This window comes from Mesoplodon bidens (assembly GCF_964165515.1).
Source record: "Mesoplodon bidens genome assembly, chromosome: 13".
NCBI lineage: Eukaryota > Metazoa > Chordata > Mammalia > Artiodactyla > Ziphiidae > Mesoplodon > Mesoplodon bidens.
In genome coordinates this window covers 39,809,100-39,930,995 of record NC_138169.1, presented here as the reverse complement: position 1 = coordinate 39,930,995, position 121,896 = coordinate 39,809,100, and the positions used below count along the sequence as shown (strand labels likewise).

Genomic DNA, 121,896 nt, shown 5'->3' with positions numbered 1-121,896 from the left:
CTTTTTTGGATCTATTTTTTTGCAGCTTAGTGTTAAGCTGATACATAAATCCACAAGATTATTTGAAGAGTAAAAGAGAAAAATCTATGTGAAGAGTGTAACATGATTTCTGGCATATACTAAGTGACCAATGAATGGCTATTATTTGGGGGAGATTAGTTGACTGCCAGCAGAGATCAAAAAATCAAACATAGGATAAACAATTTGGGAAGGGAAGAAAAGTGCTGAATAGAAGCTATGATAGGTCCATTAAAAAAAAAATTGAGAATCACATTCAGAGCCAAACCATGAATGTACAAAGAGGGTGTAACATAAAAGTAGATACTAAATATAAGTGATTTCTTCTCCAATCCCCTCTGTGAAAACATAAAACTGATGTCATTTATTCATGAAAACCTTGATCCATGAGGAAGATGAGACTAAACAGATTTTTAAAAACTCTGAGAAGTAAAGGTTATACCTATAAGGTTATTTAGATTTTAGTGAGGCATTCCATTCAGTGTGTCATGTACTCCTGCTTATGTAATACTGTCAAGATCTGGATTAAAGGAATACACAAGACACTGATAAACAAAATGCCACTAGAAAAGGTGACACAGATGTGGTCAGTCATCTTGATGACTCAGACACTGGGTTCCAGAGGAGTAGGAAGTTGCTAAATACAGAAATCTATTTTGTTCACAAATTGGAAGTTCATAACATTAGTCAATCCAGAGAAATACAACTAACTAACTGAATTTGAACATGTGGGCAGAGAAGAACTCAAATTGTTCGAAAACTGCACTAGGAAGAACAAGTATGATGAAAAGAAGACATGTGAAGAGCCGGAATAGTATGATCAGAGGATGTTAATTTATAGTACGTGGCAAAGGAAAAGTTGATATTTGTAGTCACCTTGAAAGGAATTCACTACCGAGTAGTTCTTCATTTCAAGTCAGTGAAAGAAAGAAGCTGGAAAGTTAAAAGGATTATTAAAATTTAGCCTTTTAAAAGACAGGAATGCCAGACATTGGAATGACCTTCATAAGAGCAACTTGATTAAGAGCATAAAAATCTATGTTAACATGAAGTCACTGCTGAATGTGAGTACCAAGGGAAGATGGAGTAAACGATCCGAAAGGCAACAGATCAGACTACAACTATCATATTTTCAAAATTGTAATTAGGTGTTACCAAATAAAGTAATAAACAACTTTTAACTTAGAGTGCAAAATAAAAGCACCTTATTATTTTAAAGGTGCAAAAGCAAGAAAATATGACATAAACTTATCCATTTTTAAATAGTCATCTGTGTGATGGGTAAATGCTATTTCAAAACATTTTCAATAGAAAAATGATTTATAAATCAGTTTTCAGAAGATCAAAAAAAATCAATGTTTAATACCAACTTTAACTATAAATAAAAAGAATATTGTCATCTCTCCTGTTTTTGCTTCAACATTTATGTCTTCTGCTCTTTGCCTTTTGGAGAAAATATTGCATTGTAAGGCTGCCGTCTTTTTGGACGAGGACAAGGATCAAGATCTTCTTTAATGTAACCTTAAAAATAAATCACAAATTTAGAAGACAATATCTGCAACATATTTCAGCATATATCCAGTAAACGTCTCATTTAATGCCTTTTAAGTTCACATGATTTTTCTATTAGCTGGTTGTGCTGATTAATGATTTCACTACTTAGCATCAATTTTCTCATTTGTACTAAAAACAATGGCAAACATTTATCAAATGTGCTGTGTACATTACCTAGGATAACTCTCACGCTCCTCTGCAGCAGCTTCCACTGTGCCTATTTCACAGCTGAGCTAATGGAGACCCAGGGAAGTTTGATAACTCGCTCAAGTTCCCAAAGCTCGGAAGTAGGAAAGCTGGTGCCCTGCCCAAGATCTAACTCCAGAAACAGAGCACTTAAGCACTTTCCTACTCTGCCTCCCATTGGTTGCAAATGGGGACAAATGGTAAACATGAACTTTTTACTATTATGATAACTTCCAGGTGCTTATCAAAAAGACTTTTTTCAGTAGCTATTTGTTGAGATGACATGTCCTTATATTCTTCAGACTATTCGATTCTCCTAAGGTGTCTCCATTCACGTAGTCTTCAGGGGAGGATTCTGCTCTGCCATACCCCTAGGCCATATTAGGGGTACAAGCACAGGCTCTATCCAGACTGTCTAATTCTATTTGATGACCAAGCAGAGACATCATGTCAAAGAGGACTTGTTAATGGGGAAAGTGGAAGTATGGACTCTGCATCTTTTAGAAAAACTTATCACTAAATATCTGGAGCTTTAAAGCTGCATACATTCTCAAATTACATTAAATGTAAGTGCTGTACTTGAAGGGGCTAGTTGCATGTCAACAGTCTCCCAAACAAACAGAAGTCCTTTTTACTCAAATATGTTTTATAAATAATTAGCATTCTGAATAGTGAGGTTTTAACATCTAAAATTCAGGGTAGTCTCTTTAAAAAAAAAAAAAGATGCTCTTCAACAATATAACTTTGCTGGCAACTTTTGTAAAGTTATGAGAGGTCGTTTTGATGACTGGATAAAACAGAAATTACTTTCTGATATTTGAATGATAAAGGAGGATAATGCATACACAGTCCCATTAAAGTGCTTATAAACAATCTATGATTCCAATGAAGTTATTTGAAGAGTTGAAAGTTAAGCCTTTATCTTTACAAAATTGTATTTATGTCACAAAACTGGCACCCAACTTACAGCAGAAGGTAGAGAACCATGGAGAAAAAGTTAAGTGTTTAGACTCGGGTATACACAGTATTTAAAAAAAAAAAGTTCCAAAATGTTACAATCTGTATTCTCACCTCTTTCCATACAAGTCTGAGTGGAAGGAAAACCAACTTCCCAGAAATTCTCTGGTGTGTTGGGTGGAATGTAGCGAAATCGGTGTCTTGAGCAGGAAGCCAACTTCTTTTCTCTTTCTTCTGCTGGAAAATCTGCATAATACTGATAATAAAACTGGTGAGTTTTCCACTTAGGAATAATAAATGGAGTGTTATGCTTACTGGTTATAAACTAGAAGCTAAGAAGACTTATTCAGGATGCTAAGGAAACTGAATTCTCACTGATAATATTAGTAAGTAATACTATCTCTAAGTAAATTACTATATAAATTACTAATAATAATTAGTGCTGGTCTGTGAAATGTTTGCTCCATAAAGAAAAGGAGCCTGTATCACAATGTAAAAAAACATACTGCTTCCTGCATCAGTAAAGTCTTACAAGTAAAAAAAACATGCCAGCTGAACTTTACAGTGTCCTTAGTGGTACAGCTGATTTATATACTGGTGCAAACTCTTCATCTTTCTCAGACCAGTAACAAGAAGGCCAAGGCCTGCACTCTGAATAGCACATTTCTCAATTGTTATTTGAATATAATGTGTGTTTTGAAGTAATTTTCCTTTCACTACAATTTTTTTTTTTTTTTTTTTTTTTTTTTGTGGTATGCGGGCCTCTCACTGTTGTGGCCTCTCCGTTGTGGAGCACAGGCTCCGAATGCACAGGCTCCGCGGCCATGGATCACGGGCCCAGCCTCTCGGCGGCATGTGGGATCTTCCCAGACCGGGGCATGAACCCGTGTCCCCTGCATCGGCAGGCAGACTCTCAACCCCTGAGCCACCAGGGAAGCCCTCACTACAATTTTTTAAAATAAAAATTTAGCTTTGAATGTTGTAGGCTTCACGACTTCCCCTTTTAAACTAGATCTTTCAATTAGGATCAAAGGCATATTACTTTTTGCAAGTGTGATCATAAAGAACCTGAACTTCATGCAAAGAAAGATAAAACTTTTATGTGAAAACCATACCGGTCTTCAAGCTCTAGATCTAAAGAAAATAAAGCAGTAGTGTAGAGTTTAATAGAACACAGATGATAGGATCACATAATCCAGCTAATTCCATTTTACACTTGAGGAACTGAAAATCAAATTGATAATTCAACAAAGATATCACCTATTAAAAGTGGCAGACTTAGGACTATAATTTTTTTGAAGTAAAGGTTTCTAATATATTTTTCTTTTACATAGATTAATTAAAGGTTTTAGAGTATCTCTGAAACTTTTTTGGGGGAGGGTATCTTCTTCTTCATCCTCATTGCCATGAATATAAGCCTTTGTTACCTTAGCCTGGGAACTGCCCTTAGAGAATCATGGTTATCAGTCAGTGTTAGAGAAACATTGCCACCAAATTACAACATATTTGAAAACAACAGTAGGCTAGTGTAGCTGTTAACCAGCAAGCAAGCAGAAGAGTGTTAGAAGATAAAGTCAGAGAGGAGGTGGCGTGGGAGTCTGCTGTCCTTGATAAGGGCTTTGATACCATTTCTTAGAGAGGAAGACAACTAAGGATTTTGGGCAGAAAAGTGACATGATTTAACTTTTATTCTAAAACGATCATTTGGAAAAAAGACCATTCATTGCTGTGTTGAAAGTACAATCAATAGGATTTGCTGATAGATCCATTACTGAGATATGAGAGAAAAATGTAGGTAACTACAAGATCTCTGGTTTAAACTAGAGAAGAATGGACATATAAAAGGCTCAGAGGTAAGGTTTGAGAATTGGAGATAGAAACTGTGTTTGCTTTAGGACATGTGAAATTTGAGGTGACTATTTGCCACATGTATATTGCATATCCCACATGTGGAATAAGCAATGGGAAAAATTTAGAAACTGTAATTGTAAGCATATAGACAATATTTAAATACATGGGACTGGCATTTTCACTCCTGGTCATGAGGGAGTAACAGGGAACAGAATTACTCTCTACCTTAAAAAACTGAAAAAATGTAATAAAATGCATGAAACAGTGTTTTCAGAGACTGGATAACAGCACAAAAAATGATTCCTGAGAGAAGGAAAGCAAATTAACAGTGTTTCCAGCAAAAGAGCTTTCTTCTCACTGGTAGTAATAGCTCTACTTAGAACTAAAAACTGGAGGTTTATTTAGTATAGACCATATTCCTTAATTAAGAAATCATGATACATTCGTGTTATGAAAACTCATGATACAGGAAGAGGTTTTGCTTGTATCACCAAAGTGCTTTCCAAAACAGTGATCTCAATTTACACTCCCACTGTTAGTATATGACAGCATTTTTCTCACCAAATGCTTACCTGCACTGTAACCTATTCATACATAATTTTAATGTGCTTGGTTATCAAATTCTCTAGCCATAGTTTTTAAGAAGAAAATTTAAAAGGGGAAGTACATTGCTGGAAGCAGGGATCCAACAGCTAGAGGATAGCAAGGGAAGAAATAAAAAGAGTAAGTTTCAAAAAGACACAGAACCTGCCTAGCACTATTTATTAAGAGAACGATTAGTACAATCTACTTCAAGATATACTATCTAGTCCAAGACACCCAATGTATAAAAGGAAAATACAATTGTGTTTTAAGGATGAAGTAGAGCCTATTCATCACATTTTGTTTAGAAAGGAAAATGTTTGGGGAAAAAGAGCTTATGGTTGTACCAGTTATTTAGAAAAAACAATTATGAGTACATCTCATTTCCTGAGAGTGCTGGTGTTTTAAGTAAAAAATAAAATAGCCGAGTTTCCAACTAAAATGTCAAAATTTCGCCCAAATAGTATATGTATTAGAGCCTCTGCTATAACATAACACAAGGTAAAAAAATTAAAAGATATACAAATAAATATAGAAAAGACAAATGGCACAAATGTCTTAAGCTGGAAATAGGCTCCAGATTCACTTAGAGAATCTAAGAGAAATTGAGGGCTTTTGTTTTCATCTATATCTCTCAGGTCCCAGCCAGTATGTATAGTGTATGTATTCAATCTGTTATTCCTGGCTCAAACCTGTTTCTAGATACAAATACGGTTTGTATATGTAATTTTTAAATCATACATATAAAGCCATCTTTAAAAAAACCCAAATGACAGTATTTACATTAGTACTTACAATTTCACATTCCTTACATGTGTGTCCTGACAATTTTCTTCTTTCTTCTTTTTTCCGGACCACCTCAATATGAGGAAAATTTTGTAAGCTAGTCTCTCTGGGGGGAAAATGAATTAAATTTATCTGTTACTATAGAGAGCTTTGGTTTAGGTTTTAAATTAGCAAAGGTGAGCATCCAGAGGAGAAATAATCCCAAAACATTCATTCATTTTATTTGAAATGCTTCCTCAGAATGTGAAAAAAAAAACCAAGCATGTCTTCATTCACTCTCCACTGAAATATTAAGTATTTTACATATTACATAGTATTTTACATATCAGGTATTTTTATAGATATTTTTCTCTAACTGAAAGATAACTATTACTTCCTATTTTTGCCTCTGGCTGGCTGAAAATAATTATTAGGTTGGGAGGTAAAATATAAAATAACCTAATCATAAAGGAATGCTATATTATTAAACTCAGGAATTGCTATTCTATAACATAACTGAGAGAATATTGCCTGTTAACTCGGTTTCTAGTACTAAAAACCCATAAATCAGGGCTAACCTACTCCTCCCTAAAGAACAAATTCATTTGTTTGCATGTCATTTTACTATTTTCTCCAACAATTTCTTTTGTTGCTTCGTCTACCCTTAAATTCTTCAAAATATTAGGCACAATTATCATTTGTGCTTGTCCTTAAAGACAAAGATTCTATTGTGAGCCACTGGAAACCTAGGAAGGGTCAAAGCCATTGAGGTATGGATTGATGAGGTATATAGTTCTTCGGTAAGAAAAAGCAATCAGGAAGCATGGAACGTTTCTTTATTAATATACTTGCATCCTACTTTAAAAAGCCCAATATAGAAAACTCCAAATTTACAAGTAAATGAAGACTTACGTAACACCATATACATCTGTTTATAACAGAAACATCACCAGTGAACTTAAACAGTCTGACTCACAAAAACTGACTTTTAAAATAACCTGTTGGTAACACATCTACTCCTTTGAGGTATTTTGATAGTTGGCAAGTACTGTTCTTCAAAAAAAAAAAGCTTTAAATGCTCTATTTCAAAACATATCAGGTTATATAGGTCCTTTTTGTGCTTAAATCCAACAACTCTCTGGAGCAACTGGTAAATTAAAAAAGACCAAGAAACAACAAGATAAAAAAAATATTGTCATGACTATACTTTCTTTCAAATAGTTTATGGAATCTTAGGTTTATATAGAATATAATTTAGCCATATCCTTTCCTCTGAATCTATTCTGTTTCTGTAGTGTACTATAACACAGCAGGGAATCCACTAGTAGACTAGCAGTTGCAGTAGACATCAAGCATCACCTAAAAGGTTACTAAGCTTCTTGTCACTGACATAACACAACCCATCCTCCCAGGGTTTGCTAGTACTCTCAGTGGGGAAAGGGACCACACTAACTCTGAGACGCATACTATCCCTACATCTTTACCCACGTCCTGTATCTCCAGCTATCTAATGGTTTTAGAATAAATAAAACTACTCATGTATTTTTTTAAAAGTTAGTGAACCTATGGGACTTCCCTGGTGGTCCAATGGTTAAGAATCCACCTTCCAACGTGGGGGACACAGATTCGATCCTTGGTCGGGAACTAAGATCCCACATACTGTGGGGCGACTAAGCTTGCGTGCCAAAACTAATGAGCCCGCACGTCTCATCTAGAGAGTCCGCGTGCGCAGACTACAGAGCCCAATCACTCTGGAGCCCGTGCGCCACAACTAGAGAAGCCCGTATGCCACAATGAAGATCCGACACAGCCAAAAATAGGAAAAAAAAAACCCAAAACAAGTTAGTGAACCTGTATTAGAAACATCTGAAATGACAGTTCTTACTCTGCAATCTTACTTCTAGGAATCTATTCCAAAGATGCACAGGCAAAAATTTGAAAAGAGAATGCACAAGGCTATTCAGTGTAGCATTATGCATGCTAGCATAACTGTAAACAACCCAAATGCTCATTGCTAGGGAATAAACTATGGTACAAACAACAAAATACCATGAAATTAAAAAAAGAAATGAGGAATATCACTATATACTACTATGAGTGATTTCCAGGACATACAGTTAAACGAAAAAAGCAAAGTAGAGAAAAGCATATATAGCATTCTACCATTTGTATAGAGGAGAGAGTACAATTATCTACATCTACATCAATTTCAAGATATATAGATAGAAATTTGCTTTTACTTTTTAAAATGGATGGAAAACCATAAATTTTTAACAAATGGTTATGTGTGTAGGAATAGGAAGCTATCAAAATGAAGGGACTTCAGAATAGAAGACAGACTTCTCAATATACCCTGTTTTGCAGCCTCTGGTATCATATACATAATTTCCTTAATTTTAAAGAAAGAATTAAAGATAAAAAGAAACAACTTCTAAAAAATCAAAAGCAAAATAACACAAACATGGATACTGGGTTGGTGGCACAACTACAGTGAAACTAATTATCCTCAGTGACCTGAAAACACAGTGATTTGACTGTACCTTTCTGATGGGATATATCATAAGGACAAAAAGACTCAAAAAAGTCTTAAACCATTTTCATAAATCATGTTATTCGTGATAGTTTGAATTATTCTGAGACTGTCCTGTGGAATCAAGTTAAATGAAGAATGATGTTAGTGGCACTGAGAAGTGGGATTTTCAGTAAGTGGGGAACTAGATACAGATGTAACAGAGGAGGTTACAGAGAAATCCTGTAGTCCTGAACTTGAAGCTATCAGTATGAACACATGTAGTTTATCTTAAAAAACAAAAACTTTACTTCTCTGTCCACCTAAAAGGTCCAGAAACAATGGCTAACTGGAGCAATGAGCAACCCCAGCAGTCAGACTATGGCCTAAATACTGTTAAACTAGGGCTCCTGGAGAAATGACAGATTCCAGCCTATGGCAGGAGCCTAGAACATCTTCTCATACCAGAGCAAGGAAGCTATGAAAGACAGCTAGAGTAGTGTCCATTCAAAGAGGCTTCTGCTGGGCAAAGATGGGACAATCTGAGTATCATAAGGGTGATAAATGCAATGGATTGAAATGCATCAAACATATTTAAATCCATTAGTTCATAATGATACTTAAACAAGACACTCTCTAGTCACATTTGAGATGCTAGGGTACTATTTCTTTGGAAAACTGGTGAATAAAGGGAAAGAATTAATCATTTAGCAACAAAATGACAGCTCTTATCTATTAGAGTCTTACAGGCAACAGTAGAAATTTATCTTGGCCTGTCAGATTTCTAAATTCTTGACCAAAGTATAAACAATAACTTTACTTATTGAGTGACTGAATTTGCCAACATCATAACTTAAAGAAAAAAAGCATAAAAAGTTTTTTTGAATAAACTGCTATGCCTTAATTCACTTCTAGAATTAATAGTACATGACTGAAAGTTAGAGAATTTGCATATTTGCATAAAAGGCAGAAAGCAGCATTATCGTTTAAAATCAAGATGCTTAAATTTTTTTTTTAATTTAAAAATTCTCATAAAATAATTCTGAAGCACAGCCTAAGGCCTGCTACCCAAAGGCTATACTATATACAAGTTACAGTATTCAATAAATTCCTCAAGTTCAAATAAAGTTCACAATAAAATAGTATAAGAATAAAAATACATTATAATGAAGCAGAGAAAATAACTGTCATCACTGTCCAAAACAGGGTAGTGGTGGTAAAAGAATTTCCTTATTTTAAAAATTTGTCATTTTTATACCTGAGTTCCATTTTTGTTATGGTCATAAAGTAAATGATATAGATTCTATTTTAACCAAAGTAGCAATTTTAATAGGTCAGAGATCCTCTGACAAAGATAGCTCTGTGGTACTTCCAATCACATTGCTGGTATTAACCAAGGCCAACTTACCTTTCATCATCTTTAAAATATGGCTCCACAAATGCTTTCTGTTTGACTTTATCTTGTTTATCACCAGGAGCTGTAAACAAAACAATCATACCACAAACTGAATGTAGAACTTACTTAGAAATAATTAACTTTTTTGGGGAAAAAAAAGGACATATACCAAAACTTCTATTTTTATTGGGTTTCAAACTCTGGTCCCTAGGCAATTAGTTTAAATTTTCTATAACTAATTCCTTCCTTTCTTTTTCACCTGCATAATAAGGAGAGGGCTGATTATCTCACCTAAGAATTACTAAAGAGAGAAAAATCGTAACTATAAAAGTATTTTAGACTTTAAAAGAACTACTCAGATGCCCATTATCATCTGGCACCAAACAACAATAACAAGATGGCTTTTAATCTGTTCACTTATTAGTCCCGTTGATTTTTATAATGTGTCTTTAAGGTAGCTGATAACTAGGAAATAAAAATATTTTTAAATTTTATCAGAATATTGGTGACAAAAGAAGAACTAGAGCCCATGGACGTGAATCCCAAGTTGTCTAGACTCAAATCGCTAACTGCTATCATCTATTCAAATAATCAAAATTTACTGAGCATTGTGCTAAGTTCTGGACACAAAATGTAGAACAGGAGAGACCAGGTCTCCTGTCCTCATGGAGTTTACATTGCAGTGAGGGAAACAAACATTAAGCAAGCAGACAGCTAAGGCTACCTGAACATGTAAGGTAATAACTGATGAATACAGAGAAGTCAGCCGTGAGAAGAGGTACGAATGGGGAATGTTCTAGGTAAAGGTCCTCGATGGCAAAAAGTTTGGCACATTATAAGAAGTAAAAGGAAGATAGTGTGGTTGAGATTTAGCAAAAAAGGGAAGTGTTGGGGAAGATGAGGCTGGGGTGGGGGTGGGGTGGGGGGAGTGGGCAGGTACCAGATCATGATGGAACTTGGAGGCCAAGAGAAGGAGTTTGAATTTTGTTGCAAGTGCAGTGGGAAGCCACTGAAGACTTTAAATATTATCTAGTTTATTGAGGCATAATTTACATACATGGATTTTAAGTGTATTATAATGAATTTTGACAGATGTATATTCCAGTGTAACTGCTACTACCCAAGTCGAGACAGAGAACATTCCCATGAAAGTTTCCTATTTCATTGTTTCTCATGCACAAGAATGTTCTCTTATGTCTCTCCCCTCCCCAACAATCACTGATTTAATTTCTATCACCATAGCTTAGTTATGTCTGTTTTAGAGCTTCATATCAATGAGACTATATAGTATGTATTCTTTTTCATCTTGTGCATTTGTCTAGCTCAACAGGTTTTGGAGACTGATCCATGTTGATGAGTCTAGTAGTTCCCTCCTTTTTGTTGTGAAGTAGTATTCTATCATGAGTATACCACAATTTATTCACCTGCTGATGGACATTTGGGTTGTTTCCAGTTTTGACCTATTACAAATAGCACTGCTATGAACATTCTTGAACACATCTTTCCGTGAACATATTTTTCTGGGGTATATACCTAGGAGTGGAATTGCTGGGTCACAACACAGGTATATGCTTAGCTCTTACAAAATACCGACAACTTCAATAAAGCTGTTAAAAAAACCCTGCTGAACTGTTTTCCAAAGTATAGTCAATTTTCTACTCCACCAACAATGCATGAGAGTTCCAGCTGCTCTTCACACTTGCTAATGCTAGATGTTAGCAATCTTTTTAACCATTTCTGGGAGTGTGAAGTGTTATCGCCATCCCTGACTGTCCAAGAATGTTGATCGTCTTTTCACATGCTTATTGGCCATTCAAATATCTTCTTTTCATTGAAGGACTTTTAAGCAAGAATACAATCCAACTTAAATTTAAACTAAATCACTTTTAATTCTCTGTAGACTGGGCTAGAGATAAGAGATACATAAAAAGACCAGTTAGGAGGCCTGGAATAGAATAGGTAGAGATCAGAGTGGCTGAGACCAGGTAGTGGCTACAGAGATGGAGAGAAGTGAAGTGTTATGAAATATATTTTGGAGATACTGCTGGCAGGGTATTAGACTGGGCATGAAGGTCAGGTGAAAGAAGTCAAATATGACTCCCACATTTCCATCTTTAGTAAATGGGAGGATAGTTACTGAGGCTTAATGAAACCCAGAAAGGCAGAGGAAGATCAAATTTGGGTAGAAAAATTAAAGATTTCTAATTGGAATATATTAATTTTAAGGTGCTTATAAGACATCCAGTATGTAACTGGAATAAAGTCTGAGGTTCAGAAGAGAAAGGATGAGGCTGGGAGTAATGAATACATAGAAACGTCTTATTCACTTGTCTTACAGAACAGCACGTACTCTCGTGTTCTTCCTACTTCATAGCTGCACCTCCTTCTCAGTTTCCTTTGCTGGTTTCTTCTTTGTTTCTCTGACCTTTTAAAGTTGCCATACCCTAGAGGTTAGAACTTGAAATACTCCTCTTTTCTATTTATATTCAATTCTTGGGTGTTCTCACTCAGTGCCATGACTTTCAGCTCCATCTACTTGCTGTTCACCTCCTGCCCAAATCATTTTTTTAAATTCTGGATTTCCTGTCCAAACTTGATACATGTCAACTGCCTACAAACACCTCCACTTGAATAGCTAGTAAGTACTAACATGTCCAGAACTGAGCTTTTGATATCCTGCCCGAAATCTACTCCTTCCTATGAGGGAAGACTGGGTAGAATTTTGTGATATGGGGGTCTAGAAAATGAAATAAATGGACAGAAAGTCCTAAATTCTATGCCTGAGTGACTGGGAAAAATAAAAAAGTCTCAAAGGTTACTTGGTAGGAAATAAATGGAACTTGGTTTAGATATCTTAAGTTTAAGCTGTTGAAGAGACACAAAAGTAGGATTACTAAGAAATACAGGGCTGGGATTCACTGGAGAAATCAAACTAGAGATGCAGATTTGGAGTTTTATTTTCAGAGGTAATTTAATAAAAGCATGAGAGAAAATGAGTGTGAGGAAGAAAACAGTGTCTTGGGGATACTCTTGGAAACAGAAGTTGCCAGAGATCAGAAGAGCAGTGCAGCATTGCCAAAAAAGCTAAGTGAGGAGAAATTCTTGGATGTTCAGTGTGAAAAGCAACTTAAAAAAAATAATAATAATTATACCTTATAAAAGAATATCTTTTTTAAGTGAAACCAATTTGCAAAGGGCTTGGGGAGAAAAACGAATTGAACAGTTGTGAATTTTTTTTTTTTTTTTTTGTGGTACACAGGCCTCTCACTGTTGTGGCCTCTCCCGTTGCGGAGCACAGGCTCCGGACGCGCAGGCTCAGTGGCCATGGCTCATGGGCCTAGACGCTCCGTGGCATGTGGGATCTTCCTGGACCGGGGCACAAACCCGTGTCCCCTGCATCGGCAGGCGGACTCCCAACCACTGTGCCACCTGTGAAGCCCAACAGTTGTGAATTTTTATCACGAAATTTGCTTGATCAAGTTTTTGCCATGGACTGAGCAAACAAAAGCATGCTGTTATGTATCTTTGGTTAAGGTCTCATCCTGTGGGCTGTCACTTTAAAAAGCACAAGGAAAACATAATCAAGATAGATTTATACTCAATGCTTTGACTATTGTCATAGCAGAAGTTGTGCTCATTTAAGCCACTATAAAACCACCTTTGCACTAAATTAAAAATTATGACCATTTTACTCACAGTAAGAAAATGAGATATTTAGCAAGAATTTTAACTAATTTTCAATTCAGATTATCTACTTAAGAGTTTCACTTAGACTGTTCTTCTTTTGATTGCTATCCTACATTATAAATTACTGCTTCTAATAAAACAGATCTGAAGAAGGCAGATATAGTATTTTATCTGGGAAGGTAAAGTATTCAAGCAGGTAACACGTCTGAATTTTCTGCAAAACTTCCTCTTTTCACTCAATTACAATAATTCACTTAATTATGGTATCACTTAACAAAGAATTTTCTCAAAACTTTTATAAGCTGAGTGAAAGGTTCATAGGATCCTCTGAACTATTTTTGGTAACTCTTCTATTAATCTAAAATTGTCTTTAAAAAAACTGGAAAAAAATTTATTCAAGAAGCATGAAACTTGGTTAAGATACCTCATTAAGCCTCTGTTTAATAAGCATGATGACTTAATTTACTAAACTCAGTGTACTGGAAAAATCATAATTAGAAAGGAAAGTGCCTTACAGTTTGGTTTTTTTGTAGCAGTTGACAACTCCTCTTCATCTGCTACTTGGGGGAAGCTATCCACCAAACAGGATTCATATTCTTCATGTGTAGTCCGATCAAACATATCTTCCAAGGTATCATTCATTTTTCTTTCTCCATCTGTGTGAAAGAGCATTGGCTTAGGCAACAAGCAAGCTTTTTGCTTTCTATGTAGACCAATGTGAAACTTGTAGGAACTGCCACAAAGTAATTCAGATGTGTATGAGGCAAGAGTAAACCCCAAGCCTGGGTAGTTACTGCACATTTATAAAGGTTTTATGTTATGCCTTCAAATGTCCTTTACTCATGTCAAGAGAATGCTAGTTTTTGTTACTGTCATTATAAATGTTTAAAAAGTCTTTTTCTCTCTATCCGCTCATGTATCAATATAATTCATGCTAAACCAAAAGGAACTACCGAAAGGAATGGTGAGGAACAGAAAACACAGCATAATAAATGGTAAAAAAATATGAAGTTTAAATAAACTATGTATAAATAACTGACATCAAAATCTCTAGTTTTGTTTACCTGCTTATTTTTCTAATGTGGTAGCAAAAAAGTATTTTCTTGCATTATCATTAACACTTGGAAGTTCAGTGTTAGAGAAATAATGAATTCAATTCCATATTTGATCTGCAAAGTGCTAACTTCATCTTCAGAGTACTAACTACATTTCCATTATTTAACTATATTTTTAAAAACACCAGTTTACTAAAAATAGAAATAGATTCAGTTGGCTAACAAATATGACAAAACTGAAGCCTACCAAGATTACTCTATATAAAGTAACTACCACCTCCCCCCATGCAGACTCTCTGGCACCTCACCCCGTTTTATCTTTCCCTAGCACTTGCCATCATCTAGCATACCATACTTGTTTGTTTTTTCCCTATTACAATGTAAGCTCCACGAGGTAGGTACTTTTGTTCTGTTCACTATTATCTGCAATTCCTGATACAGAACTATGTCTTGATAATTACTGAGTGATTAAACATTTGTTCATTTTTCATTTTGAGGGTCAAATCTGTAAGTAAAAATAACTTCTATGTGCCAGGCAGTATTCTAGGCATTCCCAAAGCATTCCATGTATGCTGTTAGTAAATCACAATAAGTTAATGATTTATTTTTTTGCGGGTCAGACTTCTGATTGTAAAGTGCTTGAGGACAGAGACCATATCCTTATTGATCTTTCTATCATAGCATCTACTAAGTCTAACACAGAGTAGAGATATAAAAATCAGTTCTTGACTTGAAATAGTAGTAATTGGAAGTTTAATGGTATGCTTCATCTTTAACCAATTCTAAGTATGAAAAAGATCTACTTTATGGGTAAAATGGGCAGACTGTTTTTTTCCAAGTATGGGCTCAACAATATCTCCTATTCCATTTGCTCTTCTTATAATGTGATCTTGGAACTCCTCCTACTGAGCAACTTCTGAGTCCAGATCATAAAAAAAAATACTATGCACTTCTACCTTGCTCTGTGGGGATGCTCACTCTGGGAACCTAGTGTGAGGAAGCTCAAATTAACCCATGTGGAAAGACTATATGGAGAAGCCCTGAGACTGAATAAGGAGAGAGAGAGATGCGAAGTATCTCCCATCTGTCTAGCCCTCTGCTGTTCCGGCTCCAGCCACCATCTGTCTATCACTGCATGAGACCCGGAGATAGAACCGCCCAGCCCAGACCTTCCTGAATTCCTGAGGCACAGAAACTATGAAAGATAAGAAAATGGTTGTTGTTCTAATCCTCTAAATTACTGGAGTGACTTATTTTTCAGCAATAGTACTCACAACACCTTAGTCAAAATTATCTAGGTAATTTTAGTTTAAGTCCTAGTTAAACTCATTAGTTTAAGTTCTGGTTTCACCTCCATATGATACTTGCTTCAAATATATTTGGGAAACTATCATCTTCTTAGATTAACTACATAAATTTGAAGCGAAAGTTGTCATACTTCGTTTTTCCCTTTTCTACAAAACTGAGGAAAACATTATCAGGAACTGGTCCCAGGAAAAAACTAATCTTAAAAGCAAAGTCATCTTCTTAAGAAGAAAGTTATTTAAGCATCATTTACTATAAAAAGACAATAAATCACTGTTAAGGTTTACTTTTCTTTTTTTCCAACATCTTTATTGGAGTATAATTGCTCTACAATGGTGTGTTAGCTTCTGCTGTATAACAAAGTGAATCAGCCATATGTATATACATAGCCCCATATCCCCTCCCTCTTGCATCTCCCTCCCACCCTCCCTGTCTCACCCCTCTAGGTGGTCGCAAAGCACCAAGCTGATCTCCCTGTGCCATGCAGCTGCTTCCCACTAGCTATCTATTTTACATTTGGTAGTGTATATATGTCCATGCCACTCTCTCACTTTGTCCCAGCTTACCCTTCCCCCTCCCCGTGTCCTCAAGTCCATTCTCTACGTCTGCATCTTTATTCCTGTCCTGACCCTAGGTTCTTCAGAACATTCTTTTCCTTTTCTTAAAGATTCCATATATATGTTAGCGTACGGTATTTGTTTTTCTCCTTCTGACTTACTTCACTCTGTATGGCAGACTGTAGGTCCATCCACCTCACTACAAATAACTCAATTTCGTTTCTTTTTATGGCATTGTATATATGTGCCACATCTTCTTTATCCATTCATCTGTTGATGGACACTTAGGTTGGTCCCATGTCCTGGCTATTGTAAATAGAGCTGCAATGAACATTGTGGTACATGACTCTTTTTGAATTATGGTTTTCTCAGGGTATATGCCCAGTAGTGGGATTGTTGGGTTGTATGGTAGTTCTATTTTTAGTTTTTTAAGGAACCTCCATACTGTTCTCCATAGTGGCTGTATCAATTTACATTCCCACCAACAGTGTAAGAGGGTCCCTTTCCTCCACACCCTCTCCAGCATTTATTGTTTGTAGATTTTTTGATGATGGCCATTCTGACTGGTGGGGGGTGATACCTCATTGCAGTTTTGATTTGCATTTCTCTAATGATTAGTGATGTTGAGCATCCTTTCATGTGTTTGTTGGCAATCTGTATATCTTCTTGGGAGAAATGTCTATTTAGGTCTTCTGCTCAATTTTTGATTGGATTGTTTGTTTTTTTGATATTGAGCTGCTTGTATATTTTGGAGATTAATCCTTTGTTAGTGCTTCGTTTGCAAATATTTTCTCCCATTCTGAGGGTTGTCTTTTCGTCTTGTTTATGATTTCCTTTGCTGTGCAAAAGCTTTTAAGTTTCATTAGGTCCCATTTGTTTATTTTTGTTTTTATTTCCCTTTCTCTAGGAGGTGGGTCAAAAAGGATCTTGCTGTGATTTATGTCATACAGTGTTCTGCCTATGATTTCCTCTAAGAGTTTTATAGTATCTGGCCTTACATTTAGGTCTTTAATCCATTTTGAGTTTATTTTTGTGTATGGTGTTAGGGAGTGTTCTAATTTCATTCTTTTACATGTAGCTGTACAGTTTTCCCAACACCACTTATTGAAGAGGCTGTCTTTTCTCCATTGTATACTCTTTTTTTTTTTTTTTTTTTTTTGGTATGCGGGCCTCTCACTGTTGTGGCCTCTCCCGTTGCGGAGCACAGGCTCCGGACGCACAGGCTCAGTGGCCATGGCTCACACGCCCAGCCGCTTCGCGGCATGTGGGATCTTCCTGGACTGGGGCACGAACCCATGTCCCCTGCATCAGCAGGTGGACTCTCAACCACTGCGCCACCAGGGAAGCCCCATTGTATACTCTTGCCTCCTATATCAAAGATAAGGTGATCATATGTGCATGGGTTTATCTCTGAGCTTGCTATCCCGTTCCACTGATCTATATTTCTGTTTTTGTGCCAGTACCATATTGTCTTGATTACTGTAGCTTTGTAGTATAGTCTGAAGTCAGGGAGCCTGATTCCTCCAACTCCGTTTTTCTTTCTCAAGATTGATTTGGCTATTTGGGGTCTTTTGTTGTTTCCATACAAATTGTGAAATTTTTTGTTCTAGTTCTGTGAACAATGTCATTGGTAGTTTGACAGGGATTGCACTGAATCTGTAAATTGCTTTGGTTAGTATAGTCATTTTTACAATGTTGATTCTTCCAATACAAGAACATGGTATATCTCTCCATCTATCTGTATCGTCTTTAATCTTTTATCAGTGTCTTAGAGTTTTCTGCATACAGGTCTTTTGTCTCCTCTTCTTTTTGTTGCAGTGGTAAATGGGAGTGCTTCCTTAATTATTCTTTCAGATTTTTCATTGTTAGTGTGTAGGAATGCAAGAGATTTCTGTGCATTAATTCTGTATCCTGCTACTTTACCAAATTCATTGTCAGCTCTAGTAGTTTTCAGGTAGCATCTTTAGGATTCTCTATGTATAGCATCATGTCATCTGCAGTGACAGTTTTACTTCTTCTTTTCTGATTTGGATTCCTTTTATTTCTTTTTCTTCTCTGCTATGGCTAAAACTTCCAAAACTATGTTGAATAATGGTGGTGAGAGTGGACAACCTTGTTTTGTTCCTGATCTTAGTGGAAATGGTTTCAGTTTTTCACCATTGAGAATGATGTTGGCTGTGTGTTTGTCATATATGGCCTTTATTATGTTGAGGTAAGTTCCCTCTATGCCTACTTTCTGGAGGGTTTTTTATCATAAATGGGTGTTGAATTTTGTTGAAAGCTTTTTCTGCATCTATTGAGATGATCATATGGTTTTTCTCCCTCAGTTTGTTAATATGGTTTATCATATTGATTGATTTCCGTATACTGAAGAATCCTTGCGTTCCTGGGATAAACCCCACTTGATCATGGTGTATGATCCTTTTAATGTGCTGTTGGATTCTGTTTGCTAGTATTCTGTTGAGGATTTTTGCATCTATGTTCATCAGTGATATCGGCCTGTATTCTTTTTTTTGTGACATCTTTGTCTGGTTTTGGTATCAGGGTGATGGTGGCCTCACAGAATGAGTTTGGGAGTGTTCCTCCCTCTGCTCTATTTTGGAAGAGTTTGAGAAGGATAGGTGTTATATCTTCTCTAAATATTTGATGGAATTTGCCTGTGAAGCCATCTGGTCCTGGGCTTTTGTTTGCTGGAAGATTTTTAATCACAGTTTCAATTTCAGTGCTTGTGATTGGTCTGTTTATATTTTCTATTTCTTCCTGGTTCCGTCTCGGAAGGTTGTGCTTTTCTAAGAATTTGTCCATTTCTTCCAGGTTGTCTACTTGATTGGCATATAGGTGCTTGCAGTAATCTCCCATGATTCTTTGTATTTCTGCAGTGACATTTGTTACTTCTCCTTTTTTATTTCTAAATCTATTGCTTAGAGTCTTCTCCCTTTTTTTTCTTGATGAGTCTGGCTAAAGGTTTATCAATTTTGTTTATCTTCTCAGAGAACCATCTTTAATTTTATTGATCTTTGCTGTCATTTCCTTCATTTCCTTTTCATTTATTTCTAATCTGATCTTTATGATTTCTTTCCTTCTGCTAACTTTGGGGTTTTTTTGGTTCTTCTTTCTCTAATTGCTTTAGGTGTAAGGTTAGGTTGTTTATTTGAGATTTTTCTTGTTTCTTGAGGTAGGATTTTATTGCTATAAACTTCCCTCTTAGAACTGCTTTTGCTGCGTCCCATAGGTTTTGGGTCATCATGTTTTCATTGTTATTTGTTTCTAGGTATCTTTTGATTTCCTCATTGATTTCTTCACTGATGTCTTGATTATTTAGTAGTGCACTGTTTAGCCTCCATATGTTTGTATTTTTTACAGTTTTTTTTCCCTGTAATTGATATCTAGTCTTATAGTGTTGTGGTCAGAAAAGATACTTGATATGATTTCAATTTTCTTAAATTTACCAAGGCTTGATTTGTGACCGAAGATATGATGTATCCTGGAGAATGTTCCGTGAGCACTTGAGAAAAAGTATGCTGCTGGTTTTGGATGGAATATCCTAGAAATATCAATTAAGTCCATCTTGTTTAATGTGTCATTTAAAGCTTGTGTTTCCTTATTTATTTTCCATTGGATGATCTGTCCATTGGTGAAAGTGGGGTGTTAAACGTCCCCTACTATTATTGTGTTACTGTTGATTTCCCCTTTTATGGCTGTTAGCATTTGCCTTATGTATTGAGGTCCTCCCATGTTGGGTGCATAAATATTTACAATTGTTATATCTTCTTCTTGGATTGATCCCTTGATCGTTATGTAGTGTCCTTCTTTGTCTCTTGTAACAGTCTTTAAAGTCTATTTTGTCTGATATAAGAATTGCTACACCAGCTTTCTTTTGATTTCCATTTGCATGGAATATCTTTTTCCATGCCCTCACTTTGAGTCTGTATGTGTCCCTAGGTCTGAAGTGGGTCTCTTGTAGGCAGCATATATATGAGTCTTGTTTTTGTATCCATTCAGCCAGTGTATATCTTTTGGTTGGAGCATTTAATCCATCTACATTTAAGGTAGTTATCAATGTGTATGTTCCTATTACCATTTTCTTAATTGTTTTGGGTTTGTTATTGTAGGTCTTTTCCTTCTCTTGTGTTTCCTGCCTAGAGAAGTTCCTTTAGCATTTGTTGTAAAGCTGGTTTGGTGGTGCTGAATTTTCTTAGCTTTTGTTTGTCTGTAAAGCTTTTAATTTCTCTGTCAAATCTGAATGATATCCTTGCTGGGTAGAGTAATCTTGGTTGTAGTTTTTTTCCTTTCATCTTTTTAAGTATGTCCTGCAGCAACCTTCTGGATTGCAGAGTTTCTGCTGAAAGATCAGCTCTTAACCTTATGGGGATTCCCTTGTATGTTATTTGTTGCTTTTCCCTTGCTGCTTTTAATATGTTTTCTTTGTATTTAATTTTTGATAGTTTGATTAATATGTGTCTTGCTGTGTTCTCCTTGGATTTATCCTGTATGGGACTCTCTGTGCTTCCTGGACTTGACTATTTCCTTTCCCATATTAGGTAAGTTTTCAAGTATAATCTCTTCAAATATTTTCTCAGTCCCTTTCTTTTTCTCTTCTTCTTCTGGGACCCCTATAATTCGAATGTTGGTGCATTTAATGTTGTCCCAGAGGTCTCTGAGGCTGTCCTCAATTCTTTTCATTCTTTTTTCTTTATTCTGCTCTGTGGTAGGTATTTCTACTATTTTATCTTTCAGGTCACTTTTCCGTTCTTCTGCCTCAGTTATTCTGCTATTGATTCCTTCTAGAGAATTTTAAAATTCATTCACTGTGTTGTTCATCATTGTTTGTTTGCTCTTGAATTCTTCTAGGTCCTTGTTACATGTTTCTTGTAATGTTCTCCATTCTATTTCCAAGATTTTGGATCATCTTTATTATCATTACTCTGAATTCTTTTTTCAGGTCGACTGCCTATTTCCTCATTTGTTTGGTTGGGTGGGTTTTTACCTTGCTCCTTCATCTGCTGTGTGTTTCTCTTTTTCGCTTAACTTACTGTGTTTGGGGTGTGTTCGCAGGCTGCAGGTTCGTAGTTCCTGTTGTTTTTGGTGTCTGCCCCCAGTGGGTAAGGTTGGTTCAATGGGTTGTGTAGGCTTCCTGGTAGAGGGGACTGGTGTCCGTGTTCTGGTGGATGAGGCTGGATCTTGTCTTTCTGGTGGGTAGGATCGCGTCTAGTGGTGTTTTGGGGGGTCTGTGAACTTAGCATGATTTCAGACAGCCTCTCTGCTAATGGATGGGGTTGTGTTCCTGTCTTGCTAGTTGTTTGGCATGGGTTGTCCAGCACTGGAGCTTGCTGGCCGTTGAGTGGAGGTGGGTCTTAGCATTGAGACGAAGACCTCTGGGAGGGCTCTTGCTGACTGATATTACGTGGGGCCGGGAGGTCTCTGGTTGACCAATGTCTTGAACTCGGCTCTTCCACCTCAGAGGCTCAGGCCTGACAGCTTCCTAGAGCACCAAGACCCTGTCAGCCACATGGCAGGAGAAGGTGGGCCATGAGTTGGGTGTCAGCCACTGCCCTGTTGTAGCTCTGTCACAGCTGTCTCCAGAGGTCACCCAGATACACTGGGTTATTCCACCATTCCTCAGAACTTGCACATGCCTGTCTGGGATTTGTAGATGTCCTCCTGATACTCTTGATTGAAATACCTTGCATTAGATATGCTAATAGTGTTGGTTCTCTTCAGTTCAGAGACTGGGACAGTCTGAGCCTTCATGTGGCCAAGTCAGGAGCAGCTGGCCAACAGTCCCAAAGTGATAACATGTCAGATTCCAAAAAGGCTTCCTGCAGTGCCGGAGCAGTAGTCCCAAGCAGCTGCTCAGCTGCAGCACTCTGACCGGGGAACTCGGTGGGACCCTCAAACAAGGATTTCGGCCAGCCATAGAGCCTGACTTGCCCACCCAGGCAAGGAGCTGAGGAGAGCATCTTCCGGCCCCGTCTCACCAGAGGAGCGGACACCTGGTTAAGGTTTACTTTTAATAGGTACTGTCCTCTCAACATAGGCAGCCAGGTACTTGATTGTATGGATATTATTACTCAAGAACAAAGAATTAAGGCAAAGGCTATTAAACTTTTCTCTCACTTACTGCATTTGGGGCAGCAAGAGATAAGGTGTTTCTTAAGAAGCAAGGATAAGACTGGCTGTTTTACTACTGGGCCCTAAGCAGGTAGACTAGAGAATATTCAGCAGAAGATGCACACACAGTCTGAATGTCCTCAATTTCTAAGAGACGATCATTGGAAAAGGCCTCTGCTTTTAGCCCTGCATCCTCACGTGGCAGGTCCTAACTCTTTAACACATAAGGGTGATGAATGACAACTATTCCCAGTCTAGCTGATCTCATGTCATATGCCTCTGTAGTTAGGAATGTTGCTAAGGTGGTGCCAAATGAAATCCTTCCATTGTTCCCATCTCTTTCAGAAATCAAGGCTTTAGATGAAGAATTAACAGTTTCTCACTACAAAGGGTTATAGACTCCTAGTTTTGCCAAATCTCCTTTTCTATAGAAGTAGAATATGGCAGTCACTCACTCATCATATACACTATCATTCTTAGTTTACTGCTAATTTGCAAATCTATACTAATACTTGTCAGTGGAATCCTCCCTTTTATTCCTTATCAAATTGCTTTGGAAAATAGTATTTCTAAAACAGGACTCTCAAGATTCCCTTTACAACTTTTATAAAAAAATTATCTAAACCAGGGATCAGGAAACTTTTTCTTAAAGGGTCAGACAGTAAATATTTTAGGCCTGTGGGGCCATAAGGTCTCTGCAGAAACTACTCAGCTCTGCTGCTGTGTTCAACAAGCAGCCATAGGCAATAAATAAACGAGTGAGGCTGGGTTCCAGTAAAACTTTACTTACAAAACTGGCAGCTGGCTGTAGTTTGCTGATCCCTGGAAACAACTTGAATTCTTTTGGAAATAAAATTATTTTTACTAAAGATTTTTTTCCTGAAATATCGACAGTAAGCTTTACTAAAGAGAAATCTAGTATTAGGAGAACAGGGGGAAAAAAAAACTAGTTTATGGTGAAGAGGTCACTTATACTCATCAGTGCAATGGTATGTCTATAAACTTCCCTCCACATTTGTATTAAAATAAAAAAAAATGAAATCTTACTTGGACTTTTTTCTCTCTTCTGCTCTTGATTCTTCATTTTTAAAAGCATAGTTTCACTAACCAATGTACAGTCCATGTCCACTGTCTCTCCTCCTGCTAATCTTGACTGACTGCCATCCTGAATAAATATTTAAAAATTCAAAATTTTAACAATCCTTCCTTTACGACCTAATGTTTACTTTTTTGGGGTTGGGGTAAAATATACATAACATAAATGTTACCATTTTAATCATTTTTTAAGTGTACACTTACATTTCAGTAGCATTAAGTAATATTTACCTTTACCCTTTAGGAATATAGATACATTTAGGTTTAAATGCCTATAAACCATTTTTAGCTTTGATATACAAGCATTGTCTCTCAAGCCTAGGAAAAGGACTGCTGTCAAGCATGAGAGAACTATGAGTTACCATGATCCCTGGAGCTTCCTTTCTTCCCTAATCTGCTTCACAGAAATGAACATCAGTGTACACTAAGAACAAAAGTTCACAAGTCAAATTTGATTTCTTTTTTTTTTTTTTTTTTTTTTTTTTTTGCGGTACGCGGGCCTCTCACTGTTGTGGCCTCTCCCCTTGCAGAGCACAGGCTCCGGATGCGCAGGCTCAGCAGCCATGGCTCACGGGCCTAGCCGCTCTGCGGCATGTGGGATCTTCCCAGACCGGGGCACGAACCCGTGTCCCCTGCATCGGCAGGCGGACTCTCAACCACTGCGCCACCAGGGAAGCCCCCAAATTTGATTTCTTAATGGATATTTATTACTCTAGCAACTGTTAAATACTTTATTAATGTTACCAAGTGAAAGAGAACTTCTCAAACTATGAAGAACCTAAATACAAACCAAAAAATTTATTTCTGCTATGAATTTTAATGAAAAAATACAGAATATTTTAAAAAATTAGCCAACTAGGAAAAATGAAATTTTTTTCTTGAAGGTATATTATTTTAAGTTAATCAACGCATATGACAGATTATTTTGATAAAAAATAAAACTATTTAAAATATGTAATTAGCATTTTACATTATTTTAAAACTATATTTTTCAGCAAAGTTCTCTAAAGTCAGAAAGTATTATTATTATTATTATTACACTTTCAAAAATACCATAATGTTGGCATAGTAAGTGTTATTATTTCATAGTTTTCTGAATAAATACATGAAGGCTCTAAGAGGTATGTGATTCCCTCAAGGTCACAGAGTGAGTCAGGACAGCAGGGTGACTAACAATACACTAGAATAACCACATGGGCTTTGGTTCTATTTTCTAACTTACCTTTGTATCTACTACAGTAATATCCATTTTATACTGAGAAAGGTCTGCTCCTGGATCTATACTCCACTGGATGTTTTCAAAGGACACATCTTAGATAAGGAGAAAAAAATGCACAAATAAAACAAATTTTTAAAATTCTCATCACTTTAAACCATTATGGGACCCACAGAATGAGAGAAAAGTTTTGCAAATCATATGTCTGATAAAGGACTTGTACCTAGGATATATAAAGAGCTGTCAAAACTCAATAATAAGACAATTACTCCAATTAAGAATAAGCAAAGGACCTGAATAGACAGTCCTTCAAAGAAGATATACAACTGGCCAATAAGTACATGAAAAGATGCGCAACATCACTAGCCATCAGGGAAAGGCAAATCAAAACCACAACTGAGATATAACTTCACACCCACAGGATGGCTAGAATCAAAAAGACAGACAGTAACAAGTGTTGGTGAGAATGTGGAGAAACTGGAACCCTCAAAATGTGAAGAAATTGGAACCCTCACATGCTGCTGGTGGGAATGTAAAACGTTGTAGCTCCTTTGGAAGAAAGTTATAGTTCCTCAAAAGGTTAAACACAGAGTTAGCATATGCAAATGTTTACAGATATACATGTAAATGCAAAGAAAAGGACAGGCTATCTATGGGGTGAGGAACAAGGTTTGGATGATAAATTTCTACTTTTATATTTTAAAAATCTGTATAGTTTAAATTTTTTAAAGCTTTCTTTTTGTAAAGAAAATAAGAAACAACTACATAGAACAGGTAAATCTATAAAATCACCTATAGAAAGTAGGTATTAAAGATGTCAATTTATTTTTTCAAAAAGCAGAAGAGCAGGAAAATCACATGTAAAGTGAAACCAATAAGAATGTACTATACACAGAGAAACACACAGGGATAAGGTATTTTTTCTGAAAATAATTCAGTCTATCCAAAGAATGTACATAATATATTACAATACTCAATTTAAAGTCATTAAAAAAGAGTAGAAATGCTACTTATAGTGTACATACCTTGGTTGTTTTGTAGAGACTTTGTTTTAGCAATTCTACATGGATTTAACTGAAGAACTGATGCAAGTTCACATGCTCCAGGGACTGACCTGGTTTTTATTTTTATAGGCTCACGAGAACCAGCATCCTAAAACAGAAGGAATTATTAGCATCTAGGAGAAATCACAAACAACCATTTAAATCAAAATCCTTGAACATTTAACACAAACCTTCATGTCATCAAAAAGAGTCTCTGTCTCCAAACTTTCACGTGGACGTAGAGGAATTTTAAAGGTAGAATTTTCTTCCTTTATTTGTAACAGTGTTTTATTATCCGGAGATATACTCAAGGACTGGAGGAGGGACTCCTGTACACTGCTGGACTCTTCTGGGGAATCTCTGGTTAACCCACAGCTCCCACTCAAGGCCTTACGGCTTGAGGAAGAGCCCTTTGGAACAGGCTTCAAAACCTCATAGAGAGTCACTTGCCTAAATCCGATTTTAGAGTTCTCACTTCCTTGGCTTTTCTCTTGACGCTGAATAGCTGAAAATCGATCAGACAGATCCAGAGGTTTATCCATCACATAGTCTCCATTCATGTAAGAATGACTACCCGGTGGAAAAGGAAAAGCGTTTTCTTTATCAAAGGAGGCTTGGGGGCAGCTTACTTCATCTTCACTTTCTTCCTCGATTTTCTTCCTTTTGGTTCGGCCTCCCAGTGATTTCAGGGGTACCACATGTTTATCTTTATCAGTAACAGTATCTTTAATGTGATCAATACTATCCTGTTCACTTGTATTTTTATTTATAAGCATCTGCTTATTAGAAGATGACTGGTTAGTGATCTTCTTCACTTCAGCCCCAATATTATGATGTGTGAAAAGGGCACCATCTTCAGATTTTAATCTAGGTTTCTCTGATCTAGAATTAGAAGTGTTGCTGAAAGGCATTGTTTTCAGATGGTTTTTTTTCCCAGTCTCTAAAAGAGAAGGGGACAGACTTGTATTCAAACCTAAACTACTTTTCACATTAGAGGTAGCTCCAAATACAGGAGATGATACCCGAGTAGTCAGTTCTTCTTGAGGAGGAGTCTTTGAATTAGAATCTGAAAATCTAAAAAAATAAAGAGTGGTAAAGCTTTTTTCCTATTAAAGAAATAGAGTAAAAATTAAAAGATAAGCATAATGAGAAAACTTTTGCTAATATACAATTATTAATAGTAAGGTCTTATCCACATCTTAGATGCAGACCATTAACCAAAATTTAAGATACAATATAGCTGCTGGCTTCTCTTTATTTGGATGATAAAAAGCAGAGGGAAATGATACAGCAAACCTATCTCAATACAGTGATATTCCTATCTATAAATATTTTTCCTAAGTAACTTAAATAAATTCACTATATAAGAAAATCATATTTTAGTAAATCCCACTGGGGACCCAAATTCTTTTGTTGTTACGAAATCTTATCATGAGTAACTCCAAGAAACAAAATTCTTATACTACAGAATTGAACATAACTCAAGACCCAGCCTGCCTGTAGCAGAGGAGACAGCTGTGGCAGTAGAAGGAGTATTAGGGTTAAGTTTGAAGACGTGGAATGGGAGAGAGCTCTGACTCTCATACTTAATAGTTGTGTGGTCTTAAAAAGACATTTAATCTTTGTGAAGCTGCATTTCTGTTGACTGCATTTTGTAAAAAATGGGGGTAATAAAACCTACTTTAATGAGTTACTATGATGACAAATTAAATGTGATATATGTATCTAATACAGAAAGTTCTTTTAAAAAGCAAAGTGCCACATAAATATAGGTACTGTTAGTTAAGAGATGTTCTGAAATTAGTAAAAACAAGATGTATCCCGATCTTGGAAGCTCATCTGAACTAATAATGGATTTCATAAAATGTCCAGTTTTTGAAAACAGAAACCCAGAAGGGATGAATGGATCTTTAAAGGAGATAAGGCTGGGACCTCTTAAGTACTCTTTGATAGAAGTACAGAAAGAATCTAAAAGTAATATCCATCTTCTACATTAACACAAAAAGCCCTCAATTGGTCATAAACTGGGGAATATATTTTTTTAAGTAAAAATTAATACAACCAGAATAACAAGCTGAGGGAGAGAAATAGTTTAAATATATGGAACTCACTGTAATGGAATTTCATCGACAGTTTTTAAGTTTTTACCAAAGTGCCCCAAATTACCTTAAACTATCTTCACTATTTCTTCTAGATTTCTCAAAAGGTTTTTTGTGATCTCCTTCCAGACAGTGGTAGAGCTCATCACCAACAGGGCTCATAGGACCTCGAGATTCCTTCAATAATAAAATATAAAGTACATAAATACAATGAAAGATTATTAATTCTCTCTTTTTTTTTTGGCCATGCCACACAGCATGTGGGATCTTAGTTCCCTGACCAGGGATCAAACGCGTGCCCCCTGCAGTGGAAGCATGGAGTCTTAACCACTGGACTGCCAGGGTAGTCCCAAGATTATTTATTCTTAAAAAGGAATGAAATACTGATACACGTTATGATGTGGATGAGGCTAAGTGAAAGACACCAGACTCAAAAGCCACATATATGATCCCATTTATATATGAATTATCCAGAATAGGTAAATTCATAAGGACAGAAAGCAGACTGGTGGTTGCCAATTCCAAAAAACAAGATTAGTTAGATTAGAGGAAGGGAAGAGAGATGACTGATTATACTTATAGGAGACAAATTTAAAAGGATCCTTTAGAGAGCCGTGCTTCCCGAACTTTAACATGCATACACATCAACTGAGGATCTTGTGAAAATATAAGTTCTCTTTCAGTAGGTCTGGGGTTACGTTTGAGATTTTCTATCTCTAACAAATTTCCAAGGATGCAGATGCTGTCGGTCTGTGGATCACACTTTGAGCAGCAGGTCTTTAGAGATCAGTTCCCTTACTACATTTGGTGTCTAAACTACTGACTCGCCAGGTGTATGGGCAGGACGGAATTAAAAACCATTAAAACATTTAAAGTTCAAAGGGTAAAAACTACCCACCATCACTTGAAGAGAGATTTAAAACTAGAAAGGACCAGAAAAAAAAAAAATTCAAATGCAGCGAAAAACCAATTCAATGGTTTGAATATACATTTACATATATTAAATGTATATTCAATATATACATTTACTGACTAAAGCAAAAGAATAGTTTTAAAGCTGTACCAAAATGAAACTTCCCTAAGATTGAAGAATTCAAGGTTTCCATTTTTTAGGGATCAATTAAGAAAAAAAGTAAATGTGTCTGATGGAAGGAAGAACTAAAATAATGAAAAGAAAATCATGGGGTCAATTTCTGACTCAATCCCTAAAGGTTTGGTCTAATTGGATTGGCATTTATAGGGACAAAGATGAATTAAAGGATCTATAGTAGACCCAAGTCTTCCAAATCAAAGCCTGGTTTGAAGGATGTTGAAAAGATCCAATAAATTCTGAAATCAACCTAAAGGTTTAAGACTTCTCTTAAAGTTTTCTCTTAGTTGGAACAGGGTAGGGAGGAGAGGGGGATAGGGAAGAGGGTTGCTAAATCCTCTAAGCCATATAAATTTTGATTCAACCCACAACCTATATATCCCAAGAATTCTAAAGATTCTAGATTTCTGAGACTGCCTGGGGTGAATAATATAAATGGGCCTTTCTAGTCACATCAATTTTTGTTCTAGGCCTTTATCCAATAATCTTTGGATAAAATAATTTTTCTCTTGCTCAATTCTCTAAAAACTGACCTCAAAAGACACTAATTAACTCATATTCTCACCAAAGTAAACAATTACTTACAGACTCATCTTGAACACTAAGTCCCAGTGTTTCAGCAACAACTGTAGCTAAATTATCAGGAGGATAACTGCTTTTTCCATGTGTATCTAAGTTTAAAAAAACAAACGAATTATACAATTGTAGAAACTAGATGTATGAAAAAATATGTAAAAGGAAAGAAAAAGCTCAAAGGACCACTTTACAAAATGGCACTGAACAATTTTTAAAATTCTATGTAAAGTCCAAAATATCTACTATAAATTGCAATAAGTTGCAGGTATCTAGCATCTACACTTGCCAAACTTTTTCAGCTAGGTTTTCTATTTTTCCTAAGTGAATTGAATGTTAACAAGTAAATTATTTTTCTTATTTCCACTGGAAAAAAATCATAAAAAACATATAATTAAATGGAGTTCTTGTGATACAAGACACAGCATGAATATCAAACCGTATTTATATAGTAACCTTTCATGAAAACACTCTTTCATGAGAGTTTCACTTCATGAAAACTCTCACAGTGCAGAGAGATTTTCAGCACTGCATAATTTTCAAGTTTTAAGCTAACACAACGTATTTATACAGAATTCACCTGTGTTCAAATATTTTATAAAGTTTTATGTATACAGAGTTTCAATAAGTCAACAAGTATTTATGTAGCACATACTATGTTTCAGGCATTGTGCTACGAAAAGAAAAGGTTGTTGTCCTCAAGGAGCTTATGGGCTGCTGTAGTTGAAAGGTAAAAAGAAAATTGCAATAAAATGTGATAAACATTAAAGGTACATAAAAGGGGTGATTTAAACACAGAGCAAGGACTCCTAAATCTGCCTTGAGAAAACAAGGAAAGCTCACCAAGTGATGACTAAGCTGACCCTTGAGAGAAAAAGGAATTAAACTGGGCTGGGGGCAGAGAGGATTCTAGGTACGTGGAAGGTGCAATATGTGAAACAAAACTGCATGTTCAGGCAACTACATGTGGTTCAACTGCTGGAAATCAAAGTGCAAAAGATAAAATGGTAATTAGGACATGAGCGCAGATAGGTTGATAAGGGATCAGATTATGCTAAAGAATTTAAAATTTATCCTGTAGGCAATGAAGAGATATCCAAGGGTTTTTTAATGGAGGACAGATGCAATATTTGGGCTAAAAAGGTGATTCAGACAGGCTGACAGAACAAGAAGCACTCACTAATAGGCAAAGGGACTAATTAGATTACTAAAAGAATCTCATGAGAGATGCTGATGGCCCAAACTAATATAATGTGGGTGCAGAAGAATGTGCATGACAGATGTGTAGGAGGTGCAATCAATAAGACTTGGAGACTATTTACATATGAGAGTTGAAGAAGCAGGAATCTAAGATGATTCGAAGTTTTCTGATTTAGGTAACTCAAAGAGGTATGTAAACTGTCATTCACTGAGACTGTAAATAAAAGGATGAGCAGGTTTGACAAGAAAGTTTCACTGTGGACATGCTGAAGGGGAAGGATATCCAGGTATAGATGTTCAGTAGCAGGCAGATACATCAGTTTGGAATTCAAGAGAAAAGTCTTAGAAAGATAGATTTGGAATTTATTATCATCTAGGTGGTAGCAGAATACTAACTCTAAGTGAAGATTCCTCCAGAAACAGAAAATGAGAGAAGAATAGGCCAAGGATCATATATACTGGGGACAGTGACATTTAAAAGACAGATGGAGAAAGAATAGCCAGTAATGGAAGGTGAAAAATGAACAATAAGTAAGAGAATCAGGAGAGTGGCACCACTTCAAGAAAGAGTGTGTGCAATGTCAAATGTCACAGAAAGGTCAAGTAAGATACAGACTGGTAAGCATTCACTAGATTTAACAACCAGGAGGTCTCTGATGACTACTGCCGAGCAGTTCCAATGTAACGAGTGAGAGAAGAGAGTGTGAGGATGTGTCCGCTTTTCTCCCCCCCTTCCTCTCCCTCTTTTCCGCCCTCCTTCCTCCCTTCCCCTGCACCCCTTTTTCTTCCTGGAGTGAATGGGAGTTGACAGAAAGGAGAAATTGAGCACAGACTGCTTTTTCAGCTTTGAAGAGAAGCTCTAGCTAAGAGTGGAGACAATTAAGAGGGGGTTATTTTAAAAGACAAAAGATAACATGTATGTTTATGTTGAAAAGAAAGAACCTGCAGAGAAACTGGAGATACAGGATAAGAGAACAACTGATGGAGTAAAGTTCTGGCAGCAGCAGAAGAAAATGGGCTCCCGAGTGCTGAGAAGCAAGGTTCTGACACAGTCTTAACATCCCCTGCAGCCTTTGCCTGACAGTCTGTCTATACACATGCACACAAACATACATACACTAATATAAAATGATTTGTAGCTTTCAGAGTATAGGCTCTGATTTTACTCATTTTACTAATATAAAATGAGTAAGTGATTAACCATGGCCAGTCCTCCCAGTTTTGCTCTGCATTTCATCTCCTCTCTTTTTCAAGGATCTAGCAATTGTTCCCTCTTTCTCCAGAATTACTCATTTCTCTCTTTACAAGATCATTCCATCAGCATAAAAACATGCTGAATATGCTATAATAGTCCATCTTTTAAAATCCTCCCTGGACCCATGTTTCTCTTTAGCCACTGTCCATTCTCCCTTCCCCCTTCACTACAAAAAGGCCCTGAAGGACTTGTTCACAAGTGCTCCTTCCTGTTCTCTTGAACATGATAGTCTAGTTGATCATCTCTACACTTTAACAATTCTCATTAAGAGTTAAACACTCAATGATCCCCAGGGGACCAAATCCAACGGTCAATACTCAGTCTTCATCTTCTGCGACCTATCAGCACTGTCCTCCACTGCGACCACTCCCTCCTTTCTCTCTTGGTTTAAAGGACGCCACTTTATCTTGGTTCTCCTATCTCACTGGCAGCTCCTTCTCTGGCTACTTGGTTGTTCCTCATTTTCACAATCTCTAAATCACCATCCCAACAGCTGCGATACTGCCTCCGAGGAGGTGAAAATGGTTCTTGGGGGGCAAAAAAATCTTTTTATGTATGAGACGCAGATACACATACACTCAATACAGTATATCTGCAGTATTAAAATCCCATGGGGGAAGTGATGGCGGGGAGTGGGAGTCTAAAAAGGCCAGGTGGGAGTGATAATAAAAAATAGCTGAGAATCACTCCTTTACATAATGGAGTGCCTCAGGGCTAAGTACTGGAACTTCTTCTCTTTCCCATCTTCACTCACTTGCTTGGCGATCTCATCCAGTCTCATGGCTTCAGACACCACCTACATGCTAACAACTTCCATTTGTATCTCTATGCTAGACTTCTCTACATTCACACCCACGTACCCACCCAAAATCTTTACCTGAATGTCTACCCGGCATCTGAAAACAAAATATTCTCAAAACCAAACCTGTACCCTCAGCCACCCTGCAAGCCTCCTGCTCCCAGTCTCTCTCCTCTCGGCAAATAGCAACTCTAAAGAACAGAGTTGCCCAAACCAATCTCCCTTTCACTCACTCTGCCCCAGCCACACAGGGCTCCTTAATGTTCCTCAATCAAACCAAAGAGCACCCTCACCTCAAGGCCTTTGTGCTCACTGACTTCTCCACCGGGAATGCTTGTCCCAGAAATCAACATGACTCACTTGCTTTCCTCAGTCTCTGCTCAAATGTTGCTTTTAAAGTGAGGCTTTCTAATATCTCTTCTTACCCTGCTTTATTTTTCTTCAGAGCCCCTGACCCATCTAACATATGTTTATTTTCTCTCTTCCCCAACTAGATTGTAAGCTCTATGAGGTTAAAGATTTTGTTTTGTTTTGTGCCCGGTACACATTAGGCATCCAAATATTTGTTGAATGAATGAGTAAACCACAGTAAAGCCTTATTTACTTAAAATTACTAGCAATTGTAATTAATGTGGATAGGGATATTAATATGAATTAATAACAGGATAACATTACTTTCCAATATGAAAAAGACTGCTAAACAACAAATAATACAAACAAAATTATATGGAAAATATTTTAAAATGTTGTCTAATTCAGACGGTCACTCTTGTCCACCAATTTTAAACTTATAAAGTAATCTCAGTATCTTGCTTACTAGCCACTGGAGCTTGACTCTGATCACAAGTGTCAGCCACTAGAATTTCACGTTCATTATGTTTATGTTGTGGATGAGTTGAAGACTTTGGTACTTTTCTCAATTCTAAGGGAAAAAAGAAGAGAGATTACATATAAACAAACAATCATGAAAAATGATAAGCCAATACAAATCTATCTTTAAATGCACTAGAAGTGCATTTTATTGACGTAACTTTAATATTCTAAAAAGGTTATTCCTTTAGTTTCACTGAGAAACAAAGTTGGTAGTTAGGACAGTGGGGTAGAGAGGACTGGAACAGATAAATTCTTCTGACCTAAGCCTTCTAGAGTTATAATATTTTAATGTATCTTTTCCTTGTGTATCATTGCAAGTCAGTAGGTTCATTTGAAATGAATATTGCATCATACAGCTTTTTCAATCTTTGTTTTAGAGTTTTCATTTTCTGGAAGGAAAGCTGAAACATGCTTTATCAGAAATCATTCCACTATTTAAGGGTTTAATTCAAAGAAAACCAAAAGAAGGACAAAGTAAAGGGAAATAGACTTTTACTAATTATAACTAGAAATTGTCATTAAAAAGAAGTATACATGTAAAAATAAACAAGCATGGGCTTCCCTGGTGGCGCAGTGGTTGAGAGTCCGCCTGCCGATGCGGGGGACATGGGTTCGTGCCCCGGTCCGGGAGGATCCCACATGCCGCGGAGCGGCTGGGCCCGTGAGCCGTGGCCGCTGGGCCTGCGCGTCCGGAGCCTGTGCTCCGCAACGGGAGAGGCCACAACAGTGAGAGGCCCGCATACCGCAAAAAAAAAAAAAAAAAAAAAAAAAAAAACAAGCATGGGTGGTTAGAAAGAGAAAAGGAGTTAACTAGTCATTAAATTAGTTTTAATATAATTTGCATGGCTCAAAAGCATATTATAAAAGCAGAATTTCAAACTCCAAGTAAAAATGATCAGAACAAGATTAAAATTGACAAAGTTTTAAATAGTTACAGGTTATTCTCATACAATGAAGAAATAAACCAAGAGCATTTTACTAGATACGAAAGACGACTTTTCCTAAAAAAGAAAATTGCTGTGATTTGTTTTTCTGGATATTCTTTCAGATGGATTTAAACATGATCTAAATTATGCCAATGCTTATCTGTAGTGATTCATGTTCTATCTGATACTAGACTAAAAGGCCCACAAATGTTCATTCTAAATCCATGATCTTACATTTTAATTTAGCTCCTAACTACGTGTAAGATTTTTAACAATTCTTTTGTTTTCCACTAGATGGTGATGCAAGCTCATATAAAATGGGGGAAAACTGTGTCAATTTTCCAGTATCAAAGATTAAGATCTACTGTTTCTTTAAAAGGCATAGCTACTGTCAACAATTTATTTGCATTAGAAAAATATCTCTAAGACTGTGTATACTCCTTCCCCTCAAGTGCTTTCCTTGTTAAAAACAGTTTAGGTTAAGATGAAAGTTTTAAAAATATTTACTTTTAGATTAATACTAAAAGGAATAAGCACTGTATCACGTCACAGGATAAATTTCAGGACTACACGAAAAGGTAGTTCCAAAGCATTTAGCAGAAATGGTAAACTGGCTTGGAATTAGAAATATGCCACTGACAAGCCATGAAGTAGATACATTATAAAGCCATTTCTTGATTTACCACCAAGTGCTACATATTATAAAAAATAAAAATAGCTAGTTAAAGCATTGGTGGGAGTAGCTGTGGATAAGACTTGGAAAGTACAAACGTTTAGAGCCAGGAAGATCTATATTTGAATTTTGACTCATCTACTTACTTGACAGGTTACTTAACCCCTCTCTAAAGAGCAAATCTTTCCTCATCTATAAAACGAAGGTGCTAGTAGCTACCTCAAACCTGTCATGAGGATTAAAACACAGTAATAATGTATTCAAATCAGCAAAATAACCAGCACACGGTAGGTGGAACTTAATGTTAGGATATCTCCTCTTTCCATGTATCCCACTCAGATATATACACATAGGAATAGTTTTTAAATAAAAAGAAAAAAGGAAAAAAACTATTCACTACCTTTGTAAAATGCTGAGTGTTTACATATTCAGATGAGCAACACACGTCTATACATAATACGGGCAGTAGATGCCTTCCCAGTCACTTCACTAATGGAAGTTAAACTTACAGTTGTAACGTAAGTTACCTGAAAAATGACTATCTTCCTAACAATAGATGAATACTTTTTTTTTTTAACAGAACCAGGTAACTAAACTACAACTCCAATCCTCACCATGTGCACACCCAGAGTGCTCCAGTTTAGTATGTGTTTGTTCTACATATCGGACGTGGAGGTTCTCCTTCCTTCGTAGTCGGTTAGCGCCAGAAAATGAAAAGGTTGTTATTGGTGAATCTGGAATAACATCTTCCTCAGATTCAAGATCGGTTGCTTGATGTGGTTGATCATTCCTAGAGGAAAATAAGGACAACTGAATGAAAATTAGTTTGATAAATATTTATTAAAACATCTAGCATATGGTATGAGTGACAGCGGAACACAGGTATGAAGCTGTAAGAGATATAATTCCTTGCATCTGATGTTCCAAGTCTAAATACAAGGATTAGAGAAGTACTCACATGACTAGAGTACCAGGTGGGGAATATTACTGTGAGAGGTGCAGTAGAAAGTGCAGCTGGTGGTACTTGAGGTGAAATTAAAAGAATTTCAAATGGCAGAGAAAATCAGCAGAGGATCCTCCAAGTTTGAGTAAAGGCAGGCAGTACTGTGTACTTGTGTTAGAGAAAGACAAGCCGGAACTACATGAAGGAGAGCCTCGACTAAGTGCGCACACAATTTAGAAAGCAAGAGGAAAGGAATTAAGGTTTTAGAGAATGGAAGTAATGTGACAATCTAGCAGCAAGACTGTGCAAGATTGACTGGGACAGAAAGGAAGGAATAGTTCAGGCAGGAGCTTCTCTGGGTTTGAACTGGAATTCTGAAGATAGGTATGGAAAGGAAGGGACCAGTGTTAAACACTCTGGCAACAGAATCAACAAGACTTGGCAAATGACAAATTCAGGGTGATAAATAATACTAACACTGGTAACACCAACATTTGTTGCAGGTTTACACTGGCAGGCACTGTTCAAAGTGTTACATGTATCAGTTTAAGTATAAGGTATTATCATTATTACTCTCATTTTACAAACAGAAAATACAGATACAGAGGTTAAGTCACTAAAATAAATAGTAGGGGCTTCCCTGGTGGCGCAGTGGTTGAGAATCTGCCTGCCAATGCAGGGGACATGGGTTCAAGCACTGGTCTGGGAGGATCCCACATGCTGCAGAGCAACAAAGCACGTGCACCACAACTACTGAGCCTGTGCTCTAGAACCTGTGAGCCCCAACTACTGAAGCCCAAGCGCCTAGGGCCCATGCTCTGCAACAAGAGAAGCCACCACAATGAGAAGCCCGTGCACCGCAATGAAGAGCAATCCCTGCTCAATGCAACTAGAGAAAGCCCACGCACAGCAACGAAGACCCAATGCAGCCAAAAATAAATAAATAAATTTATAAAAAATAAAATAAAAACGTTTAACAGAAGCAGGATCTAAACCCTGGCAGCCAGACTCCCAGGACAACACTGTTACCCTTGGTATAGACCATGGGACTGATGACTGACTACAAGTAGGACTCAGACTTTGAATTTCTACTTCTGCTTCTATCCACGCTCACTGTCAGTACTCTCAACACATCAATCAAAATAGTCTTATTAAAACTTATGTCATATAATGTCACTCTTCTGATTAAAACCTGCCACATCTCCCCAGTTCACTGAAAACACAAGCCAAACTCCTTATAATGATTGATCTGATCATCCCCCTCCTCTCATATTACATTCTACTCCAGCCACCCTCGCTTCCCCGAGGCTCCTCAAACACACCAGGCACACCCCTACTTTACGTTCTTTGCTCCAGCTGTTCCATCTGCTTGGAATGCTCATCACCATATATCACATGGCTAACTACCTCATCTTCAAGTGTTTGCCCTCTCGTCAATGCCTGCCTTGAACATGCTATTTAAAACCGTAACCCCCTTCCCACACCCTAGTACTCCGGTTCCTTGTTATTCTGCTGTTACTTTATCCATAGCAGTTACTGCTTTCTAACATAGTACATAATTGATTTGTCTATTGCTCACCAGCCAGATAGTAAGCTCTAAGAGGATAAGGATCTTTTTGGTTCATTGATACATCACAAGTGTCTGCAACAGTGGGTACTTGGTACATGCCCAATAAATATTTACTGAATGAATATGAGAGGTTCCCAGATTTCACTAGAAAAATAAATTTGTGCTCATCTAGGCATATGTTCTTGCCCAATTCAATTCAGGCCCGAAGGCACCTAAAGACTGGGTTTGGACTGAATTGTGGGTATTGAGTAAAATAAAGTTAATTCACTTTAACTCAACTGTCTTTCCCATGTCAAGCCATCATTGACCTTATTTGCCACCAATTTTTATCAGTCTGTCAGGCATTTAGGCTTTACATGACAAAACCAATCTATCCTAATATACTCATATCAGTTTGTAATACTACATATTTCAAACAAAGAATAATGAGATTTTTATAAATTATGACCAACAGAGATTTTAATTAAAAGATTAATTTTTCCTAATGGATTTGTATCTTAATTTCCTAGATAATATCAATATTATTTGTGGTCTATAATCCTATACTCTATACTGAGTAAAATCTTTAGGGCTAATACCTAATCTCTACCTACAATTCTACCATCTTATTCTGGAAAAAACAAAGTAAACTAAAGTCATACGAGAAACCCTTACAAATTAATGGAGTATGAAATCTATCTGACCTCACTTTAATTAATCACATCACAGGCTACCTGCTTATTAGTCATAAAAATTCAACCTGAAACATGAATGAGTCACTAGAAGAAACTGATTTCCTGGCAGAGTCAATCTAGAAGTAGCTGGGATCACAAAAGGAAAAAACATACAAACACACACACACACACACAACCAGCTCTAACTAGAGGTGTCCAAACTAAGTAAACAAGTGCTGGCTTTGTTCTCCTTTGTCCTTTGTCATAAAAGAAAAAGAAACAAAACAAAACAAAACAACTTTCCATGTGTTAACCAAGTTTCTTCTTTAAAGCATTAGGTCTCATTCTGATTTTCTGAGAAAAGTTAAAATTTTATGCCATAGCATTAGGTTAATTACGTACACTGGCCATCTTTCCCCTTCCACTTTTCTTTCTAACGGCCTGAGAGCCTCCCCTTAAATTCCTGTCAAAACAATTTTAGTTGTTCATTTTTCTAAGAGCTGTAAGGATCCAGGGTCTCCCTTCATAATGAGTCTGTAAAAAAGCTTATCATATTCAAGCTTTTCTCCTCCTCCAAAAAACTTACACTTCCGGTTAAAACATAATTTAAATTTAATGCAGTAGTTACAGCTATCAGGTTCACTTAGACATTCTGATTTTCAAAAAAAGGGTTCCCTGAAATATACACTAATGAGTCTGATACCCTGGTTTCTTGGAACCAGTTTATTATATGAATAATTCAAATAAGACTAATTTTTAAAAATAGGGTTATTAAGCCAGTTTTCTGAGGAATGCTCTACTGCATATTTCGCTCTCAGGAAGGCATCTGACAGTGACTCTATTGTTATCTTTTCACTGTAAACAAAAGGGAGAAATACAAACTTGGTACTAATAGAGAAAGACAGACTCCAAACTGACTGAACACCATCAGACAAAGAATTATATCAATGAGGAAACCTGTGGAAGTATGCCTCAGGGCTCCATCCTCAGGCAGGTTTTGTTCAACGTTTATTACTGATTTTGATGAGGGTGCTGATGGAATATTCATCGAATTTGTGGAAGACACAAAGCTGAGAATAAAAGCTAACCTAATACATGGTGGGAAAAAAATCAACATATGGAAGACCCCCAGAGGTTGGAATAATGGGCCAAATCTAACAAAATGAAATAGAACAGGATAAATGCAAGGTAAAAAGCCTCAGTCAGAAGAGAGAGGATCCACCTGTACAGGGTGACACCATGCAGGTAAACTTCTAAGGCTGTTTTAGCACAAAACTATACAAAGGGTTTAAAAACTCTGCAGTTGAGGTAGACCTGGGTTCAAATCCTGCATCTGACATTGACTAGTCACATTGGGTAAGTTAGTTAACCTTTCTGAGCCTCTATTAAAGTAGATACAGTACTGTACTTTCCTACTTCATTTTTGTGGGAAAGTGGTGAGAAAGAAATAATATATGTAAAAATGTAATGCAATGCCCAGAAAATAGTATTTAATCAATAGTGCTCTTTACCTTACAGTGAAGACTCCTTTGATACAAGGTTTCCATAACAACTGCTATAAAGCCATAGGGAAGACTTTGACTTAGAGGTTCTAGTTAGCAGTAAACCCGGTAAAGAACCACCAGTAATGTATGTATGTTTTGACCACATTAACCTAAGTAAAAAGATACAGAAAAATGGAGGGAGCAGTATTGGTCTACTGGTCAGACTATACCTAGAAGACAATTGAATTAATTAAAATATCGACAAACTGAAACATTAAAGAGAAATGATAATTTGAAGCGTCTTGAAGTCATGTCTCACAAAGAACAGTTAATGAACAGAGAATATCTACTCTGTATATTTATATATTTACAATTAAGACTCAGGAGGGCCCGGTACCCTGTCTTCATGTAAACAAAGGGCCATCAAATAGAAGGCGGGGTGGGGGGTGGTGGTAAACTTGCTCCACATGGTCCCAGAAGGCAAAAATCAGGATCAACAAATATCACTCTGTACAGTGACTTCTACCCAAACTTAGAACTTTTAACAGTATCATCTCATTAAAATTAAATACGCTTGGGACACAGTGAACCTGTATAAGAGGTATTCGAACAATGGCTATTTGTTAAAGAAGTTATACAAGGAATTCAATTTAAAAGAGAGCACTGAGGGAACTCCCTGGCAGTCCAGTGGTTAGGACTCTGTGCTTTCACTGTCGAGGACTCGGGTTTTAAAAAACAAACAAACAAAAAAGAAGACTCCTTTGACTTTCACATCCAGCTCATCCATTTCCCAAAACAAGTCATGACCTCAACACTTAGCTTATTTAATTACTTGCTTTCTGTGACTGGTACAGCTGAGTACATATTTTGAACTTTATAACAGCAAATTTTTTTCTGAATAATTTCCTACTATAGTGTCACTAAACAACTGTCCTACGATAAAAGGTCTCTGTGGGACTTCCCTGGTGGCTCAATGGTTAAGAATCCGCCTGCCAATGCAGGGGACGTGGGTTCGATCCCTGGTCTGGGAAGATCCTACATGCTGTGGAGCAACTAAGCCCGTGAGCCCCAACTGCTGAGCCCCTGTGCCGCAACTACTGAGCCCACGTGCTGCAACTACTGAGCTCACGTGCTGCAACTACTGAAGCCCACGCGCCTAGAGCCCGTGCTCTGCAACGAGAAGCCACCGCAATAAGAAGCCCATGCACCGCAACAAAGAGTAGCCCCTGCTTGCCACAACTAGAGAAAGCCCACATGCAGCAACAAAGACCCAAATGCAGCCAAACAAAACAAAACAAAAACAACAACAAAAAAGCAAGGTATCTGTAACATCAAACCCAGATTAGGTGAGTCAGAATTACTGCATTTAACAAGGAAAAGTATAAATAAAATAATACTTTTTCTAAAGTTCAGGGAAATTTCAGGCAAGATAATACTTGCTTTTTTTTTTTTTCTGACTGAAAGCAAAAGGGAATTTGAGGAGAACAAGTTGTAAAAGAAGTTGGCTTATGAGAATAACTATCTTAAATTTCAGGAGAGAACTGAAAGAGACAACAGATTACCTCCTACACTGTTCTAAGGCCATGTACTAAATAAAACATACATGCCCTGAGCTCATCTATATGATTGACCTTCACTGTTATTAAAAACTTCAGCTTTTACTTCTTTTCTAATGTATCAATGAGCTTCAACAGAAAAATCTGTGAATTTGAGAACACTAAAACTAATTCTGAACAAATTAGAATTCACAGTTGACCAAGCAAATGATATTATCTAGTTACAATTCACTTTATAACCTTGGTTTTGGAGGCATTCACCCATCTAATTCCGTATAACCTCTACAGGCTAGTTATTTATCTTTGGAATTCATAAATATCAGGGCTGATATGTTCAAAATACCATAAGCTACATATGCTAAATTAATTCACAGAACATAAATTATTGTAGGTCAACCACCACTTATCTGAAATCTTTGGAACCAGATGTGATTCAGAATTCAGTTTTTTTAAAAATGAAGGGTACACCTAAAGCAACTAGAGAAAGAAGAACAAAGAAAACCCAAAGTCAGTAGAAGGAAAGAAATCATAAAGATCAGAGCAGAAGTAAATGAAATGGAAACAAAGAAAACAATTGCAAAGATCAATACAACTAAAAGCTGGTTCTTTGAGAAGATAAACAAAGTTGATAAACCTTTAGCCAGACTCATCAAGAAAAAAAGGGAGAGGACACAAATCAATCAAATTAGAAATGAAAAAGGAGAAATCACAACTGACACTGCAGAAATACAAAGGATTATAAGAGATTACTACAAAAAACTATATGCCAATAAAATGGACAAGCATGAAGAAATGGACAAATTCTTGGAAACGTGCAATTTTCCAAGACTGAACCAGGAAGAGTTAGAAAATATAAACAGACCGATCACAAGTAATGACACTGAAACTGTGATTAAAAATCTTCCAACAAACAAAAGTCTAGGACCAGATGGCTTCACAGGTAAATTCTATCAAACATTTACAGAAGGGCTTCCCTGGTGGCGTGGTGGTTGAGAGTCCACCTGCCGATGCAGAGGACACGGGTTCGTGCCCCAGTCCGGGAGGATCCCACATGCCGCGGAGCGGCTGGGCCCGTGAGCCATGGCCGCTGAGCCTGCGCGTCCGGAGCCTGTGCTTCGCAACAGGAGAGGCCACAGCAGGGAGAGGCCCGCGTACCACCAAAAAAAAAAAAAAAAAAAAATTTAGAGAAGAGTTAACACTGATCCTTCTCAAACTCTTCCAAAAAATTGCAGAGGGAGGAACACTCCCAAATTCATTCTACGAAGCCACCATCACCCTGATACCAAAACCAGAAAAAGATACCACAAAAAAAGGAAAACTATAGATCACTATCACTGATGAACACAGATGCAAAAATCCTCAACAAAATACTAGCAAACAGAATCCAACAACGTATTAAAAGGATCATACACCATGATCAAGTGGGATTTATCCCAGGGATGCAAGGATTCTTCTATATGTGCAAATCAATCAGTGTGATACACCATATTAACAAATTAAGGAATAAAAACCATATGATCATCTCAACAGATGCAGAAAAAGCTTTTGACAAAATTCAATACCCATTTATGATAAAAACTCTCAGAAAACAGGCATAGAGGGAACCTACCTCAACATAATAAAGGCCATATATGACAAACCCACAGCAAACATCATTCTCAATGGTGAAAAACTGAAAGCATTTCCACTAAGATCAGGAACAAGACAGGGATGGCCACTCTTGCCACTCTTACTCAACACAGTTTTGGAAGTCCTAGCCACAGCAATCAGAGAAGAAAAAGAAATAAAAGGAATACAAATTGGAAAAGAAGAAGTAAAACTGTAATTGTTTGCAGATGACATGATACTATACATAGAAAATCCTAAAGATGCCACCAGAAAACTACTAGAACTAATCAATGAATTTGGATACAAAATTAATGCACAGATATCTCTGGCATTGCTATACACTAACAACGAAAAATCAGAAAGATAAATTAAGGAAATAATCCCATTTACCAACTGAACAAAAAGAATAAAATACCTAGGAATAAACTTACCTAAGGAGGTGAAAGGCACGTACTCAGAAAACTATAAAACACTGATGAAAGAAATCAAAGATGTCATAAACAGATGGAGAAATATACCATGCTCTTGGATTGGAAGAATGAATACTGTGAAAATGTCTATAGTACCCAAAGCAATCTACAGATTCAATTCAATCCCTATCAAACTACAAATGGCATTTTTTACAGAATTAGAACAAAAAATTTTACAATTTGTATGGAAACACAAAAGACCCCGAAAGGCCAAGGCAATCTTGAGAAAGAAAAATGGAGCTGGAGGAATCAGGCTGCCCGACTTCAAACTATACCACAAAGCTACAGTAATCAAGACAGTATGGTACTGGCACAAACACAGAAATATAGATTAATGGTACAGGATAGAAAGCCCAGAGATAAACCCACACACATATGGTCACCTAATTTATGACAATGGAGGCAAGAACATATAATGGAGAAGACAGCCTCTTCAATAAGTGGTGCTGGGAAAACTGGACAGCTACATGTAAAAGAATGAAATTAGAACACTCCCTAACACCATACACAAAAATAAACTCCAAATGGATTAAAGACCTAAATGTAAGACCAGACACTATAAAACTCTTAGAGGAAAACATAGGAAAAACGCTCTTTGACATAAACCACAGCAAGATCTTTTTTGACCCACCTCCTAGAGTAATGGAAATAAAAACAAACAAAAAAAACAAATGGGACCTAATTAAGCTTAAAAGCTTTTGCACAGCAAAGGAAACTATAAACAAGATGAAAAGACAACCCTCAGAATGGGAGAAAATATTAGCAAATGAATCAATGGACAAAGGATTAACCTCCAAAATATATAAACAGCTCATGGAGCTCAATATCAAAAAAACAAACAATTCAATTAAAAAATGGGTGGAAGAGCTAAACAGACATTTCACCAAAGAAGACATACAGATGGCCAAGAGGCACATGAAAAGATGCTCAACATCACTAATTAGTAGAGAAATCAAAACTACAATGAGGTATCACCTCACACCAGTCAGAATGGCCATTATCAAAAAGTCTACAAACAATAAATGCTGGAAATGGTATAGTGAAAAAGGAACCCTCCTGCACTGTTGGTGGGAGCATAAACTGATACAACAACCATGGAGAACTGTATGGAGGTTCCTTAAAAAACTAAAAATAGGGCTTCCCTGGTGGCGCAGTGGTTGAGAGTCCGCCTGCCGACGCGGGGGATGCGGGTTGGTGCCCTGGTCCGGGAGGATCCCGCATGCCGCGGAGCGGCTGGGGCCATGAGCCATGGCCGCTGGGCCTGTGCGTCTGGAGCCTGTGCTCCGCGGCGGGAGAGGCCACAACAGTGAGAAGCTCGCGTACCGCAAAAAACAACAACAACAAAAAAAAACAGCTAAAAATAGAACTGCCATATGACCCAGCAATCCCGCTACTGGGCATGTACCCTGAGAAAACCACAATTCAAAAAGAGACATGTACCACAATGTTCACTGCAACACTATTTACAATAGCCAGGACATGGAACCAAGCTAAATGTCCATTGAGAGATGAATGGACAAAGAAGATGTGGTACATATGTACAATGGAATATTACTCAGCCATAAGAAGAAACGAAATTGAGTTATGTGTAGTGAGGTGGATGGACCTAGAGTCTGTCATACAGAGTGAAGTTAAGTCAGAAAGAGAAAAACAAATACCGTATGCTAACACATATATATGGTATCTTAAAAAAAAGTGGTACTGATGAACCTAGTGGCAGGGCAGGAATAAAGATGTAGCCATAGAGAATGGACTTGAGGACACAGTGGGGGAGGGGGAAGCTAGGGAGATGTGAGAGTAGCACTGACATATACACACGACCCAATGTAAAACAGATAGTGGGAAGCGGCTGCATAGCACAGGGAGATCAGCTTGGTGCTTTGTGATGACCTAGAGGGGTGGGAGGGAGGCTCAAGCGGGAGGGGATATGGGGATATATATATGCACATGGCTGATTCACTCCGTTGTACAAGAGAAACTAACACAGTATTGTGAAGCAATTATACTTCAATAAAGATCTATTAAAAAAAAAATTGAAGGGCAATGCAGAGCATATACAGCTTGTTACAAAACACCTCCAGTAGAGCCTGAGGTATCATCCTGTAGTCAAACACACTGATATTATCACAGTGAAGCATAGGAATGCTCACAGGAAGTGGGACAAATAAGGACTATAATAAAAAGTATCTTGTCAATTGAAGTGAGATTAGGTTGTAACTTTTCAAAAAGAAAAACTTTGTGTTTTGGAATCATATAGAAAAGACTGTGAATTTGTGTTCTAGCTCCACTTCAATATGCAGCATGAGTAAAATGATAAAGGGTTGACATTTTCATACACACATGTTTGATAACCTCAGTCTGGCCTGATAGCCTTCTTTCCTCATCTATTATCCCCCCTCAAAATTCTCTTTGGCTACCAATATTCAGTGGGCTGAATATTGGACAAATATTCATGATAACATGGGAGAAATATCAAAATCCTATTGGACATCCACTACTTAAAAATATACTGATATGATAAAGATGTTAATTCCACTTGTGATATGTGTTTATACATAAGACAGTAACTACTCGTAAGCCAAAATAATGTTACGTCTACATAGTTTAGCAAAGTTTTTGTAGATGTCCACTCAGATGCAACAGTCTTTAAAACCCTATAAACCATTAACACTATCCTGAATCCTAACTTTTAAAAAATATTATATAAGCTTTACATAAATGGGAACTAAGAACTGGCTATAACTCTGCTTGGCATCAGTCAGACTAGACCCAGAAAAACAGATTCTTTTTTTGAGACGCTGTCAAATAATGGAAAGAACAGTGGCTTTTAAGTCAGAAGATGGGGTTCTGAGTGATGTCTCATTATCTACTAGTTGTGAGACCATGGCAAGTTACTTGACTTTTTTAAGATGTGGATTCCTCATCCATAAAGTAGAGTTAATAAAACTACCTTGAAGAGTCACAGTGAGGATTAGAAATAATAAACATAAAACACAAAGAAGAGTAACTGGAACACAAGATGAAAGTTATTATTTTTATTATGAGAAATTGGGGGAGAGGGAAAGGAGGAAGTTCTCCAGGCCTGAGAAGTGTATAAGAGGAAATAATTATTCAGATTGATTTTATAGTTTCTGGGACAGGGCTAGAAAGGTGGTAACAAAACTCAAATGTTTAAAATATAAGTACTTCAAATAATTCATTTGAATGATTTGTTATTTATAATAAAATTATAAAAATTAAAGTGCTTTAAATTAAAATGTTTTGATTTTTATATATTCACACACTAAGCTAAGAGATGCATACACACCCTTCATATATACTCCCAGAACAAAAATATAGTTATTTTCTTTATATTTTCATTTGCAGAATACTTTATAACTTTTAAAAATGAAACCTTTAACTCTTAATATATCTTTACAGTTTGCAAAGCTAAGTAAAATGAAGAAAGAGAAGCTAGGGGAAAATATTCAATTTTCTGCCACAATTAAGAAAAAATACTTACTCGATTTTCTGCTGCAGCTGTTCAGAAAGCTTTTTATTTTCTTCCTGCAGAGTATTCTTTTCATTCACTTAAATATAATGTGAAAAGAAAGCACAAATTATAGCTATAATAAGATGTATGTCAGGTTCTTTCAACAGTTGCAACAATTATGGAGAATTAGGAATTCAAATTCTAAGTCATGATGTTAGTCAGGGTTAATGCTACTGTTCAAAACTAATTTGTTACTAGGTAGTGATTATTACATCTCATGTAGTACAAGTTCCATGTAAATGATTAACTGATAATTCTGTGTAATGCTTGTGGGCAAAAAAGAAAGAGTACCTCATGTACTGGGGAGTATAGTTTAATTATTCATATTGAGCACAAGAAAGCATTCCATCTGGTTACTCAGTCCTACTAATTTCAAACACCATTTATCTTGAAATAAATTTGATCATAAAATATAACACTGAATATCAGTGTAATTTTTATAACATAAGCACACTTAAGTAAATTTTCTTCCTAGTCATACTCTATGTTTCATTAATAATTATGGTATCAGTAACTTAAATATACCATTGAAGTAGTATCTCCTTGTTTGAATCTATCTTGACTAAATTTTCCTATCCATCCTTATTTATAAAGCAGAAACTTAGTTTTGGGCTATAATTTCTACTGCTGCCAGCACAAAATTATCAATCCTTGATATTATGTCACTGGTTAAGCATGTGTTTTACGAGGAGAAATATATCAAAGAAATCAAGTCAGAGTAAGTACAATTAACCTCTAAGAAAGAAAGTTAAACATACTCCAAAAATCTGTTAATAATTTAGTGGTTTACAAATCCAAACATATTTTCTTACACTGAGTAAATAAAAATTTGTTGACTATATATCAATACAATATGTGAGGGTTACTAAACTACCTCCTGTGGAGGATCTGGAAAAAAACAAAACAAAACAAAAACCTGAAGATATGACAGTGACCTAGAAGAAAGTGTAGCCTAATGAGACAAGATATTATATAAACATATTTTTTACAACTGAAAGTGACAAGGGCATTAGAGAGGTTCAGATAAAATACTAAATGAAATTCCAAGGAGAAAAAATGAAATTCCAAGGAGAAAAAGGTTACGTTGAGCTGTTGAAAAAATCAGGAAGGATTCCAGAGGACAACTAAGCTGGACACAGGAAGAGAAATCCAAGAGCCTCCCACTCCACCACCACAATCAACAACAAAAACAAAACAGGGCTTCCCTGGTGGCGCAGTGGTTGAGAGTCCGCCTGCCGATGCAGGGGACACGGGTTCGTGCCCCGGTCTGGGAAGATCCCACATGCCACGGAGCGGCTGGGCCCGTGAGCCATGGCCGCTGAGCCTGCGCAGCCGGAGCCTGTGCTCCGCAATGGGAGAGGCCACAACAGTGAGAGGCCCATGTACAGCAAAAAAAAAACAAAACAAAACAAACAAACAAAAAAAAAACAAAACAAATTGTGAGCTAAAACCCAAGCAGTGTTAGCAAGCAGATACTGGTATCAGCACTGGTGGAGGGACTGAACTTGAGATTTCCAGTTTAAGCCTGAACTCCTGGAATGGAGCCAAAGTGATCTGAATTCATTTACCACTAGTCAGTAGAAAATAACTCATATATAGATTCCCAAGTATTTCAGATAACAAAATTATATGATAATGAAATGTTTAAAGATTTAAAAGATGGAAGGCTCAAAACTAACATGATAAAAGTGATTACCAAAAATGAGTAGACAGACAAGATTGAGATAATTTGAGCATCAATAAAAATAATGAACATAACTGAATGACACACACTGAATATATAAAATTACATATGTCTATTATGCTCAAAAAAGAGAAAGCTCCATTCATGTCAAAAGCAAAATGAAACATAACATATACAACACACAAAACCTCATTTGTCCTACAAACTGTCATACAGAGTGAAGTAAGTCAGAAAGAGAAAAATAAATACCGTATGCTAACATATATATGGAATCTAAAAAAAAAAAAGGTTCTGAAGAACCTAGGGGCAGGACAGGAATAAAGATGCAGACGTAGAGAATGGACTTGAGGACACGGGGAGGGGGAACGGTAAGCTGGGACGAAGTGAGAGAGTGGCATGGACTTATATATACTACCAAATGTAAAACAGATAGCTAGTGGGAAGCAGCCGCATAGCATAGGGAGATCAGCTCAGTGCTTTGTGACCACCTAGAGGGGTGGGATAGGGAGGGTGGGAGGGAGAAGCAAGAGGGAGGAGATATGAGGATATATGTATATGTATAGCTGATTCACTTTGTTATAAAGCAGAAACTAACACACCATTGTAAAGCAATTATACTCCAATAAAGATGTTAAAAAAAAAAACCTTATTTGTCACCACTGTAGGTAACTATTATACAAGGTATTACTCTGAAAACTGGCAATTAAAGGGAAAAAATTAAGATGTATCATGCCTTTCTAGTAGGAACTACATCCCAAGGTAACCAATAGCCCCAAACTGATGAGGGAGAATTCCTGTTTATAGAAGAATGCTAGCTGATAAAGAATAACAGAAATGGAAAATTATCATTTTGTAGTCTGTAATTAAATAACTGATTCAGGCCAGAATCACAAATGGATATTAAAACCATTAAAGAAAGACTGAGGGAGAATTGTATTTTTGCAAGATTTCAAAGTATCACACATCCATCCTCCCAATTTAGACTACTTGGTGGTACTCGGGGGAAAATATAACTCTATAATGGAGAAATCTGGCCACCAATCCCAAAGAGTGGAATAACCTGACAATATCCATATCCTAATATGATACAATGTAAAGTAGACAATTTTACCTATAAAGTACTGCTGTCAAAAATGTTTAATCTGGACCTAATCAAGCCTTCAGATACAATTTCTATTTTATAGGAAATAAAGAAACAAGATAAATAAAATGATGAGAGAAACCCAGAAGGTGGCATAATTTTAGGAAAACAGCCCTACTTCTTCAAGAAGTCAATGTCATAAAAGAAAAAAATAGGAAGGGAGCTTATTCCAGATTAAGAGACAAATGCAATGTGTGGTCTGTGACTGGCAGGTGTGAACAAAACGGTTGCAAACTACCTTAAGAGGGACAGCTGTAGAAATATGAATATGGACTGGCTCTTAAAGAATATTAGAGAAAATTATGGGTAATCTTTGGTAGGCAAGGTAGTGGTATTGTGGTTAGGTATAAATTATCCAAGTATTTAGGGGAAAAATCTCCTGATGTATGTAATTGACATTAAAATATTTCAGTTCAAAAAGAAATGAAGAAAATACAGCAAAATATGAACAACTGTTAATCTATGTGATAGGTGTATGAGGGTTCCTTACTATTCTCCTTACTTTTCTATATTTTTAAGAAATTTCATTTAAAAAAAAAAAGTACAGCCACTATGGAGAACGGTATGGAGGTTCCTTAAAAAACTACAAATAGAACTACCATATGACCCAGCAATCCCACTACTGGGCATATACCCTGAGAAAACCATAATTCAAAAAGAGTCATGTACCAAAATGTTCATAGCAGCCCTATTTACAATAGCCCAGAGATGGAAACAACCTAAGTGTCCATCATCGGATGAATGGATAAAGAAGATGTGGCACATTATATACAATGGAGTATTACTCAGCCATAAAAAGAAACGAAATTGAGCCATTTGTAATGAGGTGGATGGACCTAGAGTCTGTCATACAGAGTGAAGTAAGTCAGAAAGAGAAAGACAAATACTGTATGCTGACACATATATATGGAATTTAAGAAAAAAAAAAGTCATGAAGAACATAGGGGTAAGACAGGAATAAAGACACAGACCTACTAGAGAATGGACTTGAGGATATGGGGAGGGGGAAGGGTAAGCTGTGACAAAGCGAAAGAGCGGCATGGACATATATATACACTACCAAACGTAAGGTAGATAGCTAGTGGGAAGCAGCCGCATAGCACAGGGAGATCAGCTCGGTGCTTTGTGACCGCCTGGAGGGGTGGGATAGGGAGGGTGAGAGGGAGACGCAAAAGGGAGGGGATATGGGAACATATGTATATGTATAACTGATTAAATTTGTTATAAAGCAGAAAAAAAAATTTCATTAAAAAAAAAAGACTACACAGATTTGAAAAAGAACCAAACAGAATTTTTAAAAATGAAAAATTTGGTTACCGAAATAAAATAACTCAGTGTAACAGAGCTGAAGAACTTAGTATAATAAGCAAGAAAGCTGAAGAAATTACCCAGAACGCAGCAGAGTGAAATGAGGGGACGAAAAATAGGAAAGAGATGTTAAGAGACCAAAGGATCGAATGACAAGGTCTCATCATAACCCCCAAATAAGGAGAATGGAGAAGACACAATATTTGAAGAGCTAGTAGCCGACAGTTTTACAGATATGATTAAAGAAGTGATTCAATAGATTTTGTAATGTATACTAAACAGACTTTTTTCTTAAAAACCTACTTGAAATTGCACTAAAACTACAGAATACCAAAAACTAAGGAAAAAATCTTAATAGTAGCCAGAGAAAAATAATTGTTATCCTGTAAAATAGCCGTATAAAAATAATGGTAAAATAAAAACATTGAGGATAAAAACTGAGGGTTTAGAACCAACAAATATCCTGTAAAGGAACTTTTAAAGAATGAATCTCAGGACTTCCCTGGTGGTCCAGTGGTTATGACTCTGCACTTCTACTGCAGGGGGCACAGGCTTGATCCCTACTTGGGGGAACTAAGACTCCACATGCCGTGCAGTGTGGCATGGCCAAAAAAAAGAAAGATCAGAAAGGGTAATAATACCAGAAGAAAAGTGAGATGTAAAAAGCAATAATAAGCAAAGAAACTGCTGCACATGTAGGTAAGTCTTTTAAAAACTGTCTGAATAAGGTAATTTTTAAAAAAGTTTCTAACTTGCAGGGCTGAAAAAAAAAATACAGGCCATAAACTATGTAAATGGAGAAGGAAATGATCAGAGTGAAAGTGTTTTAAAGTCCTTGTATTATTCAGAAGAGGGTAAGATACTATCTTTATATTTTAGGAAAGCATGGTAAAATTTCAAGGTTGATCAAAAAAATAGAAATCAAGAGTTTAAAAACAAAATAAGGATAAAATAAAGATGAAATAACAAAAAAACAAAATAAGGATAAAATAAAGATGAAATAACAAGATAAATATCCTCAAAATGCAATAACTGGAAAAAGAACAAAAAAGAGAGGCAGGCCGGGGGGTAAAAAGTAGCAACGATAATAGCAACACCAAGAATTCATAAACATGAAGGCTTAGTATTTTTATTCATAAAATAACTTTGGGATTTGACCTCAATGATTTTCCTGTTGCTCATTTTAATGTAAAATTAGTTTTCTTGAACTTTTCAGTAATCACATTGGAGGTATTATTAGTGGTATTATTCTAAGACTATTGTGCTATAATATGAGATTAAAAAATGAGTAGTTAGGGGATATTTTAATTCTATCATCCCTGTGTCCTTGAGAACCATGATTCTCAGTGTGGAAGAAAGGGGATACAGATGTTATTAGAAGAGGTTAGCAAAAGCTCTGTAGTCTTGAATTTGAATTTTCAACATGAACTCATGAAGTATTTTACCTATCTGAAAATTAGACAAAGAATATTCAAACCATTCACCCAAGAAGAAATGCAAACTGAAGATCAAAAGATACTTGACCTGAATAGTAATAAAGAGAATGCTAATATTAAAAAGGTATATCATTCTTTACCCACTGAACTGGATATTGTCAATTAATACATTTTTGCACAAAACTGAAGAGAATATAGGGAAACTGAAATTCTCAAACACTCAGTCAAAAAATTGACTTGTTCATCAATATGAGAATGGGTAAATAAATGGCATCTACACAATGCAGCCATTAAAAAGAATGCTGTCTTATTCCTTAATACCTAGGGTTTTTGCTTGTTGAGTTTTGGGCTATTTTTCAGACAGTTAAAGTTGCTAGAAATCTGACTATTAGACATGTAGACATTACTGCAGATTATTTCAAGTACTAATGGTAATATAATTGTGGATCTCAACTATGTCTATTGAAATGTAATAGTTTTCTACTCACTGATAATCTTATATTCCTAAATAAACTCATGCATGCATTCATTCATACACACCACAGAATCTATGGGTCTAAATATATAAACAAACATATAAACATGTAAAGACTTCTAATATATAGTCTAAAATAAAATAACATATGTCAGAACAAGAAGTATGATATGATCCCATTAAAAATTTAAAAGAGAAGATAGAGGAGGGGGTAAAATGAGGGAAAGAGACAAACAGAAAGATAGATAAATCTGGACCTGTAAAGATATTTATTATATACTTAATAGTAGTTACCTCTGGGAGAATAAAACTATGTTCCTTCTATCTCTTTTTAAAACAATCAGCATACATTCATATATTCTTGCTTGAGTAACCAGAGGACAGCAATATAATTAATAGAAAAAAAAAGTCAAAATACCAAACTAGTTTGGAAAAGAAGATAAATGTAAGAAAATCCTACATAAAATGGTAAGTAGACTAAACTAAAAATGGTATACTTGTAATAGTGTGTCCAAAAAAATAGTGAAAATAAAAAAAATACACCTTTGTAGAACACTAAATTGTCTGCTTTGTGTTTAAATTTACTAAACATAAGTAGTTGAATTAATATGAAATAAAACCAAAGAAGCAAATATGGATATAACCAAAGAAAATTTGCTTCTTGTCTTACAGCTGGTGAGACTTTAAGGCCAACGAGGACAGTATTTGCACCTTACTGTACCCTAGTTCTTACTAAAATAAGCATGAGATTAAATCTACAAAAAGGGAAAAAACAACATTTGAACTTTTGCCTAAATAAAGAAAAACATATGTAAATAATCCATCTGATTGTAACCAATTTAATAACAGGTTTTAACAATACCATACTATGCTTTACATACTTAATAAATGAAGAAAGGAAACTCACTAAGCTCTGTGATAAGTTTAAGATTCTGCTGTCGAATATTTTCAAACTCTTGTTGTTTCTTCCGCATATGTTCTTCAGTTACTGCACAGCGATCACATAATCCTGCTCTTAATCTACAAAACAAAAACAAAACATTTTCAGAGTAGAACTTAAATGTTCTCATCAAAAAATAAAAAAATAAAAAAAGATGTGAGGTGATGGATATGTTAATTAACCAGATGGTGGGAATCCTTTCACAATATACACATTTATCAAATCACCATGATAAATACTTTAAAAAAAATAATTTTATTTGTCAATTATACCTCAATAAAACTGAAATTAAAAAAATTTTTTCAACAACTAAAAGATACTTATTCATATTTGAATTTCAAGATTTTTATATTTTATGAAGAACTAAAGAATTTACTTGGAAAATACAGAGAAAATTAACTAGTTATTATACCTTTAACATATTCCCAAATAGGCTGAAATCATGCTACATCATTTTCTAAAGACTGCAATTCTGTAAAAATCTGCCAATTTGAAACTCTATTCAAGGGAACTTATTTATTGAAGCTCCCTTGTTTTAATTTATTAGAGGCAAAATATGAACCCAGTCTCGTACCAATGGACAGAATTTTATCTTAAGCAAGCTTGCATCTGCTTAGCATAGCATATAACACAGAATGAGTGTTCAACAACTAAGTTTTAGTTGAATGAATACTAAAGGTCAAAGAATACAAAGTTTAAAAAAAAGTAATGCTCTTTTCAGCATTAAAAAAAGACTCCAGTATTAGTAGAAATTCACAGTGTACTACCATTTTTTAAAAAAAGAAAAAGATGACAAAATAGCTTTTACTAATTATTTGTGAATGCTGAAGGGAAAAGGGAAATACATATATTACACAGGAGGGGTGGGTGATGGAGAGAAAGGTGTATTTCAAAATGTTAATTCAGTTACCTTGTAGGTATCAGTAATACAGAAGATTTTCTTTTTAGTGTTTTGCTATATTTTTCAAAATTTCTCTAATTTCATTATTTATATAACCAGGAAAAAATATGGTTGAAAAAAATGACACATATCCCACATTAGGAATTTAGAAAATATAAAATCTAAGATAATCATTTTAACTCAATGACCTAAGTCAATAAGATACTAAGTACATGAGTGTCTATGGAAGTCATAGCATGGTAGTACATGCCATGAATTTTAAAATAAGGAGACAAAACATGAAAACTATAAAACAACTAAAACAAACAAAAAGAACCTAGAGATTTTATATAAAAGTAAAACTTATAGCAACAGTGTTGATATGGATGTAAAAAATAAAGATTAGAGATCATAGGTTACATTAATAGGACTAAAATTTCTAGAATGAAGGAATAAAGAATTGGGCAACATAGTTTAATTGGAGTAGATTCCAGAACAGGAATTAGGCCAATCAAGATCTAAGTAAAGATGACAAAGTGAACATCTGCATCTACTGTTGCTTCCTCCCCAAATCCCACAAAACTACAGTAAAGATCTGTGTATATTTTTAAAGACAAAAGACTATGAGAACTGGGAGAATGGGAAAGAAAAACAAACGAATTAAAAAAGCAAGGAGCTGGCGGACAAATAGAAACTGACCTGAGAATGCTGAATCATAGGCTAACAATGGGAGAAGTCTAGAACTCTTGTCCAGAATGGTAGCCACAAGCCACATGCGGCTATTTCAATTTAAATAAATTAAATTAAGAGAGAAGATAAAAAACTAGAAGATTATCCTAGAAGGTCCATCATATCAATAATAGGAGTTACAGAAAGAGCAAGGTGGGGGCAGGTAAGAAAAACAGGAACAGAGGAACAAAAAAGACTTGAGACATATAGAAAGCCAAATGACTAGCATAAATCCAACCATATCAATAACATTAATCATGAATTGATTAAACACTCCAATCAAAAGGCAGAAACCGTCAGACAGGACAAAAAAAAAAAAAGATCTAACTATATGCTGTCTACAATAGACACACTTTAGATCTGAAGACACAAATAGGCTGAAAGCAAAAGGATGGAAAAAGAAATACCATGCAAACAAAAACCAAAAGAGAGCTGGTGATTAATTAATTAGTATCAAACAAAGGAGACTTTAAGGTAAAAGTGTTACTAGAGACAGTGAATTCTATAACAAAAGGGTCAATTTATTAGAGATATAACAATTAACATTTAACACGAAAGCCCCCAAATATGCAGAGCATGCATTCAACACGAAAGCCCCCAAATATGCAGAGCAAAAACTGACAGAATTGAAGAAAGAAATATATAAATTCATCAATAAGTTATAGACTTCCACTCTCAATAGTGGATAGAACAAGACAGACAGAAAATCAGCATAGATATAGCAGACTTGAACACACTACCACCTAAACCTACCTGACATCTACAGAACACTCCAGCCAACAGCTGCAGAACACACATTCTTCTCAAGCACACTTGGAACATTCTCTAGGACAAACCATTTTCTAGGTCACAAAACAAGTCTCAATAAGTTTAAAAGCACTGAAATCAGACAAAGTATGTTCTCTCACCACAATGGAATTAAATTAGAAATCAAAAAAGAAGGAAAATCTGGAAAATTCACAAATATGTGAATCTTAAAAACAATGCACTCCCAAATAAGCAATGAGTTAAAGAAGAAATCACAAGGGAAATTATAATAATAGGGCTGTAGCTGAGTGTCCCAGTCTAAAATCCTACCCAGGTCAAAGGATAGCTCCTCATTTTCTTATTGAAAAGTAAAGCTCCCATAACATATACAGAGTCCTCAGTTGACTTTCCTATTCATAGGAAAACTCCTGGGGGAGGGAGAATTGGGAATGGCTGGGGTAAAACAGATAGACAACTAAAAGCAGACTACATCATACCAACTAATGCAGAAAACTCATTGCAGTCATACACTACTAAATACAGACAACCAAAGATCACTAGTGTATGAAGCAAACCAGTAACATAAAAGAGCTAGTATCCCTGGAAAAATGAGAAGTGATGTTGACATAAAACAAGAAAAGGGTACACGTACACACACGTACATATAAATGATCAACAAACAATAAAAAGTTCTTGGATATTAAACGTGATTACCAAAATAGCTTCAATAATAGGGCTGGAGAGTAAAATAGAAGAAATCTCCCAGAACATGGAAAAAAACAAGTAACAAAAACAAGACAAAAGATTGTAAAGGATCAGTTTATGACTAAGAAGTGCTCCAGAAAGAAAGAACCTACAAAAATGGAGAGAGGAAATAACAGACAAAAATAGTATCTTAAGAGATACTAGTCTTCAGGTTAACAGGATGACGGGACAGCACAATGAAGGAAACACACACACACACACACACACACACTCACACACACACACACACACTCACACACACACACCATTATGAAATTCAGAACTAGGATAAAAAGATCTTACATCCCAGAAAGGGAAAACAATCTATTACCTATAAAGGAATGAACATTAGAATGACAGCTTTGGATGCTCACAGACAATGAGAAAATGTCTTCAAAGTTTTGAGGGAAAACTATTTTCAACCTAGAATTTTATATCCAGTCAATATACCATCTATATGCAATAGTAAAATAGAAACATTTTCTCAGATATGCAAGACTTTGAAAATTTACTTCCTGTGCATTTTTAAGCAGTTACTTGTGGGTGAGCTATAAGGGGAAAAAAAAAAAAAAAGGAAAAACAGGCCCACATTTTTCCAACCATGTATACTAGTGTATCTTCAAGGTCTAAAATAGTGACTGGTACAAGACAGGAGCTCCATAAATATTTGTTGACTAACATGAGTTGAAAGAAATAATGGAATTAATGTAGGGATCCAGTGAGAGAAATTCCAGAATTGCTGTTGTAGGATAGCCTAGAAAGTAAATGGTCCAAATTAGTACAGAAAGTTTTTCAGCCCAAGAAGTATGTCTTCAAGAAAAAGAACAAAAAAGATTATAATCAAATAGAATAACAGGCATTAAATAATATTAATGACACGATGAGGAAAACATTTCTAATCTCAATAAGAAAAAAAGGTAGTTAGAAATTCTAAGAAAAACAAAGCAAACTTATACAAGTACGTCTATCATAATACAGTTATAGGGTGACTTGAGCAACTGATTTGGGACAGAGTAGAAAAGAATCTATTTGACCTGGACATTAGAAACACTCTCCTTGAGTGGCACAGGGGTCATGACAATGGATTTATAGAGAAGGAAATGAATCCTGGCTCAGCAGTGAATAGTCAATAAACAAACATTGTTCATTATTTTCCAACTTCTACAATCAACTTGTAAACAAAATACAAGGGGCTGAAATCCGGTAACAGAAAAGAACGTAGCAACTATCAACTTTGTCAATATTTATAGGTTACTGGTTCAGCTAACACAAAGCAGAAGGTAGCAAGAGAGGAAGAGTGATACAGGTAAGGGTGAAAGCATCAGTATCCTCCTGTGATACAGAGGTGAGTTCAGGGAGACTGTTCAGACATCTCTCTCTAAAATATCTTTATGTAACTATGTATATCTGCATAAATGTATGTATTAAGGTCCAAAAAGAAAACAGCATTAAAATAACTTCAAAAATAGGTGAGGGAGGGAAAAATTATTCCTCTTCATAGCAAGAAGTAAACAACTATTGTCTCAAATTGATAAATCAAGCGTTAAAGTGAAAATACATCATTTAGAACTCTGGAGAACTAAAAACTGGGACAGGCATGGGTGGGAAAGAGTGGAACAGGAAACTATTGGTTGATGATAACTATACAACTTTATAACGTACATGTATTACCTGAATAAAAATTATAAAAGGGAAAACGTAAAATCAGCTAAATAGTATGTTATACTCCTTTTTTGTCATAGCATTTTAATTTAATAGAAATATATTCTAGTAAACTTTACATAAGATTTTTTTGAGAATTAAGGTACTAAGGACATACACCTTCTTAACTTTCTGCTATAACTTAATGTTTTCAGACTTTCAAGCATTTCCAAAGCTAATAGTAAAGTCTATTTATGCCTTTAAAATTCCAAAGGAGGGCTTCCCTGGTGGCGCAGTGGTTGAGAGTCCGCCTGCCGATGCAGGGGACACGGGTTCGTGCCCCGGTCCGGGAAGATCCCACATGCCGCGGAGCGGCTGGGCCCGTGAGCCATGGCCGCTGAGCCTGTGCGTCCGGAGCCTGTGCTCCGCAAGGGGAGAGGCCACAACAGTGAGAGGCCCGCGTAACAAAAAAAAAAAAAAAAAAAAAAAAAATTCCAAAGGAAATAAGAATAAAGTTCTCTCTAAACTTTTCCAAAACCAAGACATTGTTAAACTGTTATAAGAAGAAACTCAATTTTAACTATTGGTTTAAAATACTTCACATTTCACTTTTATATTTCTCTTTTAAGATCTATTCAAATTAATAGCTTGAGATTCATGCAATAAACATTCAAATAGTTGACCTGACTGGGGTAAATAATTTATAGATAGAACTACTAAGCTAGAGAGGCCAAAAAGAGCACTGACACTGAAAGGTCACTGAAAACACTGAAGGAGTTAAATGGCATTAATCAATCCTAATTAAATATTCAAATGTCACCCTACCACTTTGTCATTGAAAACTGAACACCTTATTGTTTCCAAGAAATCAACTCTGATATATTAAAATGTCATAAGGTATCATGTTAGACAACCTCTTGAAACCCTTAGTTTCCAAGTTTAAAAATGCCACTGGTATAGGGCCTCCCTGGTGGTGCAGTGGTTGAGAGTCCGCCTGCCGATGCAGGGGATACGGGTTCGTGCCCCGGTCTGGGAGGATCCCATATGCCGCGGAGCGGCTGGGCCCGTGAGCCATGGCCGCTGGGCCTGCGCATCCGGAGCCTGTGCTCCGCAACGGGAGAGGCCACAACAGTGAGAGGCCCGCATACCGCAAAAAGAAAAAAAAAAAAAAAAAAAAAAAAAAAAAAAAAAAATGCCACTGGTATAAACAGTTATAAAATGAAACAATATTCCCTAACTTGTTTATTACATCTAGTTTTCTCCAGTTAACTGCCACTCTTGATAATACCTGTGAAAAAGAGTCAACTCTTGATTGTTCACTGATCCTAGCTTAAATGAATGTGAGAAAACAGGCTAGCTCCTAGTCCATCAGCAGGATTCTACTGTTTTCCTCTTGCCTATCTTCAACTGCTGCTGTCAGAGAAAGAAAAAGCCTCAATTTCACAGGAGAATGCAATTTCAGTAGCTATAAGCAGGTAAACGGGAAAGAAGAGTAATTCTACTTGTAAGGGCTGAAAGTATCATGCATTCTGAGTTATAGTACAGCTTGTTCACAGAGATGAAGAAAGAAAAGATTTCAGTTTGCAATTAAAACTTACCGGATAAACAAGTATGCTCAACTGTTTGCTATACGCTAAAAAGATTTCCTCAAACTTATTCATTTTCATTCAAAAGGGTTTTACTAAACACCTACAGTGAGTACTGTAAGTGCTAAAATACAACAGTGGCCAAGATAATGTCACTTCTTTAAAAGAGTTTACAGTGCACTAAAAAAAGAAAGACAATAAAAAGTAATTACAATAAAGTATGATTCACAACATTAAAGTGGAAATACAGGATACTATGAAACCACAGAGCACAACTAAGTCGAGTCTAGGAAGTCCAGGAAGGTCTCCTGAAGAATACATTTAAATTCAAATCCATAAGTAAGAAGAGTTAGCAAGACAAAAGAAGACATTTGGTCAGTATTTCAAAAATAGAGAACCACAAATCCTCTGATTATGAGTACCAATTTTCCCTTTTAACAACAGTTGAAATATGAGTTTCCTAATATTGACAAAAATGCTTTTAAAAATATTAAAATCTATCAGACAACTATGGTTTAACTGCTTTGTTCAGATTTTTCTTTTTTAAATGCCTTCTATCCAGTACAGTGACTGTTCCTTAGATTAAGTGAAATACTTTCGTTTCTTGAGGGAACCTGTAAATGGTTCCTGTAAATAGTAATGTAATAACTACTACTAAAACACAAACAAGCCACATTAAATCAGAACTTTTTATTATCTAATTTATCTTTACTGAATAATTCCTTTCATCTAAACATCTCCTGATGTTTTCATAATATGAGCATAAGAAATAAGAATCGCTTCATCTTATGAAGGGTAAACAGCAAGCTGCAGAATTACCATTTAGAAATTTTAACAAAATATATATTGCTTTTAAAAGGTCTCAGCAAAACATTAATTTTTTTTTTTTTTGGCGGTACGCGGGCCTCTCACTGTTGTGGCCTCTCCCGTTGTGGAGCACAGGCTCCGGACGCGCAGGCTCAGCAGCCATGGCTCACGGGCCCAGCCGCTCTGCGGCATGTGGGATCTTCTTCGACTGGGGCACGAACCCGTGTCCCCTGCATCGGCAGGCGGACTCTCAACCACTGCGCCACCAGGGAAGCCCCAAAACATTAATTTTTATAGATATTCAAAGCTTGCTCTAGGATTAAGGTGCTTACATATGACAAAATTAAAGTAAAATTTTAAGTAAGGCAGAACTTTACTAAATGTTACCTACTTTGACCTTTAAAGGCAGGATTTAGTTAGTAGCAATTTAAAAAGAAAAATAGCCAAAAACAAACAAGCAAAACAACCTTCCAAGAAAACAAGACTAGATAATAGGCAATGTTGAAGACTTAATATTTCAGAGTACTTGTTTTGGTAACTTTATATCAAGCATAAATACTTGGAGATAATCAGTCAAGTTGTAATTCATTTACATGTTTATAAAATTAAGACAACACACAGACAAGGCATCGTCAAACAGCAGAAACTGGGAAGTTTGAGGGGCAAATTTAACCTAAGTATCCATTAGCTATGTGATCTTGGGAAAGTTTCTTAACTCTCTGTCAGCATAGTTTCCTCATTTGTAAAACAGATTTATCCTCTGCCTCACAGTGTTAAGGTGAAGATGGGTATAACATGAGCCCTCAAAACAAGCAGCTCCTACATGAAAAAAATGATTAGACCTACATCGTTCTTGGTTTCATTAAATGAAGCTTCATAAAATGAGGGACAAATCTTAAAGTAATCCCAGAAGGAAATTGCAGATTTAAAGAAAGGAAAGAAGGAGCATGTGAATAAAGAAATGAGCTACACTCCTTGTCCCACCCCCAGATTAATACCATGTAATGAATTATAGGCCCACCTACCTAAAAATGTAAAGGTGAACAGAATGAAAGGCAAGAGAACATTTAGGGTAAGAAACAGCACAGAAGTGTGACATCCACCTGAAATTAGTGAAAATAGATGGTAAAAAGAAAAGAATCTAGTTTTTAAAAACTGCAGAATAAAAATGATAATTTTAACAATTAAATATATTAACCGAATAAAGGATGGTAATTTAGAAAATACTTCAATGGGAAGGGTAGGGGCACTCATCCACTAACATTTCTTCTCAGAATGAGCGTGGAGAAGAAAAAGTCACTTAAGAAGAGAAGCACAAGATGCAAAGAATCAAAGAACAGCCAAAACTTTGTATCATAAAGTGAAGAAATATTCTGAAGGTATTAGAAAGGAGTGTCTTCAAGAGCTAAGATGAAGAACACTATATCTTGGGGATGAAATGGAGAGTGAACTGTATTAAGCCAATTCGTGCAAAACATAAAGAAAACCTTACCTTGTGATTTTTTTTCAGTGTACTGAGTCCTAAACAACTTGCTAATGATCAACTAAACAGAAAGAATGCTGGAAGTAAACACAATCAGTCTTTCAGTGTGGCAACCATGAAAACCTATCTCCTATCGTGGGAAGTAAAATCACCGGCTCCAGCTGTTGTGCTCTGAAATCCTTCACCCGCCAGACAGGTGAACACATCAGGCATCCCACAGTCAGAAGCCAGCAAGGAATCAGTAGAGCAGGGATACTATGGCTCCAGAACTCCCCATTGGCCTTGCCAAAGCTTTCTTAAAATTGCAGTGCAGTCTGAGACCTTCATTTTTCTCTCTTTTTCAAAAGGGTTAGATGTATGGACATCTCACAGCTCTCCCAGTCTCCTCCAGCTCCTTCTTCATTTACCTTACAGGTGTGTTTCCCCCCCCAAATCCCTTGAATATCTAATGTCATCTTGATGTTTGCTTTCTTAGAGAACTCAGACTTAAAATTTTCTATACTTGGGAGTCACTGAACAGAAAGAAAGTTCCTAATCTCTTGCCATTACTACCATTACTATATGGAAGGAAGAACCTCATCGCTTGTAGAAAGTAGTGGAGCAGTAGAGATGAGAGAAAAAATATGGTGAAGTAAGAGAAGGAAGTGCTTCAATCACTGGAGAGTTAAAGGCTGAGAAAGATATGCTCTCCACCCTTCCTGCTCAATCCTGTACTACATATCCAGAGAAAACAGAAGGAAATGCCGCACCACACTGAAGGAAGAGTAACTGATGATTTCCTCTTTGATCCTGGACTAGGGAAGAGTGAGATGGACACATGGCTTTCTAGTTTCCAGATATCTCAGCTAGAGAGACTGACTAGTCTGGCTGTGTGCAGAGTACAGACTAGAGCACTAGAGGTTGGAATCATATTCACCAAACAGGAGGGATACTGTAAATCTTTTTAAGCTTCCATTATGTATTTTTACTTGCATTATCTCATTTAAAATTCAAAACAGCCCTGTGAAGAAGGTATTGTTAGTGTCACGCCATATGTTCTTGGCTTTCCTCCTACTCTGATAATTCCTTTCTCAATCTTTTTTGCTGGCTGGGTCCTTATTCTTCATTAAACCTTAATTAGTATGCCCAAGGATTCAGCCCTGAGCCCTCTTCTATTCTTTTCCTATACTTTTAAAGATGTCCTTAGGAGATCTTATCAAGTCCCAAGATTTTAAATGCTGTTTATATACAGTTGATGATTTTCAAACTTGTTTCTCTAGCTCTAACCTCTCCCATTAGTTCCAGACTCACATATGCAACTACCTACTCGACATCTACATTTGGATATAACAGATGCTGTCAGTACCTGCGTGTATCCCTTTGGCATTCCCCTGCTTAAACCCTCCAACGGTTTCCCAATGCAATTAAAATCCAAACTTTTTCCTGATGTCCCTACAGAATTTAGTTACTTCCCACCTTTCCAATATTATCTATCATTCATCTTCTTACTCATTAAGTTAGAATCACAGTGGATGTCCTACTCCTAAAATATTTCAAAATCTATTTCCTCCATAGGCTTTTGCATTTGTCCTCTTCTTATCTTCAGTTCTTCAAGTGACAGCTCTTTTTTGTATCACTCAGGTCTCAGTTCTAATGGCACTGCCTCAGAAAGGTCATCCCTGACATCCATCAGTAGCCCTTCATTTCCCAATGCTCATAGTCACTCAATTACATAATTCATTTTTATTTCTCCTTCAGCTCTTGTAATCTGAAATCATCTTATTTGCAGGCCCACTCCCAATCTTTGAAAATTAAGTATCAGCTCCATGACATACTAAGGATAGTATTCCTAGCTGCTAGAACACCACCTGGAACATAGTAAGTGCTCAATTATTAATTGTTGAATTCAATTAAGGAGATAGTGTGAAGTTGGAATTCAGATTCATATCTATGATTCCAAAGCATATGGAGCCTTTTCCCACAATAGGCTGCCTATTCCAGTAAGTGTGCATCCACTGAGATAGCAGTCATGCAAGAAAGAGTACTCAACTTTAGTTTGCATCATGCAGACTATTAGATTATTCCACCACTAAGACACAGTGGCAAATTCAAACCACCAGCCTTCCTGTAACATATACAAAAATGGTAATAATGGAAAAATATTAACTATAAATAAAAAAAGAAACATAGTTTGCTATAAATAGTTCAAGTTCCTAAATAGCACTTACAGTTCAGACAAGGGAAAACAGCAAAATCTGAAAGCCTTTTCTAATGTAGAGTGTTAACCTCAAAGGAGTGGGAAAGAAAAAAGTCTGTACATGAGGTGAAGTAATAGGCATTATCTTGGGAATACTCAGTAAAAAGAATTCCTAGAATGCCTGAAAGTGGAGAAATATGAAAGGAAGAAAAGAGAATGGCAGGAGTAAGAAAATAAGACAGGAATAGGGCTTCCCTGGTGGTGCAGTGGTTAAGAATATGCCTGCCAATGCACGGGATGTGGGTTCGAGCCCTGGTCTGGGAGGATCCCACATGCCGCAGAGCAGCTAAGCCTATGCGCCACAACTATTGAGCCTGCGCTCTAGAGCCCGTGAGCCATGACTACTGAGCCAGTGTGCTGCAACTACTGAAGCCCGCGTGCCTAGAGCCTGTGCTCTGCCACAAGAGAAGCCACCGCAATGAGAAGCCTGCGCACCGCAACTAAGAGTAGCTCCTGCTTCCCACAACTAGACAAAGCCTGCGCGCAGCAACAAAGACCCAACACAGCCAAAAATAAACAAATAAAATAAACTAAAAAAAAAAAGAAGACAGGAACAGAATTGTGAAGCAGTTTCCACCTATTTAGAAGTAAAAATGGAATGAAAGCATCAAATGTATTAGAACACTGCTACTCTTGAGCTTGTCCTACAACAAATACCAGATAAAGAAACTTCATTTAAAGGGTAAATTGATGTGATTGCTGTAATTAATGAAAAAAACCTGTAAGTTTGTTTTAATTTCATAAAGTATTTATCCAAAGTTGACATAGAGTTGGAAAAAAGATCACTTTAAGTCTCAGAACTGATTACAAATGAAAACCAATGTATACTCTCTATTAAGAGGGAAATCACCTCTTACACAAGAAGACCCAAGAACCAGACTCACCGATCTTCTAAAACTTTAATGGTTTCATGAAGGACTTTCTGTTGTTCTCTCAGCTGTTGATTTTTGGTGAAGAATTCTTCTAGTCTCTGTGCATCTCTGAAAGTCAAGAAATAAGTCATTTTTTTTTTAACAGAAAAGTACTCTAACAAGACTATTCTGTCATTAAGAACTCCAAAGCATGATCTCACCACTTACATATTATGAATTTGTTGTATCAAAACAAACAACTTAGAAGGTGAGGTTTGAATATCTTGTTAATCAGAGTTCAAATTATACTAGAATTTGCTCTGCAGTATTTTTATGTTCTACAGAAGTATATTCCTAAGCACCAGGTATTCGTTATACAATGCTGGAACACAGATGAAGGAGTAAATTCTGATGCCACCACTGACTCAACATTGTCAAAATTGCTATTAAAATGTACACTTACTGTTTTTTTAATTATTTTATCTACATTCAATAATGTAAATAGGTAACTCCACTCATATCATTCCTATTCCAATTACGAGAGATTTATACTTTCTATTTTACTAATTTTTGTGTTGCTTAAACTTTTACCTGGTATTACTTTTAAGCCAGGGTTTACTGTGAAGTAGAAGTACACAAACCCTACGTCCTGAAGCCTAGGTTTGAATCTCAGCTGTCATGTACCAGCTGTGTGAGCTGGTGCAAGTAACCTAAACTCTCTGTGCCTCAAAAAATGTGGATACTTTAGTAGTATCTACTTCATGAGACATTTGCAAGGACTAAGTAGTAATGAATATACAGCATACAGAACAGTACTGGCACACAGTTAAGTTCTATTTAAGTATTTTCCATTTTGATTTTAGTCAGGAAAAAAGAAAGACACCTAAAATTTTCTTCCAGTAAACTACCTGGTTACTTTCCAAGGTTGTGCCATATTTTACCTCTCCATCTTTATATTTCAAACAATCACATATATAAAGTATGCATATATTTTAATTCTATGAAAACCCATTAGAAATTGAATCAGGATTCTCTGTGTCATCTGGAATCTGAAAATATAGGATAATACCGTGGTTCAAATATCTTCTCCCAGCCCTCTCAAGGGTCTGAAATATCAAATCAAATAAAGGTGACAAACCAGTCTGCCAGAAAAAGGAGATGTGCAAATGACTGTGTCAAAATTGCTAAAACGTAGAATGTAATATCACTGGCAACAAAACAGATGAGCAAAACAACTAAGTCAAAATGTCAGATACCAATATGAGGGGGTACTTCTTATATACTGATTGAATATTTGATACTGAATGAAAAGCCAATACATCTAAGAGTGGCCTCCTGCTATACAACAAATATTGTTCTGGTAGCATATGTATATATATATATATGAAATTTTGGAAGTAACAGATAGCTGAAGCTAATAACAAAAAAATTTTCTAACACGTCTAGAAAATGTATTTAATTCAGAAACAGCACTAGGTTTTCACTGATCCTATTTTGGGAGTATTCAACAAAAATTCAACAGTCAACATTTCTATTGATACATGTGTAATTTTGTAAATGAATCTGTGTAAAAGAGGAGCATTAGTCATGTGCAGAGACAACTATCATCAAAACACAGGTCTGAAGCAATTAAGTGACAGACAAATATAGTACAGTTACTGATTTCTTTTCTAATTGCTTCTTCCAGGTGGGAATCCCTAGGACTGAGATACCTCACAAATAAAGCTATTCTAACAATATGGAGACCAGACATCCTGTTACTGTACCCTGACTGTCTATCATAAAATATACTTGGAAAGGAGAGTTATGGTCATACAGGCAAATCCGAGTTCCTGGTCCCACAATGCAATGACCTATCCTTCTACAAAATAAAGCATCCCTTTAATTCTCTGATTACTCAGGGGATTTAGTTACTTACCCATGCTTCTAAAATGTGTAACCCCAAGCTACCTAAGGTAGGCAGGTACAGGGTAATTACAATATATATTAAAAGGTTGCTAAGAGCATCAAATGACTGAGAACTATACAGTGAAGTAAACCATTGTTATCACCTACTGAACAACCAGCTGTGTTTCCACTCTTTAAGATTCAGAAACGTTATAGGTGATTTTTGAGAAAGTAATATTCAAGTCATTTACGAATTAAAGAAGGTTTTTCATGTGGTTGTTTGGTTAGAGGTATGGAGAAATACATTTTGTATAAAAAGTCTCAGTTAAAAAAAAGTACGTTTGTTATAAGCAAATCTAGATCTTTAAAAAAAATTATTTATTTATTTATATTATTTTTGGCTGCATTGGGTCTTGGTTGTGGCACGTGGGCTCTCTAGTTGTGGTGTGTGGGCTCAGTAGCTGTGGTGCGCAAGTTTAGTTGCCCCGCGGCATGTGGGATCTTAGTTCCCTGACCAGGGATCGAACCCGCGTCCCCCGCATTGGAAGGCGGATTCTTAACCACTGGGTCACCAGGAAGGCCCTAGATCATTTCTTTCTTTTTTTTTTTTTTTGCGGTACGCGGGCCTCTCACCGCTGTGGCCTCTTCCGTCGCGGAGCACAGGCTCCGGACGCGCAGGCTCAGCGGCCATGGCTCACGGGCCCAGCCGCTCCGCGGCATGTGGGGTCCTCCCGGACCGGGGCACGAACCCGCGTCCCCTGCATCGGCAGGCAGACTCTCAACCACTGCGCCACCAGGGAAGCCCTATCATTTCTAACTATGTCTAATCATTCAATCTGCAGGGAAATGATTCTGATTCTAGCTAAGAGGAAATACTATTCTATAGCTATAAATCTATCATCTAAAATAGTAACATTTTAGAAAATAAAATTACTAGGTCTACAAGAAGGATCCATTTTTAATAAAACTAAATTCCTTCAAAAACATTTAGTGAATGTAGTTTAAAATGTAAAATCAAATAGCAAACACAGTGTTTCTAATAACTGACCAACACTTTGATTCTAAAGGATGTCATTCTAATCAATGGTTGTTAATCTAGGATTTACTAGGTCATTTACTTCCAACACTGAACCAAGGTACAATATAAAGAGCTCACTGTCTAACTACTGATCAACTCCAAAATATTATACCTTGGGTATTATAATGGTAAGAGGGAACAAGAATTCCTATACAGTATTATTATATATAAAAGAGGAGACTTGTAGAATAACTCCAACAAACAGTAATTAGCTATTTAGAGTAGTATGTGTTAAATCAGCATACCAAGTCACTGATAGTACATACTCATCTTCTGATTAACAATGCTTGTAGCCACCATCACTAGCTGGGCTATAGGCAAAGGTGAAGATGAAAACAATAGAATAAGTGTATTTCATAATTTTTAATCTCAAACCACTCAAAAACAATTTCACCACTGAGGAAAAGCCTCCTTATCAACAATATATTTACTTATTCACTTAATCCTAGAATATATAGAAAGTAGTGTCAGAATTAGTGTAAGCCCATCATGTTAATTCAATTCTCTTTGTCAGTTATTATTTAGGAATGAACATTGTCAATGAGTTAGAGGAAGTTTGCTGGGGGCTGCTTCTGACAAACTTTTATAATTAGTAAAAATAAAAGGACACAAAGATGTTGTGCAAGTGATAACTAGAAAGATGACGGCCAGCTTGACATACTGAAGTGAATCAAGACTAACAGGGCAAGTCTGAACACTAAAGATGGCAGAGAAGAAAGACAGAAGTAAGTGATAACCAGTCCTAGAATCTCCTTACTTTGGGCCTTCTATGTGAAAGGATACATCTTCTTTATCATAAAAGTCACTTCTGGTGTTTTTTTGGTCTCACAGTAAGAAAATATGATTAACTAATAAGATATACATCCTAAATTTAAATGTTTAAAATGACACCTTTAAGGTAGGAACAGGTACATTTTCAACATGCAAAGCATTTAAAAGTGTCAGTAATTAAGAATCATAAAATTGTTCTTCAAAAAGACTGTTTTAAAAATTTATGATTTCTCATTTCTGTATCTAGGTCATCTTCCAAACATGACTTTACAGGTGTAATGGAAAACTTCACAATTTCTATTTTCAGATTATAATAGCAAAAATAGTGAGGTGTGTTTTGATGAGTGGTTGGTAACTCCAGCTTCTGGTTACAGTCTTGGAAGCTTTAGGAATATGAAGGAACTGAGACCTATTGATATATACTGTAAAGCAAATACAATTATTATTAGTCACAATGATATTAATTTTTGTTATGAGTAATAACATTCTATTATGCCATCTGTTTCAGATTCCTGAATGTGGAAGGTCTAAAGAACCACGAATAAAATCTGCTCCTGACTTAGAAAATCAGATCTGATCCTGGGCTTAACAACCAAAACAATTCAGGGGAACTGCTGGTAATTTCAAATTAGTTAAAAGGGGTCTTAGAATATCCATTTAGTTCCCATTTCTTATATGAGTTAGAAATCCCAGACTTATTCTGCTCCCCATCTTGTAGCATCTTAAATCCCAGGTATTAATCATAGTTGAGAAAAAAATGCTGTTAACAGATCAAAATGATTTATAGATCAGTTTCCATCTTCATAAATATTTTAAGGAAAAAGATTATACACATATTAAAATTATGTTAAAATATAAATATATGCAAATGTTAACTAAGGCTATACTCAAAATTATTTTTTCCTTTAGAATTTTGAATAACTCGCTGTCAACTACACAAGGTCCACACTAAGTAAAGCTAACTTCCTTATAAATAAGACACTGAATTCAAATAGGACATCAATATCAATTACTTTATAAATAAGACATCAGTGTTATATATGCTGATACTTACAAAATTCGTTCCTTTTTCAGTTTGGTTACTTTTACTTGTAAACCTGAAAAAGAAAAATATCCTCAGTATTTTATTTATATATTTTATCGTTTCAAAAGCAGTTAATCTAAGTTTCTTTATGAATCTAATGCTACACTATTAAGTTACTTGAGCCTGGCCTCTGAACAATGAGCCAGGTCCCATTAGTTTGAAGAGTGTATTTCCCTTACTTGCACACTTAGGTCACAAAAGAGTATTTGCAACATTATTGCTCTTAGTCTATTGTATGACAGCCAAATAGAATGAAATTTTCTCCACCTAAAGTGAGTTACTTCCCAATAGCATGGGCAAGCATATAATTAGAAGTTCACTATAAATGAAGGTTTATGTTCTGGCACAGCCTATGTATTTTGATAACAGCAATAGTGCTTATGTAGGCTCAGATCTTCTGGGATTAAAACAGATTGTGTCAGGAAGTCCTGGACTAGGAACACAATTGCTAACAAAAAAGTACTTAACATAAGGCAGTACTGTTTTTAGCTCAAGATATGTATTATATGTGTTATATGTATTTTTAATTTTAATTGAGTCTGATACAAAATAGAAGACCACTGCCTATGGGACTTGGGTAATTATTGTTAAGAAAGCAGGCTGATGAGCATTGAGACTGCAAGAAAGGATATGAACAAAGTAAGAGTGACATTCCTCAGTCTCAGAAACAATAATTAAAAGGAGAAAAACAGCCATTAAACAAACATGAAAATATATCCAACACCACTAGCAATATAAATCCAAACCCAAAAAATTACTTAGCAAAATTATTAAAATTATAATACCCAGTGTTGATAAAAGTGTTGTAAAACTACACTGCCATGCTTTGCAGGAGGTATTATAAATTAGCACAGTTCTTTTGGAAAGCAAGCTAGAGATATATAACGGGAGTCTTTTTCATCAATATCCCACATCTTGGATTCTAACCTAAATAATCCAAACAATAGAGAAACTCATAGTCACAAAGAATATTGAACAATGTATTGAAATATAAAATGCTTAAAATAGGGATGAGTTTAAGTAAAATATGATGTAACCACTAGACAGAATAATACACAGCTATTAAAATCATTAAGTAAAAAAGAATAAGTCTATTTAGCAACACTAAACTATTTGGTTCTCTATTTCCTCTATGCTATTTTCTGCAATGTGATTATTAAAAGGGGGGAAAAACTTCTGTGTTTGCATTTTCAGATCCCTAAACCAATTTTTTTTTTACTATTCTACAATTTTCCCACTTGTGGATATTATATTCACTTTTAAAAATAGTGCCTAGAAAGTTTAAAAACTCTATATCTACTTAAGAATTTCTTTTATTTGGGGCATAGTTAATCCCCAATAAATGGTTATTAGTTAACTAATTTCTGAAAAATTAAAGATTGACTGTCTTTGGTAGTTTATGGCTTCTAATAAGTTATACATTTAGAAAATCTTTCCATATAATTTGTATAGAAACATTAATAAATTTGTCACTTCTAATAACAGGATTTTTCATTATCTGTCTGAACAACATCATTTAGCTAAGTAAGAGTTTTAGAAAACAGACCTATACGTTTTTCCACAATCTCCCCCTCCCTGGTGCTGACTAGGGATGAAATTAAAAGTCACATAGATACTAATGGGGAAGTCACCTTTTCTTACTGCCCAAGAGGTAAGGAGTTAATGCCAGGAAATCCAGTTATTATGGAAAAATAAAGGCCCTGGAGAATTTTTTAGTTATACTTTTGCCCTGTATCTCAAATTTCACCTCTAGGAAATGTCCAACTGATATGATACATTTACCCTCATTTCTATGGCCTATAATTTGAATAAATAAAATGTTATGAATAAACCTGTAATCAAATGTTCACAGCAGCTTTATTCATAACAGCCAAAAACAGAAACAACCCAAATATCCTTCAATGAGTGAACTGTTAAAAAAAACAAAACGAAACAAAACTGTGGTACATCCTTGTACTACACGTACTAGTCAGCAATAAAAAGGAAAGAAGTATTAAAATATGCAACAACCTGGATGGACTACAAGGGAATTATGCTGAGTTGGAAAAAAAAAGCCAACCCAAAAAGTATACCCTATATGATTCCACGTATATAACATTCTTAAAATGACAAAATTATAGAGGTGGAGAACAGATTATGGGTGGCCAGAAGCTGGAGAGGTTGGGGTGGGAGGAAGGTGGTTGGGGACTTTAAAGAGTAGCATTAGGGACCCTAGGTAGTCACAGGGATCTACACGTTAGTGAATTAAAACACACACACAAATGAGGGCATGTAAAAGTAGCAGAATCTAAATAAGATTGATAGATTGTATCAATGTCAATTTCTAAATTGTACTATTACACTATAGTTATACAAGATGTTACCACTGGGGTGAACTGGGTAAAGGGTATATACTACAGTGTGAATCTACAATAAGCTCAAAATGAAAAGCTAAAAAAAAATTATGGAAAAATATTTACCCTAAGAGTTGGAATACTGTTAAAATGTAAATTATTATAATAAAGGGAAACATTATTTTTTCACTGTTAAAAATAAAAACTGGTGTGATCTTTTGATTTTTAAAAAAATCTTTTCCATCTGTCAAGTTTGTAGCTGGAGAAGCTTCCTTCTTTTTCAGGTAATGATGACAAACTCACAAGACCTTGAAAGTACTTAGTAAAGCATCAAATCATTCTTGAAGAAGTAAGAAAAGAACTTGTGACCCTACTAGGCCAAAGACTATTGTCAGCAGTTTTTCACTCTCTTTTTACCCTTCCCAAAGTGTGTGAAAATTTACTTGCTGTTAGATTTTCTTGTTTTTTAATTTTGGCTGACTCTAAAACTCAGGTCCGCCTTTAGAAGTGAAAAGTGCACCCAAGATGAAATGGATTATTGCCATAAACCATTTTAAGAAAAGAAACAATGAGACAGAAAATCCTTACAAACTTCAAAAGAAAATTCTTGGGAAATATGGAAAGACTACTCTTTTATCTTGTAAGCATTCAACACCTGTGAGGCATTTGTTCTGTCATGCAGATCAGCCCTGAAACAGGTTTATGTGTGTATGTGTATGTGTGTGTGTTTAAATTTTAGCATTTGCCATTCATCAAGTCAATTAGGCATCCACAATTAGAACCCCTATAAAGTGTGCTTTAATCCTGCTCCACACCCATCGGAAGGAATGAGGCTATACAACAATGCAGCTCCTGTATGAACAGGTAGTCTGTTCAAAAAAGTATTTAGGATTGTAACACTGGCAACCTGAGACACCTAATGAGGAAACAGCGCTCAAAAGACCAAAAGCGCTGCACTACAATTAACCTTATAACGTGTATGTGAATTTTGAAAGAAATGAAACAATTAAGGGCCCATATGTGTAGTCACGAATGTAATACAAGAAACAAATTTAAGTAAGAATTCAGAAATAAACCAAGAATTCAATTTGTTATAAACAAAATAAAAATCATTGCTATGTTCATTTTTGCTCATTCTCGTTCGCTACCCAGAACAAACCATATATGTATGTACTGTCACTGTAAAACAAGTTATTTATGGTTCTGAATTATAAATTGTAAGCCTAATAACACTTTTCTTGATAAATAGTGGCTTTATATATAGATCAAACAATTAAGCTTCTACCAAAAACACAACTACTAGTGTTTTTGTAACTGCCTAATCAATTATTTCAACTCCAAAGTAAAGACACTTGTCTTTATGAGATGCAGCCATATTTAAGGTGTGCTTAGTTTACTATTAAGATTTAATTATCTCAAAATGGGTACGTTAATTTTTTGTGGATATTATCGAATTTATGTTAACACAAATGGAAAATAACATTGAGAGTTAATGATAGTACTTTTTTATTGAATTATAGTTGATGTATAATATTGTTACAGGTGTACAATATAGTGATTCCCAATTTTTAAAGGCTACACTCCATTTATAGTTGTTATAAAATGTTGGCTATATTTCCCGTGTTGTACAGTATATCCTTTGGTTTTTGTTTTTGGCCGCACTGTGTGGCATGTGGGATCTCCATTCCCAGACAAGGGATCGAACCCAAGCTCCATGCAATGGGAGTGCGGAGTCTTAACCACTGGACTGCTGGGGAAGTCCCTATCCTTGTAGCTTATTTTATACCTAACAGTTTATACCTATTAATCTCCTACCCTATATTGCCCCCCACTTCCCTCTCCCCACTGATAACCACTAGTTTGTTCTCTGTATTTGAGTCTGAGTGAGTCTGCTTCTTTTTTGTTATATTTACTAGTTTGTTGTATTTTTAGATTCCACATATAAGTGACATCATACAGTATTTGTCTTTCTCTGTCTATTTCACTTGGCATAATACCCTCTAAGTCCACCCATGTTACTGCAAATGGCAAAATTTCTTTTTTATGGCTGAGTAGTATTCCATTCTTTTTTTTTTAATGGCTGAGTACATATACACACCACATCTTTATCCGTTCATCTGCTGATGAACACTTAGGTTGCTTCCATATCTTGGCAATTGCAAATAATGCTGCTATGAACATTGAGGTGCATCTATCTTTTCAAATTACTGTTTTTGTTTTTTTTCGGATATATACCCAGGAGCGCAATGGCTGGGTCATATATGGCAGTTCTATTTTCAGTTTTTAAGCAACCTTCATACTTTTTTCCACAGTGACTGCAACAATTTATATTCCCACCAACAGTGTATGACGGTTCCCTTTTCCTCACATCCTCGCCAACATTTGTTATTTGTGTTCTTTTTGATGATATCCATTCTGACAGGTGTGAGGTGATATCTCATTGTGGTTTTGATTTGCATTTTCCTGATGACTAGCCTTTCTTAATGACTAGAACACTGATGTTATGGACCAAAGTTACTTGCAATTCCTTTCATTGCTAATCTGTGTAGTCTTAATATGAATGTTATCTTTTTGGAATTTTTGATGAAACATCTAAGAAAATAAATGGAGCAATCCAAAATTGAATCAAGAAATATTTATCCTGTCATATTAGAGCCTCTATACTTTCTGTTTCTTTAATGGGGCTCCAATTCTGTCCTCAAAAATCTGCCTAGTTTTCTATGAAATTGATTACCTTATTTACCAGATATAGAAAACATTACTAGATGAGATGTTGATGGTAAAACATAGCATGGACAAAAACCATTTATTAAAATGGTGACATTCTGAACAATATTCTAAATTCCATCTTATTACCTGTGCTTTTTAATAATAAACCTGATACTGAAAGGGATTTTAAAAGGCAAAAAAAAAAACCCTGTATCCAAACAAGTTCAGATGCATTTAAGTTCTTATGCGTATCTAAGAAAAATTATGTAACTCAGGTACTACCTTCATTTCATATCTTTTCTCCCCCCCCCGCTTTTTTTTAACCTGACATGAAGTTTTAAAAGCAATGACTGAATTTTGATTCGTATATATACTTCAAAACCTGCAAAGTCTGGACAAGTCCATGTTTGATGTCTTTCAAATAGCCTCTTATACTGGTCTCTCCAAGTGGATCCTCTACTTAAAAAAAAAAAAATTAAGTACCATTTAGGCATGTCTTTGATGTTATCACAGAGTCACAGGATCTAATTTTATATGGAACTATCTGGAACACATTGACAAGGGACTGTCAAAAAAGTCTTCCTTTCAACAAATTTGCCTGGGCCCAACCAAAATGTTTTTAAATAACATACTAATTTTTAAAAAATAGTGCACGATCATTTAAAACTTTTAAGAATCCATAAGTGATTTTGAAATTGGTAAAAGTAGCCTGATCAATATATTATAATATGCCGGAAGTTATCTTCTCTCATCAGCTCAAACATATATCCAATACCTACCATTCATAAAGCACATAGACATTAATCAAAATCATCAACAACTTCTGTATTCCTCCCTTAAAGTTTTTCCATGTATATAAACTAATGCTCCTGGGAGTGTGATGGCTACTAAGAGTATGGCCATGAGGAGTACACACTTTAAAAAAGAATATTCCATTATGTAATATTTGTGAGTCTTATATGTTCTGTAATCTGATGAATGGCATGTTGTTCTTATCAAACAATATGTTATTTATTTTCTTGATGCTTCCTCATCATAGAGGTCTCCTGAAGACCCTGAAACACCAATGAACATGAGGAAGAAAGCTGCCAAATGCTTCATCCTTGTTAAATTAGGAGCCTAAAAAATAAAACTGTCCCAGTTTTAAATGGGTATGCCTAAATATTCTAAAATGAAGATTATGTACCACATGAAAAACAAGCAGTTTGGTTAAGTAATGAAATAACCACAAAAATAAGTCACATATAAAACAGTATGTACACTGAACACAACAATAAGCTACATGCATTTCTTTTAAAACTAGGAAAGAATAAACAAATGCCATCCCTATAAAATGGTGATTTATTTTTCTTTTCCCAAGTTTCTACAGTAGTATCTAAAAATAGAAAATTTAAAGTAAATGGGTAGTAAAGCATTTCAGGGTTTTAGAGATATAAAATTTTGATATTTTCATATATTATGGGATTTTAAAAACTTATGTTCAAGAAAATGTTTCACTGATGCAGCTAAACTATGCAATTCATTCAGATACAATTTACTAATTTCTTACTATGTGCCAAGCACTTTTACCTATGGAAATGCAGGTAGAAAGATGATTAAGATAGGGACTCTGCATAATAAAATTTTAATGATCTTCTTAAAATTTTAATCTCTTGTTATAAGACAAGAGAAAGTAATCATTTGAAGGATAAAGAATTTAACCTTATACTTGAAGATGGCAGAATGCTAATTCTTCTCTGTTAAATGTTTAATAAAAACTCAAGTACATCTGGTCCTATTTAAATCATTTGAAGATACTGTATTTGCTTTACCTCCAGGTCACAAAGAATAAGCTTTTTTATAGCGTATAGCTCCTATAATAGTTTAAACTTGAAACTGTTCCTATTGGTAAACTTACATGCTGGGGTTGCAGTATTATAAACCAAGAGGAAGATATGGCTTCTCTTCAACAGAAGTTGGGAGATGTTATCTTGTATCTGGATTATTTTTGTTATCATTTCATTATATAACTATACTGTATAAATATTTTCCGAAAGAGAATGAATACAATGCCCCCAAAACCTACTGTGTCTTCTTCACTGTTGTATTCTCAGCAACTGCTACCATTCTCAGCATATAATTCAATAACTGCTCACTGAATGAATAGCAAGTCAGTACTAAAACTCAGAATACTTCCTCAATGTTTCACTCTACATTTTCTGGGGGAAAACAGTGTAGTCAAATGAAGAGCAGAATTAATGTAAAATACTCATATTTGTCCCTGAACATATGACCACAAGAACAGTCACTTAAAAATCAGATCTTTATCACTAACAACAAATTTGAATTTCTAAACTTTCAAATATTTGAAGTGAACTAATCTGCCTCAGATATAAACAGCTCCTATCAATTGATAGGGAAAAGGCCAACTACCAAAGAATAATCAGGTATATAAACAGTTCTTAAGAAAGAAATACAAATCACCCTCAAGCATAAGCAAAGATGCTTAATCTCATTCATAAGGGAAACATAAACTAAAACTACACTGAAAATAATCGATAGATATATTAATCAAACACAACATGGAGAATTCTTCTAGATACAGATGGGAACAAACCAACTATAAAGACATTTTAGATAACTGGGGAAATTTGAACACAATCATCTAATAGGTATAAGATGACATTAAAGAATTTGTTTTGTTAGTACGATAATGGCAATTTTTTGTTAAAAAAGACTACTGGAATATATTGAAGTATTTATAGATGAAATTATGTCAGAAAGTTCAAAATAACTGAGTGGAAGAGGGATAAAGATGCAAATGCAAAATAAGTAAAACAAGATTGGCTGTGTACTGATAATGGTGAAGCTGAGTGATGGGTAAATAGGAGTTCATTATACTATTCTCTTTACTTTTATAAATGTATAATATTTCCTAAAATTAAAAAGTCTTAAACTTTAAATTTAAAAAAATGGAAGAATACGCACACAAAAGATAATAAAAGTGGTTACCTGTTTGTGTGTGGGGAGAAGAGGGTAAATTTTTGCTGTTTATTTTGTGTTTTAACAATTTTAGAAAAAAAGTTTAAATTAAAAAAAAATGGATAAAACAATAACTCCATTGACACCTGGATTTCTAATTGAACACTAATGTACCCTGACTGCATCAGCAATCCTAATATGCTGAAAGAGAGCTTTAATGGAAACATGGATCAGAAAAATCTATCAAAGAATGAGCATAACAGAGCAGTAACAGAGGCAAGTGAAGTAGTAGATGTAGTTGAACTCCAACCTTTCATAATAAAATTAAAGAGTTTCTAATGTTTTTCTCAGCTAAGAATTCAAAAACTACAACTAAGAAATAGAAACTTTCAGCAAAGTTGTAGGATACAAAGCAACACACAAAAATCAGTGGTGTTTCTTTACATTAACCACGTGCACTCTGAGGAGGAAATTAAGAAAATTCCATTTACAGTAGCATTCAAAAGCATCCAATACAAAATAAGGAATAAGCTTATCCAAGGAGATGAAAGACTTGTATGATGAAAACTACAAAACATCACTGAAAGAAATTTAAAAAAGGAAAGACGTCTTATGTTCATGGACTGGAAGACTTAATATTGTTAAGATGTCAACATTACTCAAAGTGATCTACAGATGCAATGCAATCTCTGTTGAAATCCCAATGATGTTTTTTTGCAGAAATAGGAAAATATGTCCTAAAATTCATATGAAATCTCAAGGGACTCCAAATAGCCAAGACAATCTTAAAAAAGAACAAAGTTGGAAGTCACATATTTCCTGATTTCAAAACTTAATAAAAAGCTACAATAATCAAAACAATATAGTACTGGCATAATGACAAACATACAGACCAATTAGAATAGAGCCTTGGCACCCTTCTCAAAAAAATGGTTTTTGAGAAGGGTGCCAAGACCATTCAATGGGGAAAGGCCAGTCTTTTCAACAAATGGTGCTGGAAAACTAGATATCCACAGCAAAAGAATGAAGTTATACCCTTACCTTACACCATATACAAAATTCACCTCAAAATGGAAAAAGGACCTAAACATAAGATCTAAAACTATAAAACTCTTAGAAGAAAACACAAGGCAAAACTTAATGGCAATGGATCTGGCAATGATTTCTTGGATATAATACCAAAAATATAGGCAACAAAAGAAAAAAGTAGATAAATTAGACTATATCAAAATTAAAAACTTCTATGCATCAAAGGACACAATTAACAGAGTGAAGAAGCAACTCACAGAATGGGAGAAAATACTTGCAAACCATGTATCAGGTAAGAGATTAATATCCAGAATATACAAAGAACTTCAACCACGACAAAAACCAATATGATTAAAAAAACAGGCAAAGAACCTGAATAGACGTTTCTCCAAAGATACACAAATGGGCAATAAGCACATGAAAAGCTAACGTCACTAATCATTAGGGAAATAAAAACAGTATGAAGGCTCCTTAAAAAACTAAAAAAAGAGTTACCATATGATTCTGCAATCCCACTCCTGGGCATATATCAGGAGAAAACTCTTATTTGAAAAGATACATGCACCTCAATGTTCATAGCAGCACTATTTACAATAGCCAAGACATGGAAGCACCTAATGTCCATCGACGGATGAATGGATAAAGAAGATGTGGTACATATATACAATGGAATATTACTCAGCCATAAAAAGAATGAAATAATGCCATTTGCAACAACATGGATAGACCTAGAGATTATCATACTAAGTGAAGTAAGCCAGACAAAGACAAATATGATATCACTTATATGTAGAATCAAAAAAAATGATACAAATGAACTTATTTACAAAACAGAAATAGACTCAGAAACAAAGAAACCAAACTTATGATTACCAAAGGGGACTGGGGGTGGGGTGGGGGGAGATAAGTTAGGAGTTTGGGATTAGCATATACACACTACTATATATAAAATAGGTAAACAACAAGGACCTACTATACAGCACAGGGAACTATATTCAATATCTTGTAATAACCTATAATGGAAAAGAATCTGAAAAAGAATATATGTATATATATGTGTAACTGAATCACTTCGCTGTACACTTGAAACCAACACAACATTGCAAATTAACTATACTTCAATTTTAAAAAAACAGAAAGCTATTCAACTGATGGGGAAAAAAAACCTATAAAGCACTGTAGTATTAACCTATGGTTGCAGTAGGTAATCAAGAAACAAATGTAATATGAAGCATTTCCCACACATGGGGGAAATGTATTACATGAAAGTCACAGAATTAGATAGGTATATTAAGGCTTACTATCAGAACTTGAGTTTAGCTTTAATAGTTTAGCTTTTAATAGTACATTTTAACACAATCATATATAACATTTATATACTCAACCTAACCACAACAGCTCAATTCTCTGTATGCTCATTGCATTTCATATAAACCTTTGAGCTCTTATTTCACTATACTGTTAATTTTCTGTTCACATGACTCTCTCTCTACCAGACTGCAGGCTCTTTGAAGGCAAACTGCCATTTACTTTTGGGTCTCAGGGCTTGGTGGCAAACCCAAGCACTGAGATACAAATTCTGAAGGTTTGTCGAATGACTTAGGTAGTATTTTTATGTCAATAAACAATCCTGCAAATAATTTGACAGAAGATAATTAAGTTTAGGGGTTATGTAACTTGCTGAGATTACAGAGCAAGTACATAAATGAAATTAGAATTAAAATCCAGATCTTCGGTCAACAATTTCTATGCCCCTTCCACCACACCATACATATTACCACAAGTAACTACAAGCTGTGCAAGAGCTACATTCTGTGGTAGTTGTCTGTAGTCAAAAAACAACAACTCAACCATAAAAATGAATCTCCCAAAATTGGAATAGTAAAGGTCCCTTAAAAATGGGATCTTTGAACTGTCATAAAAATTAGTTATTACTATCATAGTCTCAGCAGAATACTGCTACCAAGTATTTCAGAAAAAAATTACCTTGTACTTCTTTATCATGATACTCCTTTAGTTTTGTCCAAAGATCCTTAAAGTCATTAGATACATCTGCAGAACTAGGGCTTCCACAACTGCTTCCCGAGACGTTCATCTTACTTAATATGCTCACACTTCTACTGCCTAATGTTTTCTGACCTTTGCTGTTACATTATACAGGTCTGAAGTTGTCTTTGGCCAGTTCAAATACCTGAAACAACAGATTGCAACATAAGTGAATTCTGCATTTATCTTTGTGTAATTTGAAATCAGGATGACTTCAAGCCCAGGCAGCTGATCTTAAGTTTTCCTTATTTACCTATGATCAATCACTTTAGAATCTGAGGGGGTGGAAGTGAGGAAAAAAGATGAGTATGGTGAGAAAAGCCCCAATTTCAGTTATCTGGCCTTAAGTTAAGCTACACTTTCAGGCAAATTTTTTCTTATTCCACCTATGAGGAAGTAATTACCTACATTATGTTAAACTGAAAGGATTATTATATAGAGAGGTTTGTAATCATTCATGGTCAGTATTGTTTCCCCATTCTAAAAGAATGTATTGCTTTTTTAACTTTTGAGTTGATATGGAATACAACGATATATTGAACCAAAAACTGGAAAACACTCTGAAATATTCTTGACTTAATAAGCATTCACATCTAGACACAGACACACACACTGTAAAAGAGCAAGAAAGGGGCTTCCCTGGTGGCGCAGTGGTTGAGAGTCCGCCTGCCGATGCAGGGGACACGGGTTCGTGCCTCTATCCCGGAGGATCCCACATGCCGTGGAGCGGCTGGGCCCGCGAGCCATGGCCGCGGAGCCTGTGTGTCCGGAGCCTGTGCTCCGCAACGGGAGAGGCCACAGCAGTGAGAGGCCCGCGTACAGCAAAAAAAAAAAAAAAAAAAAAAAAAAAAAGAGCAAGAAAGATGACTGACATAACACGAGTATCTGAACAGCTTTCTCATAACAATGAAATTTGGTGAGCAAGATACAGACACAGCCAAGATCTATGAATACAGAAACATCTAAAAACAAGGCAAATATGGGTAAAGCTATTTTGTGCCTCTCAGAATAAAGGTGAATGATTAAGTTTATTATTTGTGTAGTCCCTGAAGGAAGCAACAGGCTATTAAGTTCAAGTGGATTAATAAATATTTTAATATGTGTTCTTAAACTGAAACCATTAACTAGCTACTACTAAAAAAATAAAATAAAATGATTAACAAATCGACTAACCCTCACGTCCGGCTCCTTAGTCAATGCCTTACCATTGCTAACAAGTGCCCAAACGGATTTAAGTGTCTTTTACTAACCATTTCCTGAGGTCTCTGATGAAGAGGCTAAGATAAGCAAGGCCATGTCTAAAGGGAGCAATATTATGTGCAGAGCCACTTGGTAAACTATAAAACACTACAGAAATAAAAATACATTTAATAAGCTTTTCAAAAATTGTGATTACACTTTTTTTAAAGATAATCAGTGAAAACTGAACAAGTAATAGATTTTACATAATATTAGGAAATTATTTTTAATTTCTAAAGAGGCTTGTATTCAACTATTTATTAACTCTAAAAGATAAATCAATGGGTCTATACTACTGTCAATAAAAGCCACCATTTAGGGCTTCCCTGGTGGCGCAGTGGTTGAGAGTTCGCCTGCCGATGCAGGGGACACGGGTTCGTGCCCCGGTCCGGGAAGATCCCACATGCCGCGGAGCGACTGGGCCCGTGAGCCATGGCCGCTGAGCCTGCGCGTCCGGAGCCTGTGCTCCGCAACGGGAGAGGCCCCAACAGTGAGAGGCCTGTGTACCAAAAAAAAAAAAAAAAAAAAAAAAAAAGCCACCATTTATTAAGTGTTCACTATATACCATGGAGTGTGCTGTTTTATATTCCCTTTTAATTTAATCTTCACAATTGTATAAAACAGCTACTACTGATATTATTAATTTCATTTTAGAGTTGAAGAGAACAGGCTTAAGAGACTAAGTGACTCGCCCGAGGTCACATTGCTAGGACACGGCTACTACGGTCACGTCACCGCTGCAACTCAAGTTGTGATGCCAATGAACTCCAAAATACTTCTAAGAAGCAAACAAAACAAAACAAAGTTAATTATTTTTATTAATCAAAAAGTTCAAAACAAAGTTTTAGTTACTTTAATGAACAATTTAAAATTATATATTTTAGCTCAATAGTTTAAAACCAATAGTGTAAAATAAGCTTCCTTTAATCTAACTTCAGGGGTAATAAAAAGGTTAAGTGTTTTTTTTCCCTCCACATAACAAGTTATCAATACTAAGCTGTTCAGATACTCGTGTTATGGCAATCATCTTTCTTGCTCTTTTACAGTGTGTGCGTCTGTGTGTCTAGATGCTTAAGTCAAGAATATTTCAGGGAGTTTTCCAGTTTTCGGTTCAATATATTGTTGTATTTATTCCACATCAACTCAAAAGTTGAAACCCTCTCCAATCTATTTTGCATGCTTAGCACTTTTTGCTGGCATTTTTTGATATTGAACCGTTATTCAATGCACGAATAACTTCTCAAAAATGTGCATCTTGCCTCTCAAGTTGCATCCTGGGCTCAACAGTCTGCAATAATTTAACACATTTCTGTGCCTCCTATTTCAGTGTAAACCATAAACCACCACACTGAAGGTGCTCAAGAGAAGATTTCTTTCCTGTCACACCACACACATTCTTAGGTGAGGCAAGAGCCGCTCCTCAGTTCACACAAGGGCCCTGAACAAACTGAACAGGGACTCTGACTGCTGCTCTTACGAGCAGAGCAGAGGTCCAGTGGCTCCCATCCCAGGACCCTTAGCCATAAGCCTTCTCCCGCGCCGCCAAGGGCTGGCGATCCGCCCTCGCCAAAGCGCTCCCCCGAGCAAACCGCACGACTGGCGCCGGAAGCGCGCGCTGCGACCCCGGGCGCAGGTCGGCGCATGCGCGTGGCGGGCCCGGCGCCAGCAGGCAAGTTCTCAGCTGGTGCGAAGACTCGGAAACAGCACTCAGCGCTGGGTCGTCCGCAATCCGGTCTACCTCTTGCGTTGTTTAGGCCGGCTCCAGCCGACTCCTCAGATTCAGCCCCAGAGCCATACGGCCATCACCACCCCGGGGCCAAACGCCTTCGGTCAGCTGGCAGCTCCAGACCGGAAATAGCCCGCTAGGACCCAGCGCTTTGGGTCGGGGAAAGAGATTTCTTTTACTCACGGCTTGCAAGATTGCGTCGAGATTCTCGAAAGCCCCAGCAGGAACGCGAGCACGCTCTGGAGCGGGGAAGAGACGGCCGTTCGCTTTTCTGCTCGTTCCCTCACTAATCTGCCAAATCTCCAGCAGCCAAGCCGCCCCCTCGGGGCAGCCCGCGCTTTCCAGCGCTGGGGGAGGGCCCAAGGGCCGCCGGCTCCGCTCGCCCCGCCCGGACCTCGCGCGACGTCACGCAACGTCGCGTGGGAGTTCCCGCGACGTCACGCCTCTTCCTCCTCCTTCCTCCGCGGAGCTGGGTGGTTCCCCTCACGCCCCCTGCGGAGGAGCTGGGTCGGCGTCGAGTCCCACCGCGTTGGGCGGTGACTGGAGAGTGGAGCTCCTCCTCTGAGCCGTCAGAAGCTCCGGGAGCTGGCGGCTGCCACCGCGTTTTTGAGAGGGCCCGGAGAAAGCTCAAGCTGTTCTGTCTGCGGAGCTTCACGTTCTCCTAAGAAGTGATGAATGTGGCTGACTTAAGCCCGTTTATGGGAAAGCACGTAGGAGCGGCCTGTACCAGATGGAAAGTTAAAGTTAACTGAGGAGGGAAGGGACACAGATCAATCTAACGTAGCTTTCCGGCTGGTAGCTCTTATCTACAGTTTAGTGATGCGACCTGACCGGACTGGGTGGCGAGGCCGCGTAGCAAAATGAGCGATGTATATTTTGCTCAGGTTAAAGAAAGTTTCTGACGAACCTGAAATGAGACGGAATCAGAAGTGACGCATTATTTATTGGAACAACATGCTGTTAGGTAATTTTTTTAAGTCAACGTTTTATGTGGCTGTTCGTTTATAAACATTCAAATTATTAGTATATTTTCCTATTTATATTTCCTATTTAAAAGAAGCGTTTTAGCGTTAGAAATTCTAAATATATGAAGTTGAAGAAAATAAACAGAATAGACAGTATCATAATATTTTTTAAACCAGTTCAATACTTTTCTTTAATACTTATAAGACCTGGGAGGAAGACAGAGGATATTATAAACTTTCAAAAGTAGAGTTGTATTGGGGAAATCAAAGATATAAAATGTAAAAGTAATTTTCCCGTTCATTCCCGGTCTTAAGGGATGAATATCGCAGCTTACTCCTTGCGAGTGGACATAACAGGATGTTTCTGTACCATCCTAGCAATGCTGTAGGAACGTTGGTATCTTAAAAAGGAGAGCTGCTGAACGTTCATTACCCTGTTAAAGTATCATTCACTTCCAAATTTTATCTTGTTTTAGTCTTTTCTATCAGATCCTCTTAACAGCACTATGTGCTATGTACCTTCCTATCTGACACTTATTGCAGTTTGCATTATTTATTTAATTAATTCTGTCTCCTCACTAGACTCTTAAGTTTCTTAAGGTCAAAACCATGTCTTGTTCACCTTTTTATCACCAGAAACTAACCCAGTGCTTTCCAGAGAGTCAGTCTCCGTGTAAAAGGAATGAATTGGGCGTTCCTTGAGGGATTCATCTTTTTCATTAAAGCGGAGAATATCTTTGAATCCATTCTAAATTCTTAGATTCTCTTTATGGGATTTTATGATAATCACTTTAACGGTGGAAACAGTAGGCATACGTCTAGATATCTGCCTCCAATAAGGAGCCTTAAGACCTACATATAAATTATGAAGTCCTATGAGAAAACTTCTTTAACAGTGAAGCAGATATTTTGAACTCTTTGTAATACTGGGTTTCTCAAATTTTATGGCTTAGAACAATGCTTCCCAAACTTTTTCAGTACCTGGAAAAAGAATACTTGTATTACATATTGTGATAAAAAGATGAGACTGCTTCCATCCAGAGGCAACGAAACTAGGATTCCAGCCACCTCAGGCCCAGCACTGCCACCTTGAGGGTTGGGAGTTTAATGTCCTAGCATACATACTGGAGGCCCTTGGTTAGGATGGTCGATTTAAAAATTGTGTGGTGAAATGGTTAAAACGGTAACTTTTATATGTGTACACTTAACTGCAATGAGAAAAATTGTGTACTGAAAACTCTAGGATTCTTAGAACTGTAGAATTTTGGAACTATGTAGATTTTGAAATCATCTAACTCAAGCCATTTTACAACTGAAACTCTTTGTTGATTCATTCTATACAATCTGCTTACCTCCTACAGCTGGGTAGCTGAGTGGTGTGACGGGAAAATCACATAACAGGTTAGACTGATATCACTAAAATTACATGGTTTCAGACCTCATATAGGGCACCAATTAATCTCTAAAATAGCCTTTATTTAGCTCCTTCTGTTTCCTTTGCTGTCTTCCAAACCTTCACTGTTTTCCTCAAGCCTCTATACAGTATTCTCACTCTCAGCAGACACCTTCACCTCTTGGTTAAACAAGACAATGGGACTCAACAAGTGTGATCTTCCTGAACTTCCTTTTCCTTTCTCAACTCTGTGAATTAGGCAATTCCATTTTGCAGAGAAAAATGCAACCCTAATCCAGTTGCTTCTCATCACCTCATCTGTATCCACCCTGGGCCAGGCCACCATCATCTTAAACCTCTTCTGCAGCAATAGCCTCCCTTTTTTTTTTTTTTTTAATCAACTATCTTTCTACTTACACTGTTTTCCCTTTACAGTGTATTCTCCAACAGCAGTCAGAATGATTCTTTAAAACCTAAGTCAGAACATGACACTCCCTTAGTTTAAGACATGCCAGAGTCTTCCCATCACTTTATTTTTTTTTATTTTTATTTTTTTTCTGCGGTACGCGGGCCTCTCACTGTTGTGGCCTCTCCCCTCGCGGAGCACAGGCTCCAGACGCGCAGGCGCAGCGGCCATGGCTCACGTGCCCAGTCGCTCCGCGGCATGTGGTATCCTCCCGGACCGGGACACGAACCCGTGTCCCCTGCATCGGCAGGCAGACTCCCAACGACTGCGCCACCAGGGAAGCCCTTCCCATCACTTTAGAATAATATCAACCCCCTTTCCATGGAGTCAGGACAGGTCAATCACTGTATTCTACTGATGTTACCTCCTAAATAGAGTTCTGAATTAGTGCTTTCCTATCCATCCTCACTCTTTTTGCCCTAGTGTTTTTTTTGTGTGTGTGTGGTACGCGGGCCTCTCACTGTTGTGGCCTCTCCCGTTGCGGAGCACAGGCTCCGGACGAGCAGGCTCAGTGACCATGGCTCACAGGCCCAGCCACTCCGCAGCATGTGGGATCTTCCCGGACCGGGGCATGAACCCGTGTCCCGTGCATCGGCAGGTGGACTCTCAACCACTGCACCACCAGGGAAGCCCTTTGCCCTAGTTTTGGCCCTGATATTTCTTACCTAGACTGTGCTTCCAGTCTTGCACCTAAATGCAGTTTCCACACAGCTGCCAGAATGCCCAACCATTATTTCTGATCTTGGCACTCCCTTGTTTAAAACCCTTCAGTGGCTCTCAATTGCCTAAAGATTAAAATTCAATCCCTTTAAAATGTCAAAGAAGCCCTTCTTAACCTTACACCTCTACCCCCGACCTTATCCTTTCCCTCTAAAACAGGAGACTGCTTATATTCCTCCTTCCTGCTCTTTGCTATTTCATTGTCTTGGCTCATACAATCCTCTTCTCTTGAAATTACCTCCCCCCAGATCCTTTATATTTCACCCCCTTTCTACTTATCCTTTAAGACTTAGCTCAGGTAGTGCAGCTTCCAGGAGACTACCTTAATGTCTCTCTTCACCCCTTCTTCCTACCCCCTTCCACAAATAGCCCTCCTCATTCTCCCATACCCTTCTATATGTATCTTTGTCACTGCATTTAATGCTATTATATTGTAATTATGTTTATATCTTTTATCTTACCCAGCTAGGCTGCAAGGGGTTTCTTGATAGCGGAGACTGTGCTTTCTTCAATCTTCTCGGTATTCCTTGTTCTTATCAGAGTCTTAGAACAGTACTACCCAATAAAGCCACATATATGATTTAAAATTTTCTATTAGCCACATTTAAAAAGGTAAAATGAAACAGGTGAAATTAACTTAATATGTTTTGTTTAACCTAATTTATCTAAAATATCATTTCAACATGTAATCCATATACATATTTATGAATGAGGCCTTTTACATTATTTTTCTTCATACTGAGTCTTTAAAATCTGATGTGTATTTTACCTTCACAGGACATCTCAATTTAGATTAGCCACATTCCAAGTGCTCAAACTCACATGTGGCTAGTGGCTACCATATTGGCACAAAACATGCCTAGCATATATAATGAACAAATGAGGTTACATGATTTACCTGAAGAACCAAGATGGAGCTGATTCCTATGGAGCTGTTTCCTACTCTAAGGCTATTTCTGCTATTTGTGCTGGGCATTTCCCATCTCTCTCCCACTCTATACATCATGCCATTCTCTTTCCCTCCCAGCAGACTTTTTGCCTGTATCCCCAGGCAAAAAATTTAGGGATTCAACCCATTATGATTATTTACATAATAATGTCCAGCACCTTTAATATGAACACAAAATACTAGTAAACTGGAGTGAGCTGTATACCTACAGTCGGAACTACTTTAAGAGCAGAACAAAAGAGATAATAAGAGAACGATAAAAATAATAAGATAAAAAAATAAGATAAAAATAATAAGAGGGATAAGAGGGGAGAGAAGTATTAACATAATAGAAAATTATGCTGTCAAAATTTGTGTCAACCTAAATGAACACGATTTAATTTTTAAAAAGTTGTTTACAGTAATTACTAAGTGTTGTTTGGGGGTAGGGGTACACATCAATTAGTGATCTTGCCCCAAGTGCCAAAATGTTTTATGATTTGAGTTGATGGTGCTGAGATTCCAGTTAGGTTGAGGAGTTTTATAATTGTTTTAAAAGATATATTTAACATTCATGGAGGATGTCAGTATCACAGTTTTTCTTTTGACAGTAAGGTGGTCATTAAAGTGCTTATAAAAAACATTAAAGATTATACATTGCTTTCCGATTAGAAAAAGTAGCCTCATGTAGTCTAGCCAACGTCCAACTTAGGTAGAGAAACTTTATGTATTTTAATTATCTCTATGGCTACATATACCTTCTTCATTTCCCTTTATAAACTATTAAAGTAGTTTGTGTCTTTAAGTACTTAGTTCATTTCACATCAGCAATGGGCAAAGTTTTATTAGATATATAATTTTCCCAATTTAGGAACTATCACTTTATACTTGATAAGTAGTCTTATACAGTATACTGTGTGCTTGCCTATTGGCATAGGTTTAAATGATGGTGGGCTGATCCAGGATGTTAATGATCTGCTATTTATTGTCAGTGGAAAGAGGCATCTTTTTCTTCCAGGTCATCAGTTTGTATACAGTGGCTGCTTGGGCAGTATTTCATATCTCTGCAATATAGGTTAATGAAGCCTAGGAATTTTGTTAGATAGCCCTTAGGCCCTTTCTGTAACACTGGCATTTGTAAGAACCTCAGAGCTTAATCGCTGCAGAGATGATAAAAGAATTTAAGAATGATCACTAAGACTGTAGAGTAGAAAAGTGGATTGTATTTTGGGAATCTTGAAAAACCAATTTTATCTTTTTATCCAGTAAATGTAGTTCTATACAACATTGTCCTGTGTACATATGTATAATGCTCCCATGATGGAAACTGGGGGAACAATATTTACAGTAATGTAAATGGAAAATATTATGAAGAGTTAACTGTAGGAACAAGTCACTGACACTTGGAGTCTATTAATTAAAGCATTCCTTGATGGGTTCACAGGAGCAAACACGTTTAATATTCATTGCTTTGTCCACTTAAAAAAATAATGATGCACGTCTTAAATCGTAATTTTTCCACCTATGAATTAATGAATGAATTCACTGCTGGCAAATAGTTGTGATCTTTAATGTACTCATGCCTCACAAATTGCAGATATGTCTTCAAACACACTGGCTGACTTTTTCCCCCCCATTTTTTCTTATGCTAACCATGTTTGAGAAAAACAGACTTTTTAAAAAATAATGACATTTTACTTTTCCTAATCCATATGTCAGTCTAAGGTTATGGAAGCTTTGATAATTACCGATCCAAAAATGTTTTACGTTTAAAATTCAGTTCTTAGAGGAGGCCTTCAGTTTTAGCCAATACTTTTCTATTTTACTTAAGTTATAATCGGAAGTATTAGAACTGAATAGTGAAATTAAATTATATTTTAATTCACTTCTCACCCTTTGGGACAATTTGTTTTTGCAGACTATTTAGGATAGATAGAATTCCTCTTCCCAAATCTAGTACACTTATATAAAATGACCATATGCCCTGGCTTACCAGCAACAGTTCTGGTTAATGTCTGTTCTTCTGGCTTAACTATTAACAGGGCTCCCATTTACTCTAAAAAATGTCCTGGTTTGGGTGATAAGTCAAATGGTCAGAAGCTTTAGGGAATTTGAAATATAAACTAATAAAAAAGGGAAGATTCAAATGACCTTTTGTCAGGAGTATTTTCTTCTCAACTATGTACAGGTCTATCTAAACTCGTTTTAAAGAATATTATGATACAGATACTGTAAGCCATAAAAGAATTGCACTTCTTGATTTATTGCTAGTACTCTGAAATTCCCATTAGTTGGGAAGTGGTTTGTTTAATACTGATAGAAAATGGCTTCAAGAAAAATTTGCGATGATAAAAATACAAAGTACTGTTCCTACTTATCTTCTCTTTTGAACCTAAAAATAACTGTATCATACAGGTAGAACAGGTACAGTTTTCATCTTTTCAGAAAGGTTGATAAATTAGGTGGTGTGACTAGCACTATATGTACAAACTAGTAGATAAGTTGACCCAAGACTTTAAACTCAGTCTTCTGGACATGAGTCCTGTGTCTATGATCTTTTCAGTACACCATGCTATTTTTAAATAATAGAATCTCTATGAAGCTTATTCTGTGCTTTTCTGTTTTTAATTTAGAAAATGCTTTTGAGAAAATAACCAAATAACGTTTCTGAAAAATTATTAAAAAATTATTACCTAAAGGCTAATTTGCAGTCCCAGTACATTTTTCTGTTTACTTCAGAAAGCTTTACATTATATGAGATTACTATAAGGACTTTTAAATTTGATAGCAATTTAATTTGTCTTATTGAGAAAAGGAAAATAAACTGGGCTGTCTTGGTCAGGATTGGAGTGAAGCACTATTCTATGGATTAATCTCAGTGTTTTTAGACTTTTTTGCAATAATAATTTTATTTTTTAGTAATTATGGCACATATGCCCTTTTACTTGGTTTACAATAGATGTGGACATTTGAGAGATGAATATAAATTGACTTCTAATGGAATTAGTGAAAATGTTTATACTAGATTCCCAGCTAGATTCTTTCATGTAGTACGTTTAAAACTAAATAGATTAAAGAGCCTTGAATTATGTTGTAATCTCAGAAGGGACCAGAGCAGGAAGTGCTCCAAAAATTGTGGCCTTATTTTACAGTCAACCATGGTGTGTGGCCATATTCCCAGCCTATGGTACTGTGCAAGTCCTGAGTAAGAGACGACCAGGGTTTATGCTCTGGCCCTATCTCTGGTTATCTGCATGTTTCCTAGACAAGTCTTACTTCCTCAACTGGAAAATGAGAATACTCATACTTAGTATGTCCAAAAGGGTAAAAATGAGGTATTATATGTGAAATTTCGTAAAGCTTGCCAGTTGGGAAGAGAGTGGTAGAAGGCTTTCCAGGCAGAAGGCATGTGCAAAGGTTCTGCTGTGGGGAATCATTGTGAGCTCTGGAAAGTGCAAGTATATAGTAATGTATTTGTATAGGTTGATAGTGGGAAATCAGCAGCAGTTCCACCTGATTTTTTGAATGAATTATAATTTGTAATTATAATCCTATTAAGCAAGTAATTTAACTTCTCTGTGCCTCAGTTGTTTTATCAGTGATATGAAGGTAATAATATAAACCTTGGGTATTTCACAAGATTGTTAAGGATTGAATGATTATATATATGTGTTCAAATAGTGTAAGAAGTTGTTGTTAATAATAGGTAAATTTAAGAGCTACAGCTAATCAGAGAGATCGTTCCAATTGCTAACATTATATAATTATAGTGAAATTGTTTAATTGCTATGCAAATTGTGAGAGATTTATAATTATAGAATGGATTAAATAATCACGTGCTTTTATACATCTTATTTGATTCAAATCATTAAGTTTAAATAAGTTTGGTAGTTAAATAGTCAGGTAATTATTATATTGTTGTTATTTCCATTACATTACAAGGGATTTTAACCATTATCTAGCTGAACTGCAGAATTGTATAGAAAGGAGAAACTAATTTATTCATTTATTTCAGAAATTGGTGGTTGTAAGGAATCATTTATTTAACAGAGATTTATGATCTATTCAGCTTCAAGTCCAAGAAAGGGAGCATTGGTATCAAGCTGATTATGATCTGAGCTAATTTAGTGAAGACCTGAGTATGTTTGATAAATCCTTTTGAAAATAGTATATGCTATTATTGGGCTGTGTTCAGTAGTGTATGTCCCCACTTTTTCTTATATCTATGCCCTCTTCAGTCCAGTTTCCCTTTTTCAGTTCATAGCTAATTTAACCACCTTCTAAGAAAGAGTTTTTTTAAAACACAGTTAATTATTCTATTCTAACATAGTTCAAGTTAAATGAAAAAAGGATATGATTTTAATCAGATTTCTTTTTTATTTGTACCTGTTTCTTCCTCATTTTTCTAAGCTAAGTTTCTATCATTATGCAAATGTGGTATTTACTTAATCAGAGCACATAACTGGCTATTCAGTTTTCTCTTTTTAATCCACTTGACTAGAGCCTTCATCTAACGTATTCTTCAGAGCCATGCTCCAGGATCACAGTATAGGTTATAATGAATTAGTTCTTGTAACCAGACCCTATTGGACATAGTCCAAGACAAACTTGTAGCATTCAAAATTCTGTGTTTTACTATAGTGAGAAGTGTTATTTGAGGGTCCAACATAGTCAATCTGTTTTTATTACAGTTTTACCAGTGTAGACTTAAACAATAACGTCTTTGAATCAATGCTGGATATAAAAGTATTTACAGAGTATGTACTAATTGTTCATTTTGTGGCTGTTTGGCTCTTCAAAAATTGGCAGCCAAATTCAGGAAATGAAATGTAGTTTATTAGAAAATACCTTTCTCACAGAAGATCAAGTTTCTGTGCATCTCAGGTTTTGTGGGAATGGATCAAATACGTCAGACAAAAATTGGCTCAAGTTCCTTATTTCCATTTGAAATTGCTGTACTCATTTCTCAAAAAATCTATTTTAGTTGTACAGTGTATTAGTTAAAAGTATATTGTTAAACCAAGGAAAAAGTGGTTTTACGATATTTGTTCAATAATAATAACGTACTGGACTCCTCTTGGGCCCTGCTTACATCAGTCATTGCAGTGCAAACCAGATTCCTGTCAAGTAAAACCTGACACCTCACCTGACTTTTGGCTTTAACATTAGCATAACATGTGATTTGTTATGGTACCAGAGGAACTGCTGAGAATTTAATTTACACTAGATGTGTTTAATTTACACTTACTGGTGGAACTAGAATAACAAGCCATTCATCTTAAAAAGTAAAGCTGTGGGAAAAGAGACTGGTTTTGTTGTGCTGGAATGGACTGAACAGCTTTTCTTGCTGAATGAACTATAGCCAGGTTCCTGGTTCCTGGCCTATAGTCAGGTTCCAGTGGTTAGTTCTATATTATAGTTAAAATGCAGTATACTTGTTCCTGGGCAACGTATATTTGTTTTTAGTTTTGTCAAACAAGCACTTGGACAGTGAATAGAGCAGAAGGTAACAGCTCACGAAACTGCTATGTAGATGGTATTTATCATTCAGTACTTATTATATGATTGAAAATTGATCACAATATTAATATCTTCAGAAATGCGAATGTTCCTTTCATCTCAGACTGAATTTCATCTACTTTCAGTTAGGAGACCTCCAAATGTAGACCTGTATGGATGGTCCTCAACTTAAGATGGTTTTATCTTAATGATCTTTCAACTTTTTGATGGTGTGAAAGCCATACACATTCAGTAGAAACCATAATTCGAATTCTGAATTTTGATCTTTTCAGGGGCTAGCAGTATGCAGCATGATGCTCTCTTGTGATGCTGGGCAGCTGCAGCAAGCTGCAGCTCCCATTCAGCCATGCAATCACGAGGGTAAACAGCTGGTACATGTAAACCATTCTGTACCCAGACAGCCATTCTGTTTTTCACTTTCAGTACAGTATTCAATAAATTACTTAAGATATTCAACACTATTTTAAAGTAGGCTTTGTGTTAGATGACTTTGCACACCTGTAGGCTAATGTAAGTGTTCTGAGCATATTTAAGGTAAACTCGGCTAAGTAATGGTGTGCAGTAGGTTAGGTGTATTAAATGCATTTTTAACTTAGGATATTTTCAATTTACAGTGGGTTTATCGAGACATACCCCATCATAAGTTGAGGAAAATCTGTGTATGTTAAATGTAAATTTTTTCTAGAAGACCTCATCGCAGAACTCTATAATATTGCTGTGTCCATAAATATTGTACTGCAAGCTACAGAAAGTTATTGATATGTATTTCTTAATGTTTCAAGATTCATTCAGAAATCCATTAGATTTAAAATATTTTCATGTTGGAAGGAAGTGTTTCTCACTCCTAATCTAAATCATTGTAGAATGGGTAGGCACAGAACCTTCAAGAGAGTAGACTTACAATAGAACTTTGAAAAAAACTTTGCCATGTAAGTTATTTTTTCACTTTGTCAGTAATACATAATTCCTAAGTTAACAGTTTTCTGATTACTTTTAAGACTATATGTCTTTAACACGATGAGCTATACCGTTCTCTATTTCCCAGTCAGTTTTTGATGCATAGCAAGTTTGGTCATTAGTCCTGTGTTATCCAAATTAGCTATTTATATAGAAACATTTAAAAAATATATGCCTTCTTTTCAATTGTTTATAGTAATATCCACTCTGTATGTATGAAAATTAAATGCAAATTAAATACTAATTTAATGAATAGTCACATAAGGTTAAATTGCTTATGTATCTAATAGTTTTAATAAGAATGTATAATTAGTGGGCTAAATTGGTGAAGTGGTACTTTTGTCTTTATACCATCTACATGTTTTTCAGTTTAAGAGAAAAACAGTGCATTTACCATGGATATAAATTCAAATTATACTATTCACATAACGCTTATTTGTACAACAGTGAAACATCTTTCAGGAAATTAAAGTTGACTACAAGAGCTCAATAAGATCAGCTTGTGTTAGAAGTGGATCTACTTGTTGGTTCTAATATGAAGTCATAGCCTCTTCCCTGTTCTTTCTTCACACATTGGAAGATGTGTCAGTTGACCCAGCTTTCGTTAGATAAGCTCTTAAAATGTTTTGTCACACTCTTCTGAGCTCCCTTCTGGCTAATGACATGCATTTCATTAATATCTCACGTGTGAACTTTGCTTATTGGCTCCATCTCCTAATCAATTTATCAGTCTGAGGCTAATTTAATATTTTTAGAATATGTTAAATCCTATTCTATCTTCTTACATCCAATTTTGGATTCACTCTTCCTATCATTATTTACTATCAAGGGAATGTAATATAATTTCATATTGACCTACAGTAAATTAATTCCTAAGAGAAACTTTTGGAGGAAAAAACATACTCTAGAGCCCTGAAGAAATAATTCAATCGGTAGTAGAAAGCACAATCCTTAGAGCATATAGAAATCCTTGGCCAACTAATCTGATATGTGAAATAATACAATAGATATAAATAGATGTAAAATGCCTTTGAAAAACTCAGATACTAGGCACAAGCAAGGTATAATTTGGACTATGTCACAATTCCTTCCTTTGGTATAGATGATTGAAATTTGAATTTTTAAAAATTAAGCCTTTTAATCACCTTGGTATATTGCTCTCAGAATACGTTTAACAAAGGCATCTTTGAAGTGATTCTTTAATTGGATTCAATTATATGGGTTTCTAATTTTTTTAATTTAATAAAATTAAAATGTTTTCTAATATTAAATCTTAATGCTTTCCAAGGTTGCTGATTTAATTTTATCTCTGACCAAAAGAAAATGTATATTCTAAGTTAAGGTTTGACTTCTCTTACTCAAGCTATTTGTTGAAATTTATTATACATTCTATAAAGAGGGGGGAAGAATATTGACGTGCTACACCTACTATGTTCTAGGAACTCTGCTAGGTGTTTACACAGAATATCTCATTTGATCTTTCCAACAACTCTTAGAGAATGGTATTTGTTTCCTTAATTTACAGATGGAGAAAAGAGAACTCTGTTAAATAATTCCCAAGGGTAAACTAGCTTGTAGCAGAGTCAGTATTCAAACCCATCTCAGTTTGGCTCAAAAACCCATATGTTTTTCAATATACTACCTTTTCCCTTGATTGTAAAGACAAGAAACAAATGGAAGTAATTATTTTCCAGAGTCCACTTGAACTGAACTAAATTTACCAAATTTAGAAACATCCCTCTGGTAAGATATTACCTGTAAAAAGAGAAGGGGCTTAGGAGAATTAATTTTTAGCTCCAAGAATCAGGATTGAAAATTTTGAGCCTTTGGTTCTCAAGCTTTCTATGGTCCTATTTCCTTGGAATTCCTCAAGTTGAAAACATTTAAAGCATTTTGCTCAAAGCACTCTATTAAGATCTCACCCTTTAAATAGCAGGTTTTGTCCCCTCTTAGATGGGTTTTGAGTCCTTCAATTCTGGGCTTCATAACCTTATTGAAATTTTCCTGTCAATTCTAACCAAATTTTAGAAGTACAACCTTCTTAGGCAAATCCTAAACTATATCCATATAAGAGTGATTAAAACAATACAAGAATACATACATACTAAGAAAAAAGTTGAGACAGTTTAAAGCAATAATAAGTCAGAAAATGACAGCAGGATCCACAAATAATCTGGGCAAATATGAAGGAGTGTGAGGTACTCTTATGATTTTGATTCACAATTTTGTGATGGCACTAAGAGATTAGGTTTTGAGGTGGTCGTCTTCTTCATTGCCAATGGCAACCCCATAAGTTCGGCCAGTGTACCAAAAAAGTTTGGGGGCAATAATTATATAGATTAAACTATAAAAGCAAATAATTTCTTGGTTCAGTAAATATTCCTTAAAATAACTTATACAACACAATTTTACCTTTTTACAAATCCTTTAGAACTCAGAACAGATTTCATGTAGTAGTCAGAAGAATCAATATAGAGCAGTGAAACAAATATTCGTCTGGGCTGCTATCAGGAAGCTGGGATGTTCTGGTACCACCTCTACCCTTAGATTGTGTAATAGTGATTTAGCTACGTTTGGGGGCTTTTAATTCAACTAAAAAGTGAGAAGTTGAATTCACTAGTTATTCTTAAAGAGTCCTTCTAGCTCAAAAATGTCATGATTCTAAGTGCTTTTGGTAGGAAACACATGAATATATTCAGGAAGGAAAGAGGTTATAGTTGTAAAGAAAGCTAGCATGGTTGACAAAAAGAGTCATTGTGTGAAACTGTTGCCAGGAATAAAGACAAAGGAATGCATCCCTAACTAGACTTAGAGAATAAAAAGATTTTTAAATGACTAGAACAATTTTTGACCTGGGCCCTCAGATAATGCAGGGCTACATAAAATACATACACACACACATGTACAAACACAGACTCCTAATTTGTTAGGTAAATCCATATATCCTTAATTTTAATCAAAACATCACAGTGTATCAATATTTTAAAGGAATCAATTTATGGAAAATACATAAAAGTCATATTTAATAGGACTTTCATATATTTGAAACTAAAAATCCATTAAGTGAAAACTGTTGACTCCTCTCCCAAAATGTAGTTAGACTTGAAATTTTACCCACAAATTTTACATGAAATATATATCTAGTTCCTAAATAGCTTTCCTCAAAACCATAAACATAAAAAACACTTAATAAATAAGTTGGAATCCCAAATTAAGTTAATCTTTGAAGAGTAAGCCCTGTATTTTAAACATAGTAAGATTTAAAAATTTTAAGTTACTATATATAATATAGTTACCAGAATCACTAAAACTATACTCTATTGACATATATCTATATTTAGCCTGAAAACTAACTGAAAAGAGAAAAATTCAACTAACTAAAAATTTTGGTCCATATTCTCCAAAAATTGTCCAAATACAGTTTATGCTGAATAAATTAATTTTTGGTTTGCTGAATCAGCACATTCCTTTTGCAGATTCAACGTTACATAAGCTTTTTAGAAATTCAGCTGAATATCAGAAGTTTTATGCAGAATTGCCCTGGAGTAGGCAAGCATCCAAAAGGTTTCCCTACAAAAACTGAAATCTCATCTGAACATTTATTCTCACTTTAAAAAAATTCTTTATTAACATCCTGAAGAAACTCTTATAGCCTTTGAGTCTGAACGTAATGACAAAGTGAAGACTCTAAAGGGACAATGAAAAGGATGCATCAGTCTTGCTCAGTTCAAGGCAAGTCATATGATGGCCTACAGATAGTCCTTGAAGGGAAAGTATTTAGTATAAATCTGTTTTAAAAAGCAATTTTTAATTCCCAGGTAAAGTTCATGTGTCAGCTGTTATGTTAGATTGAATGCCCAGAAGGTGTGTACATTCGGTTCCTAATATTAATAACTAAGGGTATGCCAAAATAAATCTAAAGGGATTTATAACTTTCATTTTGAGTGACACAGATTACTAAAATAAATTAATTGGATCAATGAAAAAGAGAGGTAAAAGAATTATTTTAAAATATAAATTAAAGGAAGATCCAAATATTCTTTAACCTAAAAAGGTTTTCAGACTAATAGGCATGACAAAACCTGTCTTCATTCCTTTCTATTCAGCTCAGCAAGTGCTTTTGAGCTCCAATAGTTAATCAGTTACCAGATTCCACAATCTTTGTTTTTCACACTCCTCATTTCTTGCTGTGAATTGTTCTTTTAATGTGCTGAGGATCACCAAGCAGGACAGCACTATTTTTTTTAATGCCTTAAAAAGGCAATTATTATTTTATCCACACTTAGATTTGCCATATAAAATGTTACCATATAGCAACAGCCTGTAAAACATAATAGTATATTATCAAAGAAGTAGATAGCTTAAGATGCAACATTACATTAATAGGTGAAATATATTTAGCAAAATTATTCAACCCAGCTTTCTTCATGACCACTAAGAAACTTACAAAAAGTATAGCAAAAGTGATTATATACCAAATAACCTTTATCCAAACAAATCAATGAACATATATGCAAGTATTATAAAATATCTAACCAGCTTTATATAAAAGATACAATGCAGGTATTACCATGTTAAAAATAGATATCTTCTTAAACATCATTTCTGAACTTAAACTTCTAAAAGTGCATAGAAAATTGAGAAAGATAAAAAATATATTAACTTACCCTTCCATTTGTTTAGAAAACTTCTGCTCTTGGCCAAAAGCAGAAGGTGTTTCACTGCTGACTTTCCCTGAAGCTGTGAACTTACACAGTAAATCAGTGGGAGACACCTCTGTGGACCACGCTAGAGTTTGCTAGACACTACTGCTATGTGGAAGAGTTCTGCTGCATCTAAGCTATATAAGGCGTGCAGTGGATAACCTAATATGCCTTTCATTTAACTGGCTGGGCAGGTTTCTACCGTCTGTGGAACATGGAATCACACCAGAATATGTTGGCACAACAGGCCAGTCAGACCGGTTCTCCTTTAGATCCAGAACCCGTCCAACCAGTCTGCATCAAAGGCTAGCCCAACAAGCTGCAGCGGCTCAGCTCTGCTAAGCTTGTACCAGGTGAGTTATCCCCACCTCCCGTCAACTCCCAAGAAACTGCTCAGAATGTTGTAGCCTCCAGCAAAATAATTCAGAGTTCTAGTGGGAGAGGTAGATCTGTGTTAGGTACAGCAAACGTCCATTGTTATAAACCTCTCATTGTAGATAACTTGAGAGTCTGTCATCCTCAGAGGTAGGTAATCCTTTTTTAAATGTACTCCATGGCTCTGCAGACTAAAGCCTCTAGAAAGAGATTACAATGAAGAAGAATCCATAATACCTGACCTTTCCACTAGTCCACTTGGTCTAGCTCATCCTTGAAGGGGTGTTGATATTCCCCACAAGGGCAGTGGCCCTGAGAGTTTGAAGGAGGCATTTCTAGAGGAAGGAAAACAAGATGTGGATTGACCAAACATTTGCCTGGGTGTGTTATCTCTCGTGTACTCAAATGATCCTCATACCATTCCAGTCTTAAAATTGGAAAAACTCCTATTTCTACATACTAGGGCAACTTGGAGAGGTTTTACTTTGGATATTCAACAGTTGAACACAAATTCATGATAACTACTATATGCCAGGAACTGTGCCAGGTAAAGGGTTACAATGGTGAAAAAAGACAAATTTAGTAAGAATGGGAGCAATGTCCAGATTCCCGGTTAAACACGTCTACTAATCGTTTGGATAGAGGAAGTGAGCAACACAAGATCACATTTTGACAAAAATTGGTTTGTATTAAGAGAGATCTTGTGAGATTTGTTCTTACTCTCTCATGACACACATTTAGAAACAGTCTTTTCTATCTGCTGATGGAGTGATTCTACAACTTTCCTGCTTAAGTATAACCTGAAGTTTATACTGGACCTCACCTCCAGAGATTACTGGACCTTACCTCCAGAGATTCTGATTGAGTAGATCTGAGATCTTATCCAAGTATTGATACTTAGAGTGATCCTGCTCCAGTTGTTGCAGGGACATGGACTCAGCCTCTGGTGCTCAGCTTCTTTTCTATTTTTGTACCTAATTAAATAGACTATATTAATCACAAGTTGCCGTATTCATCTTTGTATCTCTAGTGTCTAGCACAGACACTTAGAAAGTGTTTAATAAATGCTTATTGAGGAAATACCTACTCAGGGACAACACTTGCTAGACCCCAGGGGAATCACAACTAGTAAGTGTTATATGAATCAAACTGCATTAAGTACTGTAATTAGAATAACTGAGGTGGTAGCACAGAAAAGGGAGCAAGTATGACTGAGTATAGGAGGTTACAAAGGAGGTTGGTTTAGAGACTTTCCTTTTTAACCATGACCAACGATTGCTATCTGCAGGATAACAAAAGGTTGAGGGAACAATAAAAAGAATGCCTTTGATAGAAGTAACAAAAGTTTTAGGTACCTGAGGACACAATGACCTCAACACTCAGTAATAAGGTTATTTTCTATAGCAGGTGTCAGCAGATTTTTCCATAAAGGATCAGAGATTAAGTATTTTAGGGTTTGTGGGCCAGATTGTTTCTGTTTTAGCTATTCAGCTCTAACATTGTAGCACAAAAGCAGATATAAAGAGTAGTCAATGAATGGGGGTGGCTGTGTTCCAATAAAATTTTATAAACAAGTGATCCAGGCTGGATTTTACCCCTGCTCTAGAGTGTAACTTGTGAAAATTAGCAAGATTGCATAATTGGTTGGGAAAATAGGGTTGGAAGTCAAAAAGACTTGGGTTCCATCCCAATTCTCTTCCATATAGCTTTGTCAACTAATTCAGGCATCTCTTTCATTTATAAAATGTGAATGAAAGTGGTAGTATCTAACCCCTAGGGTTATTGTAAGATTCAAATAATGTAACTCACGTGAGGCTTTATCCAAAAATCTAGTACACAGTGAGGGCCCGATAAAATTTTGTCAGCTAAATATAAGAATGGTTAAACATAGTAGTTGAACATGGTTGTTTATTTCCATTATTTCTTAAAGTCTACTAAAATGATAGTAAAGAATCAAAACAGCATGAACTCTTAAGGATCAAAAAGAATGAGAGAGGTAGCAGACAAGAGGTGTCCATAAATTTTGGAAGAGGGAATGAGGATGAGTGGTGACTGATTTAGCAGAACAGAGAAGGAGGAAGTCTACTTGCAATAATAAAAGCAAGTCTATCTCTTCCGCAGAATCCTGCAAAACTTCAGGAATTGGAGGCATAAGGTACCTTTAAATAGTCTTTGGGTATTGGGTGAGGGTGGGGGGAATTTGAAGTAGAGGATTGGTTGAAAATATGCTTAAGCAACAGTTTGCACCCTAGATCCCTTCCTCAGCCCAGGAGCCTGGAGACTGCCCCTCTTCAACGTTGATGAAAGACAGGTAGAACTTGTTGATTCATGCTGGGAGAGATTGTCCCAGGTTGGTTTTGGACTTGAGAATACCAGGCAGAGCTGAGGGTAAATGGTAAAGTAATGAGATTGTATTAGTTTCGTAAGGCTGCTGTAACAAATTGCGAGAAACTTAGTGGTTTAAAAGGACACATATTTATTATCTTAACAGATCTGGGGGTCGGAAGTCCAAAATGGGTCTCACTGGGTTGAAATCAGCAGGGTTGACATTCTAAGATATAGAGAGTCAGCCAGGTTGAATTCTTTTCTGGAAGCTCTAGGGGAGAATCTGTCTTCTTGTCTTTCCCAGCTTCTAAAGGCTGCCTGTGTTTTTGGCTCATGGCCCCTTCCTATCTTCAAAGCCAGCAATGGCCAGTCAACTCTTTCTTACATTGCATCATTCTGACATTGCTTCTGCTGCCTTCCTTTTTCATATTTAAATCCAGTTGTATAATCCAGGATAATCTCCCCATTTTAAGGTCAACTGATTATCAACCTTAATTTTATCTGCAATCTTAATTCTCCTCTACTATGTAACAGAACATATTCACAGGTTCCCAGGATTAGGATGTGGACATCTTTGAGAGACCATTATTCTGCCTACCACAGAGATTAGGTCAAAGTTTCTATATTCAATAGTGAGATGGCCAGATCCATTCCACTGCATGGCTTCTGAATGCTGATAACCAGGTTCATACTCCTCACTCTGAAAGCAGAAAACTAGAGAATTTCTCTCCAAGAAACTCTCAAGACTCTCATCACCCTAAGACAGTGGTTATTAACTAGGGATGATTTTGCCCCCAGGGGCCATTTGGCAATATCTGGAGAAATTTTTGATTGTAAACAACTGGGGAAAGTAGAAGAGAGTTGTGCTACTGGCACCTATTGGATAAGGGCCAGGGATGCTACTAAACATCTTACAATGCACAGGACAGCACATCCTCCATCTCCCTCACTGCTTCCCTACATAATTTTCTGATCCAAAATGTCAGTAGTGCCAAGGATGAGAAACCCTACTCTAATGTTAAGCCTACCAGTCAACATCACCCTAATATAAATAAATAAGTTGCACCTAGGCACACAGAGTTGCAAATCAGTATTTTTATGCCTCATTCTAAGGTACAGAGAGTATCTAACATGAAAGAGACAAAAATAAACTAGTAGATAAAAAGAACTTACAGAAAATAATGTAGGGAACAGAATAATAATAATTTAAAATATCCACTATAAGAATTTCTTCAAAGAAACAAGAGAAGATACTGAATAAATGAAACAGGAACAGAAGTCTATCTAAAAGTGGAACTTTTGCAGAATAAAAAAGAGATATTGGAAAGTAAAAATATGGTGGCAGAAATAAAGTCAACAGGAGTTGGAAGATAAAATTGAGGAAATCTACCAGGAAGTAAAATTCAGAAAGTACTGAAGGATGTGTTACAAAATAAGAATAAATTGAAAAAGATTAAATATGGAATCCAGAAGTAGCTCCATTTCTTCTCTTTGCTTAAAGTTCAACATGGCCACCAGTCCCAAGACCACGGCACTCTATAGGGTCACTGCACACTAGTAAGTTATTGAAGACTGTGATTTTTACTTCAAATTCACGTTGCCTATGATTGAGGGAAGAAAAGGGAAGTGGGGCAGAGGGGGAGAGAGAGAGAAGAGGAGAGAAAGAGATGTGAATATGGTTAGGTTTTGGTTTTGGATTTAAATTTAAAAGATTTTCTTAAATGCAAGTATTCACTTTACCCTTTACCAAGGGTTAATGTTCACAGATCATAAAATGAGGAAGGCAGTCAAACTGGTACAAGTACAAACTTGCACCTGCAGAAAAAGATTGCATAAACATTCATATCTGCCAATATTCATAAGTAAAGGTTTGCAACATACTATCCAACAGCTAGTAAAACCTGATTACAATGAAGTTAAGAGCATGTTTTACCTGAATAAACCCAAATCAGGAAAACCTGATTTTGAGCTTGCCTCAGTTGTCCTTAGAGTATGGAAACATGGATTAGTTATTTATTTAACATCCTGAGCCTCAATTGCTTCATTTATTAAGTGAGGGAGTGTGATTGGATATATTCTAAATATCTATTCAGCTCAACACTTTTATTCGAAAGTTCTTTTGGGCAAGTGAACAATTCAAAAAAATATGGGAGCAAAAGCAAGATAGACCAATCAAGGAGACATTTTACAGAAGAGAAATTTTAAAATGCAAGTTAATTTTTGGTTGTATATTCTCCAAAGGTTGACACTGAAGTATGGATTCACATTCAAGTGATTTATTAGAAATCTGCTCCAATATGAAACTAGTTAGGGAGTGAGGAAGGAAGAACCAGAAAGGAGAATAAGAAAAGCAAGGGTATGATTTCAGCTCAGCCTGGTGCCAGGGAGCTCTAGAGCACAAATTACAAAGAAAGAATTTATCCCACCTAGAGGCAAAGGAAAAGGCTTTCATACTCCTGAACCAGTCACTGCCTACTGGCTGCTCCAGGGATTTGTAAACTTCCAGGCACTTTCAGCTCTCCATGAGAAGTGGTTCTAGTAACCTGAGAACATTCCTTTGAAGAAGGTTGTAGGTGCTGTAACATTAAGAGTGAAGCATTAATATTTCTGCTTCCAGCCAAGATGAAGATATAGGAATCAGATTTACCCTACCACCTAAAAAAACAACAAGGGTAAAATGTATAAAACAATGGTTTTCAAGACATTGTGCATCAGTCAACAAAGAACAGTTATCTCTAGAGAGAGAGAGTAAACAAGGTGAGTCCCATAATCACTCCAGCTTACTGCCAGGAGAGAGTATCCAGGCCATGGAGAAGACAGGGGTTCCTCAGGTAGAGTTTAGTGGTTTTATGGAGATTGTCAGATTGGATAAAAATGCAATACCCAACTGTGTACTCCCCTCAATAAACATATTTTTAGATATAAAGACGAAGATAGGTTAAAAGTAAAAGGATCAAAAAAATATGCCATGCTAACACTAATCAAAAGACATCTGGAGTGGCTATATTAATCAGACAAAATAGATTTTAGCTCAGAGAATATTACTAAGGACAAAAAGGGTGATTTCAAAGTGATAAAGGAGTGAATTCATCAAGGAAACCTAATAATCCTACACATTTATGCATCTAATCATGTAAATAAAAAAATATGTGAAGCAAAGGCTGATAGAACAGAAAGGATAACAGAACAAATCCATAATTATATTTAGTAACTGTATTTGGAGATTTCAACAACCCTTACTCAAAAACTGATACATAAGTAGACAGGAAATCAGTAAGAGTGTAGAAGACAACACTATCAATAATCTTGATTTAATTGACATGTGTAGATCCCTCAGCCTAAAAACAACTGAATGCACATGTATTTCTTCAAATGTACAGGGAACATTTACCAAGTTAGACCATGTTCTGTGTTCTAAAATGGCCCAAATTTAAATAGATTCAAGTCATACAAAGTATGTTTTTGAGCTCAGGAGAATTAAATTAGAAGTCAATACAAGAATGATGTGTGGAAAATCTCCAAATATTTGTAAACTAAGTAACACACTCTTCAATAATTCATGGGTCAATGATGAAATAAATGGGAAATTAGGAAGTATTTTGAGATAAATGGTAATAAAAACACAACATACTAAAATTTGTGAGGTAAAATATATAGTTAAATTCAGAATGCTCTAATATTGTAATGGTGGTAGGTAACTCATTTATAAATCTAGTAAGAAGGTTAAAAGACAAAGGTATTGAAAATAACTATAACTATAATAATTTGTTAATGGATACACAAGGTAAAAAGATGTAAATTGTGGTATCAAAAACAAAATGTTGGCTGGGGGGGAGAATAAAAATGTAGAGCTTTAGTATGTTTTTGAAGTTAAGTTGTTTTCAGCTTAAAACAGACTATTTTAACTATAAGATGTTTTATGTAAGCCTCATGGTGACCACAAAGCAAAAAAACCTATGGTAGACACACAAAAGAGAAAGAGAAAAGAATCTAAGCATACCACTACAGAAAATCACCAAATCACAAAGGAAGAGAGGGAACAAAGGAATTATAAAATATTCAGAATACAATGAACAAAATGGCAATAGTGAGTCCATACTTATACTTTAAATGTAAATGGACTCAATTATCCAATCAAAAGACATAAAGTAGCTGAATAAATAAAAAAACGTGTCCTAACTAACTAATGCTGCTTACAAAGAGACTCACCTCAGCTTTAAGGGCACACATAGACTGAAACTGAAGGAATGGGAAAAGATATTCTACGCAAATGGAAACCAAAAGAAAGCAGGTTGCCATATTTACCTCAAACAAAACAGGCTTTCAGTCACTATAATAAGAGACAAAGATGGTCATTATATAATGATAGAAGTGTCAGTTCATTAAAAAGTTATAACAATTGTAAATATTTATGCACCCAACATAAATATATAAATACCTAAATATATAAAGCAAATATTAACAGATTTGTAGGGAGAAATACTCAGCAGTACAGTAATATTAGGGAAGTTTATGCATGTTGTCAATTAATTTATTAAAAAGGAACTGAGAACGTACAATGGGAAAGGGCAGTCTCTTCAATAAATGGTGCTTGGAAAACTAGACAGCCACATGCAAAAGAGTGGAACTGTACCAACTGTATAATGCTATACAAAAAAATCAACTCAAAATGGATTAAAGGCTCGAATGTAAGACCTGAAACTATAAAACTACCAGAGGAAAACATAGGTGGTAAGCAGTTTAACATCGGTCTTGGTGATGTTTTTTGCATTTGATATCAAAATCAAAGGCAACAAAAGCAAAAATAAACAAGTGGGACCACAGCAAACTAAAAAGCTGTAAACTGTACTGTATATATAAAAGTTGCTAAGAGAGTAGATCTTAAAAGTTCTCATCAAAAGAAAAATGAGTAACTGTGTGGTTATGGGTGTTAACTAGACTTATTGTGGTGATCATTTTGCAATATATACATATGTCAAATCATTATGTTGTACATGTGAAACGAATAAAATATTATATGTCAAGTATAGCTCAATTAAAAAACAAACTCTGTGAGGTCAGGGCCTATGTCTGCCTGTTCTCCAATGTACTTCCAACACCTAGCATAAGGTCTTCCTGGCATAAAGTCAGCATTCAATAAATGTATATTGCATGAATTCAACCAAATTCTATTTGACTTGGTGACCTGAGCAAATTTGTTCTTTTCTCTAAGCATTAGCTTCCGTATCTGTAAAATAAGGGCTTTGGGCTAGATACTCTCCAAGGTCCTTTTTGGTTCTGACATTTCATGGTTTACTTTCCTTAAACTTCAATCCCACTCCCAGTAACATTCTCACTCATTTAGGAAAAAAAAAGTAGAGGACTTCAGTACCCCATTTTCAACAATGGATAGAACATCCAGACAGAAAATCAACAATGAAATGTTGGTCTTATACTACACATTTGATCAGATGAACCTAATGGACACATATAGCACATTCCACTCACATTAGACCAGATGGACCTAACAGACATATAGGACATTCCATCCAGCAGCAGAATACACATTCTTGTCAAGTGCACATGGGATATTCTCCAGGATAGATCACATACAGGTCACAAAACAAAATTTAGCAAATGTAAGAAGATTGAAACCATACCAGGTATCTTTTCTGACCACAATGGTATGAAACTAGATATCAGTAACAGGAGGAAAATTAGACAATTCACAAATGCATGGAAATTTAATAACACTCCTGAAAAACCAATGGCTCAAAGAATAAAAGGGAAATTTTAAAAATCATGGAACAAATGAAAGTGGAAACACAGCATACCAAAACTTACAGGTTGTAGCAAAACCAGTTCTAAGGGGGAAGTTTATAGTGATAAACACCTATATTATGGAAAAAGAAAGATCTCAAATAAACAACATAACTTTACATATTAAGGAACTAGAAAAAGAAGGACAAAGTAAGCCCAAAGTTAACAAAAGGAAGAAAATAACAAATATCAGAGCAGAAATAAATAAAATAGAAACTAAAAAGGCAATATAAAAAATTAAGCTAAGAGCTGGTTTTTTTGAAAGATAAAAAATTGACAAACCTTTAGCTAAACTAAGAAAGAAAGAGAACACTAAAATAAATAAAATCAGAAATGAAAAAGGAAACATTAAAATTGATAACAGAAATACTAAGGATTATTAAGAAACTACTATGAACAATTATACACCAACAAAGCAGATGACCTAGAAGATATGGTTATTCCTAGAAACGTACACCTATCAAGACTGAATCATGGGGACTTCCCTGGGAGCTCGGCGGTGCTCCCAATGCAGGGGGCCTGGGTTCAATCCCTGGTCAGGAAGCTAGAGCCCACATGCATGTCGCAACTAAGAGCTCACATGCCACAACTAAGGAGTCCTGAGTGCCGCAACTAAGGAGCCCACAAGCTGCAACTAAGGAGTCTGCCTGTCACAACTAAGACTCAGTGCAACCAAATAAATAAATATTTTTTAAAAAGATAAATAGAAAAGATATTTTTTTATTTTTTTTTTTTATTTTTTTTATTTTTTATTTTTTTTTTTGCGGTACGCGGGCCTCTCACTGTTGTGGCCTCTCCCGTTGCGGAGCGCAGGCTCCGGATGCGCAGGCTCAGCAGCCATGGCTCACGGGCCCAGCCGCTCCGTGGCATGTGGGATCTTCCCAGACCGGGGCACGAACCCGTATCCCCTGCATCGGCAGGCGGACTCTCAACCACTGCGCCACCAGGGAAGCCCAAAGATATTTTTTTAAAAAAAAGACTGAATCACGAAGAAATAGAAAATCTGAACAGGCCAGTTACTTATTGAATCAGTAATAAAAAACCTCTCAACAAATAAAAGCCCAGGATCAGATGGCTTCATGAATTCCAACAAACACAAAGAAAAATTTATACCAGTCCTCCAACTCTCCTAAAAAATTGAAGAGGAGGGAATACTTCCAAACTCATCGTATAAGGCTAGCATTGTCTTGGTACCAAAGCCAGAAAAGACACTACAAGAAAAGAAAATTACAGGCCAATATCCTTGATGAGTATAGATGCAAAATTCATCAACAAAATATTAGCAAATCGAATTCAACAGTACATGAAAAGAATTATACAGCATGATCAAGTGAGATTCCTGAAATGCAAGGATGTTTCAACATATGCAAATCAAGAGATGTGATGCACCACATTAAACAAAATGAAGGATATAAATCATATTGTCATCTCAGTAGATATCTAAAAAGCATTTGACAAAATTCAACATCCTTTCATGGTAAAAACTGTCATCTAATTGAGTATAGAAGGAGCATACCTCAATATAATAAAGGACATATATGACAAACCCACAGCTAACATCATACTCAACAGTGAAAAGCTAAAAGGTTGTCTTCTAAGATCAGGAATAAGTAAAGGATGCCCACTCTTGTCACTTTCATTCAACATAGTAATTGAAGTCCTAGCCAGAGCAACAAGGCAAGAAAAAGAAATAGAAGGCATGAAAATAAGAAAGGAAGAAGTAAAATTGTCTTTGTATGCAGATGATATATATTATATAGAAAACCCTAAAGACTCCACCAAAAAAAAACCCAAAAAACTGTTAGGACTAACAGATTTATTTAGTAATGTATCAGGATACAAAATTAACGTACAAAAATCAGTTGAGTTTCTATACACTAACAACAAACTAATGGAAAGAGAAATTAAAAAAAAATCCCATTTACAATTGCATCAAAAAGAATAAAATACTCAGGAATAAATTTAACCAAGGAGGACAAAGATCTGTACACTGAAAATATAAAATGTTGATGAAAGAAATTGAAGAAGACACAAATAAATGGAAAGATATTCCATGTTCATGGATTGGAAGAATTGATATTGTTAAAATGTCCATACTCCCCAAAGTGATCTACAGATTTAATGCAATCCCTATCAAAATTCCAGCAGCATTTGTCACAGAAATGGAACAATCCTAAAATTTGTGTAGAATCACAAAAGACCCCAAGTAGTCAATGCAAACTTGAGAAAGAAGAACAAAGCTATAGCCGTCATGCGCCCTGATTTCAAACTATTACAAAGCTATAGTAATCAAAGCAGTATGATATTGGCATAAAAATAGACAGATAGGAAAAAAAAGACAAAAAAAATAAAGACAAAAATACAGACACATAGATCAATGGGACAGAATAGACAAATTGGATATTATTCAGCCACGAGAAAGAAGGAAATTCTGCCATTTGCAACAACATAGGTAAATCTGGAAGGCAGTATGAGTATGCTAAGTGAAATAAGCCAGAGACAAATACTGCATGATATCACTTTAAAAGAATTTGAACACATAGGAAAAGAGGGTAGAATGGTGGTTGCCAGGAACTTGGGGGTTGGGGAAATAGGAGAGGCTGGTAAAATGGTACAAACTTTCAGTTATAAGATGAATAAAGTCTGAAGACATAAGATATAACATGGTGACCATAGCTGATAATACTGTACTGTATAATTGAAATTTGCTGAAAAGGTAAAACTTGAGTGTTCTCACCAAAAATTAAAAAATAAATAAAAAGATAAATATATGCAGTGATGGATGTGTTAATTAACTTGATGGTGGGAATCCATTTATAATGTGTATATATATATATCAAATTATCACCTCAGTTTAGCTGAAAAAAGGTCATTGATATATCCATGGTCATCTAGGTTTTTCTTATGTTATCATCTAAGGATTTTATAGTTTTGCATTTTACATTTAGGTCTATGATTCATTTTGTGTCAGTTTTTGTGAAGAATGTAAGGTATGTGTCTAGATTCTTATTTTTGCTTGTCCAGTTGTTCCAGCATAATTTGTTGAAAAGTCTCTTCTTTGCTCCATTGTATTTCCTTTATTCCATTATCAAATATCAGTTTACTGTATTTATGTGGGCCTATTTCTCGGCTCTATTCTGTTCCATTAACCTACTCGTTTATTCTTTTGCCAATACCACACTGTCCTGATTACTGTAGCTTTATAGTAAGTCTTGAAGTCCAGTAGTGTCAGTCCTCCAACTTTGTTCTCCTTCAATATTTTGTTGGGACTATAGCTTTTTCATAATAATAACTAATAATTTAGGGTACTTGTCACCTCTAAGCACTTTTTATACAATAACTCATTAATTATCATAAAACATTATAAGATAGGTGTTAAAATATTTAGAGATGAGGAAATAAACAGTTTTTTAAAAAAATAAATAATTAATTAATTTTATTTATTTAGGCTGCACCGGGTCTTAGTTGAAGCATGCTGGATCTTTGTTGCAGCATGTGGGATCTTTTAGTTGCGGCATGCAGACTCAGTTGCAGCATGCGTGCAGGATCTGGTTCCCCAACCAGGGATCGAACCTGAGCCCCCGCTTTGGGAGTGCAGAGTCTTACCCAATGGACCACCAGGAAAGTCCCCGTTAAAGAGGTTTTGGCAGCTCATCTCTAGAACTCATGTGTTTAATCATTACATTATACTGCCTTAGAGATGAACTACATTTTGATCCTCAAATTGATATTTTTTCTATTATTTAGCTACTTTTATTTATATGTGTTATTGTTAGGGAAATAATTACTTTTAAAGTTCCTTTCAATAACATACTTTTTTTTTTCTGCCACTCAGTGAGTGGGAAAGAAGAGTTTTATATTCACCCCTTCCAAAAAAAAAAAAGTTTCCTCTACTTCTCACAAGCTATTTATTCTGTGTTAGTATTTCTCAAACATATTTGACCTGAGAACACTCTTTTTTTTATAGCATACTATCATACTTGTTAACCTCCTACCTACTACCGTGTGAAGTATTCTGCAGGACACTAGTTTGGAAAAATGAGATAGCACCAATACTCACTGTATGTTGTAATATCAAATATTCTCCCTGGAATAGCAGCAGGTGTGATTAAAACCTCCCATAATTATCTACCTGGTTTTGCTGTTTATTTTTCATACCTTTACATGTATTTTACAAATCTTAGTTAAATTCTTTTGTCACAAATGAAACTAACTTGAGATACTTTAAGCCAAAAAAGGCAGAGATTTATTTTGAGGTTATAAAGGTATCCTAAGAAGAATAAAGGGATGTAGTATTTTGAACGCAGGGAGTCAGTCTGGCCAAATGAGGAATTTGAACCAGGAAATAGAAAGCCTCATTCTCTCCCTCTTTGGGGCACATGGTCTTTCATTTCTGCATGTATCTGCAAATCTACTTCATTTTCCGTTCTTTGCAGATCCAAATGTCAGCTAAAATATCCCAGGACTTGAGATTTAGATAATATTGGCATGAAACACATTCCACACCCATTGAGGCTCTGGAGACTTCTATGAGATTTCTACAGATTTCTGAGTGAGGGCCAGTGAGATTAGAGGGTGGGAGAATGCCAGGCTGATGCTCTCCTGGGTCTGGGTCCCTGTTTCCATATGTCATAGACTTTGTTGAAGATTTTGGGGTTTATATCACAGCAATATAATCAGTACTATTTGCTGAGAATATTTTTAACCACTCCTGAGAAATTTCCTTTGGACCTTTACCCACAATAGTCCTTCTACTTCAAACTTCCCTGCTGAATTCTTTCTCCTTCTCTTTTCTGGAGGGAAATAATTTTTTCTGATGTCATGCAGAGCAGCTTTGCCATCTCCTTTGTTTCTATCTCTTCTGATACTTACACCCTCAGGGTTTTATACTCTATCTTAAGCAACTCAAACAAAGACACATCCCGTTATGTTTTTATTAGTTTGCTAGGGCTGCCATAACGATACCACAGACTAGGTGACTTAAAAAACAGACATTTATATTCTTAGTCTGTAGGCTAGAACTCTGAAATCAAGGTGTTAGCAGCGTTGGTTTCTTCTGAGGGCCATGAGGGAAGAATCTGTTCCAGGCCTCTCTCCTTATCTTGTAGATGGATATCTTCTCCCCATGTCTTCCTTCTGTATGTATCTGTATCCAGATTTTCTGGTTTTATGAGGACACCAGTCATATTGGATTAGGGTCCACCCTAATGACTTCATTTTAATTTAATTGCTTCTTTAAAAATCTATCTCCAAATACAGTTATATTCTGAGGTACTGGGAGTTATGATTTCAACACATGAATTCGGGGGTTGGGGGGTAACATAATTTAGCCCACAGCACTGGTATTTGTCTCTAAAATAGTATAAGTTTTACCTTTGTTACTTTTGCTTCTTAGTGTTTATTGGGGGAAAAAAGTTCTCTCTATAGCAAGTCAGTTTAAGCAAGCAACTTTAGCGGATTAGAATTGGGTTCCAATTCCAAATTCCCAGGACAGAGAATCAGATTGACAGAATTGAGATTATGTATCTACCCCTGATCACTCAGCACTTGCCAGCGTAAGATTATTTAGTACATGTCAGGTTGATGGGGCCCATCCTTGTTGACTAGTTTTCCAGTGAAGTGAGAACAGTTAGGAGCTGGTCAGTCACCTTAAGCATTATCTACCATTAAAAAACCAGTGTAAATAAAAATTTATTTAGAATTGAAAAGGGCAATATTGTATATTTTCCAATTTTTATGACTAAAACTAACTTAAATAGTAGAATAAACCCTTAAGAATTTATTACTGAGAAAATTTTATGATTGATCAAGACAAGAGAAAGGACGTGAAATGGGTATTTTATATCTGTATTTAATGTGGAAGTAATTGGTGTACTCAAACTTCTAATGTGCAGTCATAGAACTACAAAGCAAAATGAACTTATGGTTAAATATTGCAACTTGCTTTGTCTGAAATTACCTAAGTACTACATAGATGCTAATGAATTCTCCAACTTGAGGAGACATGCAATGAAAATTGCATCACTCTGGTTCTAAGTGCTGCTGTAAGCAGTGATTTTTTTTTTTTCCACCCATAGTTTTTTCCTGTAAATTGCTGCCTTGTGCCAAATTAAGAGATATGAATTTGCAAATAGCTTCACTTTACGTGCCAGCAATAAATAACTAGACTCACCAAGGAAAGGTAACCTCAGCCACCTTTACAAAAGTTTATATATATATATATATATATATATATATATATATATTTTTTTTTTTTTTTTTTTTTTTTTTTTTTTTGCGGTACGCGGGCCTCTCACTGTTGTGGCCTCTCCCGTTGCCTCTCCCGTTGCGGAGCACAGGCTCCGGACGCGCAGGCTCAGTGGCCGTGGCTCACGGGCCCAGCCGCTCCGCGGCATGTGGGATCTTCCTGGACCGGGGCATGAACCCTTGTCCCCTGTATCGGCAGGTGGACTCTCAACCACTGCGCCACCAGGGAAGCCCAAAAGTTCATATATTTTTTTCTTTACCTTTATGCCTGTGTCACTACTACTGATTTTTTGCTGTGACACATGTTAGAGATTTCCTATGTCAGAGAGTATAATGACCAGTGTCTTTAGTGCCAGAGAAGTTATAATTAGCCGGAAACATGGCTGGAGGTCACATTTTCTAAGTAGCAACATGCTTTTACTTCTGGCTTGGAAGGCAATGGCAAGCTTCTCTCTTCCTACCACTACAATTCTTTCCTCCTTGGCATTATAGTATAGTTGTTAGGAGTTTGGGTTTCAAAATGAGAAAGGCCTGTGTTCAAATCCCTGTTCAACCATGTATTAGTTGTTAAATTCTTAGGTAAATTACTGGGCTTGTGAGATTAGTTTCTTCATCCATGAAGAGGGATAATAAGATTATTAAAAGGATTAAATGGGATATTTGCATTGTGTTTAGCAAGAGCCTGGCACATAGTCAATGTTTAAAAAGTAGCAGCAAGAGTTACAAATAATACTAATTATTATTTTCAGTGCTAAGCCTGGGGAAACAAAGATACATGAGACATGGTCCCTGTCTTGAAGGAACTCACAGACCAATAAAGTGTGGGACTCAAAAAGTATCAGTGTAAATGTATCTTTATATTGGGAAGGCACTTGGTACTTGATAGTTGGTTCTTAATTTTTCTATTAAGGCTACATTATTATTTTTAAAAATACCTGTAAATGAAGTTTATTCTTAACTTTAGATTTTAAGAACTTTATCCTAAGAGCAAGTTATCATAAATGACTCATTAGAACTGTAGGTGTTGGCATTCTTTGCTCTGTTCTCAGTTCTGTCCCAGCTACACAGGCTGGCAGGCTCTTTCCTAGGTACCAGGGAGAGGACAGCCAGGTGGGTATCAGGATCAAAATGATGAACCATATTCAACCTAGAAGATTGGCTCTGGTCCCAGCTTTGGAAGTTGAGTGGAAGAACTAGAATGTGAGGTGGAAACTCAGGAAATCTATCTAGTATCGAGGCAAAGGAAAACAGGCTCAAGTTATTCAGTTGGTACCCAAGGCCAGATTTCCTCCAGGCACCTTGGGGGAAGAGGGAACAGAGAAACTTAGGAACTCAAGGAATCTGTGAAGGTGCTCAAAACAGCAGCCTGACCATCATGAAAGTAGTCTAACCTGGGAGTAGGGTAGCGTAAGAGAGGTGGAGAGAATGGTGCTACCCATGCCTTAGCCCAGCGGCCTCTAAACCTTTCTGACTGTTAATCTTTATTTTTATTTATTTATAAATTATATACATGTACCTGTATTACTAGTAGCATCTCAGTGCATAATAAAATTCATGGTTAATGATAACTGCAATTATTTAAATAATTTAAGAAGTAGTTTAAAATTATTTTGTCTGGCTTCTTGCCAGATTTGATTATACTGTTACTGTTTTTAAATGAAGGTAGGCTGATGAAGAAGAGATTTATCCGCTTTCTTGTTGTTTGGTATTGTGCTTGCTTTGTTAGTGTTATCTTTGTTTTGCCTTTTCTTTTGCCTTTTCAAGCCATCATTTGAGGGTTACGTTTAATAATCCATAAATGCACTTAATTAGGCATGTATAGACAGAAATGCATTGCTTATATACTGAAAACCAGTGAAAAATTAGGGTATTATCTCTTTCTGTTTGTAAAACTCCTGCTCCTCCCCCAGGTTACCTTGCATATCGTATGGAATGTGTTTCCTCCCCTAACATTCAAAGGATGAATGGTTATGATATAATCCTTTTATTTTTTTCTGAACTGATGTTAGAAGAGTTTGGGAGAAGTTAAGGAAGTAACATTCTCCTTTTTATAAAGAAGGAGAAGAGAGGCAGGTTGATGTGTAGAGCTGCAGAGGAGAGGAGAAGGAGTAGAGGTTGAAAAGATGTGACAATTGCCAGACGGAGTGAGTTTTGGGAGAAATAGATTAATAAAGGATCTTTTCAGGAGGTTTTACTATGTGAAATTGGTGTGCCCTGTCCCTCATATCTCCATATCTTTTGTTCTGGTTATACATTTTTGACTAAATAAGAATGCTGCGTTCTTTAAAATTTCTTAATGATAGAGTACATACAACATTATACACTCAAAATGATTTTCCTTGCTACTTGCCTATCCAAATCCTGCTCAGCTTGATGTCCACTTTCTCCAAGTAGCGTGTATCAGACTGTATTTTCTAAAAACGGCAGCAACAATATTGCCCATTCCACATAATTCTTTTCCAAGGTGACTTTGATACTCTTCCCTTCACAGAAGGGTTTATACAAATGGCAAACAAATACATGAAAAGATGTTCAACATTAAACATCACTAGCTATTAGGGAAATGTAAATTAAGACCACAATGAAATATTCTTAACACACCTATTATGTTAGCTAAAATTTAAAAAAAAAAATAGTGGCAATACCAAATGCTCGTGAGGATGTAGAGAAACTAGATCTCTCATACATTGCTGGTGGGGAGGTAACATGGTACAGCCACTCTGGAAAATAGTTCATTGGTTTCTTGAAGAACTAAACATATACTTAACATATAACCCAGCAGTCACACTCCTGGCATTTATCCCAGAGAAATGAAAACTTATGTTCACACAAAAACCTTTACGTAAATATTCACGGTGGCTTTATTTGTAAGAGCTCCAAACTGTGAACAACGAAAATGTCCTACAATAGGTGACTAGTTAAACCAATGGTGGTGTATCCATACCAGGGAATACCACTTAGCAATAAAAAGGAATGGATTATTGACACATGCAATAACTTGGATGGATTTCAAGAGCATTATGCTGAGTGAAAAAACATCAGTCTTAAAAGGCCACATACTATAGACTTTCATCTATATAAAATTCTGGACATGACAAAATTATGCGATGGATATAACAAATTAGTGGTTGCCAGGGTTTAGGGATGGTAGGGGGAGAGTGTGACTATGAAGTGATAACACAAGAGACCTCTTCGTGGTGATAGTTCTGTATCTTAACCGTGGTCATGGCTCCATGAATGTACACGTGATCAAATGTACACACAGGAATGTATACATGTTCCATTGTCACTATCCTGATTTTGAGATTTCCTGGTTTTGAGTAACTATACACATTTACTAAGATGTAGCTATTGGGGGGAACTGAGTGAAGGATAGGTGTGACCTCTCTGTACTACCTTTGCAACTTTTTTTGAAACTGTAGTTATTTCAAAATAAGAGTTAAAATAAGGCAAAAGACTAAATTTAGATTAGACCCTCATCAGCCTTTGTCTGCACTCTTTTCCCACCCCTGGAAAAGGCAGCAGAAGGGTGTTACAGAGCACACCAGAAATGTTTTAAATTTAACTTGTGAATTTTTTCTTTGACTTCAGTATTGCATAACATTGTGTTATTTAATTTCCAAATGTTTGTGGGTTTCCTAGATATCTTGCTATAATAACTTTCTAATTTAATTCCATTGTGCAAGATTTTAAACTGGAAAAATGTAGAGGATTTATAGCCTACTATATACCTACCTTAGTGTACTTTCCATGTACACTTGAATAGAATATGCATTCTGTAGTTACTGGATAGAGTGTTTTGTAAACATTGATTAGGTCAATATGGTTTATCATTTACTTCCTTGCTGAATTTTTGTCTATTTGTCTTATCAGTTACTGAGAGACGGTTATTAAAAATGTCCAATACCGTTTGTGGATTTGTCTCTTTCTTTATTTCTGTTAATTTTTTTTAATGAACTTTGAAGCTCTTAGTAGGTACATACATATTTAGATTGTTAGGTCTTCCTAATGAACTGTGCTTTTTATCATCAGGAAATTTCCTGCCTTATCCCTTGTAATATTCTTTATCTTGAGTCCTACTTTGTCTAATATTAATATAGCCATACCAGCTTTCTTATATTTCCTATTTGCATGGCATGCATTTTTCCATTCTTTCACTTTCAACCACTTTATGTATTTATATCATTTTTATATTTGCTCTTCACAGTGTAAAATTTCTATTAATTTGTCTTCATGTTCACTGACTCTTTCAATTGCCATCTCCAATATTGCCATCTCCAATATGCTGTTATGCTCATTTAGTGAATTTTTCTTTACAGTTATTGTGTGCTTTCCAGTTTGGGATTTACATTTAATCCATAAAAAAATAATAGCTTTATTGAGAAATAATTCACATAATACAATTCACTCATTTAAAGTGTACAATTCGATGGATTTTAGATATGACACTAAAAATATGTGCATCAATCAACACAATCATTTTTAGAATTTTATATCACCTTAAAAAGAAGCCCTGTTTCCTTTAGCTAACACCCCCAACCCCTCATCCCCTAAGCGCTAGACCATTAAGTTACTTTCTGTCTCTATAGATTTGCCTATTCTGGACATTTCATATAAATGGAATCACACAAAATGTTTTTTGTTTCTGGCTTTTTTCATAGTATATTTTCAAGTTTCACCAGTGGTGTAGCATTTATCAGAACTTCATTCCTTTATATTGCCAAATAATATTCCAATGTACAGATATACCACATTTTGTGTGCCCATTTGTTTGTTGATGGACATTTAGGTTGTTTCTACCTTTTGGCTATTAAGAATATGCTGCTAAAACACTTGTGGACAAGTTTTTGTGTGAACATATATTTTCATTTCTATTGGGTAGAAATCCTTTACAAGGATAAAGATCCAGGTGTTGTCTGGGCTGTCTTTTCATGTAGAGCTGAAGTCCTCTTTCAAGCTCATATGGTTGTGGCAGAATTCAGTTCCTTGTGGAAGTATAACTGGGATCCCCATTTCCTTGCTTGCTGTCCAAGTATCTCATATAAGTGAAATCATAGAGCATTTGTCTTTTTGTGACTGGCTCATTTCACTTGGCATTATGCCTCTAAATTTCATCCATGTTGAAGCATATTGCAGAATCTCCTTCCTCTTTAAGGCTGAATAATATTCCATTGTGTGTATATACCACATTTGCTGATCTATTCATCTGTTAAGAGACACTTGGATTGCTTCCATGTTTTAGCTATTGTGAATAATGCTGCTATGAACTTGTTCACAGTACTCTCTTACAATCTTTTTTATTTCTGTAGAATTGGTAATAACGTCCTCACTTTCATTTCTAATTTTAGTAATTGAACTTTACTCTGTCTAGCTAAAGGATTGTCAATTGTGTTGATTGTTCTGAATAACCAACTTTTGGTTTCACTGATTTTCTATATCGTGTTTCTATTCTCCATTTTACTTATCTTTGCTCTAATCTTTATTATTTCATTCATTCTTCTAGCTTTGGATTTAGTTTGTTCTTCTTTTTCTAGTTCAATAAGTTGTAAACTTAGGTTGTTGACTAGAGATTCTCTTGTTTTCAAAAAAATTTTTTTGACATCAAGTTGGGGACTTAGCCATCTGTCACATTTCTCTTTCTAGACAGTCCTCTGCAAGTAGTGAGTGAAGTTAAATCAAGCAAGTTAGAGTGTTTAGTACATCATTTTTCTCATAGTATTAGCAATTCTACACTTAGTAAGAACTTGGCAGAGGTTTGTTGATTAGATTTCATTTTTTCATTCAGCAAATTTTTTTGAGCATCTGCTGTAAGCCAGGAACTGTTCATTTTTCCCAATTGAGGTATAATTGACATATAACATTATATTACATTCAGGTATACAACATAATGATTTGATATTTGTATATATTGCAGAATGATCACCATAATAAGTCTAGTTAACATCCATCATCATACATAGTTACAAAATTTTTTTTCTTATGAGAACTTTCAAGATCTACTCTTTTAGTAGCTTTCAAATATGCAATACAGTATTATTAACTATAGTCACCATGCTGCACATTACATCCCCAGGACTCGTTTATTTTATAACTGGAAGTTTGTGTGTTTTGACCCCCATTTTTTAAATTGGATTGTGTGTGTGTGTGTTTGCTAGTGGGTTGTATGAGTTCTTTATATATTGTGGATATTAACCCTTTATCAGATATATGATTTGCAAATATCCCCTGCCATTCAGTAGGTTGACTTTTCATTTTGTTGATGGTTTCTTTTGCTGTGCAGAAGCTTTTTAGTTTGATGTAGTTCCACTTGTTTATTTTTGCTTTTGTTGCCTTTGCTTTTGGCGTCAAGTCCAAAAAAAAATCATTGCCAAGACCAACGTCATGGAGCTTACCCTCTGTTTATCTTCCAGGAGTTTAATTTACTATATTTGTGGGGTTATTTCTGGGCTGTCTAGTCTGCTCCATTTGTCACTATGTCTGTCTTTTAGCTAATACTGTACAGTTTTGATTACTATAACTTTGCAATGTAGTTTGAAATCAGGGAGTGTGATGTCTCCAACTTTGTTCTTCTTTCTCAAGATTGCTTTGGCTACTCAGGGTCTTTTGTAGTTTCATACAAATTTTAGAATTGTTTGTTCCATTTCTGTGAAGAATGCCATTGGAATTTTGATAGGGATTGCATTGGATCTATAGATCACTTTGGGTAGTATGGACATTTTAACAACATTAATTCTTCTGATCCATGAGCACAGAATAT

The 121,896-nt window shown here is 35.9% G+C and overlaps 1 protein-coding gene across 1 annotated transcript; it reads right to left on the bottom strand.

Annotated features, from left to right (window-relative positions):
* Positions 1–1,349: 1,349 nt before the first annotated feature.
* Positions 1,350–85,314, bottom strand: RBBP8 (RB binding protein 8, endonuclease). Its single transcript, XM_081252066.1, has 19 exons — positions 84,926–85,314; positions 81,718–81,922; positions 70,670–70,712; positions 65,913–66,008; positions 54,143–54,255; positions 47,162–47,228; positions 35,990–36,165; positions 33,721–33,825; positions 29,662–29,747; positions 28,054–28,163; positions 26,079–26,961; positions 25,870–25,996; positions 24,851–24,939; positions 23,581–23,698; positions 14,021–14,161; positions 9,831–9,900; positions 5,944–6,040; positions 2,830–2,971; positions 1,350–1,539 (listed from the first exon to the last, which is right to left on the bottom strand). Exons 2-19 carry the CDS (start codon positions 81,824–81,826, stop codon positions 1,442–1,444), a joined length of 2,670 nt encoding a protein of 889 aa, XP_081108192.1. The 5' UTR covers positions 81,827–81,922; positions 84,926–85,314; the 3' UTR covers positions 1,350–1,441.
* Positions 85,315–121,896: the final 36,582 nt, after the last annotated feature.

Bases quoted from the DNA above. Each gene is read 5' to 3' on its own strand.
- RBBP8 (XM_081252066.1), bottom strand. From the start codon at position 81,826: ATGAACGTCTCGGGAAGCAGTTGTGGAAGCCCTAGTTCTGCAGATGTA. The intron at 54,256-65,912 runs GTGAGTCTGGTT...TTTGTTTTGTAG, and splicing joins ATTAAAGTTTTAGAAGATCG to ATTAAGAGCAGGATTATGTG. The intron at 6,041-9,830 runs GTAAGTTGGCCT...TTTTCCCCCCAG, and splicing joins TATTTTAAAGATGATGAAAG to AGAGACTAGCTTACAAAATT.